The 131,500-nt window shown below is 34.3% G+C and overlaps 4 protein-coding genes and 1 long non-coding RNA gene across 6 annotated transcripts in view; 2 read left to right on the top strand and 3 right to left on the bottom strand.

The window, feature by feature from the left end:
• The first annotated feature begins 21,677 nt into the window (after positions 1 to 21,677).
• LOC144446792 (uncharacterized) lies at positions 21,678 to 39,800 on the top strand. Its single transcript, XM_078136627.1, has 6 exons — positions 21,678 to 21,853; positions 23,500 to 23,560; positions 33,458 to 33,646; positions 34,043 to 34,117; positions 36,436 to 36,651; positions 39,064 to 39,800. Exons 1-6 carry the CDS (start codon positions 21,749 to 21,751, stop codon positions 39,120 to 39,122), a joined length of 705 nt encoding a protein of 234 aa, XP_077992753.1. The 5' UTR covers positions 21,678 to 21,748; the 3' UTR covers positions 39,123 to 39,800.
• A 7,328-nt stretch (positions 39,801 to 47,128) lies between these two features.
• Positions 47,129 to 49,969, bottom strand: LOC144446937 (uncharacterized). The gene is made up of 4 exons (XR_013481982.1): positions 49,882 to 49,969; positions 49,486 to 49,594; positions 48,848 to 48,962; positions 47,129 to 48,083 (listed from the first exon to the last, which is right to left on the bottom strand). It is a non-coding gene; the product is annotated as an uncharacterized LOC144446937 (long non-coding RNA).
• A 1,281-nt stretch (positions 49,970 to 51,250) lies between these two features.
• Positions 51,251 to 62,056, top strand: LOC144446407 (uncharacterized). Its single transcript, XM_078136163.1, has 7 exons — positions 51,251 to 52,010; positions 53,291 to 53,579; positions 57,068 to 57,224; positions 57,389 to 57,555; positions 58,629 to 58,765; positions 59,516 to 59,682; positions 61,259 to 62,056. Exons 1-7 carry the CDS (start codon positions 51,314 to 51,316, stop codon positions 61,571 to 61,573), a joined length of 1,929 nt encoding a protein of 642 aa, XP_077992289.1. The 5' UTR covers positions 51,251 to 51,313; the 3' UTR covers positions 61,574 to 62,056.
• Positions 62,057 to 65,965: 3,909 nt separating this feature from the next.
• Positions 65,966 to 111,704, bottom strand: LOC144446510 (complexin-like). Of its 2 annotated transcripts, XM_078136285.1 has the most exons (5): positions 111,226 to 111,704; positions 95,859 to 95,969; positions 85,944 to 86,110; positions 80,192 to 80,318; positions 65,966 to 69,765 (listed from the first exon to the last, which is right to left on the bottom strand). In XM_078136285.1, exons 2-5 carry the CDS (start codon positions 95,911 to 95,913, stop codon positions 69,692 to 69,694), a joined length of 423 nt encoding a protein of 140 aa, XP_077992411.1. In that variant the 5' UTR covers positions 95,914 to 95,969; positions 111,226 to 111,704; the 3' UTR covers positions 65,966 to 69,691. The 2 variants fall into 2 exon arrangements, with proteins under 2 accessions (XP_077992411.1, XP_077992412.1); XM_078136286.1 differs by lacking the exons at positions 95,859 to 95,969; positions 111,226 to 111,704 and adding an exon at positions 96,034 to 96,177.
• A 5,889-nt stretch (positions 111,705 to 117,593) lies between these two features.
• Positions 117,594 to 131,500, bottom strand: part of LOC144446695 (glycerol-3-phosphate acyltransferase 1, mitochondrial-like) — a 15,263-nt gene continuing 1,356 nt past the window's right edge. Inside the window, exons 4-21 of the mRNA XM_078136516.1 lie at positions 129,657 to 129,767; positions 128,898 to 128,941; positions 127,842 to 127,950; positions 127,159 to 127,255; positions 126,247 to 126,480; positions 125,484 to 125,532; positions 125,132 to 125,212; positions 124,280 to 124,362; positions 123,887 to 124,000; positions 123,162 to 123,333; positions 122,263 to 122,333; positions 121,271 to 121,562; positions 120,521 to 120,663; positions 119,944 to 120,021; positions 119,319 to 119,334; positions 119,129 to 119,238; positions 118,714 to 118,906; positions 117,594 to 118,234 (exon numbers count right to left, since the gene is read on the bottom strand). Coding sequence (XP_077992642.1) covers positions 118,059 to 118,234; positions 118,714 to 118,906; positions 119,129 to 119,238; positions 119,319 to 119,334; positions 119,944 to 120,021; positions 120,521 to 120,663; positions 121,271 to 121,562; positions 122,263 to 122,333; positions 123,162 to 123,333; positions 123,887 to 124,000; positions 124,280 to 124,362; positions 125,132 to 125,212; positions 125,484 to 125,532; positions 126,247 to 126,480; positions 127,159 to 127,255; positions 127,842 to 127,950; positions 128,898 to 128,941; positions 129,657 to 129,767 — 2,173 coding nt within the window. The 3' untranslated portion in view covers positions 117,594 to 118,058. The remainder of the gene's footprint in view (positions 118,235 to 118,713; positions 118,907 to 119,128; positions 119,239 to 119,318; positions 119,335 to 119,943; positions 120,022 to 120,520; positions 120,664 to 121,270; positions 121,563 to 122,262; positions 122,334 to 123,161; positions 123,334 to 123,886; positions 124,001 to 124,279; positions 124,363 to 125,131; positions 125,213 to 125,483; positions 125,533 to 126,246; positions 126,481 to 127,158; positions 127,256 to 127,841; positions 127,951 to 128,897; positions 128,942 to 129,656; positions 129,768 to 131,500) is intronic.

Raw genomic sequence — 131,500 nt, 5'->3', positions numbered from 1 at the left:
GTTTGTGACTGTGTGCCTATTTAGACGTCTGTAGTTTGTAATTGAAACAGTGTTTCACAACATATAATCATTCAAGGTTTAGGCAAGGTCAAGATCACTCAGAGCCAAGTTACTTCTCTTAAAGCTGCACTAGCTGCAGCGGAATGCTTTTAAAAAATGTGTTGTTACGTACAATAACGTGCTCGTAATATCGTACACCGTGAACAGTATTGAATCACCTGTGGATGAACGTACTCTTTATAGCTGTGTACACGAAAAATCATTGAAACAAAATTGATTTTTAGGTCCGCACCCAAAACTCAACGCCCTAAACGGCGATCACGATTTCGATACTGCTTTACCGCTGATTAGCACATGCACAATGTTTAATTATTGGTACTTTAACAAATTGAATATTCAGTGAACATATACATGTATTTCGTGGTTATCACGTGATGGAAAAATTATACAACAGTTACAACTAGACTAAGACTATGTAGAGTTTGAACATAGTGACAGATTCAAAATTTAATCTTGCCGCTACACTACCGTACAATATTGACCACTAAAGTGACAGATACAGTGTCTTTTTATAGGTATTTTTAGTCATTACATCTTTGGTTATTTGATGAAAAAATGATAGCGCAGTTTAAATGGTGGGTTATCTCGATGGATATCACGCTATTTGAAAATATTCCTATGTTCAATACGAGCACAAAAATGCATATCACTGTACTTGAAGTTCAAGCCACCTTGCTACGTACTTGTTGCATTTGTACACTAGACATTCAGTTGGGAAATTCAATTTTAGAGGACAGCATTTGATTTCCCAAGATGTCTTTATCGGAAATAACGTTTTAATGGTTTAAGTACTTTTACGCACCACGTTATCGCAATTACGTTATCAGTCTCATAACGACGTTTCCCATGACCACGATAAATGAAAAGACTTCAATGCTGGTACATTTTTATTCGCATTGTACGAGGGAGGGAGGGAGGGAGGGAGGGAGGGAGGGAGGGAGGGAGGGAGGGAGAGAGAGAGAGAGAGAGAGAGAGAGACAGAGAGACAGAGACAGAGACAGACAGAGACAGAGACAGAGACAGAGACAGACAGACAGACGGACAGACAGACAGACAGACAGACAGACAGAGGCAGACAGACAGACAGACAGACAGACAGACAGACAGACAGACAGACAGACAGACAGACATACATACATACATACATACATACATACATACATACATACTTACATACAGACAGACAGACAGACATACATACATACATACATACATACATACATACATACATACATACATACATACATACATACATACATACATACATACATACAGACATACAGACGGAGAGAGGGATGGAGGGAGACAGACAGACAGACAGACAGACAGACAGACAGACAGACAGACAGACAGACAGACAGACAGACAGACAGACAGGGATAGGGTAAAACAGAGACACAGAGATAGTGGGAGAGAGAGACAGAAACACACAAACAGACTGAAATACCTTTCACTTTTTTGTGCTTTTCAATGTACGAAATACCTGAATAAATCTGTCGTTACTTTTACGATTCATAGTTTGTTTTAGATTTAATAGAATAGGACTACTCCTTTTGGGATACTATTTTTAATAGGTTTTGTAAACTTAATTACAGTAATCTAATGAGATATATAATCTATCTTGTTCTAAACTCACGACCACGTCAGACTGACGTCATAGACATATAAGAACTAGTGAAGGAGTTCTCGTTGCTAAGAATGGCAAGTTTTCGATTCAGAATATGATGTTAATTAATCCTTTCTATTCGATAGTGTAAATATAACCTGCCCATAGATTATATGTATATGTAGATGTGTATATATATAAATGAATGAAAAAAAGGTGGCTTGGTTACTTTGTTACATTCGGTTCTCCACTACAAATTTGTTTCGCATGACCAGCAGTATAGCTGGTCACACTCGTCAAGTGGGTGAATTCGAAGTGGCACAGGACAAGTGTAGCAGATTTATTTTATTTGGTTGATGTGTGTAGGCGATAATTACTATTGTTTTATGTATAATGTGTACACTAAACAGTTTAAACAGTTTAATTTGAACATACACAATAAATGGTGAAGTGTTTCTGGCCATATATATATTACGCTCTGCCACTGCGGTATAGAGCACTGTCTTAGCAGATTGATATTCACCGAGTAATATATATATATATATATATTTGACTATATAATGTTATGTATATAAGTATACATGTATTCACCAAACACACGAATACATCAGAGTTAACACGTGGTCGTGGCAGTACTCGATAGCTGATAAAATGGCTTCAAGTTAATATTTTTTTATAATTTTGAGCTGTACTTAAAAATCATGTACGGATTCCTTATTGTTTTCTTGAATTCAAATGAGAACGGGTTTAAGTTTTCTTGAACAAACTAAAAGTTTAAAACATTTATCTACGAGGTGTATATTACGATAAATTAAGTTATCGATACACAGTTTGAATTGCGTGTTCTACATTGAAGCTCCATGGATGCACTACTCACTTACATTTATTAGTTGCCTCTAACTATCTGTTTTGGTTCAAAGTGATAATTACTCTATGTGTTATCAGAGTCTTTGAAGTTAAGATATCCGTTGACAATTATGATATGTGTACATATCAGGAAGGAATTTTCAAACCATTTTCAAAATAGCAAGGAATCATAGTTCCAAAATGTCAATGCATCTATCAACGTCAGTTTGGTCGATAAGGATAATAATTATTGCTTCTGACTTTTAATAACACATTTTCTGTGCCATTTTTACAAAACTAGTTCGGAAAAGCTTAGCAGAACAAATATGTGAACTTATCGAATTTCTATGGTTAAAACTAGTTCGGAAAAGCTTAGCAGAACAAATATGTGAACTTATCGAATTTCTATGGTGAGATACATCTAACGTTACTCGAGTGGCTTTACTGTAACATGTTGCACAGCTTGGACAGTTGCTTATCTTCAGATGTCTCGTGTATCTCTTATCTCAATTTTGAATATCGGGGAGGATGACATTATTTCACGAAGGGCAGTGTGTGAACTCTTACTGTGAACGAAAAGGTTGTTAACCAGTTTTGGAATGAAAGCGGTAACATATCACACAGGAAACATTGATGCTACAAGGACTTGTCGTTTTCAGTCAGTTTGTGTTAGTAAATCAAACGATACACCTTGTTCAGTCGTTACCCTTCGGCCCTAAACTTGGTGGGATGGCGTGTGTAAGATTTACTGATAACTTCAACAGATTACTCATTGCCGAAAGAAAAGTACGAAGCGACGAAAACGTGCGCAATTTTATAGTGTGAGTCACGGTCTTTGAAAATTTCAGTATGTTGCGAGGCGACTTCTAACAATATGTCGATAATGATGTTTTCCTCGAGAGTTCTCCAATGCAATAATGACGCCCCTTGCAGTTTTAAGAAACCAACGAATGCGGCCTCTCGTACAACATATCTCCTTTAATGATAATACTCATTTGAGAAAAGCTTTGCTTGCCAAAGAAAAAAAGAATTTACAAACGTCATTACATTTATACTCTGAGTATATCCTAATTCTATAAATGTGTGAATAATGCAATTGTCGTTGTTAGTATAATAGTTCCTCCAGCTCTTAAAGTACAAATTGAAACATTCATTAAATTGAACATATGAATAGAGACACCTATTTAATAATGACAAGGAGCAAAAAGGAAAATTGTTATTTCAACATCCAGTAAGTTCACACTATCGATAGAGTGAGTGACCTTGTATACGTAACACCCAGACAGTCCATATTCAAGCACCTTTCCAACCACTGATTTCTGTGATGTGAGACTGTGTAGTTTATTTGTCACAGTATCTATACACGCTTCGTTTCGTTGACATTCATATACCATATAATTTTGAACCAAAAGAAATAGATTACGTGCAGTCATAAAGTTTTGAAGATTACATGATTTACATGATCACATGATTTTCATATATTACTTAGAATTCGGTCAAGGGTAAAGTATTTTAGAAGGTCATTATTTGTGATGAGCAGTAACTCGCTGTATGGGCTAAGAGTACACTTACCTCAAGGTACATTTAGCTTGTCATTTACAATAGTAATGACATTGTTCAGAAAACATAATGACAGACGTGTCTTGCTGATATTTATTGTGAAATATAGCGATATTAGTGAGCTTAGATCAGTGTCAACCTTTCTCATGTTCCAAAAATGTAGTCAATGAGAAGGGCATTTCTACTCTGACTTCTAAATTTAATAACGCCGATATCTTTGATGATACATTTCCTTCTCCCTTTAACTACTCAGCTGACATACAAGTTTTGCCTACTTAAGTACTCGCTGTTTACTGCTCCCACTGACGTCAAACAAAGAACTCCCCTCCCACTGAAAAAATGTGTACGGACAGCTTTTTAAACAAACAACTTTTTCGGCTGCACCTGGTGCACACATACATACATACATACATACACACACACACACACACACACATATATATATATATACATACATACATACATACATACATACATACATACATACATACATATACATACATACATGATACATACATACATACATACATACATACACACACACACATACACACATATATACATACATACATACACACACACACACATACATACATACATACATACATACATACATACATACATACACACAAATATATATATATTCATTCATTCATTCATTCATTCATTAAATCATTCATTAAATCATTCATTCATTCATTAAATCATTCAGGCTTTTTACTTTACTAAGTTTGACGTGAAGTGTTTCTTAATGACCACTTCAATTGATTAGAAATAATGGAGGAATGATGCCTGTCTGTATTGTCAACTATTATAATTGTAAATATACACATAGTTGTGTATATATGCTGTGAAAGCAGTAGGAACCTTGTCATGTCGTCATGATACGTCACTTACTTTTAAACAACACCTGTAGAAACGAAGGATACAGTTACAATGACCACTATTATTTTACCTTGAAAACTGCTCTCAATTCGAGGATGTTGTCACAGTTATGTTATTTCCTGCAGCTGTTTCTTTAAATTCCGAGGTTCAGATTGTTATTTCGGTAACTTAGTAAACAATAACATTAGATCAGACATGTCTCAGGCTTTGTTGACCTGAACAGGTGAAGCGTTTACTTGTAAATACATGTATAATCCTCGGTATCATTTTAACTATGTTTTACCGACCCAATGAACATATTAAAACTATTATTGTAAGTGTTGTCATTTTGATAACATACCTAGAGTTTTCTATCAAGTCCAAGACTAGTATTTGATGGCAATCAATACATTGCACCAGGACAAAAACTTACAAACATTTCTAGTCACTATTTGATTTTCATAGACCGTAATTTGGCGCCATCGACAATTCAATAGCGTGTCCTTCCTCATGGCGTAATTGTAAAGTTATTATTGATTCGAGATTTCAATACATTAGATATTATATTATAAATCATTTTTTAATTAGGATCCGTAACTATAAAAAATAACATTTTCATTTCCAGGTCTACCTGTTCACTTGGCATTCTTGTCGTCACAAAAACCCAATAAAGCTGTAAAACATTAAACTTCACTTTAAACATAACAATTGTCCAAGAGCCTGACGCCTATAAATATATACGTTCCGTCTGGTGACATTTAATAAAATCTAACATGATGTAAACACACGGAAATAGCCAAGCGTTTGGACAAGGATGTATCGGATGTATAGGTCTCCTGAGCCTGGAGACACGGGAAACACTGTGGCGTTGTTTTACCTCTGTCTCAACATAAACTAAACTTGAGCCCGATATTTTATAACATGTAAATGTACAATGTGATTAGAAACTTTCTACATAAAGTTTCCCTTTGTGTCGTTACAATAAACGGATCTCATCAATTTTCAGAATTTATTTGAAGGAACGTTTTGTCCGCCTGCCTCTAATATTAAATTTTCCCTTATGCATTCCAATCAGCTCATTGAACTGAACAGCTTACAGAATACATTTTATTACGATGTTCAAGATCTTGAACATTCAGTCCGGAATATTGTAAGCCTTAAGTTAATGCAACCTACGAACCCTCAGTGATCACGACCATTCCTAAAATGCCTTTGCTGCAAATACGCGTGGCATTACTTATGTCAACTTAGATATGATTTTGGGGGATAAAATAGCACTTCGAGTCGTTAACATACTCAAGTTTGAAATCTTGTAAAGAAGCCCTACTGGACTTGACATGTGTTCGGCCATTTTGTGGATTCTCTGTAGGGATTTATGGGAAAGTCTCTTAAGATGATGTCTCATGTACCCTAATACCCTAATCATCTTGTCTTCACAATTATAAACAGTGTCAAGACACAAAGGGTAGTAGTTTTATAGTTTAAACTTTTACTTGACAGATGGAACCTTCATTAATAAAAAAAAATATAATGTTGGTGTCTTTTATAGCGCTTTCCCACTCCGTGCTCAAAGCGCTTTACAATTATTACCCCTGGCTCGGATCAGAACGGCACAACTGCCCTTTAGTCTTCCTCGTGTATGGAAAGATACATTAAGCAATGTATCTTTCCATATATGTTCTGATAACTCAATAATCGAAGCTAGAATAACTAGAGTAAAACCAATCCATTCTCTGAAGTATCTGAAAACTGTAAAAAAAACATACTTACAAAGAACTAGATGTTGCAGATCATCTCAGCTCTGCGATAGTGTAAAATCTTTACGATCAGCATAACCAACATTGTCAGATAACAGTGAAGAGGAGTTCTTGGAAATGTCTGTCTGTCTGTCTGTCTGTCTGTCTGTCTGTCTGTCTGTCTGTCTGTCTGTCTGTCTGTCTCTGTCGGTCGGTCGGTCGGTCGGTCTGTCTGTCTGTCTGTCTGTATGTCTGTCTGTCTCTGCCTGTCTGTCTGTCTGTCTACCTGTCTGTCTGTCTGTCTGTCTGTCTGTCTGTCTGTCTGTCTGTCTGTCTGTCTGTGTGACAGACACACACACACACACACACACACACACACAAAATACCTGAAGATTAAAAAGTAACTGAGTTTATCTTTAAGTGCTTCCTTTAAAAGGCTAATCCTGCATGATAAAGTAGAATATACTGCAATCGATCACCTTATTTTATCATGACAAATGTATCTCTCTTCATTTATCATTTTTCCATCACTTATATCAATACGTTGTTGAAGACTACGATAGTATCCTAGCAAGGTAAGAAAAAACGTGCACGATCCAAACAAAGGAAATGAAAGCCACTAAAGAACCAAGGTTAACCTCGGGTGATTCCGATGATTAACTGCTACACCGACATGCCTCGTCAGAACTGACGAAATTCCTTATATTTGTCCTTTTTGTATTATTTAGTAAATGGATAGATGTGACGTCATCATGGGTGAATAGTTAGAGTGGTCGGCTTGGAATCTGTAGGTTGTGGAGTCATGATGGTTGAATAGTTAGAGTGGTCGGCATGGAATCTGCAGGATGTGAAGTCATGATGGGTGAATAGTTAGAGTGGTCGGCTTGGAATCTGCAGGTTGCAGGATGTGGAGTCATGATGGGTGAATAGTTAGAGTGGTCGGCTTGGAATCGGCAGGTTGCAGGTTGTGGGTTCATGATGGGTGAATGGTTAGAGTGGTCGGCTTGGAATTTGCAAGTTGCAGGTTCAAGCCCAGTCGCTGCTGGGTGTTTCTGAATGGCTAAAGTCCTTGGGTAAGATTTTAACCATGATTGTGCCTCAGTCAATCCATGGCAGTCGTCGATTTTTGTTGTTCCGGGTGATCACTGCCTTCTTGGGAAGGCGGCAATCACCCCTGGAACAACAAAAAGATAAAAAAAGACAATAAACGAAGGAAATAGAGGTAAATAAATAAATCAAGCCGTATACACAACATCAGATTTTAAACAGTCTAAGAATACAATATAAGAATAGGCTAAAAATCGAAATTAGACAATATTTCATATTAAATTATTTATGTAAACTTGAACTTCCGCAGTAATATTAGGATTGCTATGCCTTCAGTTTCACGACAAAGCAACATTTACGTGACTGTTTTAGTCCTTTGGTAGCGTACTATACAATGAGTTGTATTATATTCCTCTTACTTCTCTTCTATTTTCCTACAAGACCAGCCACCAACAATTTAGATAATGAACTATCCTGAAGCCACAAGACGACCTGTTCAGATGGATAGGTTTACTCTGGCTAGAACATACAATATATTCATAAGTTTCTCCATAATGACAAGTAGTTGTTCTTTAAGAATATAGCATTTCTATAGCATCATAGCATTTTCTGATAATCTTTAGTGGAGTGGGGAGTAAAGTCCTTTAGGTCATATCATGCAATTATCACGTGACAACCTTTATAGCACAGGAGGCGAACTCGGAAAAACTAGTTATCGACGCAAAAATTGACAACTTGTTTTTTCGATGTAGTAAGAATTTTATGAAAATGCATCAATTTTCTAACCTGCGGAGGATGTTTACTGGGAACATATGGAACGCCATACTTTATGATGGAGATCGTTAGTAACTTGAAGCTGTAAACACCACGCAAAGTGGTGATTCCTTACAGCCAATTCTAAATTGTCAATGATATATTTCGATTCGTACGTTATTGCAGTGCATGAATATTGTTAAACCAAACAAAACATGTTTGGCAGTCTCTTGATACTTAAGGTGTGAAATATGTCACATGTATACATGTAATTGACTTAATGGAGGAGAACTCTATTATAGAGATGTAATATGATCTATATTGACACTAAGAAACATTTATTGAAAGCTTCGATCACCAGTTTTTTTAAAAGGAACATGTTTGAAGAGATGATTCTAGATGAAGCAACTATAGTTCGACAGATGTATCATTAGTACAAGCTAAAATAACAAAATACTCGGAATCATAGAATTTTCCTTATCAGCAATTTACAGTGATAAGCTTGTAATAAATCGATACAACGTGGACCTCAAAACATTGCCTGAGTGGAAATTTTCCACATTTTCACGTTTCCTTTTGTGTAAATAAGCTTATATGGTATTTAGATATCGATATTAGATACTTAGATAACGAAAAAATACTTAAAATGACGAAGATTAGCAATTGACTGAAACAATCTTGTACATACGGATAAAATAAAGTAAAAATATATAATCAATTTGCCGATTACATTTGCTCTTCATAATGTAGGGAAAGCAATAGTTTTCCATGTGGAGTTACTTTCGTTACTGATGACATTAAACCTTCTGATCAAATATATGATTATGGAGAAACCCAAATTAATGCCAATGGTTAGAATACAATAATTTCTGATGTAGAGTTGAATTGGAATAAAACCGATGAGAGGTCTGTATGCTTCCAAATAATTCACGACTTCTTAGTAAACTTAAATACAAACTAGCACGTTTTTTGGAAAAATTTTAAGCAAAATTGATGTGTACTGTAAATGTCTTTGACGGACAAAGTTGTAAATCGATTCGCCAGATCTCAGGTACCGTAACTAAATATAGTAAGCTTTAATCAAGAGATCAATTTCCGATTACTGTCAAATTAACGACACAATCTTTATTAGGTTGGTGCAGGTGCAGTCAATCTTATTACATTATAATACCTCATACAAATTGACCTATGGTGTAGTCTTGTCACGTACTATATACGTCACGCTTTCTAAGAATACACACAATCTTACAACGTCTTACATAGTAACGTACTCCGTATCGTTAAGGTAGATTTAGATACATGAATTGTAATTTCTGCAGAGTGTATCGAATCGCCTTTATCGAAGGGAATAGATAGAGAAGTTGTAAGAGTTGACATTACAAAGAAGTAAAGTATCAAATTGCAGATTCTGTCATGAAGCAGCCTCTATAAAGAGTAAACATGTTGTAACCCTTAGAATTGCTTAAAGTAACTTGATCCATCGCTCCATTCAAAGCAGAACAATATTCGTCTTAACTGTCATGTTTACGTTGGTCACCATGCATTGAATACACAGTAATGGTCTGACGATAATTGCATTGATTAATTTATTTTCAAATACTCCGTGTGGCGTTTTGTACATCATAATTTAACATGACACTTTCATATTAACCGTCTGTTGCGGACAATAAGCGTCGACATTTGTTGCAGGAAACAGTATTATATCCGTTCAGAACTTTGTTATTGTTGTCAACATCATTGTTGTTGCTGTTGTTGTTCTTGTTGTTGTTATTTTTGCTATTGTAGTTTCGCAATTGCATGTTAGTAACTTTACTGCACCTCCTGGCTATGTACGTGAATACAGGAGAAAACTTATGAATGTCATTGCAATTGAAATACGTGATGTGTCATAAACATCCACTGTTTGGTCAGATTCACATGCCCCAGGAACAAATAATATCTAATAAGCGGCACCATTGGAAGAGGCCGCTGTTATAAATGCAGGCTTACAAAAAACTTGCTTACAAATTGGCATTTGTATTGAAGGTAAGAAATCGCAACGTCTAGTTCGTTTCCGCTGAGACATTCCCATATCACTGACAAGTGTCCACACTAAGAAATTAATGAAAACCATATCAACGCTTGAATGCTATAAGAAAGAGCCAGCACAAACAGGGTTTTTTTGAACGGAAGAAAATGTCGAACTTGTCGAAAGTTAAGGTGACGATGTGAAGATCGACTTTACACTACATCAATACACACAGTCTATGACTTATTGATCTACACACATCTCAGATTTACAAGGCAGACTTTTTATTGAACCATGACGTCTGTTTGAATTTAAACAATTTTAACAAACTACTTGTAAATTAAAGTGTAACGACGTTTTAAGTATATTTCGATTTATAAATCGAAAAATGACATATCAACATATTTCGATCGGCTCATGAAGTCCTAAGTATTTTCTGAATTCATCGATGATCCTTGGCCTAAATTGTGGCAAACATCAAGACCAGGACGAGTTTGTGTCCTAAAATATTATGTTACATTTTAATCGTTGATACGACCACAATATAAGAAGGTACTTTAAAATCAGTAGAACTGTGCGAGGCAATTTATAACTAATCCGATTAATAATGAGAAATGTTACCAATGCTATTATTAGATAATAAGTATAAAATTTTTGGTTAATAATATCGCAATTTGACAAAAACACTGCTCCTATAGACATTTTCTGGCATGTTGTCAAGTTTCTTATTTCGTTTGCCTAATTCTAGTATGCAATTTGTTGTAGGTTCAAAATATTGATGTCGTTACATTATATAGACAACATGTCTTATCACCGTCCAGTATTTTGAATTTCGATGCACATTCCGTGAGAATTTACACAAAGTATATTTTTAAAAAGGAGGAGAAGGTGTATCGAATTAAAGAAAAAAATATTTCAAGTGTCCGTGGAAGTACCGCGGGCTCTTTCTTCAAACACCATAATGTATGGTTTTTACAGTCAATGTTCCATTAGGCTCAAGTAGTGCGTACGATGTGTGACAGCTGTGTGATGAACACAACACATTTAAGTACATTGTAATCAGAAACGAGGTTGAATAATTCCATTTACTCGCGTTTATCAAGTAAATATCTAAATTAGGTGTTTTCATCCGTCTTCAATTGATTAACAGTAAAAGATTTCATCAAAATGAAAGTGTATGGGCAGACACAACTGTTCTTGTAAAAACATCGATAAAATTGTAAATCACAAAGTTCATTACCCTGCAGTCCAGGTACATGCGTAAATAGATCTACAGAGATTATATCATCACATCTCCACATTGTTATATGGTGTGTTTCCCTATAGTGAGGAAACTAGCTGTTTTGATTACACCAAAAGTCTACTTAGATTTTGATCGGAAATGTCGAGGAAAAGTGATCGGCGTAGACTGGTTACCTCTTTGGTAATAAACTGCGAATCTCAAGACATAAGATATATCACAGATGGCCAAAATTGTATCTGATGTGAAGTGTATTTCAAGTGTATTTAAAATTTAGCCTGAAATTTGAATTACTAGAATGACCATAACTCTTTGGACATTAACTTTGTGAATCACATGACCAGAGTGTATCACAGATTATCGAAATTGCATTGTGATATGAAGAATATTTCATCATCTTTTAAAAAGTTGAAATATGAATTACTAGAACATCTCATATCTTATAAAGATGCCATCCACGATTCCTTATCGATACTTAACTGACATGATGACGTAGCATATATTATGCTATAATCAGATCTAATTAACTTAAAAAACTGAAAAAAAATTCATAAAATGTCATGTTACATAATAAATTGTTTTGACACATAAATTACCTGGAAGTATGGTGGCTATGAAGTGACATTCCATAGTAATGAACGCATCGTCACTATGTTGTTATGTGCTTATTATGTGTGTTTTGCAACAAGTCTGGCGTTTTGATTTGCGCTATATAAAGAGATAACATAATATTCTTCCAAGTTTGTTTTGCTCACTATTGTGAGTTATCAACGCTCATTCATGATAGGTTTGACAGGCAGGTAAAAGTGTTTAACTTTTAAACTCCTTACCAAGTCATTCTAAGTTATAAAGGTTAAGGGAAGTGTAGTGGCCTCTAGTGACTTTTCAGATTGCAACAGATTGATTGAGAGCATGCATCGCTACGGATACAGGACTACTTGACACGAAATTGTAGTTGTCTTCTATGAAAGGTCATTATGAAATATGTTGTAACCTCACACATGTACCACCCCAAAAGGATCTCAACTCTGTCAATTTTCTTTTTTTTTCAAGATTATGATCACAATGGGTTTGATAAGGAAATTGGAAGGCTTTATTTAATTGCATTAACATTGCGATCGGGTAGTTTTTCAAGTGCCATCCTGTCCACACACTAATGTATCTTGTTGGAATGGCAAACCCTACTTCAGCTCCTGTAACACTAGACGGAATCAGTATCTATACAATGCATACCTAGGGATGCTAAGGTCAAGAGCTACTTCGAACATTGACTTATAAAAGGAAATTTATCAAACGGGTTAGTCGTGATCTAGTGATCTTTGTATTTCAGATGGTTATTGGGCATGTACAGCACACAGTGCATTGTTATCGAATAAGACTAGATTCTAGTGCCTTATAGAGCTCAAAACTGTCTCTCTGTTACTAATGGTTTCAAATATTTAAAAAATAATAAACTTAAACTGTTTAGATAAAATAAATAACTCGCTTTACCTCGATATTACAATATCACAATAACACGCAGTTCTCTAATTTAAAACTTGATACTTCACAAGAAAACATCAAAGATAGGCAAATACTTCTTTATATATGTTTGCAAGCTATCACATATTTATACAGACATAGTCAATTGTATTAAGGCATGGACTGAGATATCCGAAGATATTCGGAGAAAATGATGTATTCAAGCATCTACCCAGTTGTTGAAAATCTGACAAAACAATTGAGATTTATATAATGACAAGATTAATGACCAGCTAATGACATATGAAAGTATTCAGATAAGTGCAACAATATTATCGCAAACTAGAGCTGTCATTTCTTTCGTGACACTTGGCGGTGCGTCATGGAAGGTGCCGAAAACGAGGTTGTGGTTTACGACATTGTGCTACAAATGAGTGATATCTTGGGTGTATACGTCTTGGATGTATACGTCATATGCGCTGACGCAGTACACAGGTACTTTACTACTACATGTTGGATTACCCTGTAAAGTGTAATCTGAGAACAATATAGTCTGTGCTATAATACAATTTGAAATCTGACTTGAGAATACATTTTTGTGATTTTATAAAGTGTCCTTATAATTTGATGACGCAAATTATCTTACACTGTCTAAAATCTCTAAAATCGCTGAATCACTGAAAAAGAATGTCTGGACGGGTCGAGTAATAAACAAGGGATGCTTTATAAGTTTTTGAAAACACTTTATTTCTATATTATAAACCCAACGTCGCCAACCTACAGACAATCCCAATAAACATTTATAGTAATTCTGTGTTTGTGACTTCCTGGCCTTCAAGAATTCTTACAGAATTGATATTTATCAGTGCGTGTAAGAACAGATGGAGACATTGCATTACCGTCATGCATTGACTTTGTCAGTTTATGTAAGAACAGGTGGTGAGGTTTATTAAGCTTTGCCGTCATGCATTTACGTGTAACATTGACGAACGAGGGAAATCATGAAATCTTAATATGTTTTCCAAACACATTGTTGTGCGATGAAATGACAGAATATGATATTTGTTAAACTTGTCACCTTTAGGAGGTTATCTACACTGTATAACATTCTTGTATATGCCTCTATTACCATAGTAATCATTCAGCGACGAAATAACACATTCGTTGACACGAAATTAACTACAATGACAGGTACATTAATTTCAAAGGTGGTGTTTTTTGATAGAATATCATCACTGAGTTTTATATGTGGTTTTCTACGAATGCTCGCAGTAAACATACAAAGTACCTTATGGCAAAGGAAATAACAAAATAATATGACCCAATAAACGTGAATGACGTCATCATGACATATTTAGTCTTTGTCACATATGACGAGGTAGGTGTTTGTTATAATTCTACACCGAGATATATCAATACCACTGCTTTCAAATTTCAAATCATATTAAAGTTAGACATATTCATACGAGGATTATTATTACGTAAAACTAACATTGATTTAGTGGGATTATATATTTATCACACAATCAAGTATTTTCACGTATTTTTTATACAATTTTGAATCGAATTTTACGAATACTGCATCGTTTCATCGCACTTTATTCTTCATCGCGCATCAAAAATGGCATCCGACGGCTATGCAAATTACATAATCGCGTGACCTGTTGCGAGGTCAAGCTTATTACGTACAGGTGTTTGTACACAGTGTGCTGCATGCTGTTGTTTCTCAACCAAACTTGCCAGTTATAACCTTGCAATGTACATGTAATATCAAATTTAGCTTTAAAACGTAAGTAAACTTTGTCTGAATGCGACTTTTGTTCCGTCATTTTAATTATATTCGCTCGGGATGTGTAAGTTCGGAGCTCTGACATTCGACGGGAAATCGGAAGTAAGCTTTTTTAATACCGGCTGCTACATACAAACTGTCATCGATAATCTACAAGATTTTTAGGAAGAATAAAATTTGATAAATAAAAATAAAATCACCTCTACGTATCAGACTTATGCCAACTGGTGTTGAGGATGAGTAGCCTTCCATGCCTTCCATGTTTAAGGGAATATTGATAAATTATCCATGATTTCACAGTTGTACCACCGTCAAGGTTGTGTGACCTTTTATTTGCGTTGTTTTAGTATGCACGCGCTGTTCAGGTGCACACGTAAACACCTTGTGAATGTGATACAATGTTACACAGTGTAACAATATCATCATGCCTGAATGACCTATATCACGTGCTCTCCACATGTATGCCGTACATTTCATAATTTCAGGTACGTCTTTGCATTCGGATTAATATATTATTACCCTTTCAAATCAAATCAAAACCATACGATTTTAGAAGAGATTCAAGCGACTTAAAATCTTAAAATTGTATCGCAAGTGTAACGCGAAGATAAAAACAAAATTAAATCAAGCGATTGTAGGAGTGCTAATTTGACATCCGAATACTGTCAGATTTCACATAGAAAAACAATGGTCGTGTTTCTTTATAACAACTGAACTTTGCTCACGTTCAAATTTTTCAAATGTGCACCAATCGGTCTGAAAATTCATAAATAGAGACCAAAGGGGTTTTGTAAAAAATCTCTTGGTTTTAGATTTGTAATTTTTTCAATTCTTTTCTGGAAAATGATGTGCTATCGCTGACTATGTTGTTAAAACTCATTAAGAAAACCATTGTAATTTGTAAACCGGCACATTTTACCATGTACATCTACATAAATACAGACCTCTAACTTCGTTATTCTGTAAGTAAATTACACGTAATACATACAGACTGGCCTAGCATTTGCTTTCACAAAAATCAGTCTTTAATTTCATGAAAGCTGTGGCAAATAAAATCGAGAGTTTCGAGTTATTCCGTATATACTTTAGTTTAATACCCGTCAGCAAATAATGCTATCAACAGGTCAGCGATATGTGTTCCATGGACACTCACCACAGTCAGTACAGTACTACTGCGCTCATATCAGAAAAACTTGAAATCGATATTCTTTTCACTAAACTTTGCAACATTATTTTATGACAACTAAACTTCGCTCTATGGGGGCCCGTTCTGGTCACAATTATGTAGTGTGCTAGAATTAATTTAATGTAGTCTAGAATTAATTTTTATAATGACTGCAATTAATATTATGCACTCCTTGAATTAATTAAATGTGTTTTAAATTAATTTCATGTCGAATAGAATCAATTTTTATATTAACTGCAATTAATATTATGTATTCCTTGAATTAATTAAATGTGTTTTGATTAATTTTATGCATTGTAATTAATTTCATGTATTCCTTGAATTAATTAAATGTTTCCGATTAATTTTATATGCTAGTCTTAATTTTAGGTAGAGTCTAGAATTAATTTTATGTATTCCTGGAATTAATTTCATGTTGTCTAGTATTAATTTTGTGTATGTACTGAATTAATTTTGTGTATGTGCTGAATTAATTTTATGTATGTGCCGAATTAATTTTGTGTATGTGTCGAATTAATTTTGTGTATGTGCTGAATTAATTTTGTGATGTGTCGAATTAATTTTGGCCCTACAATCCTTTGCGCGAATTAATTTTGGCCCTACAATCCTTTGCGCGAGATTTCTTATTCAAAATGGCGGCCCACAGTGGTGCTCGGCGGCTTGTCATTCGAGAAAGGAATCAAGGCGGATTCTACCAATTTTTGCTCAATCTAAAATCAGTTCTTTGAGTTTTTCTGTCTCGCCTGAATTTAGGATCGACAGACGATCTATATGAAGTTAAGTTTCGAATGTTTGATGCCACAGGGACTTTGTCTTTGCTTTTGGATGACTTAGCGAGAGGAGGGCCCAATCCACAGGCATTTGTTTCCCGAGTTATGGCTCAGAATATTTCTATCAGAATACAATAAAATGACGATAATATCGTTAATATTGACGTATTAAACCAACACTATATGAAAGGGGTAAAATTACACTTGTTTCTGTGATCGCGCAGTTTCACTCACTTCCTTCGCATTGAGTGAAACTGCGCGATCACAGAAACAAGTGTAATTTTACCCCTTTCACATAGTGTTGGTTTAATACGTCAATATTAACGATATTATCGTCATTTTATTGAATTCTGATAGAAATATTCTGAGCCATAACTCAGGAAGCAAATGCCTGTGGCCCAATCCAACGTAGCTGCAATGTTTTGTGGGTTTTTTCGTCTGTTTTGGTGACTTTTTAAGTGTAAGTGTTTAACCCGCACCTAACGCTACAATTCCTAGTGGAGGAATTCCAATCAGCTGATGCGATGCGGATCTGCATCGCACGTATCAATCCCTATTTTCGCCAAAATATCGACGTACCTACGGAAAATCTGACATTTCCTAACTGCAACACTTCTTAGGAATCCCCCGCAGCACAATCGACGCCCCGATCTGCCCTTTCCCTCGTCAAAAACGGCCGCCGAACATGCGAAACTAGTATGTAATTCGCCCAAAACTGACCAAGTACGGGCAGAGTTACGAGCTCGTAAGTCTCAAGTACGAGTGACGTCATACTCTTGTAGTTGGCCTAATTTTCGATGAGTACGCAGAGGACTCACGCTTGTCGTATTCCGCGAGTACGTGGCGAATATCCGAATTGATCGGTCATCCGAACTGACTACGTGTCCCCCGAAAAAATATATTGTTCTGATATCAAAGTAATGTTTCGGTAAAAATTTTAAGTTTGATGAATGACGATCGACTTGTGAATGAGCGCGGTTTGTCTTGGAGCTACAGTGTGTATTGTTTGTAAACAATCACTGTCCACCACTTGAATGACGTGATGTTAATGACGTACGGTAAAACAAAAGACGACTACATCGAGTGCATTGGAACGATCACACCTTCAATAACATCTCAATAAAGTTGTTCTCCTATTGACCGCCCCGTTGTCTTTTGTATGATTCATAAAAGTTTTGAAATGATTGTGAAATGATGGTGAGAACGGCATGTCACACTCTGACTATAGTGGCGACTTTCAAACAACTTGTCGGCATGAGATGTAACGCAATCATTGATGATTGACAGTGTGATACCGGAAAGATGATTGTCGGTCAGAAGTGAAAGGAGTTTCGTTTCTTTTTCCAATAAGGGACCGGACAGAATTTACGGCAGGGGGGGGGGGGGGCTGGGGAGAAATTGGGGGGGGGGGGCATGAAAAAAATTCTGTATGAGTGCGACCTTTTGACCCCGCCCGTCCCATCTCGATGCAGATCGCATATCCGAACTGACCGCATATCCACTAAATGCATGTCCCCGTTAGCGTTCGGATAATCGACGTCACTCGTATTTCAGACTTACGAGCTCGTTACGTCACCCGTATATATACGTTCAGACGTCACTCGTACTTGAGACTTGCGAGCTCGTAACTCTGCCCGTACTTGGTCAGTTTTGGGCCAATTACTTACATGAAACTAGACAATTTTGAGTTTTCAAAATTGTCAGTTTCGCATGTTCGGCGTACAGGCATTTGTTTCCCGAGTTATGGCTCAGAATATTTCTATCAGAATACAATAAAATGATGATAATATCGTTAATATTGACGTATTAAACCAACACTATATGAAAGGGGTAAAATTACACTTGTTTCTGTGATCGCGCAGTTTCACTAAATGCGAAGGAAGACACGATCTATATGAAGTTAAGTTTCGAATGTTTGATGCCACAGGGACTTTGTCTTTGCTTTTGGATGACTTAGCGAGAGGGTGTCTTCCTTCGCATTTAGAGAAACTGCGCGATCACAGAAACAAGTGTAATTTTACCCCTTTCATATAGTGTTGGTTTAATACGTCAATATTAACGATATTATCATCATTTTATTGTATTCTGATAGAAATATTCTGAGCCATAACTCGGGAAACAAATGCCTGTGGTTCGGCGGCCGTTTTTGACGGGGGATTGTAAGAATATCGCCAATCCCTATAATAACGTCACTGTTCTGTATTAGGACCGTCATAGACAAGAATAAAACCATTTAGGAAAGGAATAACAGTTTACAAGCGACTATGGTCCAAGTTGTATCACAGGGGACCCAGGAACCGTGTGACAAACAAAACAAAACAAACAAATAAATAAATGACAAATGAACAAATGAACGAACGACAAGTATAGGGACAAACAAAATAATTAAATAAACCAGCAAATAAACATATACTCATCGGGGTATACTAGATATGTTGTTTTTTTCTATACAGATAGTGATGGGTACACTATAGAAAATAAACATATCTAGTATACCCCCATGAGTATCTGTTCATTTGCTGGTTTATTTAATTATTTTATTTGTCCCTATACTTGTCGTTCGTTTGCTTGTTCATTTGTCATTTATTAGATAGTTTATTTATTTGTTTGTTTTGTTTGTCACACGGTTCCTGGGTCCCCTGTGCTTGTATCGATGTTACGGCTGTAGCAAATTAATAAGTATCCGGTATCCAAGCTACAGCAACCAGAATTTTCCCTAATTCTATCTCAGCTGATAGCATGTTGCTCAAATATTAAGTCAAAGATTGATGTAAACTTAGCAGTGCTACTTGTATAATATGGGAAGAATGGCAGAATCCTCCTTGATTCCTTTCTCGAATGACAACCCGCGTACCCGCTGAGCACCACCGACTGCGAGCTGCGGGCCGCCATTTTGAATAAGAAATCTCGCGCAAAGGATTGTAGGGCCAAAATTAATTCGACACATCACAAAATTAATTCAGCACATACACAAAATTAATTCGACACATACACAAAATTAATTCGGCACATACATAAAATTAATTCAGCACATACACAAAATTAATTCAGTACATACACAAAATTAATACTAGACAACATGAAATTAATTCCAGGAATACATAAAATTAATTCTAGACTCTACCTAAAATTAAGACTAGCATATAAAATTAATCGGAAACATTTAATTAATTCAAGGAATACATGAAATTAATTACAATGCATAAAATTAATCAAAACACATTTAATTAATTCAAGGAATACATAATATTAATTGCAGTTAATATAAAAATTGATTCTATTCGACATGAAATTAATTTAAAACACATTTAATTAATTCAAGGAGTGCATAATATTAATTGCAGTCATTATAAAAATTAATTCTAGACTACATTAAATTAATTCTAGCACACTACATAATTGTGACCAGAACGGGCCCCCATATCGCTCAGCTGATGTTCAACTTTTTCAAATGCACACCAATCTGTCTGAAAAATCGTAAGTAGAGACCAAAGGGGTTTTGTGAAAATCTGAATCATCGCTACCGCTACCGTAGCTGTCAATCAAATATTAGTGCCTAAATGCTTCGGGGAATAATGGACAATTGAGATCTTCGCTGGGCAGCAGTGCTAGTGCCAATTTAGTCATAAATAAAATGATATTGTCATACTTTTATTCATATACATGGCAAGTACCAAGCTCCCAATTGTTACGACTTGAAGCTTGAATGGGAAATGTTGAACAATTAGTTGTGGGTGTAAAACGTCAACCTTTTACACCTCCTACACAACAACCATAAGTGATATTCCTCTAAAGTCCTCCCAACATTTTTCATTAAAATATAATATCTAAACCCCTTCACTTGTAATAATAATAATAATAATAATAATAATAATAATAATAATGATAAGAAGAAGATTATAATGAAGGCGTCTTTCTGGAGAGAGCAGTGTTCAATGCAATATTAGCAGAGTGTAATCTAGTCATCTGATTACTGCAGATGCGAGAAACTATGAGTTATGGCTTAAGGCCTCCTAATTTCTGGTATTAACTATCTATAATATATATATATATATATATATATATATATATATATATATATATATATATATATATATATATATATATATATATATATATATATATATATATATATATATATATATATATATAAATATATATATATATATATATATCAAATCAGAAAAGACAAAATATTGATGATAGATTGTAATGCCGTTACTAGTGCAATCTTAAATCACAATCATCTGAGTAACATTCATGTTTATAATGTTATAGTCTCGGCCAATGTTTGGATTGAAAAAAAAAATTATCTTCATTTATTCAGTCACATTCTGTATATATCATTACCTTCAGTAGACATCATTATTTGTGAAGGGGCGGGGGCCTCAAGCTATGTTGATTGCATCCACAACACCAGTCTTCGAGTTGTTCTTTATGTTAGTTATCAAGCTAAGTATTAGCACGACCATGTTCCTTAATTTAGAAAAGAGTCTATAGGAAATTGTGGTTCAAACATCTATTAGGAGAGCTAAACAACATACCCTTGAATTATCCTCTGCAGGCTGTGAGTTTTATATTATGCAGCAGCAAACGTCATCGTATCGTCATTATCAATAGCATCAACCAAGGGGGTTGTGAATCGAACTCTGTGTACAGTATCACACGTCGTCACGTGCATCACTTGCCACTATATAAAACCCACATAGTCAAACCCCTTCGAATTCATTCATCACCACTACACATCGTCATCAAGACCCACATCGAGCTCCCGATTTCTTTCTGTGGTTGTACCAGTCTCGGTTGTAGTTTTCTTAATAAGATGATGTGGCTGCACGTAACCTTTGTGACATTAGCCGTGATAATACTTTGTGCCGATGCCAACAGTTTGAAAAAGCATTCGCATGGGCCTTTAGTTGATGTTTGGGTAAGTTTTCAATTTTGTTCGTACTTTTTCGGATTTTTATATTTGTAAAACCTACAGGTAAGAGTGGATATTGCGATTTCAGTGTTGACATGGTGTAACTTCTGAATGAATACACCGCAATAAGGGTTGTTGAACAATCCTCCAGTTATAAGATCAAACCTTAGTTCCAGTAATTGCAGTGCTATGTGTTTGAAATTACCAATAGCAATGTTAAATCTAAATTGACAACACCAAATGGTTATAAACTGTTATCTGTATCACAGCAAAGTTTCATTTTGCTGTGATTTGTAGCCAAGTGTATCCTTCGGTTATTATTCAAATTTAATTGATGAAATTGATTAAAAAACAATAGTGGTTTATGTAGAGCTACACTTCATGACAATTTACCAAATATACATTACAAGCAGACTTTAATATTGTAGTAGTAGGAGCACAATTCCAATACGTTTGAAACATTTGACACAAAATCGACAACATACATGTGAAATGAACACCTTTCGTCACCATTTTGTTTATGGACATGATATCCATGTTTGAATGAAATGTGCCTGCCAAGTGTAATTTCAAGATACATTTTAACGGAACGAAGTGTTTTCATCTGAAGAACTCGTCGAGTAGTTTATGAATGAAATAGACATCGCATGTGGACACATTACGTTCACAGGAGTCAGCTATTTTGTAATTCACTTAATTTACATATTTAATTGACGATTAAAATTTAATCACATTCTGAGATTGTTTGGAGTTTGATGTATGACAACAATTGTGTCATTTTCTAGGAGGGGTGTTGTAGAATTGTTTACGTTTTAAAAACACAATCTCATCTTTCGACTCCTTTTGGGAGACTATTGTTTTGCTTTCTTTGACGATTTCAATGACGATTTTTACGTATATTACTATAGCGATGGTTTGTACACAATCATGTATTGCTTGCCTGTATGTGAAATGTTAAGTTTACATAAAAAAACGTTTTTATTTTAGTGATGTTCAGTGTTTCCAATTTTCATCATATGCTGCTTTGTTTTAGATATATGTTATCGTGTTCTTAAGGTTAAGTACATTGAAATTTGTTAACGTTTCGTGATATAACAACTCTTCTGTATTATCTTTTAATAAATTTTAATACAACTTTTATTTGTGAAATATTGCATCATCAAATACCTAATAGGCACTTCATGTCTAATAAATTCATATCTTGCATTCTCCTACCAAGGGAATATATCGACTCCAGCTCATTTCATTCCTGCTTCGTCAAATTTGCGTTCTAATCAAATGATGAAACGGTCATATTCTCCAAGACTACCATCAGTAATTGGAACGTACGTATAGCTAGGGCATAGTACAAGAATTTTATAATAAAAATTTAAATATTGACTGTTTTTTCACTATTTGGTTATTTCAACCGTCCTTCCATTCCCGTCTGTTGGATTGCTTTATATTTACAACAACTCTTCGGCTGGAAGTTTTTAAATGCATTCCTTTGAACAAGTCACAATTAAGGCTATTTTTTTTAATCTTGTGTATTTCGTTGAATGTATTCTTCGTCTCCAAATCTAGCGCTCTGGATGCTGAGTTTATAATGGATATGTATACATCATTACACTACGATCAGTTCTATTACATATAACTTACTCTTGTTTTCATAGGCAAATTTGTTTCGGATGACAACCGGAGAAGATGTAGCTTGGGCTTATATGGGAATACCAAGTAAGTGTGATATTATAACTTATATAATATATATACGTCCTTTACAAGGATTAGCCCTGACATCAAAACGCGATATCTAGAGTAAATGTTAGAATGTGACTTGTACGGATACTAATTATGTAACGGAATAGAGACAAATGTACAATACAAAACAATACAATATATTTTATTACTCTAACAGAGAGAAACTGGAATTTAGAAGAATGGTCATTTGTTGTCGATGATAGAAACCATCTTTATATTAGGGGTTTTAGCCCCCATACATACCTTATCAAACCATAATCCTATCTCCCTAGTTTAAATACAATAATGAATGTCTATTGTACCGTCTGTATCATGTTTAATCTTCAAATCAGGACATATCGGCTTTAGCATTGCATGGAAAAACGTTTCATGCACTGCTAACAGTCATCAGAGCCAGTACCTTTTCCGTACGTTTCCTTTTCTATTTGATGAAATGTTAAATATTTCTGTTTCAAAATTGAGACACACGACTGGATGAAACTTCAAACTCTTTACATATTAACTGGGGCAGTAGCTGTAGGTTGCAAAGACAGAAAATCCATTTTAATTCTATTGAACGTTTGAAAATTCCTGTTCTTGCCTGACACGCGCCATACGTTCGCTACATAAGCAATTAGTCGTTGCAGACAAATCTACCTAAGATCGTCCTCTGCCCAAGAGAAAAGGTTCGTAATTTTCTCCTTCTTCCTGATCTAAAGATTTGACAGTCAAATTTGGAGTGTCACTACAGTTATAGTTCCCAAAGATATGATGCACATAAAACACGTACAGTAGGTATTGCTGTAAAATATCAAGAATGACTTTTTTTACGTTAAATACCCTAGCTGTTGCCATAGCGAAATCACGGAGTCTAACAAAGTATTCTATGCCTAGAGACTTAGTTCTAAAAAGGAAGAAGTGGTCCCAGCTCTCTGTTCAGTTAACAGCTATATTTCCCGAATCAACTCGCATCTATAAATTTCTGTCATATTTAATATTTAATTTTTGGCCTTTAGCAAATGGTTATCATATAACATGTCTAGCTTTAGGGTGACATCAGTACGCTACTATTTTGATGTCTCATTAGTTATCAGATAGTATCAATATTGATAAGACATCCAAATTAAATTTTCATTGGAATTTAGACCTTACGTTTATAAAATATCAAGATGGTGGGTTAATCTGTCTTAACATAGCCACGGTAAAATATTAAACTGGGTGCTTCAGATAAAGAAATCTACATTTTACATTTAAACATGTATGGAGTTCACGTCATATTATAGTTACAGACACTGTAAAGAGAAAAAGTTCGCCAAATCTTAGACACTGATGAGAATGTTATCTCATAATCAGTGTTATAACACGTCGTTTTCATATACTCTCCAGAGATTGGATTGGACACATCACGTGATATTGACTATTAACCCATCAATTTGCATATAGGAACACTTGTCGCGTTTTATTTTTACTCGGATAATGTTCATGTAGCACGCAAGTGTTATTAGGGATTTGCTGTGTTATAACACACTTATTGCCTGGCCTTGTTCGGGCACTAGTAGAAGTAAGTAGTTGTACATTATGGTTGTGAGGTGTGCATAAATAACAATTGTTTAGACATTGAGAGTTCGATGGTTTCAACTTTATGCTTCACTAATAAAAGTCATAAGCTTACTGTTGGTTGGAATAATATAAGGATAATTCAATATGATAAAACAAAACAGCCAAGAATAGTTAATGCTGCAATTGAACATTATTTTATAATTTTTTTGTTAGGTTACATTATAAATCAAATCGAATTTATTTTGGGTCCGCACCCAAAAACAGCTCACTCAACGATAATCACGCTTTCAATCTATTAGTACACTATGTATGGATAAAATGGACCACTGATTAGCATGCACAATTATTGATAATTTAACAATTTCAATGACTTTTGTGATTGTCTGATCGAGAAATGATACTACAGTTACGAATTAGTGCAGTTTTAGCATGGTGATGGATTCAAACCTAGCTGTCGCTCAAGATTTAAACTTGTCATTACAACTACGGATAATATTAATCACTAAGTAACTAATTAACATTAAAATATGTCGTCTTTTTTATAAGTAACTGACTAATTATATCTTTGGTTACTTGATGAACAAAATATATCCCAATTGTCACTAGTGTAGGTTTAAGTTACGACCTTTGCTACTTTTGACGTACAAAATGTGCGTTACCTTACAGACATCGTATTGAATAAACAGCAGCACTTTATTTCTATGAGCACTGCTGGCTTTAGGGCCTATAATAGCATAACAGCACTCCCACCCCACCCCCACCTCCACCCACCACCCCACAATTATATGTTTTTCCCTCCCACTGTATAAAATCAGGACTTCCCGCTGCAATTCTTCCTTGTTTGCCCCCCCCCCCCTGCTGCCGATCGAAAAAATATGAACACCCATTGAAAATTGCATAAGAACAAGTTTTTGCAAGTCTTAGAACAGCTTCGTTGACTTTACCTTTGAATCTGTCAGGTATCATAATCATAGGTAACTGAGTATAGTATGATTTCAACCGGATACGTTCCATTCGGACTATTTCCACAGATACAACTGCATAAAAAGTGTTCTGTTTGAATCAGCACCTTAACGTGACCCATCATTTACACTGAGTGGAGTATAAATAATTTCGGTTGGCGTATGTTGACCTCTGGTCAATGTCAATACGAAGTTAGTGGTCAACGATCGTTCTTCGATATCAAAGTGACAGGTCGATTAAAAGGTTCTTCTTGTGATCCGTTGAAAGATGACAAGAGGTCTTTATTCTCCATCCTCCTTATGTACGCATGAAAGGCTGCACTGTTTTTAGTCATGCATCAGTTCATAGAATCTTACTCCGAGGGTAACCGGATAAATCGTAGACATTTTAAACAGCCATATATGACTACTTAGATTTCTATTGTTCCAGGTAATGCACAGAACATAACGTCTGGTATTCTTCCTCACAAAAGGTTGAAGGGCTATTTTATGATTGAATAGAAAGGATGATTGTCTTTTTTTGATTGTTATTACTTGTTTGTCTCATCTGAGTTTGATTCATGTCTCTGGTTGAATTTGTCGTATCCCATCATCATCACAATAATGTATTTATGTCTGCTGTGATTGTTTTCTGTATAGTACAGAATTGAAATCAATCAAATCAAATCAACCTTTGCAGATTTAGACTACGTTAAATGTGTATTTTATTGTTTTTCTTCATTCTCTCTCTAGACAGCAATAAGCGATCACTGAAAAGATTCAACATTTTCGAAACTGTCAAGAATTCAACCTCACGCAATATTGGCGAGGTTTCACATTACACGGTATCGCTTGTTCAGATACCTCATTTTAAAAACATACTGCGAGATACCCGTCTCTTGAATTTACTGATACACACATCTTGCTCCATACCAAAAGAAGTATAATTGGACGTGTTTGGGTCTCCTTCTTTATTGATGATTTTGAAAGACACGAGCACATAAAGCCTAAAGAAATCTAAAGTCAACAGACAAGACATTCCTACTTCCAGGGTACATGAAGAGAATTAAGAACTGCACAAAACATCGTTCGGTGTAAAAACACTTTTTCATCGTCAAGCCTATAGCATGAGCGAGGAAAGGCCAATTGAATTCTTTCAGACATGGTAGACTTGTCTGTATTTCTGTGTATAACTCTTCCTGAGAAAGTTAGATCAATGAAACATACTATATGACCCATTGTCAGTTAAATCAAGATAAAGTCACGATTGGCCCAGTTTAGAATCCAAAATGGCCGCCCAATAGTATGTTAACTCCATGTGAAAATTAAAAACAAATGCCGATTTCCTTGAAAACAAGACGGAAACCCCCGAAATTTCTTTATTTCAAAAGGCTCAGGAACAACCTCTCGTATGGCAAATTTGGTGTACATATAGTGTGATACCCTGCGACATATTTTATCTCAATAAGTATATATTGGAAACCGTTATATATGCCCTTCATGAATTGTTCCGATATCTGAATTTTTAAACTTATCTAGTTTCTAGATCTAGTTCGTTATAGCTTTGATACTATGATATTGAGGCTTATGTATCTGATATGTATCATTTACATATTACTAATCTGGAAATTGAGATTTATTATATTTGATGACTTTGAGCTGTAGTCATGCAGATTAGGGATAAACCTTCAATATATTCATGAGTACACACGTCGGCCGGATTAATCATAGCTTTGGGTAGGTTTGGATATTAGATTTGATTTTTTTAAAATTCAAAACGTTTCTTCATATTTTCACTCACGAAAAATTGTATTATATGAGCTTCGAGTTGACTTTTGCCATCGAATTATGTCGGCCTAACAACCCTTCTGAATATCTATAATTAGCTTGGTTTATATTGTTAATATTAAATATATGAAATGAGAATGGATCATAAATAAAGACCGTTACATCCGTGCATGCGGACTCAGACTTTATCAAAGTTGTCATCTTTGTCCATTTGAAGGGTGTAAAGTCTGTCACTTCTATGTAGTGAATTGTCTTCAGTGTTACAAATGTCGGAATTTTAAGATGCTCTAAGTTGAATATGTTTTTGTTTTGTGGAAAGCAGCAGTGGACATCAAACTGTGAAAGTAGAATATATGATGATCAGACTTAATCAACGAAGAAAACGCCCATTGAGTGATGACATTGTTAACCTCGAAAAATTGAACTTATGTGAATGTTGAGACCCCCTATCTGATATATGTAAAAGAATACACAGATTGAGATCGCATCGAAATCAAATTCTCAACATCGATTGACCAATGATTAATATTCAAACGTAAAATAGGAAAACAAGTTAATTGTTCGACGGGAACGTACGTATCGTGTTGAGTCAGTTCAAATATTAGAAAGCATCGAGAAATGTGGACCATAGAATCGGCAGCTCAGATAACGAGGCACATCACTTATGACCTTTGAAATTCTGTCTAAAGCGCACTTCATAGGAGGAACGTACAAGATTATGCTCAAAGTCTCGTATGCTCAAAGTTTATTGTAATTCAAATGGCCGTTTACTGAAATATACTCAATATTATCAACTGCTTTTGAAAGTAATAATTGGCAAACATCAGGAGTTGCACTTTGAAGGATTCTAGATTCTATTTGACAAAACTACTGCATCTCCTAAGAAAACTTATCCCCTGGGGACATATCCTTCCTTGGGACACACACTTCAGATATCTAATTCATCATAACACAATTAGATTATAGTCTACGTGTCTGCCTACAAATTCCGTGCCTACAACAAAGTCTTCGCAGTTGGGTTTCTGTTTTTCATATGCTTCGTAGCGTATAATAGACGCTTTAAACAATACATGGATCGTTCACATGCAAAGTACATGTAACACCAGTAATACTGTCTCGTTCCCGTAATACTCGTTCGAGTAGGTGTCGCAAAATACGTGAGTTGTACATTCATAATTGAATATATGTATACTTATATATATATTCTTGCCAAAATGTACCACTTCCTGTTCTATCTAACATGTATCCTTAAGGCCTTGTAAACAAGTTCCCTATCACAAAATCAAAACTTCCTAAGAAACATATGCTTATTACTAATTAGACTGAATATTCACTCATTTTAACAAAAACGTAGCCATGTTGTAGTGAAAATTGACTGCAGCAAGTTTGGTTTAATTTCAGTATAGTCTAATGCAAATGCACGTTTATTTATATCAATTTCACTCCAAATGAAGAAATGAGATCTGGTCATCAGCAACATAACCGTACAAAATACATTGAAACCCCTGCTAACGGAGTTGTATATTTTTTAGTGATTGGACACACACACACCTAACCTAAAAAAGCAGTTACTGCATTTTCACCACCGTGTTGCATTTAGAATTTAAAAAAAAAAACTATTTATAATTTGTACAAAATATTTGTTTTTTATTTTTCATTTGGGTATTGCGTATGCTTAGAAGAACTCGTACAGACACGGCAAACAAAGATGAAGAGAAACTGACAAACTGACAAAGAAAGAAAATGTTTGAAGGGAAATCTTTAAAAAAAACAACCAAACATTTCTTACCATTGCGAACTTGCAAAATGGTTGTAGGCATACTGAAATAACTTGACATTCCAAGGTTTCACATCAACACCTAAAATACCCTTAGACATTGCCGTTGTATATCCACCCACCAACCCACCCACCCACCCACCAACCCACCAACCAACCATCCAAACTCAATTCCGTTACACAGATGCATACTTTAATTATGACAAGTGAAATGGCATTGTATAAGTTTTACAAAACTTGAAAATTGTCGCTGTTGGTGCTGCTTTAATACTTATTCCAACCTTAGGGCACTTTACAACGAGGTCTTTGCTCGGGAATTATGAAACGTTTTTGAAGGATGAGTAAAAGAAAAATTCTTAGTTGGGAAACGTAACGACGCTTCGTGACAATCAGAATAATGACGATTTCAGAGAAAGGGAACCCTGCTCTAGCTGCAACTGTCACCATGGAAACAACGTGTTTACGTCATTTTAAATTTGCATATTGGTGTCACTAAAGCCAATTTGTTAACAACAATTCATATCTTTCGTCTTATCATATCGTGGTTACACAGTTTACAAACTGTGATAATTGTACACCTTCAGATGGGGCTCATTTAACAAAGAAATTATATTCCAAATTCTATCACAAAGATTTTCATCTGTCATATGGTATTCGTGACAAATATTTTGTTTCTTCATTTTGTAAATCGAGTTATGAAATGGATAGTCGAATCTGTGGTCCTAGGAGGACATAATGGGCAATTTGTTAACAGAAATTCATCTCTTTCGTATATTGAAGTCGTGCTAGTGATCGTCATGGTACGGATTTTCCGGATAGATTTCGTGACTTGTACATGATGATTTTTCTTTCAACCTTTTTTAAAAATAGATTTCATTTAATAGATTTCGTGGGTTAGGATCAAGAAATAGTGGTGTTTTATACATAGTAGAGTTTAAAAGTTGTAGCCATTCGAAAGGTGCAATGAGGTTTTGTTCATCTGGAGAGGTCGTTAGTTACGTCTCAATCGCTGCACCGCTCTTCCAATAACGCCATGTACGTCAACACGTGTCAAGATATAATAGAAGAAATATCTTTGTTTCCCAAGACACGCTGTATATATTTATGAAGTGGTTTACGCAAGCATACTTTTAGATGTCTATCAGGTACTACTACTAAGTAGATTATATGTGAGACGATTCACTTTCATATCGTCAATTCAATTCGAGAACTGTCGCAGTACTGACGCACGTCCTGTTCAACTCAGTACAGATGTTTAAAGGTAACACTGCAGACAAATCGTACTAGAATAATGTACTAAAAAGAATGGTATTTGTATAGAATAGACTCTTCTCTCCTTCCGTGAACACAATGCTAAATTTGCACTGAACTATATGAATAGTGTGACTGTCCTTGTGTAAGCAGGAGGAGCTTAAAGGATTGCGAATAAGTGTTATTAGTAACCGTTATGTGTAGGCGATATTCGCACGTACGAGTTCCTGTAGGTTAGGATAAACACTCTTTAGACTACTGAGATATAAAAAAGAATAACATACATGATTCGCATTTAGAAAGAAACATATGAAAACATTTTGTAGGCTTTGAAAGATGTAACTATGCTACTACCTTTAAAAAATTCAAGAAGACATCTAAATTTCCAACTTCACTACATATGCCGTAAGACAAAATGAAGGAAGTCACGTTAATAAATACTATGAATTAAAGTAAAACTATATATCTTTGGCTTTTGGAAACATTGGCGATGAAAATGAAGGTGTTAGGCTTTGTGCTAAAGTTATTGATGCGTGTCCGATTACATTTGTTGAGGTGGGCGTATATTAAAACTATAATCACAGAATCGATACGAAAACGTATCTTTTGGCTAAGATTGGCATATTGTCTAAGAGCCTTCATTGAAGCGACTGGATGTTGAGTTTCAAATTTACCAATTACAATAATAAACCAAGTAGAAAATAGAGATGCAGTAAATGTAGAGATTGTGTTACTTTCACGTGTTAATACTTACTCATCAAGTGATACACGTAGCAAAAAGGTAATTTTGCACACTGACCCATAGACATTACGATGAATGTTTATGGATCATTCCATCTGCCACTGTCGACTTCCAACAGAGTTTGTGCGACTGTTGCATTTTAATTAGTTTCATTTGTCGTAGCTCTCATAACCAGCACATTAGTCCTTAGGACGCAAAACTATTTCCATCGTGGTTTGATTTCTATATAAGTCTTCATATTGTCGACATTAGTGTCGATGTTATCAAATAGCACACATGAACCGAATGGCCACTCTTTTAGTTCATCATGCACAAGCCTTTCTCATAATATCGAGTGTGAACACCTTCAACAATATATACGAATCCAATTTATTATTAGTGACATTTCATATTGAGTAAAAGAACGAGCACGGAATTGATTCACAGAGCATACCATCAGTATATATAGAGAGTATAATGGTACGGTTTGATGACATAGAAGACAAACCATAAAACTTTGATATTTAGACTATAATAGCCTTCCTGTCTGTCAAGTCCAATATAAGGATAATTTAGTATGAAAGTGTTAATACTAAATAAACACACAAGTTTTCTCAAATCCTGAAAACTCATCAGATCTTTGAGCAATATTGGAGATTTATACATCTTATCACACCGTATCTGGTACTCAGTAAATTACATACTATGATTTTTAATCAAAATTATATTAGTTCTTTTTCACAACGAGGAATAAAAATCACTATTAATGTAGTATCGACTAATACAAATATCTGACGTGAATGAATCTTTAGGCTGATGCTGCAAAAGAAACACTGTTTAAAACGACTATGCTCACATAGTGTATTGCTTTACATGGTTATGTCAATCTACGTTACGTTCTACAGCAACTATAAATCCCTAATGCAGAATGCCTTGACGTTTTCTTTTCAGTATCAGTTTACTCGTTGCTGTTTATAGAGTAAATTAGAAAATACTATGTCAATATACGTCATATATTGCAAAGGAAAGCGCATCGAAGTGATTAAAATGTATTTAAGGCGGCTGAACACGTACACATTCAAGAAGATTTTAAAAACTCACCACCTCTTATATCTGTTTTAAAATAGAAGAAGCGCTTTAATGAAATAAATGTGGAATGTGAAATGTTATACAGATCGAAGCAAACGTTCTGAAATGCTTGCATTTTGTTTTATATTGAAATATAAAGCGTACGGTGTTCTCAATATTTTTACTACTAGTACCCGGACTAGTGTAAGATAATCTTCTCTTACGTAAGAAGGTAAAAACGAGAGTGTGTGATCATATAGATCATATTTACATACATTTTAAGTTTGTCTTTGCCTGTATATGGTAGCAAGCGTACCAAATGGAGAGGTTCAGCGACTGCACATAGCCCACATTTAGTAAAAGAAAGACAACCATTCCTTTAAGGCATTCAGGTGTGATTCTATAGATAATTTATCAGAGTGGAGTAGAATTATTCCACGCCATTTTTGGTGAAATAATTTGATGCATTAAAATCGTTATAATGGCATCAAGTTAGTATATATGCTCATGTCTCAGTAATTATGTTGTGAGATAAAAAATGTAATTTTGTGCAAAACCACTTACTGCTCACTTTAAGAAAAAGTGCCCTTGGCTGTTTGAGTTAATATTCAGTATGCAAAATCTCGTTTGATCATTTGCACTATTTCTAATACGGAACTTTGCAAATAGGAAAATAGAAATAAATTACAGAGAAATACATAATGTTTACGATGAAGTACATTTGATTACGTGCATTATATCAATTTATTATGTTCTATACTTTCTATTTGTTTATGTTTTTCCAACAGAGTGTTCAGCTGAAAGCGGTTGGCAATGTACTCCTGGGTTAACAAATTCAAAGTGTTTTCAAGGTCTTAAAGACATTTGCAACGGAGTCATAGAATGCAAGTGTGAAACCAGCTCGCCTGACTGTTTTGATGACGAAAGTGATCAAGCTTGTGAAACGAAAGAACAGGTGGAATGGCTGATGATAAATGGTAGGTGATTGATACTAGGTGATTGGTAGATATTTATGACTCTTAAGGTATACAATTAACATGTTACATGCTCACGATGGCACTTTCCGCGCTGTTGCATCTACCTGATGAGGTTTATTTCCTAGCCATCCATTTGAAAACGAGCGGTATTCCATCAAGTGTTTAATGAGTTTTGAAGGAGTTTAGTTTCAAGGTTGATTTTCTCCGTGGAAGCAATTGTTTCCTCCTTCAAAGCTGAAATTGCGTCCATCGAACTTTTGTATTTTAAAATAAATAATAAGTTGAAGACATTCGCAGTCTTCAACTTACATTTCCAAAGGCAATACCAATAACATGTGATCAGTATTAATTTTTTTTTTGGAAGCCATAACAAAGTATAACTTGTGTTATTTTCAGGATTACCCCGCTTTGGTTACGGTAACAAAGACTACGAGTTATTTCAGGTATTTTGGCTCCTTGGTCTAACAGACTGTAAGTATAGTCTAGCTATTGTTGTGATTCGTCTATACTAATATAGTAGCCAATCTATAGTCTATTATTGTAATTCGTCTGTACTAATATAGTAGCCAATCTATAGTCTATTATTGTAATTCGTCTGTACTAATATAGTAGCCAACTTATAGTCTATTATTGTAATTCGTCTATACTAATATAGTAGCCAACCTATAGTCTATTATTGTAATTCGTCTATACTAATATAGTAGCCAATCTATAGTCTATTATTGTAATTCGTCTATACTAATTTAGTAGCCAATCTATAGTCTATTATTGTAATTCGTCTATACTAATATAGTAGCCAACCTATAGTCTATTATTGTAATTCGTCTATACTAATATAGTAGCCAATCTATAGTCTATTATTGTAATTCGTCTATACTAATATAGTAGCCAACCTATAGTCTATTATTGTAATTCGTCTGTACTAATTTAGTAGCCAATCTATAGTCTATTATTGTAATTCGTCTATACTAATATAGTAGCCAACCTATAGTCTATTATTGTAATTCGTCTATACTAATATAGTAGCCAACCTATAGTCTATTATTGTAATTCGTCTATACTAATATAGTAGCCAATCTATATTCTATTATTGTGATTCGTCTATACTAATATAGTAGCCAACCTATAGTCTATTATTGCAATTCGTCTATACTAATATAGTAGCCAACCTATAGTCTATTATTGTAATTCGTCTGTACTAATATAATAGCCAACCTGTAATATGACACCAGTGAATGGGGCAGGCATATATGACGCCATGTATTGTATGCGTAAATGTGATTGATTGATTGATTGGTTGGTTGGTTGGTTGGTTGGTTGGTTGGTTGGTTGGTTGATTGGTTGGTTGAGTGGTTGGTTGATTGCGTGGTTGAGTGGCTGACCTAACTACTAACGGACGGGCGGACAGACGGACGGACGGACAGACAGACAGACAGACAGACAGACAGACAGACAGACAGACAGACAGACAGACAGACAGACAGGCATGCATGCAGGTAAGCTAACTGACTGACTGGTTGGTTGGTTGGTAGGTTGGTTGGTTGGTTGGTTGGCTAGGTAGTTGGTTCATCGGTCGATCATTGGGTGAAGGTGGTCGTATTTTTGCTCCCCTGATAAGATATATTGATATATTATTCGTACAATAACATTACATAGTAAGGAATACTTGTGTATGTTTTTATACTTTCTGTGACATCAACACTATCGATAAATATCTTTAAACTGAATTATAAAATGGAACTAATCTCTACCACTAAATCCCTCACTTCTTTTGCTAAATCAACGAATACTAATTACTGTTACCACAGTAACATTTAATAGTTGGCATCACAGAGACACCTATGTGCCTAGTCATTAGTTCCACACAAAATACATTAGTATAAAGGTTAATTGCATATCGTGAAATCGTTCATGCTATTTTCTTCGAAGGTGAGTAACTCCCTTGTTGCCAATCCATAAAGCAAGGTAATTCTGGCAATGATGCCTCAAGGTAAACATTCATTTAGCTAAGGATCGGTTGCTTCGATAGACATTCAAAGAATCGTTTACTGCTGAAGACTTATTTACAGAGTTGTGCGTGTTACTATTTATATTTATCCATGGGATTACATCCAACTAGTACAAATAGTGGGTCAAAAAATGTCTGCTAGGTTCATGAACGTTTAGCCGAGATAGTGGGTCAAACAATATCTGCTAGGTTAATGAACGTTTAGCCGAGATAAAAACTAATGAATAAATCATTAAATTTTCTAAGTTTAACATTTCCCAGTTTTGAACGAAACTTCCAGAAAAAGAAGGTGCCAGTTTACTATATAAACAGTACACCACAGGCTTATCACCTGCAGACTAGTCGACCATTTGAATAGCTGGTTTGATTTGGTTCCGTTTGATTTGCAGATTTGATCTGATTTGTTTTTGAGATTTTATAATCCAGTTGTAAAGTACGATGTTATCTGGTTCAAAGGATAGGGTAAAAATGTTTGAGAGACATTTTTGAGAAGGAGCTATTTCATTCAAACATCCATATTCTTATTATGATCACACTCAAATTTAGTGCTCTACCTATCTTTTTTTGATTGATTGATTAATTGATTGATTGATTGATTGATTGATTGAAGGACTGATTGATTGATTGATTGATTGATTCATTCATTCATCCATTCATCCATTCATTCGTTCATTCTTTCATCCATATATTCATTCATTCATTCATTCATTCATTCATGAAGTCATTCATTCATGAAGTCATTCATTCATTCATGAATTCATTCATTCATTCATTCATTCAGCATTAGACTGTCAAGCTAGTACAGGGAACATCGTCAGTGTCCGTGGTCTGTCCTGTCCAGATCAACCAACTACTTGTATAACTATCGATCAATTCTGTGATGGCGTAGAGCACTGTGCGAATCTGTGTTATAGTATGTGGGGATATCAATTCTGTGGAACCAATACTGTCTTCGGTGGCTGTTTAGTCAAGGATATGGTTAAATCAATCGAAGGAGGTACGTTAATATTTCCAATTTTATTTCGTTAAAAATTAACTATCTATCTATGTTCTTTGTCTGTCTGTCTGTCTGTCTGTCTGTCTGTCTGTGTGTGTGTATATTTATATTATACACCCAGTATGTACAATGTCTATGCTGGAGTAAACCACTATCAAGCAAGATACACATGAGCTGTTACACAATGTTTCACGCTGTTGCGATCATCAGACGACCTCTAGTCTGTATATATATATATATATGTATATATATATATATATATATATATATATATATATATATATATATATATACATATATATATATATATATATATATATATATATATATATATATATATATATATATATATATATATATATATATATATATATATATATATATATCGCAGCAGCGTGAACCACTATATATATGGACTGTGCAAATTGTAAATATCATAAATGTGATTTCGAATTACGCACAATTGAAGAATTACTACAGAGGATTACTTAATGTGTACAAGAGAAAATAAATGTTTTTTGTATAGTTCTTGAAACCTAAAATTTACATATGAACACTGTATACGCGTACAATCATAACACGAACTGTCATATTTTATGTTCGTCTGTCTCTCTGTTTGTAAAATTCCGCTTGACTTACTCTTTCTAAAACTTTACTCTTTCTAAAACTTTACTCTTTCTAAAACTTTACTCTTTCTAAAACTTTAACATGCTTAAAATGCATGTTCAATACGCAATTGAAGAAGAAATCATACAAGTATTTTCAAATCTTTGCCTTAAGGTGTGATTTCTAATCATGGTCTATTTGCCGGTACATTTGTATTTCCATAGCAACCACTAACAATTTTAGACCTCATATTTGTTGCCTCCATTCCTCTCCAGATTACTATACATATTAAATTCTTTTGTGATTAAAAATTCATTCTTGTGTTGTGTTTATGCAAAAGTCATAAATATTCTATATATTTTGACATTTTAAAAGCCCGGCCTCACTCTAGGAAAACATGACGCCATGGCCACGTTATTTGGCATAGCTACAGTTATTACTAAGGAATCTGAATGTACGTTACTCGCTGCCAGCATAAACATCAACTGCTAAAAGCACTTTTCATCTTAAAGTTTAACTGCTATATGTAAGTATTCAAGAAACGAATACCATGCGACTTCATTAATGAAAGATATCGTAATTATAGTAGTATAAATTACCCAGCCAATCAATTATGTGTGTAACTATAAAAGTACACTAAGTCTCCTTGATATGCGAGTGAGCTAAGCAATGACCTTTGTAACTGGTTTAAACAACCAACGTGCTTAACCAGCAGTGATTGAATTGAACTTTGCTTTTCACAAATCTTATCAGCGATTGCGTCAAATGTCATAAAAAGTTATATACGACGCGATAAAGACAATTAATATATGATTACTTTCTCAGACCTCTCTACTTTACAGGCAATACTGAGCTTATGCACGATATTAATGAATGTCTTGGTCTACTAAAGTTTAAACGTTGTCTGTTTGCTAACACACAGGGGATTGTTAAATAAAAGCTACACATATGCAACTTACTAGATCAATATCATTTGCTATATGCTAATTCGTAAAATGTTCATTTTGTATATACTGCATTCTTGTGGCTTCATTGTTTGATAACATGGTCTGAAATATTTGTCATGCTACAGATATGTAGATTAGTAAATCCATAATAATTTATTATACAAATTAGTGTAAAAATATCAAATTTGTGTGTATTACATTCTATTTTCCAATAACATAGTGTGAAGTATTTTACATATCACTGTCTGATTAGCAAAGTAATAAATCCGAACTCTTTTGTGATATGTAAATTAATAAATCCGAATTCTTTTGTTATAAGCTAATTAGTAAAAATACTAATATTGTGTATCCTACATGCCTATGGATTTAGTTGTGCATAAAAAGTGTTTTACACACTGTATCTACTTTGTTACACACTGTATCTACTTTGTTACACACTGTATCTATTTTGTTACACACTGTATCTACTTTGTTGCACACTGTATCTATTTTGTTACACACTGTATCTATTTTGTTACACACTGTATCTATTTTGTTACACACTGTATCTACTTTGTTACACACTGTATCTATTTTGTTACACACTGTATCTACTTTGTTACACACTGTATCTATTTTGTTACACACTGTATCTATTTTGTTACACACTGTATCTATTTTGTTACACACTGTATCTATTTTGTTACACACTGTATCTACTTTGTTACACACTGTATCTACTTTGCAAGTCAAACTACAAACCTACAGTGCAAGTGAGTAAACTCGCAACTTACAATACGAAATACGAATTTAATATCAATTTCATACGTACACACTATAACTTAATATCTATTCTGTTTTTTTCTCTCTTCATATATAGGTGTTGTTGAGCGTAAACGTCGGGACTTGATAGAAAACGAAGAGGAGACGTTCCAATAAATGTGCACATATACTTTATTTGGAATAACAAAGAAACTCTAATTTCTATCGTAGAGAAGTGATTTTGCAAAAGATTCAACAAAGTTGTTATTGTTTGCATGTACTTTCTCTTCTGTCTTACTTTTGCATAAGGTGGTAAGAATGTCTGACTAACTTTCGCTGTATTTCAGTTGCTAGATTTTGATTTTTAGTATAACCTACCTGGACACTATCACATGATTGTTATTTTCCTTGAATGCAATCACGTAAATTATGTATTTTACGACAATCCATCTAAAGACAAAAATATATGTCTAGACTTCTATAGAATATATTCTAAATGATATAACGTTCCTTCAATTTATCAGTAAGAATGTACTTATCTACAGATAACCATTGCTTAGCTTATTGGTTTATAACAAGTATCATTTTCAGCAATCTTCTTAAAAGACACAATATGCACTTAAGTGTTGTTCTTGCAAAGACGTTTGTAATTTGTCATTTTTCTCGCAAAGTAAACTAAGTACGTAAAAAAGAAAATAAGTCTTACTCTATCTCAGATCTTGAGGAAGAGTTATGAAGAAAAGTGCAATTAAATGTGACACAAATCTGACTGGAGTGTTCAATGTTTAATGCCACTATACATAAAGAATTCCAATTGTAGAAACTTTAAGTAGTCATTCGACTAATTCATTTGTTTAAGTAGATGTATGTATGAATAAAGTATACTCATTTGTTGGATACATTTACTAAAATGGTGTCGTCTTTCAGTCTGTCTTCCTAATCCACAGTTTAGCATTTCCGAATATGTGATGATGCCATACGTCTTCAGGTTTATCTTGGTAATTCGACCAAAGAAACGCCCAGAGGCTTCAATTTGGTTACCAGGTGTTTGTAAGGGTATTCCTTTGTATAACACCATCAACACTATCTTGAAACAGTGATAAAACAGTGGGACAATTATTATGTATCTATGTACAAGACTTTACTGGTGAAAGTGAGAAATTATAACTGAAAACTCTCATTTCATGTGAGGGAACGAGAATTTGATGAGACTATTGGCCATATAATGTGGGATACTAATTTTTAAGATCGATATTTGCGTACATGTGTCGTTACCTTCGTCAAATCCTTACAAATATATCACTGCGGTGCCTGTATTAATACCTACTTTTCACTTAAACTTAGAATACAGCTAAGGAACAATGACGTGTTTTATGAGAGAAATTTGTCACCTTTTTTTCAAATCAGGTTATATGGTGCAATTTCCTCTGTTCCTCCCTTTCTTTACACTTTCTTAAAAGCTTCAGGGTAAACTGTGCACACCTACACATCAGCTAGGATTTTCACACTACCATTTTATTACAAATTCACATTGGTGACACATTCGTATTTTGTGTAAGAAAGACATTTTACCGACTTACACGTAGTAAACTTTGGTGCAGTTACCTAAGTATTATCTTCTCTAACCATTTCTCTATCAATGAGTACAAAAACTCATATACAATTGCTAACTGACGTCAAAGACAACCACCCACGTATTTTAGTAGAACACACTGACTACTTTTACTGCTGTATTTTCTCTATTTCAATTAACTGGATTGGTTCTACTGCTGATAAGGTACTACCGTCAAATGTACTTCTAGCAACTACCCAGCGGGTTGTAATGTTAGAAGGGGTACGTTTCGAAAATAGAAAACGTCTCCTACATTAAAACTGTCAGCTGGTGCTATATACCACCATGATGAAATGCTCGTCTCTCACTGGCATTGTTTGCTCTTGTTTGTATTTATATCGTATATCTGTGGAATACAGTGTAAATATCCAAAACGGATTATCACATACACAGAATAATAAAATAGAATCGTTTTAAAAAATGGCTTTAAAAATAGTTTGTAACTTTAGGAAGGAGAATCTTCAGTCTTAGCACTGTAAGGAATAATCAATCACAGACATCCTTAAAGACATTTAAGATTTGATGTTGTTTAGTTTAGATTGTATCAAGGTAGACATAGACTGGAGACAAGTCCAATTTGTTTTATTTGTTTCGTCCCCATTAGGAAGACGTGATTTGTCTATACTGTCATATCAACAGTATCTCTATACACGGTATGAGGGAATTAGCCGTGGGCACTTTCTAACGGGAAAGAATTAATGGCAATCTTTGCAACTCTAGGAACGTTTGTTATAAGACTTTTGATAACAATAATGATAAAGCCACGTGATCAAAAGAATAACTCAAATTAGGTGTATAAGTAATTCTTTACACTTGGAAGTAGAAAAAGCTAAAGATGAAAAACAATAGATTTTCTTATATTGTGACACGTTACGGCTCCATCCACTGATAATTAAAATGCCTGTCATGTGCATTTGGTTCATTTCCTTCGATCTGTTCACAAACATGTACTGCACTGGAATCGACAGTCACGTTCAACGAGTCTGGTGGAATAAGTAAGAAAAGCCTATAATGTCACACACTGAAAATATTCAATGAAGGATTTCAGCTTGTGTCATAATAAATACAAGAAATAATAGAGTGGCGGAAATTCACATTCTTGCTTACACACACGAAAGCACATTGACTAAAATGTATTTAGACTTGACGTATATATATTGCATAACTCCATCATTTATATCATGGATGGATTTACACGTTATCTCGGTATTGAAATTGTTTCATATACCAACATCCGGGAGAGTTGGCTAGGGGCTGTTGTCTGACAATGCTTATATTGTCCACAGGCAACAAATGACAGAAAGTAGCATGTAAATATGTCGTCAAAATTGAGACATTTCAAGACACTCTCATTTGTAGGCAATCTGACCGGATAAAAGTCAGGATAACAAAAATTGATCTATATATAAGGCATCATATGAAACTTTCAGTGGGCACGTAATATGAAGTATCGTTGCCCCGAAGTGTGAGTTTGAACCATTGAAGCAACGGGTCACCCTCCCTCCAATTCTTCTCTGATACAGATTTGTAGTTTTGAACAACCCTGTACAACGTTCACACTCTTTGTCATAAATGCTTAGCATTTGGGTGTTTGAGACACACACACTCCTTGTTTGAGATACACATGGTGTACTTCTGTTTAGTGAGATGATGAATAAGACCTTGGTGAAAAGGGTATAGTTCCTGTACATCATCGACATGGGGGGGGGGGGGTATTATCAAATTCTTCTAATTGAATAACAGGGTCTTCATTGTAAGTAGCTAGAGGGTAGATTAACAATTTAAAAGAGCGGACAAAGGGTAATATAAAGACATGTCATTGAGAGGGCATTCTTGAAGTCGATGGGGGAGTTGCACAATACTTTCATTTTACCCTCTATATGTATGCACATTTCAAATTTACATACTAATTTTTCTATCTGATCAAAATGCTTTGGGTGAATTGACACTTTTTCGATCTCCACACACGAGATTAGCTCACAATATTAAACAGTTCAACTCGGGGACACTGCGTGAAACCATACAAGATGACTTTCATCGTAACTTGACTGTGGTCGATCGTTGCATTATGTAAAAGTCGCGTTTTTAAGTCATCTCAACTTCGTTTCTCTTCAGTAGAATTTACAAATAACTTAAAGCTTATTTTTTTCAAAGAGATCCGCAAATACCAAAGGTCTTTAATCAGTTGATCAACTCGTGTTATAATGATTCCAATACTGTATCAACATAGTACCACGTAGAGCGACGTCCCCATTTTTTTGTTTTTGTAGAAACCAAATAAATTATTACCATACAATATAACAAATATTTAAATCAATGTCGTGAAAAAATGTCATTTCACGGTAAAATATGAAATTATATAACATAGTTACCATACACATAGTTACTGTGAGGTGAACAGTAACAAAAACAAGTTTTAGACTGTGTCACTTCAACTACGTTGCTGCTTCGTAGTCACCATCAAAACCGCATTAGCTGCAACTGGAAGGGTTTTTTAAAAATGTGTTTTTTTGTTAGTTCTAATGACTTCCTCGTAATTCTGCACATCCTCAACGGTATTGAATCTCCTGTGAGTAAACGTGTTTGTTCAGCTGTGCACATGATAAATATAATTAAAATGATTTGGGGTTGGCATTAAAAAAAATACCCCAATACGATCACGATGTTAACCTATAGCTGTACTACTTATAGATACATTTGACTTAACATGTACAATGTCTAATTGTTAGAATTGTAACAAATTTCAGTGAGTACATTAGCGTTGTCTAAGCGAAAAACTAACGCGCTAGTTATAGCTTGTACAGATTTAATACCTTTGGGAAAATCTAGTATTTATAACTTGGGCACCAAAGAACATACCTGACCTTTCTATTGTATCATAACATTTGACATTTAAGATCAAACTTTAAAAAGAAAAACTATTTCATTCATTAGTTGCACACTGTAATAATTAGAATTATGTCTTCTATAGTTCCTACGTTATCGTCACACAGTAACGTGTAAAGATAACGGTACCGTGACGGTAGTGTAAAATCCGAACACGGTCGTCAGGAATTAACAATAGACAATCTTCTACGAAGACTTGCGATTCTTATTTTAGTTATGCAAACCCATAAATACGTTCAGCTTTTTAGACTTGTTTGTGTTTTACCTGTCAAGATCTGCTACTTGTCGACAAAATTGAATGATTGTAACGATTTACGACATAGTTAGAGCATTATATTGCTTATATGGTAATCGAGTGCCGTCGAGTATGTCTTGGGTGTTACTTTAGAGTCGAGATGAGAAAGATAACCATATTAAATGTAAATGCTAACAACGGCCTTAAATTGTAATTGACAATTGCGGGATTACTTTGGTAGATAAGCTTAGTGATACAACAATCGAACAGAGAGAGATTGAATTCTGTGGGAGGTAGTGATCTGTATCTTTATTTGAGCCCAGGGGAAGGTGTGTACGTACATATGTTGTAATTACTTTCGTTAAACTGTACGGACTACAGACAGAGATCACTAGCGGCTATTCTACGTCGTTGTTCAGATTTCTACGATGGCTTGTTAGTTCCATTAGGGTATTTCGACATTTTCACTTTGTTTATTTTTGTACTTTTGTATTTCAAACATTTTCAGCTTTGAAAATTGAAAACTAACTGAGAAATTCACCCGTGAAAGTGTTGGAAATTGAAAATCAACTGAGAAATACAAAGTGAAAAACAAAATTCAAAATCCCCCCATTGACACCAACAAGCCACCGTAGATCTGTATATTAAAAAGTGAATGAAAAAAAGAGTAAGTATTGGTGCCATTCAGATCACATCTGTGTAATTTTAGCAGATGACGTTTGCAATTCGTAGGCTCTTGGGGGTCGTATCTGATTCATAATCGTTCAATTTATTTTCATTGCAATCGTTTGATTCATCTGGGCATTTCCCCGTATCGTATTTATAGACACGAAGTGTTTACATTACATTGTAATTATTATTTTTAAATCAGAAATCTAATCGTAAATTTAGCCATTTGGGTAATATAAAAAACAGCGAGTTTTTTTTCATAGTTCCGTTATTGTTTCGTATATTTAGCATAAATATGGAACCAACGATGGCATAGATTGATCATGAAAGGAAAGTATTGTGTGCTTATCAATTAAATTTCTAAGAAATATCCGGAGATTTTTCATTCAATTTGTCAGATTGAATTACATATAGACTACCTACAGTTATTAGTTCAACATGTCACATATAGTTCAACCAACACAGAAACTGTCTTTACAGAAAGACAATAATTTTGATTTGCAAACTGTCATCATCATAGTTTTTGACTAATACTTACATAATTAAGGTGTAGTAATTTTCCTTAGTGTGCCTGTGACTAGACGCCGAGTAGGAATACAAAGTTATGACTATGTTGTGATGTGTCACAGGAATAGACGTCAAGATGGATGAATTGAGTACATCGTTAACTTTTACAATCGTTATCACAAAATCATATGTAATGTTTGTTAGATATAACGACTTTCTCGTAATATTATTTACCATGAGATATATTGAATCCCCTGTCAGTTTAAAACATATTTGTGCAGCAGTACATTAATTGGTACAATATATCAAATTGAGTTTTGGGTCCGCAACAAAATTAAGGATTTCAACTTGTTACTATACTATAGATAAAGCAGGCTTCTAACTCACATGTACAAAGTCCAATTATTGGTATTTCAATAATTTTCAGTAAATATGTTGTTGATTGCCTGATGGGCAAAATAATACCTCAGTTACAGCAAATTGCTAACAGTTAATTACGCATGCGCATACCGGAGTCAGATACAAACCGTCTGTGACATGATATTTTTGTTAATAAACCAAAATATGAAAATCAACTTCTGGAGTAAATTTTGACAACGAAACCGTGAGATGAAATAAAGTACATCGCTTTGACATAACGATGACTGTATTACGGTAAAAAATGATGTCACTAGATACCGTACTAAATTCCTGCAACTAAAGCATAAATTACATTGACAGAGACAATAATATAATTTAAAAGGTTGTGTGACGAATGAGTTCCATTTCAGGGAATGCATGCTAATTGAGACCATATCAAAAGATGTAAAGTGTATGACAGATATGAATGATAAACGTAATATATGACAAATGGTACATTTATCCATGTTTGTGATTCTATGATAACTGTGATTGATTGATTTCAATCTTTGATAATGTGATGGTATACGTATAGAATTTCAAATCCATAAGTTTGAGCGAGGAGACATTGACGAGATCTCGCGAGATGTAATGAATTATACTGTAAGCATTCTCGATCTCGCAAACCAGAGCTGTTACACTGCGAAATAATTGACGGTGCGTCTTGGACGGTGCAGTATAAGGGGCTGTTGTTTACCACGATGGACTGTGAATTATGAACGTAGAAGCTTCAAGTAGAGGCTTGATAATAAATCAGTCTTAGTAAGACAATGATATATGACCCTCATTTGTTTTCAATTTACAATCTCAATAGTATCATAACTTAAATATTGGCGTTTTTTCTTGTACGGGTATATGTAACATAATATATATATATATATATATATATATATATATATATATATATATATATATATATATATATATATATATATATATATATATATATATATATATATATATATATATATATATATATATATATATATATTCATATGAATGTGTCTCGCTGGAGAGAACAGTGTTCGATGCACACATTAGTACCGGGCATTATCTTCAGAAGATCGCTCGAAGCGTGAAACTCCTTATTCTTTTGAGTTAAGTATATATATATATATATATATATATATATATATATATATATATATATATATATATATATATATATATATATATATATATATATATATATATATATATATATATATATATATATATATATATATATATATATATATATATATATATATATATATATATATATATATATATATATATATATATATATATATATAGGAAGTCAGTGGTAAGATTTGTCCGTAGTACAGTATATATATATACATACATATATATATATATAGTTTTGGTAGTACTGGAACTCTTTCTTGGGTGTAACTCGGAGTTTCACGCATATTGCGATCATCAGACACACTCTCTCTCTCTCTCTCTCTCTCTCTCTATATATATATATATATATATATATATATATATATATATATATATATATATATATAGTTTTGGTAGTACTGGAACTCTTTCTTGGGTGTAACTCGGAGTTTCACGCATATTGCGATCATCAGACACTCGTATATATATATACACGTGTGTATCTCTGTGCGTGTCTCTGTGTTTATGTCTTTGTGTGATGGCCTTTGAATGTTCACATATCTAAAGTTGCATTCAATCATGTGACTGCAATGATTGATAATACCAACCGGTGATAGCTTACGATCACAATTTTTCTCTTCGCAAGTAAAAAATAAAGAAGCAATTCCTGCTTTATCAATGATTTTATTATATATTTATTTATTTATTTATCTATGTATATATCTATTTCAGTCTCAACACGTCAACCTTGTATATTAAAACATCATATTTTACACTATAGCAACGAATACTTATAAGCAAAGATACTATACAGTCACAAACAACGTAGGCACCAGATAACTCTACTCAAATTCCTTTATTTCAAAATCTGCAGCTGCAACAGATTTTACATTGACAAATAAATGTTTACTAAGAACTATGGCAACCAAAATGACGTCAGGGAGAAGAAAAGAGAAGAGAAAATAAAAGGATGATAGGCAATAGAAAAGGGATTTGATATAACAACCTTAGTTACGGTAATGCAAGAGATGAGATGAAAACTCGTCAGCATTGCAACCTTTAACTTTTCGCGTTTGTTTACACTGCGCGTCCGTCAGATGGATTTGATGACATCTCCCAGACGCCGAGAATTTGTTGACAGGCCTGAGACTGAGAAGAGTTATAGGGCACCTACGACTCTACGTTGAACGGTACAGAATCTTTTCTGTGTATATATATTGCATGCAGTAACATAAGTTACGGTGATGGATAAATAAACATGAAAGTATGAGAACAAATTTTACCCTGTATAGAATATTAGAAAGAAATCACGTTGAAATTGAACAAGATTTTCGTTCTTAGCAATATGTCGTTCACAGTGTAAGGTGATAATACAATGCTGTGTTAGCATTTTATATTGTCAATTACGAAACTCCATGCATGGTCAATAATATTAAAAATTAAAATAATATTCAGTGATTGAAGTTTAAAAGTTTTTCTTTTTACAATTTACATTCCATTCTTATTAAATTCATTTTAATATATATTAAATGAAGTAATTAAATTGTATAAATAACATCAAAACACTGTTCTAATTAGCCTTGTTTCTAAGACAACAACGTAAGCTTCTTATATGAATTAAAGAAAATGCGTGTTCTAGTCTTCAGAACTTGGTGTCGTCGAAAGTGTCAGTTTCTGGACTCACTGTGTCAAAACTCATGGTTTGCACCCCTTCTTGCCGTAACTGCCAAAAAAAGAAGATAGTTGGAATCAATCACAAATGTTTATACAACGCAAGAAACTGGCAAGAGCGCCCCCAACGACGTGTGTTGTTTCCTTTATGCCATATCACGAGATTACATATGCAATACATTGACTTCATGTACTAGTGCACGTTTCGTTAACAATGCATTACGTGGGCAAACCATGCAGTTTCAGTATAGACATCTACAGGTAAACCCACTTATAGGACCCAAATATACAAGCGCCACCATTAAGCTTCGGAAGATAATAACAGAATAAAAAGGCCGACAACTGTTTATTTTATATAAACTAAAGTAAATAAATATGAATTACAAAAAATATATTACCACTATATATATCTAGATAAGTTGTCCTAGCAATTTGTCACGTAGTGAACATCCAAACGGTAAACCTATTAAATGGTAACTTTAAATTAGAATGCGTCTCGGGACCCAATTTCCCTGAAATAAAGTTCTTCAACTCTCTAGAAATTTGTGGTTCACCGTCTTGTTTTAAATAAAATTGACAATCTTTTTATTTTCCCAAACAAATAAGTATTCAATGGCCGTATCGGATAGTAAAATGGCTTAATTTGGATATGATTCTGACATTTTTTTCAAAAACTCCTGATTTTTCTTGATTTTAACTGAAAATGAATTGAACGTTTTTCAACTTGTTTTTGAAAATTTTCATTCCAAAGCACATACTGTGTTATAGTTAAAGTACGTATAGACTGATTTAATGTATAAGAAGAGTTTGTCTTACTCAGTACAACAGATCCGATATATTCTGAAAGTAGTGACTCCTGGTGGGATACATGTACACTTCATGCATGGGTAGTCTTCATGTTGAATTTTATCAACCAGTGAGCACCCTTCAACTAAATCAAATAGAACGTTATGATTCAAAGGTAAAGTCCGTCCAGTCAGACTGTATTGATTACTGCTATGAACTTAAAGTAAAAGTCCAGTCAGACTTATTTCTGCCTTTATTACACTTGCATTGATTACTGCTATCAACTTAATGGAAAAGTCCGGTCAAACTTATTTCTGCCATCAGTACACTTGTTTTGATTACTAATATCAACTCACATAAAATTGGGTGATTAAATTAAAGAAGTCCTACGGCACTTGATGTGTGTCACGAGAATAACCTGCAAGGGTTTATGGGAAAACCTCATTTGATGACGTCATAATCTCTTTCTCTTAACAAACGCAAAGGGTTATTGGCATTCGTTTACATAAGTAGTTTAAGTAGGTCGGTACAAATTTGCTGTTAGTATAAAATATTTTAACATTGGAACTAGTCTATACTAATCATATACGTAAAGTTTATTAACAAAAGACGGAAACACAAAAATCATCATTTACTCACTTAGTTTATAATATATACATTAAACTTACCTTCCTCGAAAAAGCAATCGGGCTTTTCAGAAACGACCAGGCAACAGAATAATAAGATAGAGATGAGGTAAATGATATTAGATTTCGCCATGTTTACACACAAAGTACTCTGGAAAAAAAGGACGAGTTTGTATATCAACTGTTAATATTATTACACACACACACACACACACACACACACACACATTCAGACACACACACACACACACCTCACACTAACATACACTCCCAACTATAAACAATACACCAAATACTCCTTGGATGGTATTGAATTGAATTTAACCGAATCGAAATTTATTTCCCACACAAGAGTAAACATATAAATAACAAGTGAACATTAACATCCAAAAAAGAAAACGGATAAGAGACGAGAAAATAGTTACTAGAAAATATTACCTTGTTGATATGACTCCAACGCAGTCCTGTTGTCAAAATGGGTATTTCTTGTTCTTCACTTTAATATGATACTCTATCACGTCTGTACTGTACTGTGTTAATTGCATAAAGTCATTCAAATCGCATACAATACAAATTTACTTTGAATTTTTTGTCACTGTGCAAAGTCGACGGTACTATAAATGTGGGTTTACACCGGAAGTGCCCGCATTTTTACTAAGAAAACACATTGAAGACGACAGTTTTAACCCAGAAACATGTTATTTTACTCGTCATGTGTGTTCTCAATTGTAGATATAAACTAACAAACACGTATGCTCAGTTACAATACATTTATGATGAACCAATGTTTACGTAACGCCATGGCCAATTCACAATTTCACCACGGTACTTTTTTATGTAGTATATGATGGGATGTAGATAATCACGAGTGAGTGAGTGAGTGAGTGAGTGAGTGAGTGAGTGAGTGAGTGAGTGAGTGAGTGAGTGAGTGAGTGAGTGAGTGAGTGAGTGAGTGAGTGAGTGAGTGAGTGAGTGAGTGAGTGAGTGGGTGGGTGGGTGGGTGGGTGGGTGGGTGGGTGGGTGGGTGGGTGGGTGGGTGGGTGAGTGAGTGAGTGAGTGAGTGAGTGAGTGAGTAAATGAGTGAGTGAGTGAGTGTGAGTGAGTGAGTGTGTGTGTGTGTGTGTGTGTGTGTGTGTGTGTGTGTGTGTGTGTGTACATGTGTGTGTGTCTTTCAAAACCTACGCAGCCCATATTTCTATGAGCTAAGGGGGTTGCGATGAATACATCTCAGCAAAGATCGCCCATCGAAAATCATTTGTTCCTCTTTGCATCTAGATCTCATACCACTGCCATGTATAAGCTCATCTTCTCATAGCAGATAGTTCGAAATTTTGCCATCGTCGTGACTGGTATCATTGTGCACTGTCGTGCACGCACGTGCATAAGCACACGTTTAAAATGAAAATATTTGCATACAAGGGTCAAATTTCTGTTCTATTTATCATTTAGCCGAGACTTTCTTTTAACAGCACTGACTCACGAAAATGGCACTCTTAGCTCTAGACTTCTGTGAAAATTAATAAGTGTACACTTATGGGTTTTCAATGTTGTTACATTTCACACTACCACAGGTAGGTAGAATTTATTCCCTGATTTTTTTGATAGAAATGGTTATATTACCTGTGCTAAAATGCCCTGTAGTGTCAGAAAGATGCGTACATGCACATGTACAATAGTGTTGTACATGTACAATAGTGTTGAGGGAAAACAAAAGTTAGTTTAACTTTCTCCCAGAGGTGGCGCTCAATTCCGTGAAAACCACCTGACAAATAATCACATGACAAAGATCCTGTCTTCAAGGTCGTATGTTTATTTACGCACGTTGTCCCGCGATTGACAAGCAGCCGTAATATTTTCGCAAACATTCATCATGCTGAGTTTCATACTGTTTTTATTCATTCTGTCTGCATTTGAGGGATGTCCCGATGCTGCTCCATCACCAAATCGCCTCTCTGTGATCGAGAACCGTATTCAAGCAGCATTTCCCACACTTGCTTTTCTAGCTGACAACACTCTGAAGTTTTCAGCCATCCACCGTGATACTGGGAAGTGGTCTGATTGGCTTGACCTTAAGTCACCTACCGGAGTACATATCATTTCAAACCCAGTGTCGATCCACGGTCATAAAAATGAAAGCTTAGTTTATGTGCAAGCGGCAGACGGACAAATCTGGTACGTGCAACAAAACCTGGAACGTGAAATAGTTCAACCTACTTTTACAGAGTGGAAGAAACTTACACCTACTTCAAAAATTCCCTTCGAGAGTGGCGTTAGTTTGAGCGGTAAAGATTCAGTAACAATTGACTATTTTAAAAATCGCCTTGTGGTGTTCGCCCGATCAGTTAGTCAAAATTCAAGTCACCTATACTGGAGTAAAGAAAACACAACTGGTGATTTTCTAGACTGGGTAGAGATAGGAGGTCGTGATGCTCATCTTCACAGCGATGTAGCAGTCGTGTTCAACCGTTTCTCAGGATACTATGAAGCTTTTGCTGTGATGGGGGATGGTAAACCATACCGTACTTGGCAGAGAGATAACAATAAGTGGGCTGACTGGCGACGTCACGGTAGGTTTAGTTGGACACTTTGAGAATGATGATGATGATGATGATGATGATGATGATGATGATACTTTTCTAAAAAACAAATAGGACTGGTCACTCAATGAGAAACAGAAAAAAAACATGGCATTCAAGAAAAAATGGGTGTCTTATTGAGATAGAAAATAGCATGTATATTTTCCGCAAAAAAACAATTTTTCATAAATTTCAAAAACAATATCAGTTCTCACTAGAAAAATAAAACATCACATTCTTACTGCGAAAAAAGCCAACCATACTCCATACACAGCATATACTGTTGAAATGATTTCTGTTGTTTAAAGAAAGTCAAAAATGTAGATATTGATACTTTATGTTTGTGTCATATCTTCCATACAGTTATCTCATAGCAGTATTCTATGGGGTAGCACTCACAATTCTCTTAAACTCTAAAGCTGATTGCAACAAATAAACCAACTTTAGTTTCACTTCACTAAAAGTTTGTTGACCCTATGATGTCATCCTAGTTCACCTCAAAAGAAGTTTGTTGACCCCTCCATGACCTCAGGTCTATTGACTCTTCATTTATCATTCTGTTCATGGTAATTGCTGTCCCAGTACAAACAAACAAGTAAATTGACCTCATCCTTGAAAAGAAGACAAAATAGCTTCTTGGTTCAAATCCAAGAAATTCTTGGTCAGAATGTGCAAAAAATAAGGGTGGAAGATTGAAAATTGCCTACTTCTTTGAACAGTTTATGTAGATATAGTTTGATTGTAGGGCTTCTTCACTTGAATTACCTTGACTTACTGTTTGTTAGGACATCCTGTGTAGAGTGTTCTAAACTATGTACACATTGCTATGTACACATTAGAAGAGACATCAATTAAATATGTTTGTGACACATGTGCAAATGTTTGAAGTATATGTCCCTTCTACTGCCTTTTTTCATAATTTTTATTTCATTTTATATATAATATAACATATTTACAATAAAATGAATACAATTTTCATTAAGAGCAACAAATGTTTACTTGCTTCTGTATTCATTCCTGTCAAGTCATGTGAGTGCAGTGGCTGTGTTAAAACATGATAAAATGTTGTGTTATAGTGCCCTCTGGTGTCCACCAGATATAAAGTGTTCTTTTTTGAATTGTGGATTTGTATCATCCCCATGTGTTTCATACATCATGTGAACATCTGGAAATTTCAAAATGGGGAAAGACAGACCATTTCATAAAATGAAAAGTGAATTGTTCAGTCTTTCTTCGTGAAGACATAAAGCAAGGTTTTGTTTATTATTCAGGTGATACTCAGCCAATGGCACTAAAAACAAGTCAACCTGTCTCTCACCCCAAAAGTCACTCTTTCTTTAATGATGTCTTGGAAGTTTTTATTCTTGGATCTGATGGTCATTTACATCATATTTATCAAACTACCTGTGATAAAGTGGACAATCCATGGGGTTACTGCACCTGGGGTGTCTGGAGTAAAATTGGTGATACAGCACCATCAGGGTCCAAGGTAAACGCATTGACTGCTGGGAATAATATACATAAAGGGAATGAGGTATTCACAGTGGATAGCAAAGGAAGGTAAGTGAAATAAATAACTTTTTATAAGTACGGGTTCAAGTGGCCATATGGATGACAAATGGGTATTTATTTTGGATTTTGAATTATTTTTGATTATTATTTTTTAATAAATGAAAAACAATGTGAAATAACATTATACTAAATCCTTGTAACTCAATAAATTGCAAAACAATAAAAAATGTATAAATTATTTGGTATTGTCTTTACCTGGCATTACCAGAGAGTTGTGTATTGCAAATGTTATTTATTTGTATATGAAAGAACATATTAAAATATCTTATCTGATATATTAGCATAATAGGGTGATGAAACACTTATGTTTGATTTGGAAACAAAATTCATTGTTTTTCTTGTGTTATACTTTCCCTCGATTTTGTACAGATACAGATTGAGTTCAAAGAAAAGTTATATTTTCTTTAAATATTCAATAGATTGACCACGTCATCATCATGGGTGTTCTTCTAATTACTCCCCCACCCCCACTACCCCACCCCACCCCACCCCACCCCCACTACCCCACCCGACCCCACTCCACCCCACTACCCTACCCCCACTCCACCCCACATGAAGGATTAATAGAGTCTCCACATTAACAAATCTTTATGTAATACTATCAGTGAGGGCCACAAACTGATTATATTACATTTGGTAATTTTTTGGCAGACTTCCTTGTTAATGATTGATTGGATGACATACAGTCAAATATCCAAGAAACTCTCTAGTAATTCTAGCATTAAGTGTAATAACAGCACTATCAAAAATTTTCATCAACTTTAAAATTACACTAGTTTTCTATGAATATTTTAGTCATTGCTTTATGTAAGTATTTTCACTCAACTAGTAAACACTATACGAAAAGTCAAATTTACCCACCTTTACCCAACCTTTACCCTAGGTGAGACGCACCTAACCACCATCTCTGTCCAGGGGTAGTACGAGACGAAGTAACACTTTTGACTGTTTCTACAACCCCCAGGTGAGAGATCACCGGGGGTAAATTAAGTCAAAGGTGCTACTTCGTCTCATACTACCCACATTTACACATCCTCTGCCCAAGATTTACCCCGGTGGAAAGATAATGGTCAAATATGACTTTTCGCATAGTGAAAACTTTAATAAACTCAGTTTGTTCAACGGCAAAAGAGACAGGAATAATCTACAGTTGATAATGGAATACTCTCAGTAGTGAATTATTTATGACAAGATAGATAGATTTGATAGATATAAAGTATTAAATATATAAAACTCTGACACCTTTCAGGACATTCAGTTACCCATTATAAACCTGCACCCTTTACTTTTGTACAACCACGTATAACAATAATTCATTTATCAGTTCAAGTTACAGCATACATACTCCCACAAAATTTTCCAAATGTCAAGTTAATTTTCTCATTGTGTTTGTACTTTACTTCCTGCTATTTGAAGTGTAATAGCAAATTTGGTGTAAAACACAAATCAGTCATTTTATGATTAATTGTATTTTCGTTTTTTTACGTACAATTATGAATCAATGAGGCGTCTATAGTTGTAACACAATATATGAGTTAATCCATTGTATGACCTTTAAATGGCGGCATTTCAAAGGTGATCATTCCTGAACAATGACATTTACACATGGAGAGGAGATCAAGTTTGACTTAAAAAATTGATATTTCAAATGTCAAATTGTGTAAGGATATTATGAATTATCAATGCATACATTGATTTAAATATGACATTTGTTTACACTCATTCTGAGTAAGAAATATTTTCATGATCAGAAACCTACATACAACTCGATCATTAAAAATAAACTAATATTCACATTTCCTCTAGCTACCAATACTTCTAGTGATCATTGATTCATAATTTACATGATACTAATTGCAAGCTTAAGTGGTTGCTATGACAACCTTGACTCTTTTCAACTGTTAAGAGTCTTCAGCTCTACTCACTTGTGAGATTTACGTTATATAGATTTCAACCACCTTACACCTACATATACCATTAAGCCTGATTATAACCATAATATAAGTACTTCATTCAACTCACTAGGGATGACTTTAATACTCTTATACTCTTATACTGGCAGATATCTGAATGAAATTTTCTAAAAAAATGCAATGAAATGTAGTTCCATATAAACTGAAATGCCCCCCTACCTACTACCTGTGGTTTTCATTTACACATAGGATGGTAGTTAAATGCCACAGTGTCATGTTCATCCACCACAGTCAATGCCCCCCTACCTACTACCTGTGGTTTTCATTTACACATAGGATGACAGTTAAATGCCACAGTGTCATGTCCATCTACCACAGTCAATGCCCCCTATCTACTACCTGTGGTTTTCATTTACACATAGGATGGTAGTTAAATGCCACAGTGTCATGTTTATCCACCACAGTCAGCGTATGAATTACTCTGCATGTAATTAAACATTTTAAGAACATTCACAACACATTAATTGTCACCGGTACTACCGGTATTATGGAAAAGAGGAAAGTTTGGAAATGAACAGAATACCATGAGCTAAACATACACACTCGTTCAATGGTAATTTTTAGGGTCTATGAAAAGTTTAAATGACATACTGAATTTATGGTCAGAATTCCAACTTTCATCAGCATGTACTAGTACTACATCAAAATCAAGTCATTAAGGACTATTTCTACTGTTCTATCTTTGATGTTTTTATGATAGTTTTGGCTATATTTCTATTCCCTTTTATAATTACTCAAAACATCCTGTTTTAATCACTGATTTTAATGAGTACAAAAATGGAATTGTTGGAGTCAAATGGGTCCTTATCAGATTGTCATAGGTTGTCATAGTAACCAGTTACCTTACAGCAAACAATATTTCCTGAACAAGGCCATGAAAATATTATAGATATGCATCCCATTAAGAACATGCAGAACCAGGGCAGAGTGACATGCTAAATGTAATAGTTATAAATATAGGGACCATATCACATTATTGCAATAGTTCTGAATGCTTAGTTTGTTTCAGGACAGATAAACCATTGCCTGTAGAAAAGTTCACCATTTCACAATGGAACGTCTGAACGGGTCAGCTGTTCAACGGTTGGGTCCACTTCTGTAATCACACTCACTACCCCACATGATTACTCACTATCCCCACATGATGAGTGCATTATATAAACGGAATGAAAGCCTGGATTTTTTCAGGCAAAGTATACATGCACAATAAATAATGATTTGGGAAATGGCTACATAATCACACTGAAAACCATGTTGTTGTAGACATTCAGCATCACAAAAAGTAAAATCCAGATAGTTTCTAGGAAGTCTATAGAATCAGATCCTAAATGGGTCATTGAAGGCTTTAAAAGCACCCTAAACCATGGATAATTTTCAATTATAGGCTTGTATGACCTTCAGTTCAAATGAGCTGAAACCCAAGCCCTCCTACAAATTTAATATGATTTTTGAGTGCAGTAATCTAATTCTGTCCTTTAATCTCATTTTCTGTGTACTTATTAGTTTGTGGCATACATGGCAACTGGAAAAAGGTGACAGTTGGAAGAATTGGGAAGAGGTTGGAACCCCAGGATCCGGGAAAACAATAATATCGCTTCCTTTTATAGCAAATGATAAACAAGAGTGGTGGATGGCATATGTTGTCGACTCTGTCAATCAAGTAAGAATTTATTCAAAATTAAACAGTTTATCTTCTTGTATTAATGTAGAATGCACCTTGGAATTATGATATAAAAATTTAGTTATTTTAAAATCCAATATGGCCACCGAATTCTCTTTCATTATTAGCTATCTTGACAAATAGATTGTTTTATTCTTTGGCAGGTTGCTGTAGTTAAACAGGAGAAATCACTGAATGTTTCTAATACAAGTATTCAGTATGGTAATAATCTGACTGTGTCCTGGTCTATACCAACGGACGAAGCCACAAATAAAGACTGGATTGGAATCTATCCCGATGCTGCCGACAATGACAAATATTTAGATTTCAGGTAATAGCACATATGTTAAAACGTGACTCCATTTTGAAACTGTAAGATGCAACCTGAAAATTCTTATCAGATACAATACTTGTCAGAGCTGTCTGCAACTGTAACTAATTTTGCTGAATAATTCTAAAATTGTCCTCATATTTATCAACTCCAGAAGAATCTATCTTAATTTTATGTTTTGAAAAAACTATCGGTGTAGTTGCAATAAGGTGACATTTGTCTGTTTTCTGTAGGTATGTACAGGGAACTATCGGTGTAGTTGCAATAAGATGACATTTGTCTGTTTTCTGTAGGTATGTACAGGGAACTATCGGTGTAGTTGCAATAAGGTGACATTTGTCTGTTTTCTGTAGGTATGTACAGGGAACTATCGGTGTAGTTGCAATAAGATGACATTTGTCTGTTTTCTGTAGGTATGTACAGGGAACTATCGGTGTAGTTGCAATAAGATGACATTTGTCTGTTTTCTGTAGGTATGTACAGGGAACTATCGATGTAGTTGCAATAAGATGACATTTGTCTGTTTTCTGTAGGTATGTACAGGGAACTATCGGTGTAGTTGCAATAAGATGACATTTGTCTGTTTTCTGTAGGTATGTACAGGGAACTATCGGTGTAGTTGCAATAAGATGACATTTGTCTGTTTTCTGTAGGTATGTACAGGGAACTATCGGTGTAGTTGCAATAAGGTGACATTTGTCTGTTTTCTGTAGGTATGTACAGGGAACTATCGGTGTAGTTGCAATAAGGTGACATTTGTCTGTTTTCTGTAGGTATGTACAGGGAACTATCGGTGTAGTTGCAATAAGATGACATTTGTCTGTTTTCTGTAGGTATGTACAGGGAACTATCGATGTAGTTGCAATAAGATGACATTTGTCTGTTTTCTGTAGGTATGTACAGGGAACTATCGGTGTAGTTGCAATAAGATGACATTTGTCTGTTTTCTGTAGGTATGTACAGGGAACTATCGGTGTAGTTGCAATAAGATGACATTTGTCTGTTTTCTGTAGGTATGTACAGGGAACTATCGGTGTAGTTGCAATAAGATGACATTTGTCTGTTTTCTGTAGGTATGTACAGGGAACACAAAACCCAAAGAAGGATCCAGTACCAAAGGGAAGTGTAACAATGCAGTCATTCTTACCAGATGGGAAATACAATGTCAGATATTTGGTGAACAGACAGTTTCTCAACGTTTTAAACACCGGTAAGTTTGATGTAGATTGTGACCTTTTAAGAAGCCTTGTGACCCAGGTCATGACGTCTTTTAGTGTTCAAGATAATATAATACATGACCTTATACATGTAGTTGACAAGTGACTCAAGCCATGTCCTTCTATAGGTGTTAGTAGTCTAGACTTATACCTGTAGAACGTTTGCTACGATATCTATCCATGTTTTCTACAATACCTGTCCACGTTTTCTAAGATCACTATCCTCTCCACATGATATAGTCAAACTGACAAATTCAATCACCGAAAATCTGGCTAAACTGACTTCGGCAAGGGAGAAGAGTACATGTTAGTAGTAGTCCATGACAGACCATAGAGGGTGTATGGACAGACTGACAGGAAGTTGTAATTGGTTACTTTATTCAGACAATTGCTCATTAATATTCAATACAGTTGTTTTGACGTTTATATCAAAATGTCAATACCATTAAACATTGCTGTCAGGGGTAAGCACAGAATCTTGTGGTAGAGTAACTGAATTTGACCATATGGTGGAGATGATCGTAGTGATCGGAAACTAGGTGTCAATGACCTGATCATGAACCTAGGTGCACCCAGTTATGATGACATTATATGTACCCATGCCAATGAATCTGTACTTCTTAGATGCTCAGTACCAAGAAATTATGATCTTTACTTTGGTCAGAAAAGATTGTTTCTATTTTGAGTCCGAGATGTGACTTCTTCTTCTGGCATAATGACTTGAATTTCCACATATTTTCCAGATGTCCGATATTCCAATGGATCAAGGGAAGCAACCTGGATACAGCTGTACAAGGGATTAGCAGTAGGTCTGGGTACCAAGAACACTAACCTAGTAGAGTGTGTAGAGGATGGTAACAAAACAGTGGAAACGTTCATCCAGTCTTTTGAAGCATTTGAAAACAGAGAGGTAATTAAGATGGGGCTGATGTATAAAAAAGATTCTGCCAGGAAAGGAAGAAGAGTGCTGATATATAAGAAAAAGTGCTTTGGGGAGGATGGGGAAGGGCTGAGATATATATATATAAAACTCTTTCAAGCCCTATTGATTCAGTATTTGCATAATTTTTCAACTTTATTCTTGTTCATCAACAAAACTATACTATGGTACGAAAATATCTGAATTCATATTAAGTGTGGTTATGTAAAATAAATAATTATGCATGTTCCTGATAATGTTTCATGGAGTATGCCCTCTTGTGGTGACTTTATGAAAGCACCAGTCAGTGGATAGACATCTCAGATGTTTTATTGCTAATATTAACATGATTAACAGTAGAATAAAATCAAGCCAAAGGATATAGCAATTAATGGAAGCCTTATATCAAAGTTGGTGTGGGGTATAATGAGAACTGATTCCTTTGAGAAGAGATTTAGGAGTTGAAAGTTCTGATCAAATCTAACAAGAGTGGACATGTTGTGGAGTCAAGATTTCCATCACATATCAGATGTTGTGAATGCATTATGCCCCAAACCAAATCTTTGTTTGCTTACTGCATAACAGATGACTATCAGAAATTACTTTTAGTTTGCCATGTCTGATGCTGCTACAGATCAAGATAATGGTTGGCATGACAACAACCTATTTAGATAGATTTACAGTTTCAGTCCAAAAAAAATCTAGGTTGCTCAGGATAAATATTCAGATGAGTGTAAATTATTCTAAAATTGTTTGTTTTTGTTTTGGAACATTAGGATTTGACGACTGAAATTTGCAATTTTGGGATTCAAAAAACCAAAGCGATTTAGTAGTATGTTCAATACATTGCAAAGGTTTGAAAATAGAAGTTGAGATAATTTAACAAAACCCCAAGGCATAACAATGAATTTTTTGGTCATACAAAAATTATTTTTTATTTTAATTTTTACTGAAAATACAAAAGAATATGACAGAACTGCATGACACATGAGTGCAAGTGTAGCAAACTTAGGGTATTTGCATGACTACTTGCTGTGTTCCCTGCCCTGTGCCCATACTTTCACAATTGTAGCGATAGAAAACACTGCAAGCATGCATGAGTACCAATAGCACTGAGTACCCACAGTGACACTCACATACAGCATATGGGCTTTTGTTATTATTACATAATTTGTTTTATCCAAAACAGCGAATTTCCATAAAATCATTGTAATGTGCAATCATGCGATTTGTGTACAAGGAATAAAAAAACATACTCATTTGAATATAATTTGCATACAGGTATGCAGTAATGCTTTTGGTATCACACTCTAGTGCAAATATCACTAATGTACACATGCACCAGTGCAAGTAATCACTGGTATGTATGATAATGTAATAACATTACGACAAACAATAAGTATAACCAAACAGGGAGTGTGTCAGCTGAAAACACATCATTTGACACAGAACTGAGTTTCAATAAACTGGCACACACAATGTTTGATATAAAATGTCAGTACATTCATCAGTGTATTTTTTATTTAGTTTTTTTTTCATTTATCAATATTTTTTGTGTCTTTTGCAGGTTTACCATGGCTTACACCTTCTAGGCCTAGCATTGGAAGATGTAGCCAAGACACTGGTGACTTGTCTGGAGACTGATATTGCCAAAGCCATGGAGAAATTCATTGCTGATCTTATAGCTTGCACTGAGGGTGACTGTCTCAAATTCACTATTGATCTGCTGAACGAACTTCTGATTATATTATACGAAGATATTTATGAAATATTTGGTGATATTAGAGCAGCATCAAATTGCTTTAATTTGGTTAAAGCCTATGAACAGGGTGGTTTATGTATTGGTAGAGTAGTGCAAGCTTGTATTTCATTGCCCAAATAGTGGACTAAAGATACAGGTTTGTATTTGGATATTTGTGAGTACACCATTTAGTCATTAATGTTTTCAAGTAGTTTTAAATCGGTCAAAAAGTAGTATGGATCCAGTTTCTCTGATTATTTTCTGGCAACAAATTATATTAAGTTTTGTAGAAATTGGTTAAATTACATATAATTACTTGTCTGATGTCATATTTCCTATGATGCCTTGTCATGTCGTGGTACATCCTTTCTGTAAAATATTTTCGGCAGCTTTTATAAAAGTCAAATATTTACATGTGAGAATTTGTATCAGAAAATTCAATTTTATTAATAAGCCATATTTCCAAAAAATAGTGTGAGATATTTAAAAGAAATTTGTTGCGAAGATGTGCCATGTGAAATTATTAAATATAAAATATTAAATGAGTACCCAGTCCCAGATCTTACAATTTTGAACAACTCAAACTGAAAGGTGAACTTTTTGTTCTGCAAATTTTTTGCCAATTGTGATTAAAATTTCTTTTTTTTTATAAACTTACAAATGTCTTGTCTTGTTTTGGTTTATTGTGTGGTTCTGATTACACTCAATTTTAGATTATATATTTATTTATTGTTTTTTCATATGTGAGTGTCTACTTCAGGTAGTTATGTTTTCTGTTGTTTTCCATATGGTCTCTGTGTTATTGGTTTCTTCCTATCAGATGTACAGCCATTACAGATTGGAAGAACAGTTTTAGTGTTTTTTAAAGTTGATGTCAGTTTTTGCATTCACTGTTTCTTGTGAGACTTCACAATTTTTGCGATTTTATTATTTTTTTCTTGAATACGTAAAAAAGTTTAGGGTCAGCAGTGAAAAACTAGGTGGGATCGGGCAACCGGAACCAAACAATTTTTTATAGGCCTTAGGAAAATCAGTAAAGTAATTTTCATCAATTTTACATTGTGCAAACCTCTCTAACATAGAGTTGTGAAAACTGGTAATTGTGCCATTACAAGAGGCCTGCTGTACACTTGGGCAAAGCAGTCTGGGAAACAAGCAAAGTTAGAAGCTTCATATAATTCTTGAAACAGTAGCCTCAGCATCGTTTGGGTCAATATTAAAGAGGTGTCACAACTTTTATTGTTTCCCAGAATTGCCCAGTGTACAGCAGGTCTGTTCTAACTTACTTCTAAGCCATTTTTAGCCATTTTTTCTAACTTAGAGAGGTCGCACAATGCAGGATTGGATTGTCTAGGTCCCCTAAGCATGCAGCAATGCTGTTATGAAATCAGATTGATTGTTTTTTCCTGTTTTAAGAAGGATTTTCCAACCACATTGCTTCCACACAACAGAGGAAGGACATTTCTCCCACAATACTACCATGTGTGACATTCACAGCAAGGTTCAGTAAACAACATTCTCCTAACTATAAACTTGCAGACCACCAGGAAGATTACAGGACTATGTAGGTGTTCTCTCATGTCAATTGCCTTTATATGTGTATGTTTATATCCAGGCAACTGTTAACTGTAGGCTTAATTCATTTGCTCTGATGTAGTGATTCTTCTTGTCTCACTGAAGGAGGTCTCCCTAATTAACAGCTTGTAAAATCAGACAGGCTTCCATTACTTTATAATGTACTTTTTCTGATTCTTGGTAACCATAGAGATTATGGTTTGTTGCTTGAAGGGCTTGGCTGTGGATCTGTATTTGGTTATTGTCTGAGGAAAACAATGTTTGAACCTTGATATTTATGGTTCAATCCTTCATATTAGCTGAATTTATAACCATTGCTTGTTTACTAATATTGATAGTATGTGTGATGTTCATAGTAAACAAACTATGTAAAGAATCGTAATTCTGGTACAATTTCTTGTTTGTCAACAAATTACATAATGTTGGATATTGAGAGATTTCTGATCACTGAGTATATTGATAAATTACCTGAATAGATTTGAACATAAGTAAAATATTGAACTCAAAATTATCAAATATATTCCAATTGTAGCTGTGTTTTACCTGACATCTATTTTTGGTCATCATTTTGAGATTAAATTGTAGAAACAAGCAATTTTCAAACATTTCAAATGAGTAGAATGAGTGCTGAGAGTCACAGTCCATGGTTTATTTAAGAACCTAGACCATAGATAGCATTTCCAGGCACTCTGATAGTAAATTGAATGAAAAATCTTTCTTATCCCACTTTGACATGTATATCTAACAGATACATTATACATTTCAGTCAAATTTCTATAGCCATTTTCCAGAGCAATATTGTTTTGTTCAGTTAGTAGCACTGAATGACTAAAGCACACCACAGACTTTGGTGAACAAATATTAAAGTTTTGTTTTGAAACAATCCAGGCTGGAGGCTTGGTGAATGTCAAGTGGCAAAGAGTTGCATAGTTTGAGGGTGACATATGAGAATGAACCACCTCCATAGGTGTCTGGTTTCTAATCTATTGTTGTAAGAAGATTCTTGTTTGCAGAATGTAGAGTGTGACTCGGTGTGTATTTTTTTATTGTTGTATAATTTATAATAATGCGATGATTCTGATATGTTGCCATAAAATGTAAATTATTGTTCATTCCAGCAAAGGTACAGCAACAAATTCATCAAAATATAAGATAGAATTGGTCAAATAAAGACCTCATGAAGATGTTTTCATTTTTACAACAGTTGGTTAAAGGATTGTATTGTATTCACTTTATTTCTGTATGTTATTTTTGTATGTTTTATGGTTGCTATGCCATGTTGTTATGCCATTGTTGCTATGTCATGGTTGCTATGCCATGTTTGCTATGCCATGTTTGCTATGCCATGTTGTTATGCCATGGTTGCTATGCCATGTTGTTATGCCATGGTTGCTATGCCATGTTTGCTATGCCATGTTGTTATGCCATGGTTGCTATGCCATGTTTGCTATGCCATGGTTGCTATGCCATGGTTGCTATGCCATGTTGTTATGCCATTGTTGCTATGCCATGGTTGCTATGCCATGCAATCAAGATTGTAATTACAATATGTTATACTATTTATTGCATGCTAGACACAATTTATTTTGTCAATAACCCACATTCCAGTAACCCCCACACACACCCACACACACACCCACACACACATATATAACATGACATTCAATACAATGCTATTGCCTAAAGCACTGCAGAATATTATGTACAATGTAGTGTAATAATGCTATAAGTTAGCATTATTCAATCTCCTGCAAACTATAAATATGTAGCTCAAACTCAATCCTGTAATGTCAAAGTGTGCCATTGGAGAAGGGGGTTATCAGCTTGTCAGCTAATCTAAGATTTCCTGTTGGAACATACAATCGAAATCGAGTTAGTTCAATCAGATACAGAGGTGCAGCATGATTGATGATTTTGAAAGTGGTTAGCAGAATTTTGAATTTGATCCTTGCTTCAACAGGAAGCCAGTGCAAGTTGACTACATGTAGTACTGGAGTGATGTGATCAAACTTGCGTATACAACTGACAAGGGCAAGGCGTGCAGCAGCAATTTGATGTCTGTAGACAATTAATTTGATCTTCAATTTAATATTCTGTACGAGAGACTGTTACAATAATCAAGGTGGTACATTACAAATGCATGGATGGATTTTTCTGTAGTCTTTCCAATTCTGTGCAACGCGAAATAACCATTTCTGCATATTTGGCCAATTTGATTAGACATGGAGCCATTGCTATTAAGAATCACACCTAGATTAGGAAGAAGTGATATTAATCTCACTATTTAGCTCTGCTATATGGGATTTTAGATGTGAAGAGAAATGAACAACCTCAATCATCTCTTTGGCATAGTGTTCATCATGACATCATTAATTTACTTTATATGTGAGATGTAAGTTGGAGAAATAAGTTTTTTGATTGTTTACAAATGGACATCAAGCATGTATTGACAGTACCATCATTCAGTAGTACAGAGAAGTATAAGTGACATAAGGGGCCTTGTCACTATGAGTTGAAAGATGAGTAGTCACAAAACCATCTGGATGAATGAAGAGTATTGAGAAATAATATAACTTCCTCAAGCAAAATTTATGAAAACCCGGGAAAAATAATGCAGGTGATTTTGATATTTTGAGCCCTACAGAACTATAGTTATGTTGATGCATGTTGTCATAGAATGACAAAGACATAAATTCATATTTCTTGTCCAAATGCATTCAACTTGGCTTGGATGAGGTTCAGCAATTAAATGGATTGAACTGTTTATAGTAAAAATTTGATGTTTTTTTTTTTCCAGCGGGCAATAATTAATAAAATGGTGAAAGTATAACTACTGTAATAAGATTATCTTTCACACACACACACACCTCCTTCACTCCCTCATAGCAGACACTGGACTAAAATAACAACACACACACGGTTTGTTTCACTTTTCAATATATTATTTATATTTCTGGAGATCAGATGAAATTTCTAACATGACAAATATTACAGAATTAATTCAATATGAAATGGGAATAAATAACTTACATTATCTATAATACAAGTACATTTGGGATTCCCGTACATACGATAAATACAAAAATTTCACATTTCACAAATATACACAAGACTATCGACTTCATGCTCCTTTATTTGTCATAATCAGCTATACACACAGTAACCTGTTTTATAATGTTTTCCTTTTTTTTATTTATATGTTCTATCTCGAGTCTTATAAGACAAAATTGAAAAAAATGACAGTTAAGCAGGCAGGAATGATTTTCTTGATTCGAAAGATGGATATGGTAAGGTCAATCACCTTTCAGGATTGCAGCTGCTCAACAGAAGTTGTTGTCATGGAAACATCCTTCTGTTCAACTGCAAGGCAATTAGCATATTCCAAGCATTTCTTTGTATGCTGTTTACCTACAACACTTCATACCATGGTAATTATCAAGTTTGAATGATTGCAGCCCTCAAAGTTTGAGAATTGCCTTGTGAATGAACCTCCATGGTCAATGACGACACACTTCTTACCCATACAGTCACCAATACTTGAGTGCAATGATGAACAACACCAGTATCATATAACCATCACAGTTCACAATATTGGTAATTTTCATAGAGCAGCAATATCTGGTTTATGCCATGACATCCAAATATCCAAGCTGCCTATTAAAAGCATTTTCATTGGCTTATCATGTGGCTATGCTAAGCCATCAGCCAATTGATACTCAGTATACAAACTGAAAATCTTCTGGTAAGCTCTTCTCTCCCAGATCCTTGATTTTTGTCAGACTTGCTCAAATTTTTCCTGTGGATGATTTTTTTTCAGTTATACAATAAAACATACAAGAACACAAAATTATGAACTCTGCATGTCAGTCATAGCAAAAACCTATCCATGAGAACAGAAATTGAACTTTGACATGACCTCTGAACTCAGTATTCTTCTAAACCTCAACCTCTGAATATTGGTCAAATTGTTTTGAAAATTGACCTAATGTTCAGAAAATAGGGGTCTTTCAATTACTCCCCACAGCACTGTGAAAGTATGTTTACATCTGTCAGTACAATCACAGTGTGATGTGAGACAGTTTTGATTTCAGTTGTTCTAGACAGTATAGTCTACTTTGGAACAGTTTTATAAAGTTGTGTATTGTACTTGAAAGATGTAAATGTAATGCTTAATATGGCAGTTTGAAATAAATATAACATGATGATGTAAGACAAACTTCATTCAACCATTTTTATTTAAATTTGTTATAAATGAGGAAAGAAAAGTGACACACGTAGGAATTGAACCCATGTCTCCTGAACACTAGTCAAGTGTCAGAGAGCCAGAGTCATTTTTATTTATGAAACTTTTCAACATTTATTGCAAATTGTGAGCATTAAGAAACAAGTCAAGAATCTCATCAGTTGAGAAGTCTTAATAAAAAAAATCACAGGAAGAAAATGAGCAAGTCTTAGGAGTTTGCTGTTATACAAGTGCCCTTTCTCTGTTTTCTAGCACTCTGAAGGTACTGAAAAATCTAGGACAGGGGTTCAACGCAATGGTTTCATGAGTATTGTATATCCTCTTAGTACACAACATTGAAAGAGCCAAAAGCTTGTGAATAATGTGTGTGTAATATCTCACACCACAATTTATCCTGTGGTCATAACATCCACAGTATAACATGATTTGCACGAATTCTTCTGTTTACATGCTTACAATTTTCCTCTAGGCTACAATCTGCATTATTCATAACATTTTAAGTACTGTACATGACACAACACAACACAACACAACACAACACAACACTGGACAGAAACCTGAATGTTGAAAACATCAAAACATAAACAAGTTATAATATACGAAAGTAGGAATAAATTCTGGGTAGAATCATGCATATACAGTATTCTGATACTAGGCTTACATCTAGTTATCAATTATTCAATAACACTAAAAGGTTGCATACATTTTTATACTCTAATATTTCAAAACCGAGAGACCTTTCTGGCGCCAAATCCTCCATTGGAAATGTTGTTTTTGTCACCTTTAGTATTGTGCTTGGAATTTGACACTTTTGCAATAGATTTTCCCCCAAATCCTCTCCCTGTAGAATTATCTGATCCACCATGGCGTCTTGAAAGATGAAAACCTGTTGATACATACAGTGGCTTTCCCCGTTCTCCTAAGTTGATATAAGCTACTTTCTAACATGAGAACCTAAACCTGTGTCACTTTTTGAAATTTAACACTTCAACACAAATACTATTGTTGGATTTTACACCTCTTGTCCAGTGTTTTTGTTAGGGGTGTGAAGTCAGGAAAATCCCAGAGTTCCTCTATCATTTTACAATACAAGACTGTTCCTGTTCCTATGAGAGTTCAATATTACAGGAAACTTTTAATTTTATCCCTTTTCCCTGCTTGTTCTTCAGTACTCAAAAATTCACAACAGAAAAGGCATCTCTGCATTAATTTCACAAACGCAATTTTATATTTCTCCACCCTAATATAAAATAGGAAAACACAAGACTTAATACTTCATAAATACTGTCACTGACTGAGTAACTAAATTCCCTTTTTTGACTGTAGAACATTCAGCTAGAGAGGTCTCCCGGTATTATAAATGTAAAGTCTCATATATAACTGCATATATCTAGTTGTGTTTACCAGTAGTTTTGTTGCTAGTTCACTACGTGGACCAGAAATTGAAACATTCTCATTCAAAGATTAATCAATGTTTCTACATGTCCTACAATCATGATATTTCACACTCATATTTATTACTCGAACAGTTCAACAACGAAAGACATTTTGGTCCCAATTTTACAGAAAAACAAAAATCTGGTAACTTGACAGAAATAAATTTGCTTGTTTCCATTTCTTGTTTTTTGTATTGGGCAGGATAGCCCTGAGTACAAACTAAAGAAGGAACACTGTTATTGGTTGACAGAATGGTTTGATATCAATGAATCTTAGTACATTCCTTCAAAACAAAACCACAAACGTAGTAAACCAGATCTTATACTCTATAAACTTGTACATTGCTATATATTTATCCACATGGATACTGTTATAGAATCTTGATTGTAGAGGCATGTCAATGATATTTATTTCATTACAAGGGATATTTTCAACCACTGCTCATCTCCAAAGATTAAAACTCAACTTTCAAGATGGCCGTGCAGTAGAACTGCTATAACAGCAAAGATTCACAACAGAAAATTCCTTGGATTCTCTTAATGTTGATTTTCCTTTAAAATGTACATTACTGACCATTTCCTAGTCTGGCATTAAAACTGCTTATTGTTTCAATATGTCAAAATATGACATACAAAATTCTGCTAAAATCTGATGCTCCATCTTGTTGACAGAAGAAGAAAACTAAACACAAATCTGTGGTTTAAAGATCAAAATAAACATTACAATACAATACAAGATGGAGCATATAGCTTTTAACCTTGATTTTTGGTACGATTGACATGGCAGAAAAAGAGTGTGACATTAACAAAATGAAAGTAAACTATGAAAACACTACAAACATGCACATTAGTTCTCTACTTTAAGACAACATTTTGAACATAGTGACTTCACGCTGGAGTACCTCTGTTAAGTTCCCATTTCAATCCCAACCGTCCTCAGTACAGCAAACCTCAGTTTCCCGCCTCCTCTATTCATTCAATCATTTTTTCATGCATTCCATTTCCCTATTTCCATAAGCTGCTAAGCTTGTCTGTGATTGGTGTAAAGTAACCTAAGACCTTGTCCACAATGCCTTCCTCTGAAACAAGCAAGAGAGATAAGCAAAATTTTACCTTATGTTTTTTTATGGCAGAGTTTAGAAAGCAACAGGGCAATCATAAAGGCAACTGACGTACCAAACTATTGGATGTTTTTGATCACATTTGATTCTCGATCAAGTATCCTGATGACCATATTTGGCAATGAAATTTGCATGTGACCGTATTTGGCTTAAGACCATACTTGGCATATGACCATATCAGGTACTACACCATTTTGGAGTGTGTATTTGACCATATTTGGCCATTTATCTTTCTTGTCTTTGTTTAGTTCAAACAGCGGTAGACTTTTTTCAGTGGAGACTTGAACTTCTCAAAAGCAATCGACTTATTATCAAAATGTAGTAAGTGCCAAACAGGAATACCAACACATGATAAATATTTTGTAGTTGAAATTTTGGCATAAAAAGCACTTTCAAATTAATATATTGATTACTGTAAAGATAGGGCATTTCAAAATCAATACTTTACACACTTGCTTGTACTTTAGTTGTCTACATTTTTCCTCAAGATATATATTTGATAACTTCGATAAGTTTATTAAGTGAGTAAGTACTTGTAACCATAGTCTCTCTTCTTGTACTTCTCTTTTCAATTTCAATAATTGTACACTTCACAGAGAGAATTTTCAAATGATGGTAAACTTAGTCAGTCAGTTGTTTTGTCATCCTGCCATGTTCTTTCTTTTATTCAACACAAAGTGCAAGTCTTCTGAGCAATGTGGCAAAAGTGCTGACACAGGTGGGTTAAATCACAGACAAAAAGAACAGCAAAAAACAGCATGCAGGCAGTTCAAACACAACAGATACAAGTGGCAGATACAAGTGCAGTAGGGTGTATGCAGGTGGGTAAAATGAAAGCAAACATTGGCAGGAAAAAAGGTACAAGCAAACAATGAATCAATGGAGGTACATGATAAATGATAAAAGTTAGCATTATGGATTAGGTTTTAGTTGTAATCTACTGGGTAAGAGGCTAGTTTACACACATCACAAAACCATCTAAGCAGCTACGGATATACTACAACATTTCTGTATGAGTAGTTGACAACCCTTTTTTCTCATACACAGCTCAAATTTTTGACAAGTACAATTTTTACTCTCCCCCACATTGTATGACAAAAAAAAAAGTTATACTCCTGCTTGTAATTGTAATAATTACCCTATCCCCACTGCTTCATAAACATCTCATTTCATTGGCCATAGCCTTTTAACAAATGGCTGCTGTGATCTGCTAAAAGTATTGATGATTTTTTCAAGCTCCCCATCCCACAATCTTTGACATACATGTGGTATATCTATGAGAATGAATCTACATCTACAGGTTTCTCTACCTCTTTATTACATCAACCATATCTCTTACAATGCTATAAGTATATCATGTTTTCCATGGACATATATACCTTACAAGGCCTAGTAATTTTACCACTTTCCAAAAAAATCTGCATTCCACAATTATAAACAAGGATTTTTTTAAAAATCTAATATTTTGTTTGCAAACAAACATATGATGTTAAATGTTGAGCCTCTAGAGAGTTGGTCTTGAAGGTTAATAGTTACAGTGTATTGTGTCCATGAAAACATTTACATGGCCAAAAGTATGTCACAGCCATGACAGTGTATTCCAATAACATGTCACGGCCATGACAGTGTATTCCAATAACATGTGACGGCCATGACAGTGTACTCCAATAACATGTCACGGCCATGACTGTATTCCAATAACATGTCACGGCCATGACAGTGTATTCCAATAACATGTCACGGCCATGACAGTGTACTCCAATAACATGTCACGGCCATGACAGTGTATTCCAATAACATGTCATGGCCATGACTGTATTCCAATAACATGTCACGGCCATGACTGTATTCCAATAACATGTCACGGCCATGACAGTGTACTCCAATAACATGTCACGGCCATGACAGTGTATTCCAATAATGTCATTTTAACCTGATTCTATGGGTTATGTTGAGATAAATGAGAGATATGATCCTCATATATATATATATATATATATATATATATATATATATATATATATATATATATATATATATATATATATATATATATATATAGCTACATGTACTGTTATCTGTTTGCATATTAATTAGACCAATATAAGCACATGTCTTCCATGCAAATAGCTTAACTGCTGCCATGGCAACACACGAATACTTTCCATTCTCAGCCTCAATGGACACTGCAGATCATATTGAGGTCTCTGGCTAAATCATTGGCTGTTAGGGCCAAATAAGATAGATGGTCACGGCTATTTTGTCTTGTAATAAGAACACTAAAACAGACATGATATACACTAGTTTCATTTCACTCCACCTATAAGATTACCCTACATTTATTAGACTGATTTATCCTGGTTTTATTACATTGAGCTTAGAACTCTTGTTTTAAAATGTTCATCAAATCAAACTATTCTATTCTATGAAATTAACAGACACTTTTATTGAATGCAACTAATTCTACAATGAGAACAGAAAATTCTTTTCCCAATTCAGTGCTTCTGATTTAGTAGTTTTTACGAATGTTAAAACCACATTCTATGAAATGTTTGAATATTTACACAAGCTACATTGAAATTTGTTGACAGAAATAACAATCATGCAGAATGAGATTTGAAACCAAAGAATGCCCAAAAAGTTCCGACAAACTATCAGACTAACAAAAACAATCTGAAGCTGTTACACAATAGATACATAGTTAACCACCATTTCATCCCCATTATTTAGCCAGTATTATATAACTCTTAAAATTTATTTCTAATATTTTCAGCATCTAATCATCAAAAATGTAGGTTTTGTACTGCACCAATGAAAACAATGGGAAGACAATTTTGTAAACATGGAAAAAAAGGAATCCCTATTTTTACCTTGCAAGGAAAGAATCCCAGTGTTAAACCTAAAGCATTAAAATTCCTCATTTGAACATTAACAACGACAGTTAAATCAAGGACTGGTATATAAGACAAATTGCGACTAAAACCACATATTTTTAAAAATGAATCAACCACAATGACTAAAATCAATTTTCCCAAATTTTATATTTGAATCACTATATTGATTTTATCGTACAAACATTTCCCACCAGCATTCAGCAAAAGTTTCCAATTTGACAAAGCAATTTTGTCTGAAAAAATGTAAGTTGAAGAACAGGTTATATTTAGTATCAAATTATCAATATCACGACTTTTCTTGATTTAATACAATTTAATATTTCTTGATTTAATACACCCTTTCTGGCTGTCTATAATTATTTTTTACAATTCCAACCCAGCGGCTCACAATGCAATGGTCTAGCCCTTCTGGATATAAATCTAAGAACTGTGATCATAATTAGTCAGTTAATATGCATGCCATAGAGGGCGCTGTAGTCTTGCAGGTTTACTATTTTTGAATTATATCCTTCATATATCATTAATGAAAATACATTGGAAACCATTAACTGATTGCGATTAATTTTTCAGGCTGATGGCAATGTGACTAAAGTCCTAAAAATAGATGGCCATAATTTTTACAAATCCTAACACATTTCTTTTAAAACATAATTTAGATGTTTAGTACTGAGATACAAATAATCAGACAGAAAATGGAGAGCTTACAAGTGACTGTTTGCACACAATGGTTAATGTAAAACGGCTATATTACGTAAGGCTACATTTTTGTTTTGTTTTTTTCCATAATTGCTCTGTTTAAAATTCTACTGAAGTTTGAAAAGAGAAATTTCAAATGGCAAGAAACCGACTGATTGTAGAAAATTTAGTTTGCCTTTAGAGTATGCAGCAAAAAACAAAGATTGTGAAAAGCTTGAATTTGATCTTATGACAGCTATAGTATAAAGTCATTAATTTTACTTTCACATCTTTGATAATAGGCACGTCAATGATTAGAATGTTCCACAGTGACGGAAATAATGAATTAAAGTACATGCATTGCGTTGTAAATCATCAAACAATACGTGACAACTACATTCAATAGAAAGTTTAGTAAACAGTCTCAGATAAATCAAACTGACACAACATGATATGACATGACATGGCACTCTGTTTTACCTTTGCCAGGATGTGTAATATCCAGTCACAAAGATTCCCAGTTCAGCAAACTAAATTTCCTCTTTTTTTGCAACACAATACTTTATGAATACATGTAACATATTATACCCAGACAGAGAACATTCTAGGATTATTTTTCGAATTATTTACAGATTTTGATGGAAAATTATTTGAAATACTAAACAGAAATACGCAAAATTTTGAACTCAAGTTAACCTAGTGAATACAATTTTAGGGAAAAAATCCTGTCAATCTATTTAAAACATCATAGTACTATCGTGACAAAAGAAATCATTTCCAATTTCAGTTTAAAATAGAGCAAATTCTTGTGATTGAAATCAGAAAATTTCTTTATTGAAGGATCAACAAAATGTATGTTTACTTAGCAGAAGTGAATTGATAAAATACTGTGTTTATCTGACTGAAATCACCCAAAGATGTCAGTGGCCTCCAGTTTCCTGTACAGAGTAGAAACTGGGATAATGCATACACTATTTAATGGTGTGACTTTGCAAGTAGGTAATGTTTTCTGAGATGTAGATATTCATAACAACTTCACGTCATGACAAGTCCATACATTATAACATATATTTATATAATTACAGATTCCGGTATAAGCTAGCTCAGATCAGGAATTCTATCAAAATACCAAGTCCAATTCTTAGTCTGAATATATGGATAACGTTTGTACCAATTTGCCATGAATACTAATATTTGACATATGTCATCAAAGTTCATACACAATTCAAATAAATAATAATGATACAAAATATAATTTTACTTGAAATTTACAGTTACATACTCAAGACTATTTTGTTTTGTTGTGGATCTTTCTGACACTATCTTTTGGTTACATGTTTCTCACAAATTTTCTTCTGAAATTATTATTTTTGTAAATTTGCAACCTTTCTTTTTCAGAAAAGGTTGAAAATACACATTTCTTGGTTAGTCTAACCAAACAATGCATGTAACAGTTCTTTACTGACTTTATACCAAACAACAGAGATTCTAACAATCCTCAGAAATGTTAAACCCTGGTATGGCCCTGGGCCTTTGAAACCCTGATATAGCAATGGGCCTTTCATTGAATTATGTTCTATTTGGCTGGCAGGGATACTTTGCATGTAAAATGTTACCTTTCAGTGGCTAGTGACTAGATTTCTTGTTGACTTCTTCATATTTTTACAGTCATATGAATATCAGTAACATACATTTGCAATATTTTGTACTTGTGGTTGGTGTTCCATGATTTACAAATCCCCTCTTGAGATTGCCACCTGAATGATATTTGACAATTAAAAGGACCTTTCTGTTCAAATTTTCCCGCCTAAATTTTACATGATGACATTTTGAAACTTATCATACCTTAAACCTAATATTCAATGGGGTCAAACCTGAAATTTTCATTCACTGCTTTAGATGTATTTGCCATTGGTATGATAAGTAGTTGCAGAGGACAAATTAATATCTGATATTTTCAAAACTCTAATAACTGCTTTGAATTTTCTTCTAGTGGCCAAGAAAAGTTTTGCAATCATTGATTTGTGTTATTGACCCTGTAATTAGATCATATGCTATGCACTTACTGCCAATATCTACATTCCTACTTAGCTCAAATGCACACATTATCTGTTTCTCTGTTTTGATGGTCTAGATGAGCTGTCTAGATGAGCTGATCGTCATTGCTCATATAGAGTAGACACTTGGGATTTCTATTACACAGTTTGACCTTCCAAAGCTTCTGCCCCTGTTTCTGACTGACTGTGAGAATCTGTGGAGACAACTTATAGATAACTAGTAGAGTTTAACGAGCAATAAAATTGTCAAATTTGACCTTGAAAACAATACTCTGCTTGCACTTAAGTTCTTCTCATCCATTGTACAAGTTCTGATGTAAAGATAAAGCTTAGCCACAGAATGAATGATTTAACAACTAATTCAACACTTGTATTTCATAAATGAGCAGAAAATGTCAATTTAGATTAATACATATTCATCAAAACTAGAGGTCCATTTATATTGCCATGGAAATTAGATGAAATATATATATACAGGAAATACCAAAGAAGTTAATTTGATAAGAGAAACACAAGTGAAAACATATTGGTTCAATTCAAAGTGGTAGATACTTAACTACTTATTAAAAGTAGAAGCAAAACTCTATGTATATACCAATTATATTTAAAAACAGAAAACCAAAATTGTTGTATTTAAGTAGGCTTTTTGAAGCCACTTGGGGGGTACTAAATAAATTTAAAAGGCAGAGAACATTGTATCTTAATATAGTTGCTTGCTATTTCAGATTCATTGACTGAGGTAATATGATCGTCTTTACAAACAACCTAGACATTTGAACTGTCCCACATAAAATCAAATAATATCACTGTTGTTATTGAAATACAGATTTGAATTATTGTACCATGCTGTTTACGACTTGAGGTAGCCAAAAATGAAATCATTACCACAGAAATTCAAAAGTAATAATAAATTGAGAAAAATTTTCAAAATAAAGTTCACATGTCATATTTTGCAAAAATGAACTGTATAACACTAAAAGGACCTAAAATCACTGCAATATCTGTCAGGTATGCATGACGGGAAAATTGAAACATCATAAAACATTGGTATTTGATCTTTGAGAAGAAATTTCCCATACCTGGCCTCACACAATACTGCTGTGTTGGGCATATGACTGTTAGCTTGTAACATAACATTAAGGTCCTGTTTGATTACTAAAATTGAATTCACGTCAGTTAAACTATTATGTCACATTTAAAACATTAATGGTTGGTGGGGACTATAACTTCCACTAATACGATTAACTTTTGAAAACTGATGCTCCATTTACAACAACTGAATAAACAATTCTGCCACAAAAAAAATTTACACATTATATATTATAAATTGCTGTCACTATTTCTTGATTTCAATTGTGAATTATCAAAAATGTCCAGTTTACAACTGCTACTAAACACTTTTACTAAAAATAATAATAAATACTTTTATGCATTTTCTACCTGTACTCTCACAATATCTTGGTAGTTTAAAATGTCTTCATTTAATTGTTTTCAAAGACTAAATGATTGCTTCTCAGATGACTTGATGATCGTATTATGAAATTCACTGCCATTACCCTAACATTTGGTTGATTTTCTGTTCAAAGTGTTCCATTTTTTGTTTAAAATGTGAAATTTGGTGAACAGAGGATATAAAAACAAATCCAAAATTAAAAATTTGATTTGAAATGTTTAAGTTTAAATTGCACAATGCCTTGTAAATTTCTTAATAATAGACTACCTAGTGAATGACAACGCCTTTAAATGATGAAGCTCAAAATGGTTTCCCCTGGTTACATACATGCTGGTATCATCATTTTACAGTTTCTATAGAACATTCAAAATGATGCTATCTCTACTAACAAAAGGTGTAATGAAAGACATCATTGATACAGAGGGGGACAAAAGAATATGATGAATCAGCTTTCATAGATAATGCCCATCATAGAAGAATTCTGACAATAGTAATAGTTATGACTTGTAGGCAATGACGAGGTGCTGCTGCTATGATGGGAAATTGATACTGAGCAGGAAACCCTTGCTGTCAGTCTTAAGGGAAAGACTGATGTACTCAGGTTGATCAGAAGTGCCTTGCTTTCACTTCTTAGCTTTATGAAATGACAGTAACAACACGCTCTTCTACGCATACTGAATTGAACAGAAGATCCTCTCCCAACATAACCACTCATGAGCCATCTTTTGTACATATACTGAATTGAACAAAAGACCCTGGCTTTCTGTCAAACATAACCACTTAAAGTAGCAACCATGATATCTTCTTCATGAGCTGAGTTGAAGAGAAGATCCTGCCCATCACTCCAACTGACCATGACAACAGACAGTATGAACTAATTACATTTTTCCTAGTTTACAAGGTCATGGTTTTAAATCTCTTACAAGCAAGTAAACAGACAGCTAAATCATTTGATTTGTTTCTCATGACAAAAATGAGAATAGTTTATACTCCCAATAATGCTAAGGACACAAATTTGCAGTCATGTTGCAATCACTCTACAATGGCACAAGTACAGTGATGTTATAAAGTCTTCTTTGCTAGAGACATTTTGCATTCCAATCAAAGTATAAATTACAATAATGATTCATTATTGTCAACAACATTTCAGAACAAAGATTTGATGACAGAAAGTGAACTGTTTGCAAAATCAATTCTCAGAAATTTTGAAGATCTTGGGAAGTATATATTCTCTCTACTTCCATATTACCAAACTTAAATTCCTAATTTTGAATTTGTTAAAATCTAATTTGTGAGTTTTATGACCAGATTGGTAAACTGATTATGAAGCAATGAAATGGCAAACAGACTAAATAATAATTAATGGCAAGTCAAAATGATTCAAATAATTCGTTACCAGAAATTGTCAATTTTTCCCAGAGAGAGGTCAGGATGACCTCATACATACACTTTTATCTTACTACCAAACCAGAGTGACCATAGAGTTTCAATGAGGCAGTATAATGATTTGTATTTCTCACACAAGATTTTTTATCACAAATTACACAAAACAAAACATGGACACTGATAGCATGTACAATGTTACATTTGATCTCACTATGAACACAAGTCAACATCACTGCTGGATGAAACAGAGAAGATTTAAACACATTTCATGAATATGTGCATTATGAATGCCCGAATTTTGCTGTGTAAGTTCGCAACAAAAAATGTTCTGTAAAAAGGTAACTTAAAATCATCATGCCTCCTAAACTGAAACTCTGTAGTCTTTCTGGTTTGTAGTATCAATTCTGAAAAATTTGTCTTTTATGAATATGTCCTAATATGCTAGTAAGTGGTGAAATCAAATTTGAAATATTTCCATGACCATGTCCAGTCAAAAGTAAAGCTATTTACAACGAAGCAAGAGTTTGAGTCTAGAAAACCAATATATTATGACGTCCTGAAATATCTTGAACTATGAAACTGATGATGACATGAATAAATAAAAGACAAACCATTGCACAAATATTCAGCCTAATTGTCCATAAACCATCTTAGAATTCCAAATCGTGTAAGTTTTACAACTTCCGATATTTGCAACAAAGAGTAGTACTAAAATAACTAACAAAACACTTATTTTTCATCACATTGAAAGACTTCAAATGTGATACTCCTAGTGTCAAAATTCTAATATTTAACTTTCTTCAAATATATTATATAATCTGTACATATTTCTTTTTTTATCTTAAATCCTTCTACTTGTAATTGAAATAAAAATACAATAAATATTCTTAGTACTTTCATAACTGGTTGGTTTCAAATTTCACTTTGTAGATCACAGTCACATACAATGTTTTTGTTTTGCTGACTTAGCTAGGAAATATATTCCAACTGACTGAGTAGCTATGAAATATATTCATAATTTGCCATACTGACTGATTCTGATTGACTGATTGAGTGATTGACTGATTGATTGATGAAGTAGCGATGAAATATATTCATAATTTACAATACTAATAGATTTAGTACCAATAAATCATTATCTAAACTTAGTATTTTAATTTAGCTCTTTGGTTTAGGCAGCAATGACACTGACACTTGATATAAACATGTAGTTGATGATGAAAGAGATTCATTTTTACTGACATGAATTAATTAATCAAAACATGTTACATAAGTACAATGTATTAAACACTAAAAATATCTTTATCTGACTTTTTGTTTGTAAGACAGTAGACATGATTCAATCTGTTTAAATAACATTACAACACACAAATGTTTATGATAGATTTTATAAAAACAATCTCAATTAAATATATCCAGTTTCATTTGTGTTAATGGTTTGATAGTATTTTTCTTTTATAGAGCAAAATTAATTTTATACTGTCTCTGCTTGTTTGGAAGAATAATACGTTTTTTTTTTCTCTCAACACAAAATTGAACACATGTAAAGTTACTATGTACATTAAGTATATGTATTCTTCACGGCATATTTTTTGATAAAAGGCAACTTCTTTTGTTTACAGAAAAACACAGTTTATATATTTCCATTTTGAACCATCCTGCATTAGTTCCATAATATTACGTAACCTTGCTGTACTCTTTAAGGAATGTAACAAGAACCACAAACAAATAACTTGTTTCGGGTTTTTAAAAAAATTTCATTTTTCTCCCAACTGTGGAATAAATCATTGACTTGTCCAACAGTATTAGTTATAAGTATGTTAAGTAGTTAGTCCATTTTTAGATCAAGCACCTCATATCAAGGGTAACATAACATTACCATGGCAACTAGATAAAGGTAAAACAACAACATATACCACCTTCATCATCACTATCTTCCATGGCAGCTGCCTGCTGAGCTTGGAGTTCCATGGGTGTTTTCTTTTTACGACCAATTCTCCCTGCATCTGGATCTATTTCTTCCTCAACTTTTTTTTTCAGACCATACTGAAAAAAGAAATTGAAATTCATGAAAAGGTCTTTCTTTTATTCATCTTCTTATCGATATATTAAATTTACAATTACATGTTATTCCTCAATATTTTTCGTTGTATAGCCAAGGAAAATACGAGTGACCTAAGAAGGTTTTGTGTCACTACGAGTTGCTTGACGATTAGTGACAAAATCCTTAGGTCATGAGTATTTTCCAGCTGAATGAAGAAAAATATTGGAGAATAACATAATTATACCAGAGCCAATAATATCATAGATAAATTAGGGAAAGTAATGCTAATTTTCAACATTCTGACTCATATTTTGAACACAGCAAAACAAGTGACGTAGACACACATTGTTGCGATGTAGAATCACCAGAGTATATATTCCATATTTTTTGTTCAACTTGGCTCGCACATGGTATAAAGGAACATAATTCTAAAAGTATCAATGTGGCTTTTTTTTCAACCAATCAAAAGGACATTCCAAGAATAACACAGATAATGGTATCCAAAAACAAATGAAATCTCAAGAGCTACGCAGCATATATTTTATGAGAGACATGTGAGATCAGCCTGTTACAGTACATTCCTGATAATGCTAACAACAGTAAAAGTGATAATCTAAGATTTTCCCAAATATTTTACTCTCTGAGACTACATTGAATTTGAATCCACATTATTCATTATAACACAAGTATGGGGAAGGTTTGTGTTGTTCTTAAATTGTTTGTTCCAACAAAATGTTTATTGCACAAAATAACACTTTTAACAAACAGTGTCACACACAAAGAACTAACAAATATTTGTGCAATTATAAAATGTGTGTTTGAGACCATGTGCATGCTATCAACATGATCACACTGAACTTTCAGATTTTCAGGAATTCAGAAGAAAGAATTTAAGAACTTTGACCTTCACAGAGGTTCAAGGTGGACATGAACTCAATATAACCTGACCCTTTATATCAAAAGATGTCACTGGGGAAGTGAAGAGAAGAAAGAGATATTCAATATAACCTCAAGGATATATAACAAGTGTGTAATGGCATTGTCCTGAACAGGTGATCCGAGTACATTAGAACTACAACTCATGTAAACATCTCATCTCTACAACAGTCAGGTAAACAATACACTTAAACTACAACATGTAAACATCTCATCTCTACAACAGTCAGGTACAAACTACATTAGAACTACAACATGTAAACATCTCATCTCTACAACAGTCAGGTAAACAATACACTTAAACTACAACATGTAAACATCTCATCTCTACAACAGTCAGATAAACAATACATTAGAACTACAACATGTAAACATCTCATCTCTACAACAGTCAGGTAAACAATACACTTAAACTACAACATGTAAACATCTCATCTCTACAACAGTCAGATAAACAATACATTAGAACTACAACATGTAAACATCTCTTCTCTACAACAGTCAGGTAAACAATACACTTAAACTACAACATGTAAACATCTCATCTCAACAACAGTCAGGTACACACTACATTAGAACTACAACATGTAAACATCTCATCTCTACAACAGTCAGGTAAACAATACACTTAAACTACAACATGTAAACATCTCATCTCAACAACAGTCAGGTAAACAATACATTAGAACTACAACATGTAAACATCTCATCTCTACAACAGTCAGGTAAACAATACACTTAAACTACAACATGTAAACATCTCATCTCAACAACAGTCAGGTACACACTACATTAGAACTACAACATGTAAACATCTCATCTCTACAACAGTCAGGTACACAATACACTTAAACTACAACATGTAAACATCTCATCTCTACAACAGTCAGGTAAACAATACACTTAAACTACAACATGTAAACATCTCATCTCTACAACAGACAGGTAAACAATACACTTAAACTACAACATGTAAACATCTCATCTCTACAACAGTCAGATAAACAATACACTTAAACTACAACATGTAAACATCTCATCTCAACAACAGTCAGGTACACACTACATTAGAACTACAACATGTAAACATCTCATCTCTACAACAGTCAGGTACACACTACATTAGAACTACAACATGTAAACATCTCATCTCTACAACAGTCAGGTAAACAATACACTTAAACTACAACATGTAAACATCTCATCTCAACAACAGTCAGATAAACAATACATTAGAACTACAACATGTAAACATCTCATCTCTACAACAGTCATGTAAACAATACACTTAAACTACAACATGTAAACATCTCATCTCTACAACAGTCAGGTAAACAATACACTTAAACTACAACATGTAAACATCTCATCTCTACAACAGTCAGATAAACAATACACTTAAACTACAACATGTAAACATCTCATCTCTACAACAGACAGGTAAACAATACACTTAAACTACAACATGTAAACATCTCATCTCTACAACAGACAGGTAAACAATACACTTAAACTACAACATGTAAACATCTCATCTCTACAACAGGCAGGTAAACAATACATTAGAACTACAACATGTAAACATCTCATCTCTACAACAGTCAGGTAAACAATACACTTAAACTACAACATGTAAACATCTCATCTCTACAACAGTCATGTAAACAATACACTTAAACTACAACATGTAAACATCTCATCTCTACAACAGTCAGATAAACAATACACTTAAACTACAACATGTAAACATCTCATCTCTACAACAGACAGGTAAACACTACATTAGAACTACAACATGTAAACATCTCATCTCTACAACAGTCAGGTAAACAATACACTTAAACTACAACATGTAAACATCTCATCTCTACAACAGTCAGGTAAACACTACATTAGAACTACAACATGTAAACATCTCATCTCTACAACAGTCATGTAAACAATACACTTAAACTACAACATGTAAACATCTCATCTCTACAACAGTCAGATAAACAATACATTAGAACTACAACATGTAAACATCTCATCTCTACAACAGTCATGTAAACAATACACTTAAACTACAACATGTAAACATCTCATCTCTACAACAGTCAGGTAAACAATACACTTAAACTACAACATGTAAACATCTCATCTCTACAACAGTCAGGTAAACAATACACTTAAACTACAACATGTAAACATCTCATCTCTACAACAGTCAGGTAAACAATACACTTAAACTACAACATGTAAACATCTCATCTCTACAACAGTCAGGTAAACAATACACTTAAACTACAACATGTAAACATCTCATCTCTACAACAGTCAGGTAAACAATACACTTAAACTACAACATGTAAACATCTCATCTCTACAACAGTCAGGTAAACAATACACTTAAACTACAACATGTAAACATCTCATCTCTACAACAGTCAGGTAAACAATACACTTAAACTACAACATGTAAACATCTCATCTCTACAACAGTCAGGTAAACAATACACTTAAACTACAACATGTAAACATCTCATCTCTACAACAGTCAGGTAAACAATACACTTAAACTACAACATGTAAACATCTCATCTCTACAACAGTCAGGTAAACAATACACTTAAACTACAACATGTAAACATCTCATCTCAACAACAGTCAGGTAAACAATACACTTAAACTACAACATGTAAACATCTCATCTCAACAACAGACAGGTAAACAATACATTAGAACTACAACATGTAAACATCTCATCTCTACAACAGTCATGTAAACAATACACTTAAACTACAACATGTAAACATCTCATCTCTACAACAGTCATGTAAACAATACACTTAAACTACAACATGTAAACATCTCATCTCTACAACAGTCAGATAAACAATACATTAGAACTACAACATGTAAACATCTCTTCTCTACAACAGTCAGGTAAACAATACACTTAAACTACAACATGTAAACATCTCATCTCTACAACAGTCAGGTAAACAATACACTTAAACTACAACATGTAAACATCTCATCTCTACAACAGTCAGGTAAACAATACACTTAAACTACAACATGTAAACATCTCATCTCTACAACAGACAGGTACACACTACATTAGAACTACAACATGTAAACATCTCATCTCTACAACAGTCAGGTAAACAATACACTTAAACTACAACATGTAAACATCTCATCTCTACAACAGACAGGTAAACAATACATTAGAACTACGACATGTAAACATCTCATCTCAACAACAGTCAGGTACACACTACATTAGAACTACAACATGTAAACATCTCATCTCTACAACAGTCAGGTAAACAATACACTTAAACTACAACATGTAAACATCTCATCTCTACAACAGTCAGGTACACACTACATTAGAACTACAACATGTAAACATCTCATCTCTACAACAGTCAGGTAAACAATACACTTAAACTACAACATGTAAACATCTCATCTCTACAACAGTCAGGTAAACAATACACTTAAACTACAACATGTAAACATCTCATCTCTACAACAGTCAGGTACACACTACATTAGAACTACAACATGTAAACATCTCATCTCTACAACAGTCAGGTAAACAATACACTTAAACTACAACATGTAAACATCTCATCTCTACAACAGTCAGGTACACACTACATTAGAACTACAACATGTAAACATCTCATCTCTACAACAGTCAGGTAAACAATACACTTAAACTACAACATGTAAACATCTCATCTCTACAACAGTCAGGTACACACTACATTAGAACTACAACATGTAAACATCTCATCTCTACAACAGTCAGGTAAACAATACACTTAAACTACAACATGTAAACATCTCATCTCTACAACAGTCAGGTACACACTACATTAGAACTACAACATGTAAACATCTCATCTCTACAACAGTCAGGTAAACAATACACTTAAACTACAACATGTAAACATCTCATCTCTACAACAGTCAGGTAAACAATACACTTAAACTACAACATGTAAACATCTCATCTCTACAACAGTCAGGTAAACAATACATTAGAACTACAACATGTAAACATCTCATCTCTACAACAGTCAGGTAAACAATACACTTAAACTACAACATGTAAACATCTCATCTCTACAACAGTCAGATAAACAATACACTTAAACTACAACATGTAAACATCTCATCTCTACAACAGACAGGTAAACAATACACTTAAACTACAACATGTAAACATCTCATCTCTACAACAGTCAGGTAAACAATACACTTAAACTACAACATGTAAACATCTCATCTCTACAACAGACAGGTAAACAATACACTTAAACTACAACATGTAAACATCTCATCTCTACAACAGTCAGGTAAACAATACACTTAAACTACAACATGTAAACATCTCATCTCTACAACAGGCAGGTAAACAATACATTAGAACTACAACATGTAAACATCTCATCTCTACAACAGACAGGTAAACAATACACTTAAACTACAACGTGTAAACATCTCATCTCTACAACAGTCAGGTAAACAATACACTTAAACTACAACATGTAAACATCTCATCTCTACAACTATTATCTGTTTGATCTGAGTACATACAATAATATTTTATAACACAAAGTTGTGTACCAATCAAACAATCATCTAAGAATTGGTCACATACACTTTTCCAATATCAGTGTCTAATATCTCACCTTGTCTCTTATGCCCTGTCTTACTGATTCTCGTTCTGCTTCAAATTTTGCGTGTTTGGCTTTTCGCTCTTCTTCAAGTTCCCGTCTCGCTTCTGCGATTTCTGGATCTTCTTCAACCTCAGCTTCTCCTTCTCCTTCTTTATCTCCAGCCATTTTACCAAATTCTCCTACATTGAAATAAAAAGATATCATATACAATTATCATCTTCTCATCACATCTTGATCTCTAGATCTCTTCACATATATTTTTATATATATCTATTTGTCTGTCTGTCTACTTGTACACCCAAACATGAATAAATGAATGACTAAGGAATGAATGAATGAACAAAGGATCGAACAACCATACCTAACAAATGTGATCAAACTTGTACAATAATTATGTACATGTGTGTGTCAATGTATGTGTGTCACTGGATGTGTGTATGTATGTATGTATGTATGTATATGTGTGTATGTATGTATGTATGTATGTATGTATGTATGTATGTATGTATGTATGTATGTACATTTTGTATGTATGTATGTATGTATGTATGTATGTATGTATGTATGTGTGTGTATGTATGGATGGATGGATGGATGGATGGATGGATGTTTAAATCTATCTGTGCACATATATCTATATTTTGGCTGTAATGTTTTGTTTGATTCTTATGTGCAATTCTATGTGTGTCTGAAAGTATTACTTTGTGTTTTAGACACATCAACTCATACTCTAATTCCAGCATATATACAAGTACACCCCAATGAAAACAATAACTAATTCTCTCCATTATCAATACATACATTATTATACTTTCAGACAAGTTGAGATGGTCTTACTTAGTACAATGGTTCACAGAGTATGAAGACTTAATACCGTAGTCTTGGAGATTTGAATAATATTTAATACACCTTGCAAAATACAAAGTCACGACAACATTGCATGACTAAGTATTGAATATATACATGTACTTCTCTATTTGAGCATAAAATCTCATATTGCTATTTTTGTATGCTGCATCAAAAATGTTTGATTGGAAACAAAGGCATTATACCCTATTTACTTCATCTAAATTGTAAAAAAAATCATTTTTATTTCAGTATCCATGGTGATGTTTAAAATCAGGTGAACACTACCAAAAATACCAATAAATTACAAGAATTCTGATTTTGTGTGCAATGTTACGTATGAGTCCATGATGCCAATTTACAAATTTTGTAGGTTCTATCTAGATGAAAAAAGGGCAATTTGATGCAGAATCTCATTGAATTCTACCACTATCTGCAGTGAAGCTATAAAAAAATCCACTTTTGCCTGAAATAATTGCAATTCATCCAACAATTCAATTCTAACTATATTGTCCATTTCATCATTCTTCCACAGGAATGCTACGCGGAATTTTCATTTTTCAATCAATTTAATTCTTGAGAATTTTTTTCCCTGTGCCCGAAATGATAAGTGGCCATTTCTTGCAAATACATGCAGACTACCTTTACAATGTATACACACGAGGATGAAGGTTGAGAATATCCCATTATTCACTCCAATTCATTTAAGTGGGGGCCAAGAAGAGGCAATTTTTAAAAAGAATAATGCCGCAAAACAACGCATTAAAATTCTTCAAACGGATGCAATCTTATTAAGGAATTAATGGTTAGGTATTTTCAGCCACAAAATTAACTGTAAATTGCATGCAAATTATCAGGTGCTTGGACTGAAGTTGGCTTGAGGGTATATTCTTAATTTTTTAGAAAAACGTTTAATATAACTCTGCACAGCCTAAAAAAAAACACTAAAAATTTACAACACATATAGTTTATTTACTGAATGAATGAAAGATTGTGATAACTTTTATCAAAATATTATGACAGAAATATAAAGTATGAGGAATATTATGTCCCGCTGAAAAAAAAAATTGGCAAAAAATTATAATTCTTACATTTTATTTTCTGAAAAAAGAAAGATGCACAGAAAATTAAGTCAAGAGGATGTTTTCCAAACTATTATTTTGATCAACTTGTAGATGGCTTTTGAAATATGATGGAAATTAATCTAAATTGGACTTGAACATGAAATTTTATTTGAGGACTAATAATAGTGGAGGTATTTCATCTCCACAGCACAGTGATACACATTTGAACTCTGACCTTTTTAATATCATTTTCCGACTGATCAATATCCTGGGTAATTGTACATTTCTAAGGAGTCTGTTAGCTGACGGCAAAACGATGCCACAGTCTGACATCACACTGATGGCAAAACCATCGGATGCCACAGTCTGACATCACACTGACAGCGAAACCATGCCACAGTCTGACATCACACTGACGGCAAAACGATGCCACAGTCTGACATCACACTGACAGCGAAACCATGCCACAGTCTGACATCACACTGACAGCGAAACCATGCCACAGTCTGACATCACACTGACAGCGAAACCATGCCACAGTCTGACATCACACTGACGGCGAAACGATGCCACAGTCTGACATCACACTGACGGCGAAACGATGCCACAGTCTGACATCACACTGACGGCAAAACGATGCCACAGTCTGACATCACACTGACAGCGAAACCATGCCACAGTCTGACATCACACTGACAGCGAAACCATGCCACAGTCTGACATCACACTGACGGTGAAACGATGCCACAGTCTGACATCACACTGATGGCGAAACGATGCCACAGTCTGACATCACACTGACGGCGAAACGATGCCACAGTCTGACGTCACATTGACGGTGAAACGATACCACAGTCTGACATCACACTGACGGCGAAGCGATGCCACAGTCTGACATCACACTGATGGCGAAACGATACCACAGTCTGACATCACACTGATGGCAAAACGATACCACAGTCTGACATCACACTGACGGTGAAATGATGTCACAGTCTGACATCACACTGACGGTGAAACGATGCCACAGTCTGACATCACACTGATGGCGAAACGATGCCACAGTCTGACATCACACTGACGGCGTAACGATGCCACAGTCTGACATCACACTGACCGCGAAACGGTGCCACAGTCTGACATCACACTGACGGCGAAGCGATGCCACAGTCTGACATCACACTGACGGCGAAGCGATGCCACAGTCTGACATCACACTGATGGCGAAACGATGCCACAGTCTGACATCACACTGACGGCGTAACGATGCCACAGTCTGACATCACACTGACCGCGAAACGGTGCCACAGTCTGACATCACGAATACTGCTGATTGAATAATTGTGACAACAAGCCTTAATGATGTGTTCTGACTAAGTGATGGCCTTATCAGTATGGTGTAGCTATCACCCAGGTATACACAGATGTTCCACTAACTATTGTCAATGATACAATTCTTATTAAGCCCAATATGTCAGTACATAGATGTCTTCTAAGTTCTTAAACCAATTTGTTGGCATCAATGATGCAGGAAGATATTATGGGATGTCAAATTAATGATCTATTTTCTAAGTATTTCAGGTTCAAAGTCTTTTAGAATCATTTGACTACCAAAATCAACATAAAAATCTTCCATATTTTTAAACAAAATAATCCCTTTGATTATTCTTTTTTCGTACATTTCATTTTATCAAAATGCATCTATGAGTTTACTGTTTACATTCATTCATCCCTACATAATTACAGTTGACTCATGAAAATACAAGTATGCTTTAAATCTACACATTTTTTGTTTGTTTTTATTTTTGTTTTTGTTATTTTTTGTTTTATTTTGTTTTATTTTTTTTTGGGGGGGAGGGGGCAAACAGCACACTATCCCCATCTCACGTACGACAAACACACTATCCCCATCTCATGACAAACAGCACACTATCCCCATCTCACGTACGACAAACAGCACACTATCCCCATCTCGCGTACAACAAACAGCACACTATCCCCATCTCACGTACGACAAACAGCACACTATCCCCATCTCACGTATGACAAACAGCACACTATCCCCATCTCGTGTACAACAAACAACACACTATCCCCATCTCACGTACGACAAACAGCACACTATCCCCATCTCGTGTACAACAAACAGCACACTATCCCCATCTCATGTATGACAAACAGCACACTATCCCCATCTCACGTACGACAAACAGCACACTATCCCCATCTCGCGTACGACAAACAGCACACTATCCCCATCTGGCGTACGACAAACAGCACACTATCCCCATCTGGCGTACGACAAACAGCACACTATCCCCATCTCACGTACGACAAACAGCACACTATCCCCATCTCGTGTACAACAAACAGCACACTATCCCCATCTCATGTATGACAAACAGCACACTATCCCCATCTCACGTACGACAAACAGCACACTATCCCCATCTCATGTATGACAAACAGCACACTATCCCCATCTGGCGTACAACAAACAGCACACTATCCCCATCTCATGTATGACAAACAGCACACTATCCCCATCTGGCGTACGACAAACAGCACACTATCCCCATCTCGTGTACAACAAACAGCACACTATCCCCATCTCATGTATGACAAACAGCACACTATCCCCATCTCACGTACGACAAACAGCACACTATCCCCATCTCACGTACGACAAACAGCACACTATCCCCATCTCGCGTACGACAAACAGCACACTATCCCCATCTGGCGTACGACAAACAGCACACTATCCCCATCACCACTTTCATTTTCCCTTTTAAAGGTTCACTTCTACACATTGCCACCACAACGTATAAGTGTAATTGGCAGATCTCAGTTTACTAGAAAGCTGTATCAGTAATAGTCTATAATTGCAGAAAGGCGTAAAATGCATTTGTGGAAGTACAGGAGTCAGTTTTCACTATGCTCTATATACATTGTGTAGGTTGGGGAATATTTGATCCATTCTTACATTGATAGTGGAGCCTACATTTTGTTGATTAAATTCCTACCATCAACGTAAGAATCAAGTCGCATCAATTTATTTGAGTGAGAGGACTGTATTATCACATCCCACTATGTTAGGGATGTCAGTTAGTTATTTGAGTACCCCAGAACTGTATTGCAGCAAGATTTGAATGAATATTGCAATTGTTAGTTCATAATGGTATTCACATTTTACGTGATGGAACTGTTTCAATGTGTACACAACACACTGGCTGGTTGAAGAACTATAAATTGGAAAACTACACAGAAAAAATATCAACTTTGGAATAAAAAGAACTTGTATGAATCAAGTTGAGTGAAAAAGACAAAGTTTGGCATCTTCCTAAATTATGCATCCAGCAATTTCTGACAAAAAAACCTATAAATTTGTTTATATGTGGTGTGAATGAAACATATTAAATAAGTTAATAATCTGTCTTTTACCAAGAGAGTGATCTATTAACCCCAATATATATCTAAACATATCGCGTGCCGTCAATATCTATGTATGGTGGTTTCATCAACTACTACAGACCTATATACTCATTGATTACATTGTGAAGTATTGCTTACATTCTAAATTAGCATATTTGTCATGAATGGAGTTGAATGAAAACTTAATTATGCCACTTTTACACAAATAAACAAACAACAAATTGTAAAGTGCCCTAAGTCTAATTGTATACACTTTATGTTCAGAATTTCATTCAACATTTTACTGTGCATATTATAGTGGGTATTAACAGTTCAAGGAGAACTACAACTCATTCTTGGATGATATGAAACTATTTTCTATGAAGAACCAAATACTCAGACAATAACACATCAAACAACAGTGAAGTGAAAGTAAAAATAAAAAATTACTAATGCAGGATAATTTGTCAATTGTTTTTAAGTTATTCGAATTTTAAATCACCACAGTGACACATGACATGTTTGTTTGGTTGTTTGTTTGTTTGTTTGTTTAAATGTCAGATTTAGCCACTGTAAATCTAACATGGTTAACTTATGGTTGGTGATATAATCTGCTATAAATGACCTGACCTGATATATCTATGACTAAATTCAATCACATGACATAAATATAGGCACCTGGTGACTTGTGTAATAAACATGTTCACACACAAATTATTTCATTCATAATCCCTTTCACAGACTTATAACCCTGTAACTTTCCTTGCATTGAAATCAAAATAAATTCATGATGCATTATGACAATTTCCTGCAACATTAGCATCTGTTACAAACAGTTCTATCTATTAAACTGCCAGTATAAAAATAAAAAAAGTAATTTTTTTTTCCAATTTTAAAAATGTTATCTACTCATGGCCTCTCATTTCCTATAATAGAAGATACCATTTTGTTATAGGTTGGACAGGTATAAAAGTGGGTAAAACTGCCATGAAATTGATGTTCTGAAATAATGGTTCATAAGCACACTACATATATAAAAAGAATGCCACGAATATTGAAAATTGATGGTAATCATCGGCAAAATTCAAAACAGGAATAGGGCCGTCCCTACTATAACATATTTTCTATTGATGTTATGAAAGTGTCACAGATCTATACCTCATTGAGGTGCATAACAATTGAACATTTCCTGACAATGCGTACATTTCAATCGATTCTATCATACATTTCAATGTAATATGCATTATAACTAATGTATGTGTACGTATGTGAATCAATAAACACCCAGAGTGCAAGAATAAAATCAATGAATTGGATTTTGGCTTTCCTCCAGTAGACATTTCATTACCCATACAGAATAAAATCAGTGAACAGATGTTGATGCCTAAAACAACATTTTTTTCAATCATCTTGCTATCTATCTACATGACCATTACAACTGCTTCTCTGTCTTGTATATTTCAAATCAAAATAAATTTGGTTATTTTTTTTTTGCAGAGACCAGCTATAAATAATAAATTGTACAAGTTTGAATCCTTTAAATAAATTGCAGTAACCAAAATACACTAAATGACATATCTCATATTTGCCGTTTTTCAATACCAAAATAATTTAAACAATTTCCTTAAAAACTAATACATTCATATAAATAATCAATAACATCAAATGGAAATTCTGAATATTTTACTATCATCAATGGTGAATATCAATGATGATGAAAATCTTAATGCTGACCAAAAATAGCGATATTCTTGATTTAAAATACACATTATAATAGAAAGCTAATATATATATATATGTGTGTGTGTGTGTGTGTGTGTGTGTGTGTGTGTGTGTGTGTGTGTGTGTGTGTGTGTGTGTGTGTGTGTGTGTGTGTGTGTGTGTGTGTGTGTGTGTGTCAATATATATGAATATATATACACACACACAAATAAAAACTGCATGGTCATCGCCATTTTAACCTAATAACTCAAAAATGCCTCTGGCCTCTGACAAATATACAAATGCATTACAACATATTGTTCAGTCTAAAATTGCAGCAAATAAGGAAGAAAAAATTATGAAAACAATCTCCAGTGAAATATTTTAAGTTAGTCGCAGGACATCACTAAACTAGTATTGATTCTTGCATTGCTTCAGGTGTTGTTGCTTAGCTTCACATTTCTGTATGCACAACCAGTAACCAAGGCGATAGTAAAAAATGACAATGAAAATTAGGCCGCATATTGGTTTATCTCAATGTTATTTTTCAGTGTTCACATGAAATGTCATTTCCATACCTGATGAAGCATTTGCTGAGTATCAATGTCTATGATAAAGTCCTCCTTACAAAATTGACTTCAACTTTTCATCAAATTCACTATTTAATGTGTATTTCCTGGCATTTTAGACATTTCTTCCCTTATTTTACTAAACTCTGGGAAAGGAAACATTATTTTCCACTTAAAGGAAATAAAGTTAAATATGTTATACAACATTTTGTAATTGTTAATTTAATGCCATATCTTATAATTCTCACCACTTTTTCCCATAAAGTCCTTGTAAGATAAATGTGCAAATTATTTTAAAAGCATAAACAATAACTTTATAAAAACAAAATATCATTTTTAATTATTCATAGCATTTCACCATCAGCTTTAGTAGAAGATGAACAGATAAAAAACACACATTTCCAATCAGAAATACAAAATTTGCAAAACAATAGTCTCATAACAATAAAACCCCGACTAGTAGCATTTTCAATTTTTTTTATATTATATGGAATTTACATTTTTAGGATAAAAGTGTTTTCAACTATCTATTCTATACAGACAGACCAGATGTTACAATTTATGACACTAGATAAATATTTTTAAATTGATATAGCACAGGGAAGGAAAGACAAAATATTTCGAGTACTGTCATGCATACAGTGATAGTTTCTAACTCTACATAATAATACAAATACAGATTTGTAGTATTCATTATGAAATACATACAATATCAATTAATAAAGTGATGTTTTGGGATTCAATAAGACAATGTAACTTGAATACATGGATGTATAAAATACATCAAATGAAAATTAAAATCATTGATGCTCGACGGCTATCAACATAAAATTGTCTATTTTCAAGTCACATATCCAATCTTAAGTAGAACATTTGTTTGTCAATCAGGCTTTCTTTCAGGGTTGTTACTAAATTCAAATCTGTAAAATAAGTAGTGACTAAAATGACTTCTTGTACATGAACACAGTGTACCAGTCTGGAAATTAGTCAAAATAAATTAACTAGTCTTTGAGAACAAGCTAAAGACTAAAATGGCAAAATTTTCTAGTTGTACAATATCTCAGTTTACAGTAGTTGTGCATACATTTTATCGATGTCAACAGGAAGGAGTATTTGAGATCTTGACTGTGTACCTGAACACTTTCATTGAAACACTCATATACTCATCATGAACATTGTCAAATTCCTGTATGTGGTGAAGGCCTCCATTTTGTTAACATTGATCAAATTATTGACATTATGAAATAAGTCAAGAGAAAAAAACCGTTATAAGTTAAATTTAAAAACAGTCCTTGAGGTATGGCAAGTCTTTTTACAGACTTTTTGTGGCTTCATTCTGGTGCAAGAATCACGTTTTACTCTATGTTTACGCTGAAATGAACTGTATTCAGGAAGTTTTCATGGTCATAGCAATAATGTAGACAGAAAATAGTATAATTCCAATAAAACACAGATTTTTATAAAAGTATGATATCAATATTTTAAAATACTGTGAATTTCATAAAAATGGATCAAAATAATCTAAATTCTTCCCAAAATATGTCAAAATAAAAAAATTGAAATTTAATATTTTTGTTTCACTCATAATCCTACTCACCTTGATGTATAATAAAATACCAACTACAACTATGTGTGAGTAGATTTGGAAAAAAAAACGAAGATTACAATAAATGTTGCTAACTAAATATGATCCTACAACAAAAGATAACACACTAAGCATATATTTGGAACTCTAGTCAGCTTTTCATCAACTGAATAATACAAACAGAATTCTTTTTATTTCAATATCAAAAACTATATTGCGATAAGCCATTTCTGATTATTTTGGAGACGACTTTTAAAATGATGTCCTGAATACATAATTTTTTCACATGCATAATTTAAGACAGTGGGTTGAATGTAATAACTACCGATACAATGATGACAATTTTTTTTTTTAAATGACCTAATGTATCCTTATACTATGATCCACTGGTATCAGCAAAGACAAAAAAAATCTACCTCCTTCCCGAACAAAAAAAATACATAAAATGTATAAATGTTAAAGTGTAATTTATGAAACACTAAGTTAACCTGGTAAAAAAAAATAATCAAAAGTCAAGGGTTGTACAATTTTTGTAAAATTGTGGTTTATTTTGACTTATAGGATAAGTTTGACATCCATAACACTATAACATACACACACACACACACACACACACACACACACACACACACACACAGACACACACAGACACACACACGCAAGCACTCACGCACGCACGCGCACACACACACACACACACACACATATACAAACATGTGAAACAGATAACATGAATACAAATTCAAACCTTTTACACTGCTAATCTTGTTACCAACCAATTGCTTTGCAACGAAGGCAGCCATCTTCAATTATAAACACCACTTATATTGCACTCGTTGATACTAATTAATATATAAAGCTGCAAAAAGGAAACATGAAAAAGAAAGAAAAGTGTAAGTCAACAATAAATACTAGTTACCAACCTCCTAGAGAACCTGTTAGTAAAGAAACCATCGTTTATCTTCAATTGGCACCAAAAGTCCTCAATGTTGACATATACAGGTCCAAAATATGCACATATACACCAAAGTTTGAGAGAACGTTTACAAAAAATGAGTGGCAGATGTTAAAGACGTGTCTGGAATAATAGGTGATCATTTACATTAATTTTCATACGACATACCCTGTATCTTCCAATAACCTATAAACTCTTCAGGCTGATCAAAGTTATATTTTCCTCCCTCTGGAAATGTAACAGCCATATTATTGTCCCCTTTTCAGATCATTCCATTCTTTAATCACATCGCTTACACTCTTACTAAGTCATCATATTATTCACGTAATAAATTTGCAATAATTATTTATTTGTTTGCAATTCAATTACATGGCTTGCAAAATCCCCAAAACAAATCAAAATGAAAATGTCTGCCATTTAATCTATACATCCTTATTTGACAAATAACATGATTTCAAATTCTGACGAAAGGATGACATTCACTCAGTGAATTTCACTACAACCACAATCTGAATATCAAGAGCAAATTTAACTATAAATTTGGTGAATTTTAGTACACTCCATTGGCCTGAGTTTGACAGCAATATGATTTTTCAAAAATTCCAAAATTATGTTTTTTTAAATTATTCATATACAAATGCCAACTGTTCTTTTCAGAAATGATTTCACCTCTTTTCTCCCCACAACAGCATTGTCTCTTTGATCCTGTTTCATCCAATTATCTTCAATTAATATGCAAATTAAACTGTTTTACTAATAATGACATGGTGTCCCAGATGACTTATTACACTGCAAACTGGACATACATGTACATGTATCCTATGTGTTAAACTAATTGCACCTCATATTTTCATAGTTATACATTTATAGACACATTTATAAATACATTTCACAATTTGTTTATTTCTTGTTGTTTAATGTTACTGATAATTTAATCATCAGACTACTGACTCTGTGTATTGACTGTATCCACTGATTGTATTCCCATCCACTGACTATATACCCCATCCACTGACTATATACCCCATCCACTGACTATATACCCCATCCACTGACTATATACCCCATCCACTGACTATATACCCCATCCACTGACTATATACCCCATCCACTGACTGTATACCCCATCCACTGACTATATACCCCATCCACTGACTATATACCCCATCCACAGACTATATACCCCATCCACTGACTGTATACCCCATCCACTGACTATATACCCCATCCACTGACTGTATACCCCATCCACTGACTGTATACCCCATCCACTGATTGCATTCCCATCCACTGACTGTATTCCCATCCACTGTCTATTCCCATCCACTGACTATATACCCCATCCACTGACTGTATACCCCATCCACTGACTATATACCCCATCCACTGACTGTATACCCCATCCACTGACTGTATACCCCATCCACTGACTGTATACCCCATCCACTGACTGTATACCCCATCCACTGACTGTATACCCCATCCACTGACTATATACCCCATCCACTGACTATATACCCCATCCACTGACTGTATACCCCATCCACTGACTGTATAACCCATCCACTGACTGTATACCCCATCCACTGACTATATACCCCATCCACTGACTGTATACCCCATCCACTGACTGTATACCCCATCCACTGACTGTATACCCCATCCACTGACTGTATACCCCATCCACTGACTGTATACCCCATCCACTGACTGTATACCCCATCCACTGACTGTATACCACATCCACTGACTGTATACCCCATCCCTTGACTGTATACCCCATCCACTGACTGCATACCCCATCCATTGACTGTATACCCCATCCACTGACTGTATACCCCATCCACTGACTGTATTCCCATCCACTGACTGTATTCCCATCCACTGACTGTATACCACATCCACTGACTATATACCCCATCCACTGACTATATACCCCATCCACTGACTGTATACCCCATCCACTGACTGTATACCCCATCCACTGACTATATACCCCATCCACTGACTGTATACCCCATCCACTGACTGTATACCCCATCCACTAACTATTCCCATCCATTGACTATATACCCCATCCATTGACTATATACCCCATCCACTGACTGTATACCACATCCACTGACTGTATACCCCATCCATTGACTGTATACCCCATCCACTGACTGTATACCCCATCCACTGACTGTATACCCCATCCACTGACTGTATACCACATCCACTGACTGTATACCCCATCCATTGACTGTATACCACATCCACTGACTGTATACCCCATCCACTGACTGTATGCCACATCCACTGATGGTATATCCCATCCACTGACTGTATGCCCCATCCACTGACTGTATTCCCCATCCACTGACTACATTTTTTGTATATACCCCATCCACTGACTATATATCCCAAATTTTAGGGTCGGCAGAGAAAACCTAGATGGGGCTGGGTAACCGGAATCAAACATTTTTTTAAAAGCCTTTATAGCATTATTACTTTGGTCACTTATTTGTAGAGTCATTAAAACAACCCTACACCTACACACTATACAGTACACAGTATGTAGGTGTCTTATTAGTACTGAGTCATTAAACTTTGAAGTATCAATTTAACTGTCTGCCATCACCAACCATCATTGGAAGATGTCATCTAAGCATTGTTGATAAAAAGTGGCAGTTTCTATAGTGTATGTGGTCCCTGTTGAGAGGGTTGTGACCTAGCTAGTTTTTACATCATCAGACACAATTGTATTGCACACTTACTTTTACTTGTACAGGAGTAAATAAGAAATATCAATTTATAGACGAAAACATAAACGGGTAAAACTGTACATAAAACTGAATTCTGCCATCATCACATATCATACTTTGGTCAAGACGTCACTTTGTAATGGTTTATCAATACAGTACAATAACCTATGGCAAAATTATCATTTAATTAAATTATGCTGACTTTGACAGAACATTGGAATATTGTAGGTAATTTAATAGGTGAATACTAATTTAGTTTGAATTTCAACAACAGTTAAATATATCTGTAACACTATCAATTCCCTTCCACCCTTATCAATTATGTTGCCTGTATTGGTTAAAATGTTCGTACTACATTTGAATTGTTGATAAATCAATATTTTATCATATCTAATTTTGCTTCTTTTGAATTTGACCTAGCTGTAGCAGCAACCAGTCAATCCTATGATCGATGACAACGAACTTGGCATTGACACTAAAGGCAAAGCAATTTGCTTTGGTTTACTCTGAATACTGAATATCAAGTACTTACAGGTACTACACAGTCATCATGTGATTAGCATGTGATTAGCATGGTAATGTCACATGTCATACTGTCTCTACCTTGACAATATAAAGGAGTACTAAGCCACTTGTGAGAGTTTATGGGCACAAATATACAGGTGTTCTCAGTTTATTAAGATCACGAGACCAAGTTTATGTGTCTCTAATGTTGGTCAATTTCCTCATAAATATGAGATACTATTTTTTCACTCTGATATTTTAGTATTTATCATTAGTCAACATTTCCTGAAAAAAAAAGTCTACCACAGTACTTACTACATGTACAAGCAACCATGAACATCAGACTAAAAGCAATGTCTCTCTTCATGGTAGCCTACACAAACATTAACACTTCAGGCCCTTTACAAGGGTATATGAATCTACTTTGGTTTGACATCAGTGAAGGCCACATCTATAGCATAAGGTTTTACTACCACTCCGCCAGATAATACTGCCGATTACCCTGCTTTCAACTAGTTGAGATCAATACACTGCAGAGCTGATGGCAAAGTACTAGAAATTTTACTGAACAGAAGGTGAAATTGGAAGTTAGACAAGTTTCAAGAACCCAATGGCTACTTACATGTACAGAACAATACTACCATCATGTGTTTGTTTTTTTCCTTTTTTTTATATTTAAGACATTACAATCTACCCACTAACATGCTAAAGCTAAAGTGACTGCTGAATAACAAATATTGATTCACAGCATGGGAAACTGTTTGCACACTGTATTCTGCATCACATTTTGTGTACAGCATAATATAATTCTAACCATGTATAACATACATAACGCTAAGTACACCACTACCTTCAAAATCTTAATAAATCACAACTCTGTACAACAAAATGTTACCATGGAAACACAAAACCCTGTCACAGCTGTTTATATTGAAACAGTTATTGAAAGGTATATTAAATATTTGATGATACGGCTACATATTTGATGACGTTCACAATATAGGCCAGGTTGCCACGATTAATAATTGTCACCGATTTTAACATTTTTAGATTTCACATTTAACACATGCAATGTATCACTTATTAATTTGTTATGATCTTTAAGTGAAAGCTATTATGGCCATATACTGTTGATTTAACTTGACTTCATTCTGAATAAATTTAGAGCAAAAAAAAAATATGTTTACTTCAAACTTTATGGGACAGCATTTTTGGAAAAGTGTACAAATTTCAGAAAAAGACAGGTTTACATGTATGAGAGACCATAACATGTACTATGAGTATCATATTAAATTCATTATTAACAAAATCTGTGACATGATAATGGTCTGAAATAAACAATGACTAATTCTGGTTGATGGAACCTAAATAGATGTACTTGTACATTTTGTACAGTGCATTGCAGGTTACTGTAATCTCTTCACTTTCTCAGTTTGAAGAATCTGCAGATGCTATACTTTAAGTTAGCAAAATTGAATGAATGCAGTTTCTTGCTACATTTACTATTAGTCTAAATGAAATCAACCACATAAAAAGTACTGCTACAAGACACAGACATGCAGTTGCCAATGTTTTTCAGTATAAAACACAAGGATTTTACTACTCGAATTTTACTATTATGTGTAGCTATTTGAATTTCACACCTCCTCCAAAAGTGACTGGTGGAAATGTGGCATTCCTAGAGGGACTGAAACATCAATAAACAATATTATAATATACCTAGTGATAATGCTGTGCCATGATTCGCTAGAATCAGTCACGTGATAGGAAAATAGAATGACTATTTCCCTAGGGAAATAGTTCCATCAACTATTACATGGTCACGTGACCACCGTGAGTTCACAGCAGGTCAAAATGGCAGCTTCTGATGATGTCATTTGCCACCGCGAGTTCACAGCATGAGGTATATTATAAAACACATATTGCCTGGCCTATATTCGGGCTATAGCACCCGTTCATTACCCCCTCGTGACTGTGAGTTACCACAATCACATGCTATTTCCCTCGGCCTTTGGCCTCGGGAAATAGCACGTGATTCTGGTAACTCACAGTCCCTCGGGTGTAATAAACGGGTGCTATAGCCCTCATGGCCAGGCAATATGTATTCAAAATGGCCTCACAGTGTAAATCATTTCCCCATCCCTGTCAAAGTACATATACTACTGTATTTCCTGCATTTCAGTTTCTGTACTCCTTTTATATAGATTTGTAAAGTTTTCAGAGAACCCGCAAATAAAAACAAATTAAATAAAAAAAATAAAGAAAAACAATAAAATGATGTCAGTCAGATGACATACAAAAACAAACGAATGACGGACCATTTATGTAATAGTAACCTACAGGATGTGTTGATGTTTTCCATTTTGACATACTATTTCACTATACTGTATATATTCACTGATTATGTACACAGTTCTATTTGTCATCTTGTATGTGGTAGGTCTAGATGCTATACATGACTTCACATCACAAGATCTCTCTTCACCCAGATTTGATGCCATGGATAGCCTCTAAATTATAGACGTGAATGATAACTGATATTAAGTTTATTAGTAAAATTAATAATTACAACTCAGTGCTGCAATGTCCATGAAGACCAGATATGACATTGCATCAACTTTCTGGTACATTTTACAGTCTATGATTATATTGATATTAATAGTTCATAAAAATGAGACATCAGTTTTGATGAGATTGGACACAGAAAAATATTTTACCGTCTCAGAACCAAGACGGAAATTTTAAATAATACAATTATTATTGAGTTGTGAAGGCAAACATTAAAAGGTGGAAATGTCAGTTTTTAATGATTTATGATTTAGAATGGCATTGAAAACAACAGAAAATACTGACTCTAAGAAGGTTCACTGTATTCATTAGTGGTTGCGATGGTAGACGTGCATTGACTGCAACAACCACTGATGGCAATTGTAATGTGTCATATCAACAACTGCTGTATAATACGGGGGGGGGGGGGGGGGGGGGGGGGGGGGGGGGGGGGGGCTGTATGAGAGATCAATGTTCTCCCTTATGAGTAATCAAGATAATAACATGATCCTATTACAGTAATTTTTTAAAACAATATATTTCATTTTGTTGTAGTGATTTTGGAAAAAGAATATTCCGTCTTAAGTACACTAATTTTGAAAAGAATATTTCATTTTGTCAGTATTTTGGAAAAGGATTTATTTCATTTGTTACAGTTATTTTGGAAAAGAAAACTTTAATTCAAGATCTGCCTGGATTCCCCAGACTTATTAGAAGGGTTTAGGAACCTCTCAATAATTAATCACCTTTTCTTAAATCTTTATCTTTTTCTTCAAGTACATGTGTGTAACATCTTGTGAAATTGTCCTAAAATCTTCTCAAAATGCAATTTGTTTATTTATTTAAATAACAAATGTACTTTGACAAAATCTACCTGTCTTCTCAAACACTTTCATTTTGATCTCAACTACTATCAGGATTTCCCTGTATGAGATCGGGAGTTAGTTTTCTTCTATAATGAAAACTTCAACAAAAACAATTCCAGTGTGAGTTGAAAATAGAATCTTCAAAATCCAGCAGGTAAAACAATCATGGCAATTTAATTTTGATATATAAAAAATGACAATTAATACAATTCTCAACTAGGCTGTATGTGATATTATGTTGAAAACATCAAGAAGACTTAGAATGCATCTTATAAGAATTGCTTTTAATATGTAATGGAGTAGCTAGGATTGGACCATCATGGCAATACTGGCTACTAATTTCACAAAATTGAATTGCGAGAGCTGTAGCTAGCAGCTGAAATGAAAGTGGATTGAGATTCTATCAGGTTACTAGTTTCTACATCATTATAAGATGGACGTTGCTGCTTTCTATCATCTCTTCCAACTCAAGTATTAAATTTTGAAAATTGACTTTTACCTTGTCTCCATATTTTTACTCACATGCACCACATACTAAAAAGTAATTGTATATTTTGATGTGTTTCTTATTTTTATTTTCAAGTTGAATATGTTTGTTATGTTAAAGTTACACGATATTTTATTTATTATTCTTATTTAGTATTCACGTCTTGTTTATGACTAATACTGTGTACAATTTTTGACACGACTTTGAGTTGTATTTCTGGCTGATAATACAAAAAATAGACCTCAGAAATTCAAGATATGAATTGAATTCTAAATGAATCTTAGGGATGACAGAAAATAAATTAAAAATTAAAGAATATTTCTCTTAAAGCAATCTACCTAACATTAAAATTTGATATGTTTACTTTATACACTAAAGCACGTAGATCAATATAAAAGAAATCTTTTCACTTTTGTCTAAAGTTAGTTAGTCAGTGTGTTTAATAAATTTGGAATTAATACATGTATATGTGTGCACTATGCACAGACTAAGTCTACAAGGCATGTAGCTATGATAATAATAATAATAATAATGTTAGTTTTTATATAGTGCTTTCCCATTTTGTGCTCAAAGCGCTTTACGATGATTACCCCTGGCACAGAACTATAGTGGCACAACTATATAGCTCAGATGCAAGTAGACCATAGCTTGTTCACATCACAATGAATCTGTGATTTGGGTTTGCAGTAATTGCTGTTGGTTCTAACATTACAAGCAGTTAGTTGTTTGTTGGTTCTAACATTACTTGCAGTTAGTCGTTTCTCGGTACTAACATTACAAGCGGTTAGTCAGCAAAAACACACATTGTGATATAAACAGGATAAGTACATGTAGCTAAACCAGGGCTCTTGCACAAGTCTTTCTAGGAATCTTACAATGGTACACCATTGTGTTGATATGGTGCTTGTAATACTGATATCAACTATTATATTAATATGTGGACATATGATATGGTGCTTGTAATACTGATATCAACTATTATATTAAAATGTGGACATATGATATGGTGCTTGTAATACAGGTATCAACTGTTATGTTAATATGTAGACAGGTGATATGGTGCTTGTAATACAGGTATCAACTGTTATGTTAATATGTGGACATATGATATGGTGCTTGTAATACAGGTATCAACTGTTATGTTAATATGTAGACAGGTGATATGGTGCTTGTAATACAGGTATCAACTGTTATGTTAATATGTGGACATATGATATGGTGCTTGTAATACAGGTATCAACTGTTATGTTATTATGTACACAGGTGATATGGTGCTTGTAATAAAGATATCATTTCACTCAACTCTTGCTCTGTCATACAATATTCACATTGACATCAAGTAACATACACGATACAACCAATCCTATCATAAAACTTACAATCCAGTGACTCCATCAATATACATCTCCATCATTTGTGTATTTTTTGACAGTCTAACTACCATGGGTCAAGAATCTGTCACCAAAATCACCATCGAATGGCATTCAATATGCCTAAGCCCTAATAAAAATAATTGTTTGGTTCCTGTTACCCAACCCACCTAGTTTTTCAGTGCCAACCCTAAAGTTCTTTATGTATTTGAGAAAAACATAATAAAATCGCAATAATTGTGAAGTCTCACGAGAAATAGTGGATGTGGAAAATGACGACAATATAAACTGTTCTTTCAATCTGTAATGGCTGTACATCTGATGGGAAGAAATAAATAACACAGAGACCATTTGGAAAACGATGGAAAACCTGAACTAGACACTCAGAAAAAAAATATATAATAAAATAACATAAAAAATCTACCTACATGTACCCCACCTATTCTAAAATTGAATGTAATCGGACCACATAATTTTTTTTTTATTACAGATATTTCAACAAGATGGCTTGATTGAGTTCAACTATAGCAAATTAATTTTTTTTCTGCAAGCAGTGTTCAAATCAACATAATGAGACTTCATCTCAAGATGAACACCATTCTAATTCACAAATCAGTTAATACACTGACGATATGAAATTATTCAGTATTGATAGTGCAATGTTGGTCAAAATTGAAAAGGTCAAAGTTCATGGATTATATGTTTTACAACAGAAAAAAATAGGGTCACCATTTGCCAATACCTCTCAAGCTGATTACTTTATATGCTACATTTTATAATATTCATCTGAAAATAATCAATACAATAATGTTTTTAGAATTGATTATAGGTAGAGAAAAACTGCATAAAAATTAATGTAGAGTCCATGACCTCTTCATTAAAAGACCTAAGGTGTTATGAGATAGACATATCAGAATAGAACTTACCATGGGAGATATCGTCATGACGATGTCACTAAAATTAATGTCATCTTTCTGATATATTAACATGTATCTATACTTCATGATACAATCTGAATTTCAAATGATTTTTTTTCTCACGGCGCACTATTTTTTGTATACTTATTCATTTGTCTGTTCATCTATCTGTTTGTGTTTCATCTCATTCTGTTTGAGTCCAGGCATCCCTCCCATCCCCCACCAATTCATACAGCCAAGTGTCAATCAGACTCAGCCTTACTGTAAACTATACACAAACAAAGAGTCATAGAGTCTCTCAGTGTTGTTATTAAACACTAGTTTCACCACTTGCCTGGATTTAGTTCCCATCAGTATGACGCACATTGACACTCTCCAAGGCTACATTTTTCTAACTCAATGACTTGATTATAGACTTCAAATCAGTCTGTCTCATTCACTCTACAGCTTGCATGCTTTTTGTTTTGTGGTCTACATCACATATGGCTATCAGTTATTCACTCTCAATAACGTTAGAATTTTTTCACTGATTTATCTAATTTTTTTCTTAATTAGGCTATCAGTTACTCACTTTTAGTAAGGTTTGAATTTTTTCATTGATTTTTCTCATTTTACTTCTTTTTTTTTAAAAATGTTACATGTGACACTCCACCACATAGCCTTAGTTTTTCATTTTCAATAATGTTTGGATTTTTTACAGCAATATCCCCTTTTTCACTAAGCCTTTACACTACATAACATATGGCTATCAATTTCATATTGTTCGACTATTTTATTCTCCATTTTTTATTGCGAAATTGTTAAACTCCTCATGACATATGGCCTTCAGTTTTCCGCTACAACTAATATTGAATTTTTAACTGATATTTCTCTTTTTTCTTCTACATGTTAACTTCAACACTCCATAAAACATAGCCTGTTATTATATTTTTATGGTGATTTTTTGTCCAAAATTTATTACACTCCATCATATGACCTCTGTTTATAACATTGAATAATAAAGTGTACGGTTTTAAAGGCTTTTTATCAAGTTTATTACAAAACATTAATGTTCTATCACATATGGCCTTGAGTCTCATTGATTACCATCATGTTTTGAAATATGAAAACAGATTTTTATGACTTTTTCTGTAAAATATTTACACATTAATTACCCATGACCATGAATTATCTATTTGTATTGTTTATTATTTATTACCAGTACTCTTTATAGGTTTGACAACAAATTGCAAGAATAGTGACAAAAACATAAACAAACACTACATATAATTCAAAATAACACAAGTAATTGACATTAAAATAAACAAAATATATAAATGGCAGCCTGTGAAAGGAACAAATAAACAGGTGCAAGAATCTCTACTTGAGTTTAACTTACAACCAAAATATGCCTGAAATAAATTATCTCAATAAATTTATGATTATAGAAATAAATAATGAAATCACTGACGATAACATGTATGAAAAATCTGTTAAAATGGCATTTGAATTTTGGAAATAATTTTGTATTACTGTTACTCAACTATGTATAGTTTGGATTTCACAACAGATTCTGAATCAGAAATAATGTTTGGATTTCACAACGGATTATGAATAGCAAGTATTTTCCGGCTGAATGATGAAAAATATTGGAGAATAACATAATTATACCAGCACCAGTAATATCAAAGAAAATTAGGGGAAAGTACATGTAATAGTAATTTTGAACAGTCATTTTTGACTCATACTTCTAACACAGCTGAACCAGTGATGTAGATATGCATTGACGTGACATACAAATGTAGATGTGTGTTGTTGTGATGTAGAACAACCAGAGTATATAAAATCAAAACTTATATGTCCCAAAGTACAGACACCAAAATACCAAATCTACCAAAGAAACCACTGACATATTTTCCTAAGTCACTCTTCAATTTAGTTTGACTATATTTATATTAACTCTCTCGTTCCTTTTTAATCAAATTACATCTAATAAATAATAGTTTTATTGTCGGTTTTACAAAAAACATAATCTCCATACATAACCAGATGTTGAATATCCACAGAAAGTTTTGTAATTTTGTCAAAATCATAATGTTCATAATTATAGACATAAAATACAGAAATAAAATATAGCAACTGAGATGAAAATTGCTGGATTAATATATATGCTTGGCATTGAGTGAAGATATATGAAATTGCACACACAATAAATCTGCTGATGTATGGCCTTCCGTACCTGGTATACAAAATGAATGGGAAAAATGAACGGAAAAGTTACGGAAGCATATCGAATGAATCTTATTCCTGCTGACGGCCTCCCCTGGCTAGATGCAATAAATTATGCTAAGCCCAGTCTTGATTTAAATCTTGATAAAATATATTGAACAGACCTGATGACTGAGTCATCTCATGATAACCTTCCTATAAGCAAGCAAGTCGTGCATGAAATCTAGTAGTGAATTTTCACATGGAAAAATGCTAACAAGTGTAGCATGCAAGAAATGTTACTACCAGGGATTATAGTCAACATATTAAACATATACTGTACATCTTTTGATACCTATCAATATCTCAATGACCGTACAAAAGAACAGTACTGTATAAAAATTACATTTATCCATTTTGAACAAAGTGTTTATAATCAAAACCTCTAGAGATTTCTTCTACAGAGTGCTGGTATTGCTAATTCAATGACTATTCTACAACATGTATGCTAATTGACCTCAAAATATTTACTTCATAGTTAAAATGTATTTCTCTTTTTCAAAATATCTGCATTTTTTGGCAATTTCAATCACACACTTATGGTTGCATACAAACTAAATTTCTATTTCTCTTAAGAATTTAATACAATTTTAAAAATATCTACACAACAAAAGGACACATTGTTATTCAGAATTTCTTTTCATTTTCAAGAAATCAATGGTGGTAGCCCCTTCTCTCAGAGAATGTAGGGAAATATCTAATGCTAATAGGCAGATATTCAGAGGCATGTGAAGACAAATTCTTCAACAGAATTCAAAAACGATGTCTACTGGCTCTTGAGTTCTAAGGTTGAGTATGACGAGAAGGATGAGATACAACACAAGGTAGTCTGTACTACTACTACTCTGTACTACTACTAGTCTACGAACTCTACCAACGTACAGATTGGATTGGAATCTCTTTAGAGATAACAAGGCAGAGTGACTTAGCCACAACAAGCTATGCTTGATTGGACTGTTCACTAGACTCCATTCTATCTTTTTGCAGTGCATCACAATGTAACACACTCTCTCTATATATTCCGGAAATGGATTGGCTTTCTTCAGACCCCGCATCCCAAGTACTCTATCCATCCTTACACACAGTCTCTTCTTTCTAATTGTATACCGGATTGCATGGATCAAATTACGGATTCTGATTCACATTCTAAATGGAACATTTCATGGATAGAGAGAGTGGGCGGCTAGATATCCATTGAAATTGATAGATAGCTGCCTACAATACTAGACTGACATCAATAGCAGTATATAAAGTGTCAACTTACAGTTAGCCTAAACCTTTTAATTTCCCTACATAACACATAAATGTGTCAATTTGTCCAAAGTATTAAAATTATCAATCACACGATAACATATTCACTTAATCTTGAGATATAAATCGGTAGGTGATTCATTTCGCTACCACTCGATAGCATTTGGAAACGTTATCGAGGTCAGTCTGTAATCTAACAATCCAGGGCAAGATGTGTGTTTTGACACTTTTTGATTTTCCTACAGGGATGTATAGATACAAAAGATGTGTTGGACAAAGAAGTTGAGCTGCCACTCACATACATGTAGTCAAGGGAAGTCATTGTTTAACACTCTACATTCAGACCAAGTCATTAACTGTATATACACTGAATTTACAAAATATGTATGCACAATAAAAAAGATAGCAAAAGCATGTATGACAATCGTAACCTCCGCTATTCATCTTGTACCTTTCACTTCTTACTTTGGTCAAACTAGTCTGAAAAGGCATTTTTTTGCATTTCAATGAGATGAGTAAATACAGACATTGAATTTATACTCTGTACGACATTTTACATCTCCTGAATACAAAGATGTTATTAGTATTCAAAACACGACATCTCCTATGAGAATGAATTGGTCATGGATTCTGGGTTCATAGTATCAAAGAACAATTTCTACTCACAAACTTCATTTTTAAGCAAATCCTATATTTTCACTGTCTGATGCTGACGAGACATCATCAGGGTGTGCTACAGCAATTTCCAGTAATACATAATATGCTATACTTTTGAAAATTAAAGAAAAAATCTCATACAGTCTTGGTTGATGTTTTACTGGTTACAAGGAGTAGCTATTTTTAATTTACTATTGGCATAGACCTTACATGAGGGTCTACGGTACTGTTAGTATGATAGTTCCACACACAAACACACCGAGGGTCTATGGTACAGTTATTATGATAGTTCCACACACAAACACACTCTGTTGTTCTTGTTATTCAAAACATGTGTACTGTCTGTAGTTGCCTAGTGAATGGCCTCAGTACAGGTCACTTAATTCTAGTATTCTTTTTTGGGGTGAAGTATTTTCAGACCTTGACCAAACTAAATAGTGTCACTGTCAGAACATTCTTGCTATAAATTATGTCACAACAGTCTTTGAACAGGTCTGTATTTCAGGTCATGAAAAACTAAAAATCTTTTTATTTTAGTTGTTAATCTTTCAAAAGACATAAAGACAACAGCTGACATTGTTTATAATCAACCAAATCATAACATGTGAATCTTTGTATGTCCACATTTCAACAAGAGCAGTTGTCATTGATTTGTTAACAACATTTCCTGACAAAATTCCATGTAATTTTACTTCATTTTCATTTCAAGTCCATACACATATAAATTATGTAATGTTTACTACACTACTTGCTACCAAAAAGCACATACGAAAAAATAAGTCCTCTTTTACCACTACTAACATTCATATTAAAAAAGTCACAGATTTATATAAAGTCACAACAATTCAGATTGGCGATTAGAGGGGGAATACTATCAGAATTATTTACAAATATTGGAGTTTGAATTTTACATGTATAATTTGAAGCGGGACAATTTCTAAGAGTCGACTGTTCAAATATCATCTTGTCTGCAGGATTTGACATATCCAACAGATAACTGACGATTACAACATCTGTGTCTTTGACAATAATAGAAAATGTTGATCGTATCTCGAAGGGAAAATAACATTTTCTCAACACTATTCAAAATACAATAATGTATTCTATTAGTGTATTTGTCGATGCATATCCCGATTACATGAAACTCAGTCTGGAAGGAAGGTGATCTCAAAAGAAATAAACATTTTAAAATCAGAATATACTAATGTTATCTACGTGTATGAAAAATACGAGTTAATTATGCTTACGTTATTGTAAAGTTATTGAAATTAAGTCAATTATTTATTTTGCTAACACTTTGTCGTATCATTTCGTTTGGGATTGTGGCAAAACAGAATTAACATAACTTGACCAGTAATATGATTCATTTTTATTATATTGTTAGCTGCTTAGCATGTACTGTACACATACAAAATTGTATGCTATCATTAATAACATGTCAAAAATTGAGAATGAGATGTCATTTTTTTAGAATGGCGTAATGAATTTAATTATCGGTTGCTAAGCAGCCATTTATAAATATTGAAAGCACTTGGGATGGTGGAAATTTAAATAAACGAGTTCTTACCGAAATACGCTATCCCGATGGCTGTGTTGTAGAACTGGTCTTCCTCTTGATACCAAGCACTCGAGATGGAATGATGAGTGATAAATCAATCAAATGGGAAAAGCTAGCAAAGTGGTGCCCGTACAATGCTGTAAGGTCGGCAACTAAAACGCTAATCAGTTTGCTTGATTCGGAACAATCACGAAGGAATTTGAATGGCTTCAATCAGAGATTGATGTGAATTTTGCATTTGTTTACAGCGTGCAGCTACAGATGATACGAATTCATGGAAAGTACAGTGTAAACACGCACTGGAGACTCCGCTCGCTTCTCCGTACAACTAGTGTTTGAAGTTTCCCAGTCCAAGTTTCCTACTGCGTAGTTATGCTGTTCTGTGCCACTAAAAGCCTCGCCTACGTGATCGGGAACAAGAGCATCACCTAGAAATCAAATACAGGCCTCAAGCATCATAATCACTTTCCCAACTACATTTGTGGCAAATCACATTCCCCGATTAACCCTCACACATGCGCACAAACGGCTGATAAATTGATTGATACAATCCGACGATGGTGGCGCAGTGTACGTTAAAATAAAGCTATTGAAATAAAACTCACGCACTGAAGTTTTTCTAGTCTAGTTCCTATACACTATAGTATCGTTACGGTTTATACCTTCACTCACAAGAACTACAGGCTGGTCATCCAGAGTAATTTTTTTTCATGTTCTGAGAAGGTAGTTTATTGACATGTTCAATTCGGTGGAAGTGAACGGTCTTTGAAGAGAGGAACCTTGTATTTTTAAATCTGTACATGATAACATGCAATGCATCAAAGTAGCTGGAAGCCACAAAAAAAAACATCTTAAAATGTAGCCATATATTTCGATCGTCAATGGGGGAAACACGTTTTTGTTCGCACCGTTTTGTTGTCAGGACATTGACAGAGGGAACGGAACCCCTACTTCTTAAATAGAAAAGGACGTGTATGTAGCTGCTTTATATAAAGGTTCATATAACGAATGCTTCCTGTAGCCTGTATGAGGTGGAAAGAAATGGGCCGCGGTTTCTGACACAAGAAATTCTGCCCCACCCACAGCATTGAATAACTGTACTGTCTACATATCTGAACAACTTCATGTCCCAAAGATGTTCACATAATTTGAATTACAAAAATGTTTTTAGAGATGCATGAAGTCAAACAAAAGACAAAGTCCATGATTTCAAATATTTTCTCAGTAATTTTATTTCAATTTCTACAAATTCTACACAATACAAAAGCTTCACATCGACATATCAACAATTTTGAGATGACAAAATGTGAGTCAAAAAACTAAATTGTATAAACTTTTCTTGTTAGTTACAACTTTTCTTTATAATTACACAATATCTACATGTGATGCATGTTACGTGTTCTTCCATCCCTTGTATGCCACAGATTTCTGACTCTGAGGTGTAAAAATGAATCTGGTACAAATTAATAATACATAGTTAGTTACAAACAATGTGATAAGTCGTGGTAAGTAAACATACTTTGAACACAATTTTTTGGGGATAAAACATGTATAGTTCACTGAACACAACTTTTTTTTTTCAATTTCCAGTTGCATAGCAGCAGTGTTTTCACTATATTCAAAGTCACAGCCCATGACAAATCTGGTAAAATTTGGTTTCTCTTAATGTTGACAGGGTATATCATGTATTAAAAGAAGTGCAGAGAAACTTTGGTTGACTGACTGATCACCAAAAGTTAGAACACTGGAATGAGTGAATATCTGGGAAAAAAAGTATGAGAGACATAGGTTTACTTACTTGCCCTGGAATGAGTGACAAAAATAGATTTGAAATTTACAACAACTATCAGAAATTGACATTGTGTCATAAAAGACAACCAATTTAGAACAGCCACAGAAACTGTAGGACTGTGATATCAAGTCTAATTCAAACTGAAATTTGAGGGTTAGATGTGTGTGACATTAAACGGTATTCAACATTTCCATCTGTAATTACCCCTCCAGTATTTTGATACTGTATGAAAGAAAACCACAACTCGCACTAAAAGGACCACAATACTTGAGATACCAAGTATATCTTCGTATTACTCCAACATAGAAAGTGAATGTTATATAAAAATGTGAAATGAGTTAAAAGTATTTTGATGATGACATTAGATTTAATATACTATAAGTGTACTTCATTCATACACAATGAAATGCCTATTAATGTAAGATATATCAGATTATTTCATATATTGTATCTACATTGTAAATCATTTGGGTAAACTACACAACACTGTACCCTATATACATACTTTATATCACCCTGTTTCCAAAACACCAATAGCATGAAGAGTGTGACACCAGGCTGGGGAGAACTCTCTACACTGTTATGTTACTTTCTTGGAATAATAACTTTGTAACCTTGGCAGGCAACAGTCTAATGTACTCTAATAGTCTGTACACTTAATTAGAGGGGTACAGTCTGTAACTTTATACTTTTAAGGATTTCATGTCATACTGAAATACATTTACCTTTTACCAACTCGAACAACATACTGAATCACGGCTACTGACAAATTGAGTCCTCAAAAGGAATTTGGACATAAGAAAATTATTTGATAACATTTAGTGATGATCAATAAATCAAAAACAACTCTATGGTTTTTGTTATCCACTTTCGTTACAAATACTCAACCATCTCTGTCAGTGTTTTCACTCCAAATTGCTGTTATTTGTTCCTTAAAATGTTTGTGAGTATAATGTGTACACTGAGTTAGTCTACTAGGTGAGCCTCTCAGTAAGTATAATGTGTACACTGAGTTAGTCTACTAGGTGAGCCTCTCAGTAAGTATAATGTGTAAACTGAGTTAGTCTACTAGGTGAGCCACTCAGTAAGTATAATGTGTACACTGAGTTAGTCTACTAGGTGAGCCACTCAGTAAGTATAATGTGTACACTGAGTTAGTCTACTAGGTGAGCCTCTCAGTAAGTATAATGTGTACACTGAGTTAGTCTACTTGGTGAGCTGCTCAGTAAGTATAATGTGTACACTGAGTTGTCCTACTAGGTGAGCCTCACTCCCAACTTGAATGTGCCACTTCATCCTCTATATACACGTACACATTGTTCATGAAACCATCACTCAACACAAAAGAGTTACAAATATCAAATATTTCAATTGAAAAGATCAAATGTAATTGAAGGTATAATTGTAGTTCAATGAATAATGATAACTTCATTTGCAAATAAAAAGACAACTTGAAAAAAAAACATTGCATTGCATCATACAACTTACAATATGTAAATTTTGTCAGTTTGAAAATAAAATATGATAGGTGTTAACTTACAATAAATCACGCTCCATGTGCTTTATTTTCTAAACTGGGATAAAAATGAAAATAATTCTATGGCAAGTACATCGTGGACAAAATATTACAAAGCAAGACATCTATCAAGTTCATATTGAACACATATTGCCTGGCCATGAGGGCTATAGCACCCGTTTATTACACCCGAGGGACTGTGAGTTACCAGAATCACATGCTATTTTCCGAGGCCAAAGGCCGAGGGAAATAGCATGTGATTCTGGTAACTCACAGTCACGAGTCACGTGACCATGTAAAAGTTGATGGAACTATTTCCCTAGGGAAATAGTCATTCTATTTTCCTATCATGTGACTGATTCTAGTGAATCATGGCACAGCATTATCACTAGGTATATTATATTCAGTGATATATATGCTTGATGCAACTAATACTAGGTTACTATCCTTTAAGCCAAGTCTACAACTGGTTAATATCTCATTTCAAACATGTGCAATAGGAAACAAAAACATGTTTTTTATTTTTGAAAGGATAATATTACTGTAGTAATCAAGGTCTCGGTTTACTCAGATAGACACAAACTAAAACTGTTGATATAACAGTGATACACTATTGAATGGATGTTGGTTTAATTATAATCTCAGTAGGGCGTCTCTTTATAACATAACTTGTGGTGGCCTGTTTTGGTAATTCCAATGTTTACAATATCTTGATCACAGGCTGATTAGATTTGCACAATAGAGGTAGCATCATCACCCACTTCTGTACTCTACTGCACTGAACAATGGTTTTAGCTCATGTCTATCTTAGTCAACTGAATCCTTGATTACCAGATTAGTATGTTATTGTGTAGGTGAGTGCAGGGATACTACTGCCGAAACCAAGCCATAGCAAACTAATATGAACACAAACTAAAGCTATCATTATTATATGTGGTAGATTTCACAAGTTGGTGATAGCAGTGCCTTGCTTATGTGGATATACTCACTGTGTAATCAAGATAGCGTAAACACTGAATGAGGCCATCTTGTATATGTATGGCCACTTGACGAAAACTTGCTATAAGAAACACCACCCTACTGTGAGTGTAATTACATCAATGTTCATTGACGAGGCGAGGGAAACTTGCTTTCACTTTCAGAGACACAATACTCCTGTGAGTGCAATAAGGGATTTTACATCCTGTTGCAAATCTCACGGGTTATGCAAATGTGCCTAGCAACAACAGTTGTAAACCAGGCAATCGTGGCCAAGCTTTCGCTATTGCCATGTGCAATGATGTTGAGAAGAATAGTGCTGCTAAGCATTTGATACTTTTAGCTTGACCATCCTCACACGCGTGGTTGCTATGAATGCAATGGCTCATGCGGGATCTCGTGAGATCTGCCGTGAGATGAAAAATTCCTTATTACATAAATGTTTGTTGATAGCTTATATCAACATGTCGCAACAATATTGTTTGTCTATTTTAGTTTGCCTACAGCTTGACCTCCTTAGTAGTAAAATCACAATATCCTCATTCTAGATATGCAAGATTCTGTACACACAGACAGTATTTACTGTGTTAGCATTTCATGCAAACAAAACCACAAAAATGTCAGAGATGACCTAGCTATTCTGCTAAGTCTGACTTTAATTATTCTATATACACATCTTGATAAATTGGCCCTTTTTTCTCTTTTCATACGGCTAGATACAAGGAAGTATACAATAGACACCGGTGGAAAGATAAACAACAAGGCGGAGCCGCGTTGTTTATCTTTCCACCGGTGTCTATTGTACTTATGCCCGACAAGTTCACAGGATGGCAGGATTAGTCCATCTCACCCTTGCTAGACTAGATTAAGATAAAGTACACACTGTCTCACCCCTTGCCAGGCTAGGTGATGATAATAACTGAGATAAAAGTGTACACATTCGGGTGAGGACACACACAGCATGCAGTGTTCACGGCGAAGAAATAAGCCATACAACATTCACAAGCCCTGATATGACTGAACAACGAGACGTGTCTAATATTATAGTGTAGCTCATCTGAAGATCTGTGTAAAATTCGTTTTTTAAATGTTTACCGTTTCTTTTGAATGGTAACAGTTGTGCCCTTCATCCTTAAACCCTTACTGTGCAGTCACTACTCCATTCATGGTACAGTAGTATGACTTATTTTTAATACTACTCGCCACAACTATTTTTCTCCGTAATTAAGTTCTCGTAATTTTGGCAAATTATTTTGGTCCGGGTCGTACTCTTGCATTTCATTCTTGAGACCATGGAGGCTCCCCTTCTATACTTCCATGTGCAGGCATATGGTTTCTGACTTTGCCGGACTGGTTTTACTTGAACTACAAAGGTCAACCCAATTCACACCTTCTAAGTCCCCCTTTGTCTTACACTATCCAATACTGATAAGACTTCAGCGGCAACTCAGACAAGGAGTTGGTTAATACCCGCTACAATAGCTCCGGTAGAGGACTGCTAATCCCATACATGTCAAACTATGTGTCAACATTATGACAGATAAAGGGCATAAGCCATGATAAACAAAAATTCTAAAGTTCAACATAATATTGCATTGATATGTAGGACCATGGCAGTACTAACAAATGAACGACTACACTAAGAATGTTTACTGTTTTGACAAGAGTCTTACATTGGTTAACAAAGCAAACAGAGTATTAATTATTTAATATACAATGTAGAAATCTCAAAACCATACATGTACAAAAAACTTTATTGGCAAAACTGATGTGAGGTATCAAAAGAAGAATTCATTTTGGCTATACAAGTAGTACAATAGTTATTATTCTCATCAAGCTAGGGAGTTCAGGTTACGGTTAGACTCCTCAACATATATCAAATTCATCTGTGCAAATGTATCTACTTCTAACAATACAAAACAATAGCAATATGCCAGGCATTTTACATGATTTTTTCCGTTGTCTGCAACTCTTTTGTGAGCACTTATCAATCAACCCCCCCCCCCCCCCCTTTGTTTACTCTTTACTTTTAACCCATTCTGGAGTTCTGAATACAACTTTTTTGATGGATACAACAAGAAAGAGATCGTCAACACAAAAATGAAAGCCCTGTCATTTCTGTATAAAACACACACTGAGATCATTATTGAATCACCTTTAGTCTTAAACTCATGTCAGAATAGGAAACTTGCAAACCTGCCATGTTGAATGTTGCATCATGTGAAATGTGATAATAAATACTAATCAATTAGTATTATAAACAATATTGTTTGCAACCACAAATAATCAATTCGTATTTACCCCGACCATTGTGGGAGGTTTATTTTATCGGTAGCTCCAGATTAGGTATTACAATAACCACAGATAATCCCATAGTCCTTTGTGTCTGAGCATGCTCAGTAAGGATTGCAAGTTCCCTATTTGGACTATTCGACAGTCCTTGTAATTCAGAATCCAGTACCATAGAAGCTGTTTGTTCTATCTTTTGCATAACAAAAATAAAACAACAGATACTACATAGGAAGTCTGAATACATGTATCTCAGGCAGAGATGTTTTACAATTTGAAGGTTTCAATGTTAGCAATTAACGATGTCAGTTTTTGTTCTTCCCTGTAAGCTTCTCTTAGCTGGATCATTTTCTTGTTTTCATCATCTAAGTATACGTCAGTGATTTTCTTATGATTTAGAAGTTTAGTGGTGTTCTTCAGTGTCTCCAAGCCAGAACTTTCCGCTGAGAGAAAAGACAAAAATTGAACAGATTTGAATACAGAGTACTTAACTTTATCTTTGTATACTGTTTGAACTGGGTTTCTGTATTAATGTGAAAAGAAAGTAGTGTTCACCCCCAAACAAGTAATGGTCTGGCCCTCTTATAATTTCTGTGCATTCACTTGATGCAATGACAATCATACTTGACATCACTCATTTTTATCCAAAGGTGATAACAAAACATCCAGCAAACTCAACACCCCACCCCCATCCCACCCACCCCCACCCCCATCCCACCCACCCCACCCCCATCCCCATCCCACCCCACCCCCATTCCCTTCACAATCTCTCACTGGCAAGTCTAAAAGGACTGAGCTCTGTTGTGAAAAAATTCTAGGTAGGATACTGGCTAGTACTGGCTTTATTGCTGATCCAACGTTCACAAAAATGACTTGTTCAGTGATTTAAGACTATCTCTCCCTTTTTTTAGTTTTTACTTACCATAATTAGTAAGTCCTTTAAAGACTCTCTCCTTTGCAAAGCCATGTATTTTATGTGTAAATTCGGCCTCTGTTAAATCTCTGTCCTGCAGTCTCACCAAATTAGTAAAACATATCCAGTAACTCTCAATCAATGGCGCCAACATACTTTGTAGAAATGATAACTTCTCAATGTTTTCCTTCGATGAACTTATCTATCACACAGCAACAAAATAGAGAGATTTACAAAATGAGAAGTACATCATCAACGAGGTTTTTAAAAAGGGCACACCAAAGCGCCTATGCCCTTCAATGTAAAACATCTCTCATGAATATTCATTGTCAACCCTGAATATATTATTTCTGCCGACTCTAACTTTGTAAGAGTTTTATTTCTGAGGCGTTTATTACATATTTTTGTAGAAAAGTACACATACCTGGAGTATTTGACTTGGCTGTATAAGTGAGGGAATATCTTCATCATTATCATCTTCCCATGATACACTATCTGCTAGTCTGTCAGTCCACAGTTTTCCATTACTGTTCACTGATTTTGTCTGACAGGAAAAGACAAAAAAAAAACCACACACACAATTACACACAATATCCTCCTAACATGTTTAAAACTACAAGTGGTGTAATCCTAAATTGAATCAATTTCATCCCCAGAAAAGTATGGAAGGCACATTGAACCAGACAGACCCCATGGTCATGTATGAGTGATTTTAGGTCTTCCTAAGGGCAAACCTCTCATTCTTAAAATACTAGTTAGTAACTCTTATCTATGAAAGTCTTTCTCTTTTTATGCATGACTGTCTCCTTGCCCTAAGGCAAACATAGAATTTGTCTCATAAACAGATATTTTGGAACATGATATCTTGACAAACAAAAGGTGTGTTTCTGTTCACAGGATGCAAAACATTTGCTTCAGCTAGTGCAGGAAGTGTAACCTCAAGTCATCCATGAATCATGTATGTTGTGCTGATCTTCAGTCGACTATAACCATGACAAATTAAAAGGAGAAATTGTGAGGTTATCACAGTCACAGCCCTCTATCCCAAAACATTAAATTCTTTTGTTTATATTTTTCTTACCTCTTCAGGTAATATTATCTCAAATATGATTTCAAAAGACTTGCTGCCCTAACTCCTTTTCTTACCTATTCAGGTAATATTATTTCAAATATGATTACAATAGATTTGATGCCCTCTATCCCACAACATCAAAATTCTTTTGTTTATATTTTTCTTACCTCTTCAGGTAATATGATTTCAGCTGTTATCAGTTTTTCCAGTGAATCATTAACAAAAGCAGTGATGTTTCCACAGGGCTGTAAGATCAATAAATAATGGACAAAAGTTTAGGATTGCTTTAAAAGTATATAAAGTAACAGTAAATAATAGTTAGGGTGTGTAACACTAACAGTTTGAAAGAAAGTGCCATCATAGTTTCCACTTACGTAATATGCTCTAACCCTGTAGTGAGTGGTTACATAAACAGATCAATGACTGGCCCTGGCCCTTTCAGACTAGTAGCAATTTGTGAAGTATATATATTTTTAATCATTACAAGTAGTATATACAGCTGAGTTGCATCTCCAATGCCATCCAGCAACGTTTTGAACCATAATATTTGCATCTTTTGTTTATTGATGTCATTCAGACTTATTCTAACCAAGTCAAATTTCTGGCACTTCATTATTTCTTTAAACGGTTAATCCCAAAACATTAGTTATTTTAATTTAATTTAATTTTTTTTTTTTGCAAGTTTCTACAAGTGCTGGATGTTTCCAACCATTTCAGAAACATAAAACATCAAATACTACTTACTGGATTAAAGGTAAATTCAAACTGTAATAAATCACACAACTCAATGGCTTTCTCAACAACTGCATCTCTTGATACAGTCACATAGTCTTCGTAACCTTGTTTACTTGTCAGATTCTCTTCACAGACAGCTCCTATAGCAGTGGCTATGAATTGAAGTACATGATATCAGTCAGTTTTCATTTCCAATTGACAACTCACATTCAATAATTTACACCAGACCTTCTTTGTATGACTTTGATATGGGTTTCATGCTCATAGACTGTATGACTGAGGTGTCAAACTTTGGGATGGCACAGAAGTTAAGAGAGGAGGGGGACCTGAGACTCCTGACAGCGAGATCAGTAAAACATACATCCAGACAATAATTATATATTTCATGGGATGAGAAAAACAGTAGTTTTGTACTGTTACTAGGTAGGCATTACCTACACATTAAATTTCTAAGAGAGTATTTTTCCGAGTTTCCATCAAAAACTACACTAAGTTGACTACACTAAAACACTGCCAGTTTGACAAAGCCTGTCAGTTGAAAAAGTCAAATGTTACTCACAAGTTATATAACTTTTGGTTGGGTGATCAGAACTTTCTAACACCATCGACAGTGTCTATTTCTGTTACATTCTTGATACTTGGATATAAGGTTGTGCAAAAACATGAAATTTGACTGCGAGAGCAGTTGGAGACCTTGCACAAGTAGCGTGCATATAAGCCTTACCGGGAATACTGATTAAGAAGTAAGGTTACACCTACCTACAACAGCTTCCATGAGAAATACAGAGATGACTGCATTTCCATAGTAAGACAATTCAAATAAGTCTGGCAGGCATGTATTTGGTATCAACCTGTCATTAATGCCAGTATCATCTACCACCTGACTAGAGGGACTTCCTTTCCTTCTTGACACCAGATGTTTACCAAGGAGAGCAGCAGCATAGTTGACAACAGCAACTGAACTGCCACAAAATCCTACATCTCGACCACGTTGTGATATCTCTAGCCTCAGCAAATCAAACTCTTTGGCAAGTTTCTCTACAGTAGCACCCTGGAATGTACATGAAATATTCAGCAAATTTAGAAAAACATACATCTGTGTATGATATGTGACAATAATCAATAAATGAAACATATAACATATTATAGAGATATTCAAATTGATAGAACACTTTAAAAGAGTATTTCATCTCTTTCCCAGACTGACACAGTAAAGTCTATTGCTGATCACTAACAGGGTGGACAGCAAAAGTCAAAACCAACTGTAGGTGGCGCTCTTCAACTCAAGTGATGTGACAGACACATACATAGTGACATATATTTTATTGTACACATTAATCTGTAATGACATTTTAATAAGTGTATCAGCAGATAAACTTAATTACATCGATTTGATTGCATTGACACTACTAGACCCTACGATAAAAACTTGATGAGATGAAATGTCCTCAGCCCTATAAAGTTATAAATGGCTGAAGTTGTGGACTTCTATGAGGTAAAGCCTATTTCTTAAAGTGTGGGAAATCCATGATGTTATGATTATAATAGAATGAAGAAAAAACACTCTTTAAGATAGATAGGATATAATAGATAATCTACACCCCACACACACACACATAGTATAGCATATAGGAATACCAGTACCTAACAGTATGAGGTACTACATTATTTGGTAAACTACACATCATAGACTGAACCTTCAAGAAATTGTGTCAGTATGAGATATGTAGAATGCTACTACATGTACTAACCTGTCTGTACTTTGTAAGCAGTAGGAATGCCAACAAGTTAGTACTCATGATAGATTGTGTCTTCACTGCATCTACAGAAAACAAAATTATTCAAACATTTATTTTTAGTGATGAATAGAAAAGATAAGGAACACAGTTTCCATCAATCTAATATCTATCAGCTTTAACTACTGGGACTGAAATAAAAATGCATTTTTTTGCCACTTAAAGTAAGTCCTTATCTCCTAAAACTCATTGGTATTTTCATCAACAATTGATACAATATCATTATTAAAATGAAATGTAAGTTTTACAAAAATAAATATGAAACGTTTGGGTCAAAAAACAGAAGTTCTGAATAAATATAATTGTCCCATTGTCGGTGGTACAAATAACATGGCAACCATCAGCAAAAAGACATACTATTCTACAAATCTGGGAAAATTAAATCTTATATTTCAAACTGTAACTAGAATACCATGATTGTCAATGACCATTTGTATAATTATCATAATGACAGACAAATTGAATTCACAGACCATTGACAGTTGATGATCAAAATTGATATTTGCTAAGATTGCATCCAAATCAGATCATTTTACATTCCATTTTATTGTATATTGATGCCAAGAATTGTTTGTTTTTTGTAAACGATGGCTAACTTTCGATGTGATATAGACAGAATGAGCATTCAGATAAATTCTCACTTTGCATGTTGAACAGCGCTCAAAGTTGAATGAACATGCATGTTTCCTTTATTATGCTTTCAAAATGAGAATCTAAGTTTCATACATTCATGCATTATCTATATCTCTTATGAACTGTATATTTTGTGTTGTATATCAAAGTTCGTTTACTCAGCCACCCACCCACACTCACTGACACCTACTGACTTATTGTATACTGTATTTGATACTTACCACAAATAACATGTTCTGCCAAGCCTTTGATGACCAACCTCAAATCATCCCTAACAATATCAGTGCCATACAATGAATTATCACTCCCAACAGACTTCAAACTTTTAGGACCACCATTATTTGTAAGATCACTAGACACAGGACTTGATGGTTGTCCACACTGGATGTACTCCTGAGCAATAATAATAAATTATTTCTTCATATTAAATTCAGCAACTGCTAAATGATCATCATTCATGCACCTGGGGAATACTTGCATTGTTTGGTAGGGTCAAAATGAACATCACTGTTTTTACATACAGAACTGGTGCATAATCAAAGCCAAGAGTGCAGGTGGTAAGACTAAGAGGCACACATGAGCTGATTGCTTGGCCATTGAGAATAAGGCATTCATTTTATCACACAAAATGAAGCAACCATGCAATCCTGTCAAATTAATTATATACATCATAGCACAAATATTTGAGTGGTCATCTCCATGTTTTCATCAAAATTGACAAGCTCCTACTTTCAAAGTTTGTACATTAAGAATTATCAGAGATATTTATCACCATTTCAACAAATTTCCATGGTAACCTTCCTTTTTATCCTTTACTTTTTAAAGTTTGATTTTTGAAATATCTCGTACAAAGTATCCCTACATTGGTCAGTATCTACTGTCTGCTTTACTTGCTAAGTTGTGCTAGAACAAAATACAAACTGAATACAAAGAAGTTTGATTTTACCTGTAATGAGAATGGTTGTGCAAAGTCAACTCGTACAGTACCAAATCTACTTCTGAACACCTGCCATACTCCCCACATGGCTTTAATGAAGGTTTCCTTGACTTTAGGGTTTCCCTGTAAAAATACGGAAATTTATCATAAATCATTTTTATTCTTTTAAAGCCTAAAATAGTATATTCCTGATTCCAAGCTGAAAAATTATCAGTATTATGTATACAACAGACATGGAAAATTGCAGTATAAGACATATCAAAGCTATCATACATGTCATTCTCATCTATTCTTTCTTCATATCATACGTCTCAATTAAAAGCAGCGTACAATATCAAACAGTCTTGATGAATTTGTATTCATGAGATTGAGTATTAATAATGAACTGTGAGTTACACTTACCATCTGTTCCCTGTTGAAGTTACCTTCTAATACCTTCTCATAACTAATACTTACAGGAACAATATATGCATCATTTATGGTACCTGCAAGTGATATGACAACATAGACAGTTAGCACAACAATTCTATCTGAGAGTCTCAAAGTTCACAGGTAGTAATACTCCCAATGGAGTTGAAGAAGTGTAAAGGGCCAATGTGCCATTACAGTCTGTGTAAGGGGTAATAAATGCACAGTGCTTTGAACACAGTGTTGGAAAGTACAATACATGTATCTATTTATCTAGTTATTTATTTACCATCCAACAGGCATTGCCCAATAACAGGAGGGTTCAGAGTTAGTACATGGGGAAACTGGAGAAAACCTGCATTGTTCGATAAAGTCAAACTGAACGACACTCTTCTTACTTACAGCATGGCAAATTTAATCGAACCCTGAATGAGTTTGAACCCTGATTATAGTGGTATGAGGAAAGTTAATGGTTTAACCACTCAGCCACTGACAACCCAATATAACAGACACAGTATTCATTGCTATATACCCTGTTACTTGACAAGAATAACAATGCAAGGATAAAGCTTTTTTTCACCTGATAATTCAAAGACCGATATGTTCATAGTTTCTCTTTGCACATTCAGACTTGTAAACTTTATTACATTACAAAGACTGAGGTTCAATTGTGATATGCATTTTATCAAAAACATATAAAAGTGCATGAACAATTGAAAGGAAACATGAGCATAGAAATTAAGGTCGTTTTCATATTCACTGAGTCTTACAATAAGATTTGAACAGTGCAATGCTACATTCATGAATATCCATGACGATCCATATTTGATTCAATTCTCAACTTACCATCCATATATGCATCTACCACAACTGATAGAAGACCTCCCTTTGGTGACAATGCTTTTCCACTTCTTGATCTACCTCCCTCTGGAAACAAAAAAAAATATTATACTGCTGTGAGAGATTGGAAGAATTTACATTTACATTAGAGTTCTAATTGATGATTGTTATTATTACTTTCAGATGCATGGCAAGAACATCATAAAACTTAATAATACGCTGTTCAAATATACAAAATTAATATGAACTCTCCATCCTCACTTGGTGGACAGTCTATGACTGGAAAAAATTCATCAATTGTGAACTTGTCAATGATGATGCTCAAGCTTGTAGATTTATCAAGATAAGATATACTTACCAAGGAAAAATTCTAAGTTCTGGTTCCTTTTCAGTACCTCAAGCATATACTGTAGGGAAACAATGTATGTAGAAAATGAGCCATGATGTTGACTTGTTTCATGCAAGGATAACACCTTTACAATTTATACACCACCAAATACAGACACTGACAAAATAGATACTTTACCCACAAGGGACACATCTCTTTTTAAACCAAACCATGGATTATCCAGCCAACACTATACTAAAACATGCTGTACTTTTGATGTCAAGGCAATACTTGACTTTCATGACATTTGTGTGACTCTACAGTAAAATATCACATGTAATCTTTGAAGCATGTCATCCAAATGTCATGTTCTTAATGGCTATAATACCTGTTCCATGTTCAAAGTTTCCATATTTATCTGCTTCCATGGCAAGCTAAGATATTGCAAATACACAACATTCTGATTTGTGTTGAAAATTTACCTCCAGATATGCCTGGATGTGGGTCACATAGAGGCCATGAAAGTGGTAAATTCCATTTCCATTTCATACAAGTCAAGCAGAGTATATACAGTACACGTACAATGAGGAATGTGAATGTGAGCACCAAGTTGTATACTACAGTATCCTACTGATACCACGGCTCCTTTTGTGGTGATGACTTGATGATATTCATTATACACTTCATCTTCATCTCTTATTTGACAAATACACCCACATTCACACTCAAACCAGGTCACATTGATTGGTTGTCAGGGGCAACACAGTATTGGACTAAATACATAACAACTTACACTATGTAACACCGATCTGTAGACCCAATCTTTCTTGCCATCCTCTCGGTCTAGTTTCCGCTTGATGAAGAATCCACCAAGATGTCTCATGAACCAACTAAATACTGGTATGTTGAGGTTATCACCTGCTGCAATGTGTGGTGCTTTGATGTCCCACTGGTGTAGAACAAATGTCACAAGAATGTAGTCTAAGTGACTCCGATGCAGTGGTAAGAAGATCATTGGTATACCTCTCTGATGGGAGTATAAGAAAGGAAATCTAAGTTGAGGGGTATGGAATGGGAAATGAAAATGAAGTTGTGGGGTAATGGATAGCAATGGAAATGAAGTGACAGGAGTACTGATAAGAAAGGTAAACAAAGTTAAGGGGTACTAAATAGGAAAGGATAATGAAGTTGAGGGGTATTAAGTAGGAAATAAACATGAAATTCAGGGTACTGGAAAGGAAATACAATGAAGTTGAGGACTGTGGAATGGGAAATAGTAATAGGAAATGAATGTGAACATGACAGCTACAAATTGGTAAATGAAAATGAAGTTCAGGGTAACTGAATAGGAAAGGAAAGTTCCATAACAATTAATAAATAAAATCATATGACATTACAAATACATATAGAATGTGGACCTTTCAATTTATAAGAATCTGTATTAAATAATACATTTAAATTCATATATAAAAGACAATTGGTCTAAACAAAGAATTAAACAGACAATAGCACAAGCTTCAGTCACCATGCTGACATAACAGAGTATTGTCAATGTGAGTTTCACTATCCTTAGTGTACATCTAAATGATCTAATATGATGCAGCGGAATAGCAACTCCAACTACAACATGGGAAGTCTTTTGTATATCTCAGCACATGAAAGTAGCTGTACATATAGCATATGGTGAAAAGAGAAAGTTTTCTACCTTTGATGCTCTCTTGACCTCCTCCATTTGACCTTTGTGTACTTGTATACCACTTAAGAAATTACAAAGAAATTTTAGAAGAAACCAACCAGTAAACCTGAGAAACAAAAAAAAAAATTAAATTTGTGAGATTCCTATTTTTATGTTTGATATACAAGAAGGGGAGACATATATTAAGTTCTTCCCCTTGTCTAACATTGATTATATATTAAATGCTTCCTCACGAGGGATGCAGGTGTAACGCCACTCCTTCTTAGTTGCAATGCTGCTCCCCATCAGAAAGATATATGCAACAATCACCATGGTCACTTCTGTTAGTAAAGTAATGTTTTGTTTTCAATTTTTGACATTCAAAACTTCAGTTAAAATTTATAGTGATGAATCATGTGAGAAGGTTTACTGCATAAATGTGGTCTACTAAAGTATAACACTACACCTAAATTACTCTACATAACACCGACGGACAAATGTTATCAATAGACTACTCTTGCAGCAAGGCTATCCAAAAGTCTCCACAACACATATACATATACTCACATACTTGTGTTTCATTTAAAGGACCGACGCCTTGAAATGCTGTATTGCAAAATTCAACATGTACCAGTATTTGATATATGTGTTTCTAAAATCTGAGCAACATACAAGAAGTTGCTATGTTTTTACATCATTCATTGCAGACTTACCCAATAACTTTATTTGATATTGATGCTACCATATTTGTTACCAGTCGATACGCCCTGGCAGCATGTTTTTCTATGGCCATAGGAAACTTCTCTGGTTTGTCTTCTACATCTGTAATAAATTCACAACCCAAAACTGACTTTAATATCATTCATATTGTCGAAGACGCCAAATAAATACAAAATTGGAAGAACAGTTTTGCTTTGGATAAAGCTGCCTTTTACTTTTATTTTTTTCATAACCTGTGGTCTGACACCCCTAACCTTACTATTACTTGACAATGTCTCCTTCTTTTGGTTTGGGTTTTAAAAAAGTCATAATGGTCAAATGGTTAGAGTGGCTTGCTTAGAATTTGCGTATTGGTGGGTCAAACTCATTGTTGCTATTTGTTTCTGTATTGCCAAAGTCCTTGTACAAGATTTGAACCACGATTTGTGCCCCAGTAAATCAATCTGTATAATTGGGACCTGGTAGGATAGAGGTTGCTATGTGTTTGCTGTAATCCAATGTGCTTATTGAGGCTACAATGGACTGTATTCTCCCCAGGGAGTTGAGGAAGTTATCAAAGGCCGTAATTTAGGTCTGTACCAGGGGTAATATGTGAATAATGGTACATTTATTGTGGAGAGGCTTAAATATTTACTAATTTAATAAACTGTAATATTAATGATAGACTATTATTAATATTACAATTTATGAAAACCTGCTCGGGCATACACACACACACGTATTTTGGCAAGATGTTCATTAGTCTTGTCTAAACATGTGGTGTATATGTCAAGAATTTTGGTGTAGCAAAAGTTTCTGTTTGATAAATCTCAAAAGCTTGCAAGGAAGAAAATCACTATTGTTATCGTCATTTTAAATATCGATTTCATCAAATTTCATGAAACCGACATGAATCAACATGTAGAGCTAGCAAGGATGATTTAAATCGGATTTCATAGTTTGCGATTATTCTTCATTTAATCTATGTGTTTAAGAAATGATACATATCTTTCAAGAAATGACTTGTTTCAATGTCAAAACTTGATTATCTAGATGTACAACAGACTCACCGTCTACTTCTAACATTGCACTTTTCTGTATTGCTGCTTGAACTCTGTCAACAGAAGAATTGAAAGTAATATCAATGACATTGCAGCACAATGGACTTTTAGTGAAATCACTGAAATCATGCTTTACTATAAGTGAGGTAACAGTCTCTGTTGACACTGGAGTAGTATGGAGGTGTTATTATTGAAACTCAAAATTTACATCAAACTGTAAACATGTCATTGCCACAATACCTCTTCCAAGAACAAAGCTTTATAATTGTATTAGCTTCCAAAGTACATAAAGGCATTGAAGAGATTTAACATTTTCAATGGGTTGAATAGATTTTTACGTTAACCTCCAAGAACACCCCAGTTGTGGGTCATACAAATGTCATGAACAGTTGCAATAATTATTATTATAGTGCCTATAAATTTCACAAATTTTCTATTGACCAAAAACTCTATCCTTTATATGCTGCTGTTAAGGGCATGTCAAGGTTGCTGAAAGCAAATTGACTGATCCTGTTATGATGATTCCTTGCAGAGGAATTGATAGATCAAATTTTATCTGCTCTGTTATGATGATCCCTAGCCTGGGAACTGATAGATCAAATTTATCCTCTCTGTTATCATAATGCTTAGCCTGGAATTGATGTGACCATTGAAATTTTAGCTGCCCTGTCACCAGGATTCTAGAACTCTGTGGCAGATATTCTGATAAGAAACCTTCACGATAAATATATTTTATTATCATTCTGTACATATAGGACTGACACCAACCTGTCTTCCTTCATCACTGATTTAACCATTGACTTGGTTGGTGGATAGTTCTGGGAGTTATTTCGTTGGAATTCATATGCAAGCACTGGAAATCTTCGACTGAGAAACCCACTGTACATGAAAACAATAAAACACAATTAATTATAGTGGCTGGTTTTGTTGTAATTCATATTATTAGGACATTCAGTGTTAGGACCTTCAACAGAGATACAATGTACCAACTGACTGTAAATAAAGACAAAGAATATGATGGCAGTGACTGTACAAAAGAAAGACAGTAGATAGTTTCCCCAAAAGAAACATTGTTCACAGTAGCAGCTTGTGAACCAGAAGTGAGGGTCATAACAGTTTAATATTAAAGGTACTACAGCCTCCTTTGAAAGAACTATAATTTCAGTGTTTCACAGCAAAGTTGGTAGCTTTCTCAATCAGTGAAAACAATCTACCAACTTTGTCATTTTTAGCAACTCACAAAGTAGTGCATGAAGAAGTCAACCAAATGAAGCTAAAACTACTCTGTGAGTTAGTATATGGCATAGAAACTAGACTAGGTCAACAGTACATCAAAAGGATTCAAGCTTAGATTCTAAGCTACCATAATAGTTGAAGTTTTAGTCATGTGCATCTATATCGATGTCATCATTAAAACTACATATTTAGACGATTAAAAAACAAAAACAAGACAGTCAAACATATGAATTAATGTACATTGACTATTAAACCTCCTCTCTTTCATTTCAGGACTGCACTATTCTACACTGTATTCAAGGTTTCCATTAGTCTGTAAATACGCCCAGTCTGTAAGATTCTAATCTTTACTGTCTAGGTTTTGATAAAATTCTTGATTACAGCAAATACCGTATCCCTGTTAACTGAATGATATGAACAGGCTACTCACTTGAGTCTGAATTTCTGAGAAACTAAACTTTTACACAATCTTTTTTAAACAGATGCAGCCGAAATTAAATATCTGTGCTGAACATTTTTATCCTGACACACCACAACATTTTTCATATAATCTAAATAATGATAGATTTTGTAGAAGGACAGGATTTTGCTGTCGACAGTCAATATCATGATTACCTTGAAGTTATCAATGTATAATAATCTATTCAAACACATTCATTAAGATAACAAAGTAGGAATCGCATTGCCTTGAACAAATCTTCATCTAGAAACCCCAATAATATAAACATCCCCACAAAATATTAGACTAATCTGTTCTGTAGTTAAGTCTTTGGGCAAAATCTGCTGATCTGTTCATTTTGCCTTGGAACAAATTAAAAACAAGTATCATCCAAATTAAAAGCAACAGAAGTATAATCCACATCAATACCAGGCAATGAGACCAGTATTTGTTTACAAAAATGCACGCTTAAGGCTTTCTTCCCAATCTTGCAAGGCTTAGCTTGATACCATGGCAATCATGTTAAATTGTACATAAGAATGTCTCGATATCACACACACACACACACACACACACACACACACACACACACACACACACACACACAGACACAGACACATACACGCATATACACATAGACACACATGCACATACACACACACACATACACACATACACACATATACACAGACACACACACACAAATGGCCACAACACTGCTACACTGTAGTACAGTTCACTTGTGCTAATATTTGTCATGAAAAATGAGTTTTGATCCTTCTAAATGTAACTTGTCATGTGATTATCACATGACTCATATGACAATATAAACAAATACAACATTGTATCGAGACCTGAAATGACAGCTGTATACAATATAAAAAATAACAACAGCTGTGGTTTTATGAGGTCAGTTTGTATTGGAATCCCACGAGCT

The sequence above is a fragment of the Glandiceps talaboti genome, chromosome 15 (assembly GCF_964340395.1).
Source record: "Glandiceps talaboti chromosome 15, keGlaTala1.1, whole genome shotgun sequence".
NCBI lineage: Eukaryota > Metazoa > Hemichordata > Enteropneusta > Spengelidae > Glandiceps > Glandiceps talaboti.
Note: the sequence above shows the minus strand (reverse complement) of the source record. Positions and strands in the feature narration are given on the sequence as shown.

Bases quoted from the DNA above. Each gene is read 5' to 3' on its own strand.
- LOC144446407 (XM_078136163.1), top strand. From the start codon at position 51,314: ATGCTGAGTTTCATACTGTTTTTATTCATTCTGTCTGCATTTGAGGGA. The intron at 53,580-57,067 runs GTAAGTGAAATA...TGTACTTATTAG, and splicing joins ACAGTGGATAGCAAAGGAAG to TTTGTGGCATACATGGCAAC. The intron at 59,683-61,258 runs GTAATTAAGATG...TGTCTTTTGCAG, and splicing joins AAGCATTTGAAAACAGAGAG to GTTTACCATGGCTTACACCT.
- LOC144446792 (XM_078136627.1), top strand. From the start codon at position 21,749: ATGATGTGGCTGCACGTAACCTTTGTGACATTAGCCGTGATAATACTT. The intron at 21,854-23,499 runs GTAAGTTTTCAA...TTGTTTTCATAG, and splicing joins GGCCTTTAGTTGATGTTTGG to GCAAATTTGTTTCGGATGAC. The intron at 34,118-36,435 runs GTAAGTATAGTC...TCATTCATTCAG, and splicing joins GCTCCTTGGTCTAACAGACT to CATTAGACTGTCAAGCTAGT.
- LOC144446510 (XM_078136285.1), bottom strand. From the start codon at position 95,913: ATGGCTGCCTTCGTTGCAAAGCAATTGGTTGGTAACAAGATTAGCAGT. The intron at 80,319-85,943 runs GTGAGATATTAG...TTCTTTTTTCAG, and splicing joins GACAGGGCATAAGAGACAAG to TATGGTCTGAAAAAAAAAGT. The intron at 69,766-80,191 runs GTGGTATATGTT...TGCTTGTTTCAG, and splicing joins GGAAGATAGTGATGATGAAG to AGGAAGGCATTGTGGACAAG.